The 116,955-nt window shown below is 57.7% G+C and overlaps 6 protein-coding genes and 1 long non-coding RNA gene across 15 annotated transcripts in view; 1 reads left to right on the top strand and 6 right to left on the bottom strand.

The window, feature by feature from the left end:
* Nucleotides 1-5,609, bottom strand: part of SPMAP2 (sperm microtubule associated protein 2) — a 17,287-nt gene extending 11,678 nt beyond the window's left edge. The window contains exons 1-5 of one of the 6 annotated variants that reach the window (XM_054538514.2): nucleotides 5,219-5,609; nucleotides 3,893-4,015; nucleotides 3,524-3,595; nucleotides 3,055-3,116; nucleotides 2,209-2,278 (exon numbers count right to left, since the gene is read on the bottom strand). In XM_054538514.2, coding sequence (XP_054394489.2) covers nucleotides 2,209-2,278; nucleotides 3,055-3,116; nucleotides 3,524-3,595; nucleotides 3,893-4,015; nucleotides 5,219-5,526 — 635 coding nt within the window. In that variant the 5' untranslated portion in view covers nucleotides 5,527-5,609. The remainder of the gene's footprint in view (nucleotides 1-2,208; nucleotides 2,279-3,054; nucleotides 3,117-3,523; nucleotides 3,596-3,892; nucleotides 4,016-5,218) is intronic. The other 5 variants (XM_054538516.2, XM_002828348.5, XM_054538515.2 and 2 more) reach the window with 5 other exon arrangements.
* Nucleotides 5,610-31,528: 25,919 nt separating this feature from the next.
* Nucleotides 31,529-33,704, bottom strand: C2CD4C (C2 calcium dependent domain containing 4C). The gene is made up of 2 exons (XM_024237544.3): nucleotides 33,540-33,704; nucleotides 31,529-32,937 (listed from the first exon to the last, which is right to left on the bottom strand). The coding sequence occupies exon 2, from the start codon at nucleotides 32,895-32,897 to the stop codon at nucleotides 31,632-31,634; it is 1,266 nt and encodes a 421-aa protein (XP_024093312.1). The 5' UTR covers nucleotides 32,898-32,937; nucleotides 33,540-33,704; the 3' UTR covers nucleotides 31,529-31,631.
* A 6,214-nt stretch (nucleotides 33,705-39,918) lies between these two features.
* On the bottom strand, nucleotides 39,919-84,286 carry SHC2 (SHC adaptor protein 2). The gene is made up of 13 exons (XM_024237216.3): nucleotides 83,785-84,286; nucleotides 64,073-64,143; nucleotides 62,149-62,209; nucleotides 61,913-62,032; nucleotides 59,670-59,723; nucleotides 59,421-59,472; nucleotides 59,206-59,332; nucleotides 57,753-57,909; nucleotides 56,356-56,419; nucleotides 48,301-48,435; nucleotides 46,011-46,321; nucleotides 42,804-42,937; nucleotides 39,919-41,336 (listed from the first exon to the last, which is right to left on the bottom strand). The coding sequence occupies exons 1-12, from the start codon at nucleotides 84,250-84,252 to the stop codon at nucleotides 42,809-42,811; spliced, it is 1,749 nt and encodes a 582-aa protein (XP_024092984.3). The 5' UTR covers nucleotides 84,253-84,286; the 3' UTR covers nucleotides 39,919-41,336; nucleotides 42,804-42,808.
* Nucleotides 50,209-57,743, bottom strand: LOC134760617 (keratinocyte proline-rich protein-like). Of its 3 annotated transcripts, XM_063719230.1 has the most exons (5): nucleotides 56,023-57,743; nucleotides 55,701-55,973; nucleotides 55,162-55,653; nucleotides 53,959-54,966; nucleotides 50,209-53,810 (listed from the first exon to the last, which is right to left on the bottom strand). In XM_063719230.1, the coding sequence occupies exon 5, from the start codon at nucleotides 52,350-52,352 to the stop codon at nucleotides 51,219-51,221; it is 1,134 nt and encodes a 377-aa protein (XP_063575300.1). In that variant the 5' UTR covers nucleotides 52,353-53,810; nucleotides 53,959-54,966; nucleotides 55,162-55,653; nucleotides 55,701-55,973; nucleotides 56,023-57,743; the 3' UTR covers nucleotides 50,209-51,218. The 3 variants fall into 3 exon arrangements, with proteins under 3 accessions (XP_063575300.1, XP_063575298.1, XP_063575299.1); XM_063719228.1 differs by having other exon boundaries at nucleotides 53,959-55,922; XM_063719229.1 differs by having other exon boundaries at nucleotides 50,209-53,836; nucleotides 54,182-55,973.
* LOC129051715 (uncharacterized) lies at nucleotides 51,882-65,030 on the top strand. 2 transcript variants are annotated; one of them, XR_010138380.1, is made up of 2 exons: nucleotides 51,882-51,998; nucleotides 63,697-65,030. It is a non-coding gene; the product is annotated as an uncharacterized LOC129051715 (long non-coding RNA). The 2 variants fall into 2 exon arrangements; XR_010138381.1 differs by lacking the exon at nucleotides 51,882-51,998 and adding an exon at nucleotides 52,009-52,117.
* A 2,315-nt stretch (nucleotides 84,287-86,601) lies between the features above and the next one.
* CIMAP1D (CIMAP1 family member D) lies at nucleotides 86,602-97,332 on the bottom strand. Its single transcript, XM_024237623.3, has 4 exons — nucleotides 97,206-97,332; nucleotides 96,010-96,117; nucleotides 91,216-91,329; nucleotides 86,602-87,623 (listed from the first exon to the last, which is right to left on the bottom strand). The coding sequence occupies exons 1-4, from the start codon at nucleotides 97,330-97,332 to the stop codon at nucleotides 87,103-87,105; spliced, it is 870 nt and encodes a 289-aa protein (XP_024093391.1). The 3' UTR covers nucleotides 86,602-87,102.
* A 2,167-nt stretch (nucleotides 97,333-99,499) lies between these two features.
* Nucleotides 99,500-99,931, bottom strand: LOC134760741 (small nuclear ribonucleoprotein G). The gene has a single exon (XM_063720382.1). It carries the CDS (start codon nucleotides 99,859-99,861, stop codon nucleotides 99,631-99,633), a length of 231 nt encoding a protein of 76 aa, XP_063576452.1. The 5' UTR covers nucleotides 99,862-99,931; the 3' UTR covers nucleotides 99,500-99,630.
* Between the last annotated feature and the right edge of the window lie 17,024 nt (nucleotides 99,932-116,955).

Consider the following 116,955-nt stretch of genomic DNA (forward strand, 5'->3'; position numbering starts at 1 on the left):
TGTGTGTGTCTCTTTCCGTGTGTGTGTGTGTCTCTTTCCCTGTGTGTGTGTGTCTCTTTCTCTGTGTGTGTGTGTGTCTCTTTCCGTGTGTGTGTGTGTGTGTCTCTTTCCCTGTGTGTGTGTGTCTCTTTCTCTGTGTGTGTGTGTGTCTCTTTCCGTGTGTGTGTGTGTGTCTCTTTCCCTGTGTGTGTGTGTCTCTTTCTCTGTGTGTGTGTGTGTGTCTCTTTCCCTGTGTGTGTGTCTCTTTCCCTGTGTGTGTGTGTCTCTTTCCCTGTGTGTGTGTGTCTCTTTCTCTGTGTGTGTGTGTGTCTCTTTCCGTGTGTGTGTGTGTGTCTCTTTCCCTGTGTGTGTGTGTCTCTTTCTCTGTGTGTGTGTGTGTGTCTCTTTCCCTGTGTGTGTGTCTCTTTCCCTGTGTGTGTGTGTCTCTTTCTCTGTGTGTGTGTGTGTCTCTTTCCGTGTGTGTGTGTGTCTCTTTCCCTGTGTGTGTGTGTCTCTTTCTCTGTGTGTGTGTGTGTCTCTTTCCGTGTGTGTGTGTGTGTGTCTCTTTCCCTGTGTGTGTGTGTCTCTTTCTCTGTGTGTGTGTGTGTCTCTTTCCGTGTGTGTGTGTGTGTCTCTTTCCCTGTGTGTGTGTGTCTCTTTCTCTGTGTGTGTGTGTGTGTCTCTTTCCCTGTGTGTGTGTCTCTTTCCCTGTGTGTGTGTGTCTCTTTCCCTGTGTGTGTGTGTCTCTTTCTCTGTGTGTGTGTGTGTCTCTTTCCCTGTGTGTGTGTGTGTCTCTTTCCCTGTGTGTGTGTGTCTCTTTCCCTGTGTGTGTGTGTGTCTCTTTCCGTGTGTGTGTGTGTCTCTTTCCCTGTGTGTGTGTCTCTTTCCTTCTGTGTGTGTGTCTCTTTCTCTGTGTGTGTGTGTGTCTCTTTCCCTGTGTGTGTGTGTGTCTCCCTGTGTGTGTGTGTGTGTCTTTCCGTGTGTGTGTGTGTGTGTGTGTGTCTTTCCCAGCTCCTCTGTTTCTGGGGTTAAGAGAGCCTGGGAGGTGTGTGTGTGTGTGTCTTTCCCAGCTCCTCTGTTTCTGGGGTTAAGAGAGCCTGGGAGAGTGGTGGGTTTTGAAAGCGGCTCCAAACAGGGATTCATAAAGAATTTCTAAGAGTTCTCAAGTACAGAGCTACCATCTCCCAGGGTTGTGTCTGCTCAATGTGCAACGTCTACCCTCAGGTCCAGGCCTTCTCCATTCCCTTCTGGGATGGCAGCTCCTCCCAGGCCTTCTCTACACACTTCCATCATCAAGAGCCTGGGGTGAGCACTTGGACCCAAGGGATGAAAGTGTTTGTCCTGAGGTTGCCATGCAAAGCTGGGGAAAGCGAAGGACAGCTGAGCTCCCGGGGCTGTGCCTTCTAAAATCAGGTCTCAGCTATGCCTCTGCCCAGAAATAAAGCCGCATTTCATCGATTCTAAGGCAGGGTCTCCACATTGAACAGGTCTGAGGCTGGGATGCAGCTTACGAGTGCTGCCAGCCAGATGGCGGAAATGTCATGGCTACATCTGGCTGCATCTGCGTGTGCTCAGATGTAGCTGTTCACGTGCTCTGCACCGCTGCTTCTACAGGAGTTAAGTTTAATTAAAGTTTAAATTGTCTTCAGGTTACAATATGATTTGGCGTTAAAAAGTGCACACAGGCGTGAGAACAGAGTGTGCAACACCCACATCAACGCCTCTGTGTCAGAAGTGGTTCAAAACAGTTGGACACACTTCCGCTGTCTCCTTCAGCTGTGCTTTCCTTCATACCCTGCATAAAGATGGGTAATTATATGTTGTGTCTAAGTAACTAAAGATCACTTTTAACAAGCACAGGGGCTATAAGTGGTAAGAAAGAATTTTGTACATAAAATACTAATGTGTCTTACAATGTCTACCTTTTTTGAATAAACAAAATACAGTCACAATGGTGATAACATCTGAGCACGCACTGTGTCAGGCACTGTGCAAATCCCCTTTCACGGGTGCCCTCCACCACCAGCATTCCACAGCTGGCAATGCGGTTGCAAGCAGCCAAGCAGCCTGCTGGGGATGTGGGCTGGGAAGCAGGCCAGCCCCGTCTGAACACCGACTGTCTGGGGCTGGGACCTGGACCCTTTCCCACGCTGCATCCTGTCAGGGGAGAATAAGGCATTTTTGCCAAACTCCGCCCTCCGAGTACCCACCCAGCTCTCCTTCCCCCACCTGTTGTTGTTGTAATATTCCAGGTAGAATCTCTTGGGCCGAGACAGTTCCTCCACTCGGCGGGACACCGCTATGCAAAATGGGAAACGGAGTCAGTGAACCCCAGTGTATACACCCTGCGGTTCCCAGGGGCTTCTGCATGTGGAATTCAGCTTTTCATGAGCTTGGGCAGGAGGCTGAATTGGAAGAACTGTGGGCAGAGACAACTGGGGGCCAGACACCCTGCAGAGAGAAGACTTGCTGTCCCTGATTTAGGGACAGTGGGCTCAGAGGCTTGAAGGTCCTTTCTCGGACACCGGATGGGAGTGGCAGGGTTGGAACAGCAGCTCAGCACCATGGCTCCTCAACGGGGCTCAATACAGATCCAGCGACCCACAGGCTGGGAAAATGGGTTTTGTTCTGAAGTTCGTACAAGCCTGGGGTTTCCAGGGGCCTAGTGATGACTGTGGGTGAGGGTCTAAAGTCAGGTACAGCGCAGGAGAGAACTGGACTGTTTATTCTCCTCTATGGGGAACTCTCGAAGTGTCTCATTTGAAGGTATTTATGATACCTCAATACCAAATTCCTCTCAAGAAAAGCATGGAAATCATTGTGGAAGGGAAAGCAAAGGGTCTTTTTGTAAATTCTTGCCCCGATTTGGCCCTATCCTGGAGAGTGTTCCCCACACCCCTCACCCCCAGGACCAGTCTCAGCTCTGGCTCCTCAGAGGACAGACTCCAGTGGGGAGGACAGAGGCTCCGAGGAGATGGGGCAAGGGAGGCCAGAAGTATCTGGATGGGGCGGGGCAGGTTCCCTGGAGGCTGGCAGCCGGGGGCAGGGGTCTCAGCAGGCACAGGCTCCACCTACCGGGCACTGTGATGGTGAGGGTGGTGTCCTCAAGGAACCGCTCGGTCCAGTACACAGAGGGCCTGGAATAAGCGGGCGGCTCAGGGCAAGGGAGGCAGAGAGCCCTGGCCCTGCCCGGAAACAAGCCTGGGTCTCTGCCAGGAGGGTGGCTGAGGGGGATGTGGAGTTGCTGGGAGAGGGGTTAGGCCAGAGAAGGACAGTGAGGGGGCCAGTGGGACGCGTGGATTGTTGTGAGCAAGGCTGATGTCCAGAGAAGAAGGTAGCTGGGGGAGAAGCATAGCTAAGAAGAGGGCCCAGGGCCATCCCCTGGGAGCAGACCCAGGTCACAAGGGTGGAGAGCCCCACATCTGAGGAGCCCTCCCTGATCCTCCTTCCTGGAGAGAGGAGGGTGGCTGGAGTGAAGGGGTCCCCTGGAACCTGACACGTGTCGCCCAGCATAGGCAGATGGCGGAGACAGCCCTGGACTTACCAGCAGAGACAGAAGTGTAAGGTCATCTTACATGGGGAAATCCAGGCATAGCCCTTACCACAGCATCCCTTCCTGCAAGGAGACAGGGTCCGAGCCCCACTGCCTTTTGCCCTGGGTCTGCCGTTTGATCCCAAACTCCTCACTCTCCTTTGGCCACCGCCCAGAGGGCCACCGAGGGCCACAGTTCCCTAGCCACTCCCGGTGTCCGGCCGCCTCCTTAACTGGCCAACCCCATCTACCCTAAGTTTGTTGGATGTGGTAGCAGCTGGGGGAGGGGAGCCGAGCAGTGGGGACAGGAGGAGCCTGCGAAGGGTGCAGAGAAAGCCCCCCGCGCTGCCGCTATGAGGCCGTGGTCTGGCGTGTCCTCACCTGTCTTTCAGGACTTGCCAGTTTATCTTGGGCTCTGCCAGCTCCATGAGCCTCCTCCGCCGCCTCCTCTTCCTTGCTTTGGCCATGGTGGTGCTGGGGAGCTTCTGGCTGATGGACAGCCGGCTTTGGGAGAATTCCATGTTGAAGTTGGAGCTGCTTTCCCACCCCAATGCGTTTGGGAGCCCAGAGAAGCGTGGGTCTTGCTCAAGTGCCTTTTGTCTGCACTCACCCTGCCCACCCGCCTCTCCTTTCCCTCGAGGGGTCTCTGAGGGAGGACTTTGGCACCACGAAGGCCTGGACCAACCGCAGCTCCACTGCTCGCTGGGTGGAAGACCCGTCCAGGTCACCTGTCTCCCCCGGTCCTCAGCTTCCTCCTCTGTGAATTGGAGGTGAGACCAGCTCCCACCTGGTGGGGCTGTTTTGGTGAGTACTAAGGTAATGTTTACTCATCTCACAGACATTTATCAAGTACCTACTGTATGCCAGGTCCCAGAGGGGCAACCACCCTCTAAAGAGAGCAGCTCCTGCCTCCCAGAAAGCTCACAGACTGTGGGAGGGAAACAGGCAGCAGGTGAAGATGCCAAATGCCAGGACATCTGCCCTGTCCTTGCTTGACGCAGCTTTGGCTGCCACGTTCTCCCCGGAATCCCCCACACCCCGGCTGTTTTCTCTGCAGGTTGGCACAGCCCCGAGAGGACAGGGCCGCCGCTGTGTTCTTGGGTGGCAAACCTCCCTGGGCGGCACGGAGACACGGTGAGAAGGGGGCAGGTTGGGCGTGTGCAGGGACCACGCTGCAGGGAGGACAGGAGCCGAGTCCCAGAGGTATGCAGAGTGCACGCCTTCCTGGGGACACTCCGGCAACTTGCCCAAAATCGCCGCCCCCAGTGCTGATTCGCTGAAGCGTTAGTTCACCCGGAACGTGTTCCTCTCGACCATTTAAAACTTTTAGCCATGTGTGGTGCTTAGAATGGTTTCAACTTTTGAGTTGGGAGGCTTTTTTTTCCCATTTCTTGTTCTCTCTGTCTGACTTGAGGCCATCACTCGCTAAATTCTGAACTCTGGGCACCTGAACTCAGTCTGCCTAACTCCAAACTCAGCGCTGTTTACTCCACCTCCTGCCACCTGATAGGGGAGTGTCTGCTGGTGTCTGCCTCAGGGCCCAGTGAGGGGCGCTGGCCGCCAACTGACCAGGCCCACACCTAGGCTGACTCAGCAGGGCCAGGAGCAGCGAGCCAGGCCAGTGGCCGGGAACGACCCTTTCGCACGCCCAGGGGCCTGCTGCCCTCCCCCCACCGCGCCCAGTCAGGCCGGTTCCCCGGTGCCCACCCGATTTCAGGAATGTCCTCTTCTAAGTCCTTGTCCAGGACTCTCTCCAACTCGGAAAGTGCCTCTTTGGGATCCAGGGTCTCCGGGAACTCCTCCCCGGCCACCTCCTCGGGGGGAAGCTCCGCTTCTGGGTCTTCTGGTCCCAGCTCTGCATTGTCCAGGTCCTGGCGTTCGGGGTCTGTGACCCGCCGGCTCTCGTACACAGAGCTCTGGAGGCCACGGGGGTCGCCGTCCTGCTCCCTTTCCGACCTGCCCGCAGCCTCGGAGCTGGGCTGGTTCCCGAGTGACCTTCGCCTGCTGTCCCCCATGCACCAGTCCCTTCCCAGCCCCCGCGGCCTCACTCCCTCAGCACCCAAATGTGTCTGTGGTGGCCGTGGCAACAGGAGAGTGTCTGCCACGTTCCCCACAGTCCACATTCTAACCTGTGCGCTGTCTCCATTGCTGGTCACCTGGGCTTGTGCTGGGATCAGGACTCAGTCCTGGTGGTCACGGCTCACTCAGGACCTCCCAGGATTGGCTTAGGAAGGAGACCTGAGGGGAACCCGCAGGGGCATCTAGCTATGGCTTCCGTCTCTCAAAAGGAGACACAAGGAAGAGACCGCGTCTCCTGTTCCTGTCCCTGTTGGGCCCGTCTGTAATGTCCAGAGCCCAGGCAGCCTTCCTGTTACCATGAGGCCGGCCATCTGAGGGCAGATGAACTGAAAGCTGGGCCTTTGATGCGGTGGTCGAGCCTCTGAACTTAGCAGCCTTGGAATCCACTCTGTGTCCAGGCTTCTTGTTACTTGAAACAGTAAGTTTCCTTAGTACTAAGTCGTTTTGGCTTGGTTTCCAATTCTTAGCAGCTAAAACTACACCCTAAGTGATACAGACCCTTCCAGCCCCAACCTCTCATGAGAAGTAACTTCAAAATAGGCTGTTCCGATCCTCACAACAAAATAATGGTTATAACTGGAGTATTCCCCAGGCTGCAGCCTTCAGGAATTTCTCGTAGGTCACCAAAGGAGCTGAATCTCCCGCCTCTCCCCCTCTGTGCCCCCACCCAGTCTTTCTCCCTTCTGTGCTTGGTGGTTTTCTACTCATCATTGAAGACTCAAGCCTGTCGGTCCCCCATGCAGGGAGAGTCCCTGACCATCCTTCCCTTTTCTGGGCTCCCAGGCCTAGGACCCCCACCCCCACCCCTACCCAGTGCTAGCCCACCCTGAGGACTGCTCTGTCCCTCACCCCTGCCACCAGCGTGGGGCCGGCCTCTGGGCATGGTGACCACTCAGCACGCAAGAGACCCAGTTCATCGACACACACAAAGCCCTCTCCAGCTCCCAGCCCATCCGCAAAGCCCTCTCCAGCTCCCATCCCATCTCCCTGATGCTCTGCTCCCAGACGCAGCCTCACCATCACCTCTGTCGGGAAAGGGGTCTCTCGGAGGACTCCAGGCAGAAAGGCCCTGGGGAGGATCTGGTCCCATCCAGGAGGCCATGGGAAAATCCCCTTTCTTGGCCGGAAGTCTCCCAAACCCTCACCTTGCACGCTATGATTTACTTTTCTCTCTTAAGTTAAACCTGATCAAGATCTGCGGGTGCCTTTCACAAAGAGATGTTAGGCATTGTTGCCGCTGGAGGGCCTGTGGCCACTGCAGTGTTTCCAGGAGACCTCGTTCAGAGCAGGGTGCCGCACCCCGAGGCTGCTCCCTAAACTCCAGTGATGCGCGGTTCAGGATCTGGCAACCTCCAGCTCGCAGCACCCAGGCCGCTCCCTAAACCTACTCCAGTGAGGCGCGGTTGGGGATCTGGCAACCTCCAGCTCGCAGCACGCAGGCAGCACCCAGGCCGCTCCCTAAGCCTACTCCAGTGAGGCGCGGTTGGGGATCTGGCAACCTCCAGCTCGCAGCACGCAGGCAGCACCCAGGCCGCTCCCTAAACCTACTCCAGTGAGGCGCGGTTGGGGATCTGGCAACCTCCAGCTTGCAGCACGCAGGCAGCACCCAGGCCGCTCCCTAAACCTACTCCAGTGAGGCGCGGTTGGGGATCTGGCAACCTCCAGCTCGCAGCACGCAGGCAGCACCCAGGCTGCTCCCTAAACCTACTCCAGTGAGGCGCGGTTGGGGATCTGGCAACCTCCAGCTCGCAGCACCCAGGCAGCACCCAGGCTGCTCCCTAAACCTACTCCAGTGAGGCGCGGTTGGGGATCTGGCAACCTCCAGCTCGCAGCACCCAGGCCGCTCCCTAAACCTACTCCAGTGAGGCGCGGTTGGGGATCTGGCAACCTCCAGCTCGCAGCACGCAGGCAGCACCCAGGCCGCTCCCTAAACCTACTCCAGTGAGGCGCGGTTGGGGATCTGGCAACCTCCAGCTCGCAGCACCCAGGCAGCACCCAGGCTGCTCCCTAAACCTACTCCAGTGAGGCGCGGTTGGGGATCTGGCAACCTCCAGCTCGCAGCACCCAGGCCGCTCCCTAAACCTACTCCAGTGAGGCGCGGTTGGGGATCTGGCAACCTCCAGCTCGCAGCACGCAGGCAGCACCCAGGCCGCTCCCTAAACCTACTCCAGTGAGGCGCGGTTGGGGATCTGGCAACCTCCAGCTCGCAGCACGCAGGCAGCACCCAGGCTGCAGGGCGTTTAGCCCTCACGGCAGCCCGTTGTGGAGAGGAGAGGCAGATGAGCACTCCAGGGTCATGGGGAAGCTCCCAGGGCCACGCGGCTGAAGGAGCTGCACCTGGCACCTTCTCGGTGGAGTCAGGGCTGGAGGTCTCTACAGCAGGAGCCAGAGGAGCTCAGGAGCAGGCAGGGACAGCAGAACTCTGCCCACACTCGGGGGAGAGTTGGAGGGTCCGTGTCTGCTTCAAAATCCTGTGGAAAAGCAAGACGTTCACAACCAAGGAAGTGCATGATTTCTGAATGTCGTGTGATGTTGCTTTGAGCAGAAAATAGAGGGGGACGGGGACCGGGCTGTGGGATGTGTGGGGTTCTGACTGCCCGGACCTGGGGCGTCTGCCTGGCAGCAAATAAACCAGGTCCCTACTGTGTTCCTCTCTGCTGTGGCTGCCTTAACACATATCACAAGCAGAGGCTCCAGCAACACTGAGCAATTACCTGGCCATCCTGGGCTCAGAAGCCCAGCATGGATCTCACTGGACTCAAGTCACGGTGTGAGCAGGGCTGGCTCCTGCAGCCTTCAGGGGAAGGCCCGTCTCCTGCTCATTTGGTGGCCACAGAGTTCAGTGCCTTGTGTTCATAGGACTGAGATCTGTGTTCTTGCTGTGTGTGTCAGCCGGGGGCCCTTCCCAGCATTGCTGCATGTGTCAGCCGGGGGCCCTTCCCAGCATTGCTGCGTGTGTCAGCCGGGGGCCCTTCCCAGCATTGCTGCGTGTGTCAGCCGGGGGCCCTTCCCAGCATTGCTGCGTGTGTCAGCCGGGGGCCCTTCCCAGCATTGCTGCGTGTGTCAGCCGGGGGCCCTTCCCAGCATTGCTGCGTGTGTCAGCTGGGGGCCCTTCCCAGTGTTGCTGCGTGTGTCAGCTGAGGGCCCTTCCCAGCACCCAGAGGCCACCGCTCTTCTCGGTCCTGGCCCCTCGCTCCATTTTCAAAGCCAGCAACGGCCAGTCAAGCCCCCTCACGTGGATGCTCCATTGGCACTCATCTCTGAGCAGGGCTGGGAAACCCGCCTGGTTATTACGGAAACAGGTGATTGAAGGTCAGCCTGGATAAGCCGGGTGCTCTGACCCTCCAGGTCTGCAACCCCAGTCCCACCTGCAAAGTCCATTTTGCCACATAAAATAACGTGCTCCCAGTGTCAAACGAGCACATAGAGACACATTTTTACGTAAGACGTTTTGTTTGGGAAAATAGATAAAAACAGAATTGCAGCCGGGCACGGTGGCTCACGCCTGTAATCCCAGCACTCTGGGAGGCCGAGGTGGGTGGATCACGAGGTCAGGAGATCGAGACCATCCTGGCTAACATGGTGAAACCCCGTCTCTACTAAAAATACAAAAATTAGCTGGGCGCGGTGGCGGGCGCCTGTAGTCCCAGCTACTCTGGAGGCTGAGGCAGGAGAATGGCGTGAACCCGGGAGGCGGAGCTTGCAGGGAGGCGGAGCTTGCAGTGAGCCGAGATAGCGCCACTGCACTCCGGCCTGGGCGAAAGAGCGAGACTCCGTCTCAAAAAAAAAAAAAAAAAAAAAACAAAACAAAACAAAACAGAATTGCAATTTGGGGTGTGCACACAGACCGGGAGGTCTTCGGTATACCTGCAGCGGGAACAGGAGGTTGGGGCTTTTACTAGAAGCAGCAATGTTGCGAATCATTTAGAAAGAAAGCTCACAAGAACTGGAAGTTTTGGGAGCTGGTGAGCTGACTGGGAGGGAGGTGGGGGCAGAAGGCGTCTGGTGAGCTCTGACTGGGAGGGAGGTAGGGGCAGAAGGTGTCTGGTGAGCTGACTGGGAGGGAGGTAGGGGCAGAAGGTGTCTGGTGAGCTGACTGGGAGGGAGGTGGGGGCAGAAGGCGTCTGGTGAGCTCCGACTGGGAGGGAGGTGGGGGCAGAAGGCGTCTGGTGAGCTGACTGGGAGGGAGGTGGGGGCAGAAGGTGTCTTCTTTTCGCTGAGGTCACTTCCACAGCTCCGAGGTCAAATTGGCTTTAGGATCACGGCAGGCTGTTTCAGGCGCTGGCCTGGGCAGGCGCGCGCATCCGATTGCTTTTTCCCTGGTCTCTGGACTGTCGCGTTGGGTAACTCCCATCCATATCATCACTTTCACACCAGGTTCCAGGGATGAGGATGTGGACACCGCTGGGGATCACTATTCCTTGTCACACCTACCTCATACCACACACAACATCAGCCCTCAGTGGGTATGGATGTGAAAGCTGAAACACAACTTCAAAACTTACAGAAAAAAATGAATGTGACCATGCTTTTGCCCTCCAGGTAGGGAGTAATTTTTTTAACAAGACATGTAGAGTGCTAATCATACATGACCAATAAGTCGGCCATATTAAACTTAAGCCTGATGTTCAGGACTCCTCAAAAAAGTGGAAACAGAAGTCACGAATGGGAATGCAGCATTTGTCACATTTATAATTGATTAGTACCCACCATGAGTAAATAGCTCTTATATATCAATAAGAAAATAGATGAGTGCTGGCCGGGTGTGGTGACTCACGCCTGTAATCCCAGCACTTTGGGAGGCCAAGGCAGGCGGATCACAACGCCAAGAGATAGAGACCATCCTGGCCAACATGGTGAACCCCATCTCTACTAAAAATACAAAAACTTAGCTGGGCATGGTGGCGCGCATCTGTAATCTCAGCTACTTAGGAGGCTGAGGCAGGAGAATCACTTGAACCCAGGAGGTGGAGTTTGCAGTGAGCCAAGATCCTGCCACTGCACTGCAGCCTGGGTGACAGAGTGAGACTCCTCTCAAAAAAAAAAAAAAAAAAAAAAAGCAGAACTGTAGTGATAAGCAGATGTAGGAGGTGGAACAGAACCGTAGTGATTAATAAGCAGACGTAGGAGGTAGAGAAGAACCTTAGTGATGAGCAGATGTAGGAGGTGGAGCAGAACCTTCGTGATAAGCAGATGTAGGAGGTGGAGCAGAACCTTAGTGATAAGCAGATGTAGGAGGTGGAGCAGAATCGTGATGATGAGCAGATGTAGGAGGTGGAGCAGAACCTTAGTGATAAGCAGATGTAGGAGGTGGAGCAGAACCGTGGTGATGAGCAGATGTAGGAGGTGGAGCAGAACCTTAGTGATAAGCAGATGTAGGAAATGGAACAGAACCGTAGTGATAAGCAGATGTAGGAGGTGGAGCAGAACCTTAGTGATAAGCAGATGTAGGAGGTGGAGCAGAACCTTAGTGATAAGCAGATGTAGGAGGTGGAGGAGAACCGTAGTGATTGATAAGCAGATGTAGGAGGTGTTCCTGTTGCTGGGACTGTGGCAGGAAGTGGTTGATCACATTCTTATTCTCCGGTTGGGTAATGAGCTCATGGTTGAATCGTGAATGGGTAAATGAATGGGTGGATGGAAATAATTATGGTTCACCTAATTTTATGCCCCTAAAGTCCTTGCAAAAGAAAATGGAAGGAGGAGAGAGAGGAGAAAGGGGAAGAAGTCGCAGTCAAATTCACTCTTGCCAGTCTCTAAAATGGCAGATTCATTTTGAAACAACTCCAAATTAAGCCTACAGAGGGAAGACATGGCTGATTCTGCTGAGCACCTATTACAGCTTCGGCAGCATACCACGTTTCGGTCCACAACAGTTGTGTAAGATTGTGATGGAGCTGGAAAGTTCCTATTGCCTAGCGAGGTCACGTCCTAGCACAGAACGCAGAATCACGAAGAATGACAAATGCCCGCAGTCAACTGCTGGCCGTGCTGCTTGTCATGCAGCAACGCACAACGGAAGCACACCCTTCTCCTGTTCCCAGTGGTCAGAGCCACCCAAGTGGGGCTGTGGGCCCCCAGCACTTCTACTTCAGGATGGAGACCCCCTGCTGCCTGGCCCCCTCCCCAGGCCCCCCAGGCTAGTCCCCTCCCCTGTCCCTCTCTCACGCCTGCTCTCATAGCCACGCAGGCCTTTCTGCTGCACACGCCAGCTCAGTTTGGGGCCCAGTAACCCCCTCCCAATTCAGGGGCATGACTCCTTCCAGATTCTCCTTAAATATCACCTCCTCCAAAAACCCTTCCCCAATCACCTCATCTAAAGTAGAGCCTCCTCATTTTTCTACCTAAATCTATGGGGAGTTTGTTTGCTTAGTTGCATGTATCATGATCTTGCTCTGTGTTGCCTTTTTACATATTTATTGTCTTTTTTATCTCATTAGCGTATGTGCTCCAATAGGGTAGAGACTGTGACTATCTTGTTCATGCCTGGACTTCCAGCAGCACCCAGAACAGAACTTCTTTCTTTCTTTCTTTCTTTTTTTTTGAGCTGGAGTTTCGCTCTTATTGCCCAGGCTGGAGTGCAGTGGTGCGACCTCGGCTCGCCGCAACCTCCACCTCTCGGGTTCAAGCATTTCTCCTACTTCAGCCTCTGGAGTAGCTGGGATTACAGGTGCGCGCCACTATGCCTGGCTAATTTTGTATTTTTAGTAGAGATGGGGTTTCTCCATGTTAGTCAGGCTGGTCTCGAACTCCCGTCCTCAAGTGATCCGCCCGCCTCGGCCTCCCAAAGTGCAGAAGAGAATTTCAGTAAGCCTCGTGAGTGAGTGACGGCCCGCGGGCACCCGGCGAGGAGGCAGCAATACCACATGTGACCACCAGATGCCGCCGCAGTCAAGGGCAGTTGGTCTCCCCTCGCCGGGATTAACACTGGACCGAGGACTGAACAGCAGCTCTCGAACCGAATGATCGATCCCCCACAGTCTGTTGTGCGAGGCGGCTTTCCCCATTACCACCCTCGTTTCACCAAGGAGAAAACGAGCTCAGAGAGGCAGTGCATTGGCCCGGGATTGCACCAGGCACGAACCCAGGTCAGCTCCCGCGGAACCTAAATCATTCGCTGCCACCTCCCTCTGGGCCTGCTCTGGCAGTGTTCGGTGGGGAGGAACAGAACAGCCTTGGTTATGGCTGAGGAGAAATCCCACAAATGTCACTGGACGAGGGTGACAGGTGGGGCCGGGCTTTCCCCTGGGTGCAAGCACAACTGTGCTCTTCCCTCACACAGTGACCCGCGGTGTTGTCCACAATTCACAGCCTGTTTCCCAGAGAAGGGACTCAGAGCGCTGTCCTCCAGGTGCCTTTAAGCAACACAAGGCCCAGACTACAGAACACCAAATACTGCGATGAGAAATTAGTTCCCTTTTCCTTCAGGGCCAGTCCTGGCTACCCCAAAGGGAAAGTCGCATCTTGGTGCTAATGAAAGTTCAACTGTCCCCAGCACTGTCAATGGTTTTTAACAAAGAGAGAGCAGGCTCAAGCCTGGGGCAGAGCACAGAAGCTGGTTAGTAACCTTGTTTTGTTCTCACTGCTGTTTGTTTGCACGCCTTTCTGGCTTTGTTTGTGTTGTTGTTTTGAAATAATTGCAAATTTTCAAGAAAAGTAGTATCATTTTGAAGGAAAGCTCCCTGGAACTGATGAAGTGGGAGGGAGGTGGGGGAAGGCGCCTGGTGAGCTCTGACTGGGAGGGAGGTGGGGGCAGAAGGCGCCTGGTGAGCTCTGACTGGGAGGGAGGTGGGGGCAGAAGGCGCCTGGTGAGGTCTGACTGGGAGGGAGGTGGGGGCAGAAGGTTTCTTTGTGTCACTGAGGTCACGTCGGCAGCTCCCATGTCAAACTGGCTTTAAGGTCCCACTAAGAAATCTGCGTGTCCTTCACCTGTTCACCCGCTGTGAACGACCTGCCGCCCTGTGTTATTGTCCTGTCGGTTTTTTCCTGAACATTTGAAGCTAAGTTGTAGATGTCATGCCCCTCCACCCCTAACAATTTCAGTATTTATGTATTTTTTTATTTTTGAGGCAGTGTCTTGCTCTGTCACTCAGGCTGGAGTGCAACAGTGCAATCTCCACACACTCTGCCTCAACTTCCTGAGGTCAAGCGATCCCCCCACCTCAGACTCCCGAGTAGCTGGGACTACAGCACCTCTGAGTCTCAGCCTCGGCCATGTGTCTGCAAGTACACAGCAGGGTCTCAGCCTCGGCCATGTGTATCTGAGAGTACACGGCAGGGTCTCAGCCTCGGCCATGTGTATCTGCGAGTACACGGCAGGGTCTCAGCCTCGGCCGTGTGTATCTGAGAGTACACGGCAGGGTCTCAGCCTCGGCCGTGTGTATCTGAGAGTACACGGCAGGGTCTCAGCCTCGGCCGTGTGTATCTGAGAGTACACGGCAGGGTCTCAGCCTCGGCCGTGTGTATCTGAGAGTACACGGCAGGGTCTCAGCCTCGGCCGTGTGTATCTGCGAGTACACGGCAGGGTCTCAGCCTCGGCCGTGTGTATCTGAGAGTACACGGCAGGGTCTCAGCCTCGGCCGTGTGTATCTGAGAGTACACGGCAGGGTCTCAGCCTCGGCCGTGTGTATCTGAGAGTACACGGCAGGGTCTCAGCCTCGGCCGTGTGTATCTGCGAGTACACGGCAGGGTCTCAGCCTCGGCCGTGTGTATCTGCGAGTACACGGCAGGGTCTCAGCCTCGGCCGTGTGTATCTGCGAGTACACGGCAGGGTCTCAGCCTCGGCCGTGTGTATCTGTGAGTACACGGCAGGGTCTCAGCCTCGGCCGTGTGTATCTGCGAGTACACGGCAGGGTCTCAGCCTCGGCCGTGTGTATCTGTGAGTACACGGCAGGGTCTCAGCCTCGGCCGTGTGCCTGTGAGTATACAACAGGGTCTCAGCGTCGGCCTTGATCATGTATCCTTGTTATACAAGAAGCTCACATAAATTAGTAACAGGTCAAAACCCCAGCAGGAGGATGAGTGAGAACTTGGATGAGCAAGTTACAAATGGAAGAAATACGGTGGCCGAGATCTTAGGAACACACATCCAGCCTTAAGAAATTCAAGTTAAGGGCGGGGCACAGTGGCTCATGCCTGTAATCCCAGCACTTTTGGAGGCAAAGGCGGACGGATCACCTGAGGTCAGGAGTTCAAGGGGCTGGGCGTGGTGGCTCATGCCTGTAATCCCAGCACTTTTGGAGGCAAAGGCGGACGGATCACCTGAGGTCAGGAGTTTGAGACCAGCCTGGCCAACATGGTGAAACCCCGTCTCTACTAAAAATACAAAAATCAGCTGGGCGTAGTGGTGCGTGCCTGTAATCTCAGCTACTCGGTAGGCTGAGGGAGAAGAATCACTTGAACCCAGGAGGCGGAGGTTGCACTGAGCTGAGAGAGAGAGAGAGAGAGAGAGACGTGCAGGGTTGACAAGGATGGGCTGGCGTGGGGGCAGGCCCCACACCCTCGGCCCTGCACGGGCGCAGCCCTCCGAAGGGAACCGGGCGGCAGGTACCTGCATCACAGATGCTCCGTCCTTGGGCCCAGGATCTTCACCCCCAGTCATCTGTCTTACGGAGTGTGTCAGCCGGTGGTTGTGTCGCTATAAAGAGGTCCCTGAGGCTGGGTCGTTCATAACGAAGAGGGTTCGTTTGCTCACGGTTCTGCGGGCTGTACAGGAAGTGTGACACCAGCCTCTGGGCCACTTCTGGGGAGGCCAGGGAGGTTTACTCGTCAAGGAAGGTGAAGAGGGAGCTGGTGTGTCACGGGTGAGAGGGAGCAAGGACGAAGGTGCCACGCTCCTAAACGGCTCTCAGGTGAGCGAGAGGCAGCAAGGGGGAAGGTGCCGCGCTCCTAAAGGGCTCTCAGGTGAGCAAGAACTCAACTCACGTGTCACCAAGGGCATGGGCTAAGCCCTGCAGGCGGGATCTGCCCCGTGAGCCAGCACCTCCCACCAGGCCCCACACCAACTCTGGGGATCACATTTCAGCATGAGATTTGGAGGGACACATGTCCAAACATGTCACAGAGCACGTAGTCAGTGACGTTCACACATAAATATTCATCCCAGATTTACTCATAATAATGAGACCCTAAACGCAACAGCAGAGTTTGGGTGTGTTCCTAAGAGCGGGTGGTTTGCAAATGTTCATCTCATCCGAAAACATCCTCATAGACGTGCCCAGAATGATGTTTGACCAAACTTCTGGGGATCCTGCGGCCCAGTTGAGTTCACACAAAAAATTCACCAGCACACTCCGCATTCCCGGGGAAGCTGGGGACGCGCGAGGGGCCACCAGGGTGGCTGCAGAGACAGTGTCTGAGCTGTGAGGTCTATTTTCAGTCCAAAGAGCCGGCTTCTGGGGAACAGCCCAAGATGCACTTGGAGGAGAGGCTGGGACGAGTCCCCCAATCCCTCTGCAGCCCCAACCCCCAACCCAGCCCTTGACAAGCCCCTCCCTCCAGACACAGGGCGATGCCCCTCTCCGTCTCTCTGTCTCCCCTCCCTCTTTCTCTCTCCTCTGTGTGTCTGCCTGTCCTCTGAGTCCACCACTGGCCTCTTGCACGTGCCCTGCCCGTGGCTCCTGCACTCACGTCTCTACTCACTCCCATATCCCCCATGAGCTGGTTCTGGGAGGCTGCGGTCTGGCTTGTGGGGACCCATCCATTTCTCTCCTGGAGCCTGAGCTGGGGTTGGGGTTCTAGAGCAGCGCAGGCCAAGACCCCACGGTAACGGGAGACAGAGGTGGGTAGAGCGTGGCCTCCAAGACATGATTCTGAACAATGCAGACTCATGGCTGTAACAGATGCAGCCCGTGTAGCCTGAGAGTAGGGTCACTGTAAAACCACAGACACCATCAACAAAACTGTGTGTGGCAACATCCTCCCACTCAGTCCTCGAGCAGCCCTGAAGGCGTGGCCCCCATTGCTCCCTGTCACAGACGGGAACACCGAGACGGCCCCCACTGCTCCCTGTCACAGACGGGAACACCGAGACGGCCCCCACTGCTCCCTGTCACAGACGGGAACACCGAGACGGCCCCCACTGCTCCCTGTCACAGACGGGAACACCGAGACGGCCCCCACTGCTCCCTGTCACAGACGGGAACACCGAGACGGCCCCCACTGCTCCCTGTCACAGACGGGAACACCGAGACGGCCCCCACTGCTCCCTGTCACAGACGGGAACACCGAGACGGCCCCCACTGCTCCCTGTCACAGACGGGAACACCGAGACGGCCCCCACTGCTCCCTGTCACAGACGGGAACACCGAGACGGCCCCCACTGCTCCCTGTCACAGACGGGAACACCGAGACGGCCCCCACTGCTCCCTGTCACAGACGGGAACACCGAGACGGCCCCCACTGCTCCCTGTCACAGACGGGAACACCGAGACGGCCCCCACTGCTCCCTGTCACAGACGGGAACACCGAGACGGCCCCCACTGCTCCCTGTCACAGACGGGAACACCGAGACGGCCCCCACTGCTCCCTGTCACAGACGGGAACACCGAGACGGCCCCCACTGCTCCCTGTCACAGACGGGAACACCGAGACGGCCCCCACTGCTCCCTGTCACAGACGGGAACACCGAGACGGCCCCCACTGCTCCCTGTCACAGACGGGAACACCGAGACGGCCCCCACTGCTCCCTGTCACAGACGGGAACACCGAGACGGCCCCCACTGCTCCCTGTCACAGACGGGAACACCGAGACGGCCCCCACTGCTCCCTGTCACAGACGGGAACACCGAGACGGCCCCCACTGCTCCCTGTCACAGACGGGAACACCGAGACGGCCCCCACTGCTCCCTGTCACAGATGGGAACACCGAGACGGCCCCCATTACTCCCTGTCACAGATGGGAACACCGAGACGGCCACCATTGCTCCCTGTCACAGATGGGAACACCGAGACGGCCACCACTGCTCCCTGTCACAGATGGGAACACGGAGGTGCAGGGACATCGGTGGCTCCCCAGGGCCCGGCTGTGAGCAGCTCTGATGTGGCAGCCCCTTCTCCCCAGCATTTGGGTGCAGTCAAGCCCGTGGACTGGGCAACCGGGCTCTGCTTCCTCCACGCTTGCCAAGAGCCTCAGAAGGAGCCCGTTCCTCATCTGTGAACACGAGGGCTGGACACAAACATACAGCACACTGCGCCCACGCCGCGTCCGGCCTGAGGCAGACATCAGCAGCCGATTGCGGAGGGCCACACTGTTTCCCTCTGAGTCCTGGCAAGGCCTCAGAACCCTTCTCAACCCTTAGCCAAGGCCAAGTGGTCTGAAAGTCCCAGGAGCTTCACTCTGTGGTCCTCAGGGTGCCATTAACCCGACCCCAGGGCCAGCAGCACCTCCAGGCCTGGCCCCCCAGCCCCCACCCCGGCCCCCGCCCCAGCTGGCTCCCAGCCCAGGCTGCTCCACTGCAGGCCCGGCCGGCAGCATCTGTTGCCATGGTACCTGCTGGGGTAGCAAGGCCCCCCCACCCACAGTGGGACATCACCACAGCAGCCGGTGAGATTTAAATGCAGGCAGCGGATTAGATCTGAGCGTTGTGTGGATGTGGAATTTCCCAACGTTGACAACAGCCCCAGGGTTATAAAAGAGAATCCTGGTTTTTAGAAAAGATACGCTGATATGTTTAGGAGGAAGTGGGCATTGCACCTCCAGCATAGTCTTAAATGGTTCTGAAAATGCGTATAAATATGAATATTGTACCCTACGTAGATAACAGGTGGCTGTAGATACAGAGAGATACAGACACCGAAGATGACACAGCAAATGGGGAAAATCCAGCCCGCTGGTGACTCTGGGTAGAGTCAGGGGGAGTTCCTTCTGTATGACAAGTAATCTTGCCATTTTCCTGTAAGGCCAAAATGATATCAAAACTAAAAGATGTGAAAACAATATCCAAAGAATAGAGTCTTGGGCCAGCCCCCCACCTTACCTCCTACAGAGACCCCAACTCTGCAGGTCTAGATGGGCTCAGACTTTGATTTAATCAGCATCAAGGAGAGTATGATGGGTTAAGTTGTATCTCCCCCCAAAATACGGCCCGTCCCTGGAACCCATGAGTAGGACCTTATTTGGAAATAAGGTCTTTGCAGATGTGATGAGTTAAGATGAGGTCACCCTGGAGTCAGGTGGACCCTCAATCTGATGACCGGCGTCTCTCTAAGATGAGGAGTGAGCTCACAACACACTCAGGGGCAACGGCCTTGCAAGGACAGAGGCAGAGACTGGACTGAGGCATCTACAGGCCGAAGACCACCGGCTGGAGAAGGGCACAGACGCAGTCTCCCTGTGAGCCTCTGGAAGGAGCCAGCCCTGCCAACACCTGGATGGCAAAGCTCTGGCCTCCAGAACTGGGAGGACACATCTCTGCTGTGGGAACACCCAGGCCGTGTGCCTTCGCTACGGCAGCCTCAGGTGGCGGCTGCTTAGTCCGCGGGGAGGGGCAGCACTGGCCACGTCCAAAAGCTTCCGGAAGAGCTGCCAAAGTCCTGCACAGCTGTTCATTCATTCGAGAGTACATCAAGCATACATTGGGCACCGTGTGCCACGCCCATCCCGGCAGAGGCCCTGGGGACCCAGCTGTGAACAAAATCGGCAAAATCCCTGCCCTCCTAGAACTGGTGTCTTAGTGGGGAAGACAGGCAAGAAACACGACTGGTGAATCAGAGTCTGTTAGCCGGGAGAACGCGGCAGGGAGGAGATGGCAGAGTTGTGGGGAAGGCAGGAAGGTAGGGAGGTCGGGGAGGCCTTCCCAGGAAGGGGACTTTGGACAAAGACAGAAGTGAGGGAGGTGAGGAAGGGACTGGGAGGTGATCAGGGGAGAGTGCACCAGGAGGAAAGGCCTGGAGGTGGGATGGGGCCAGAGCCTGCAGGGACAGCGGGGAGATACCAGTACACAATGGGGTGAGTGCGGCTGGGGAGGAGGGCATCGGCATGGTCCCCATTCCGTGGGGCCCGTGGCTCTACAGGACCAGCCGTCCCTGAGTTTGGATAGACGTCTATGCAGCCCTGTGCCAGGCAGGCACCTCCCTCTCTGCAGCAGCTCTCTCTGGGCCTGCAGGCTCCTCAGAACACGCATGCCTTAAGGGTCTTCCCTGGTCTTAGGGGCGGAGTGTGTGAGGGTCTCCATGTGAGGGACCACGTGGGCAGGCAGTGCCGGCAGCCCTGCCCCATGTGCTGGTGTAATCTGAGGTTTGCTTTCCCGTCGCCCACCCTTATTATTTGCAATTAAACACTTGAGGCGGAGGATGACGTGGTTAAAAATAGCCCTTCCTTTCAGCCAGAGAGAGCCCGTGAGCGTGAGTGGGTGTGAGGAGGGCCTGGGGGCCAGTGGAGGTGGTGTCTGCAGCTGCCTGTGAAGGTGGGAAGAGGCCCCAGGCCCCCATCCTATTGATTTCTCAGAAAAATCTTAGCACCTTGGCCATCACACACATTTGTTCAGCTAAAACTTGAACACTTGCTGTGTGCCAAGCACGGTTCTGGGCCTGGGAAGAGGCTGGGAGGTGGTCCTGGCCCCGACAGAGTGCCGAGAAGAAAGCAAAGAAGAGCTGGGGGAGGGTGGGGGCAGGGAAGGCCACTGAGCTGAAGGCCGTGACGGTATCTACGAAGAGCACAGCATGAGCAAAGACTCTGAGACCAACGTGCCTGCTGTGCAGACGGAACCAAAAGGAGGCCCATGTGGCTGCAGCAGACTGAGCAAGGGAGAGAAAGGGAGGAGGTGAGAGCAAGGAGGTGGCCAGGCAGGTCATGCAGGGCCTGGTGGAAACGGGAAGGACTTGGGTTTTTACGGTGAGAGAGATGGGAGAGACGGAGGGCGGTGTACAGGGTCAGCAGGTGGCAGTCCTGGTGCTCACAGTCCAGAGACCAGGGTGGAGGCAACAGAGCTGGTCTAGGGACAAACAATGGAACAGATGATAAGGAAGGATGGTGGGGGTGGGTGATGATGGGGAAGGATGACGGAAGGATGGTGGGAAAGGATGATGGAGAAGGATGGTGGGGATAGGTGATGATGGGGAAGGATGACGGTGAAGGATGATAGGAAAGGATGGTGGGAAAGGATGATGGAGAAGGATGGTGGGGATAGGTGATGATGGGGAAGAATGACGGAAGGATGATGGGAAAGGTGATGGGGAAAGATGACAGAATGGGTGATGGGAAGGATGATAATGAGAAGGATAATGAGACGGACAATGGGGAAAGATGATGGGGAAGGATGATGGGGAAGGATGATGGGGAAGGATGATGGGGAAGGATGATGGGGAAGGATGATGGGGAAGGATGATGGGGAAGGATGATGGGGAAGGATGATGGGGAAGGATGATGGAGAAGGATGATGGAGAAGGATGATGGGAAGGATGATGGGAAGGATGATGGGAAGGATAATGGAGAAGGATGATGGGAAGGATGATGGGAAGGATGATGGGAAGGATGATGGGAAGGATAATGGAGAAGGATGATGGGAAGGATGATGGGGAAGGATGATGGGGAAGGATGATGGGAAGGATGATGGGGAAGGATGATGGGAAGGATGATGGGAAGGATGATGGGAAGGATGATGGGAAGGATGATGGGAAGGATAATGGAGAAGGATGATGGGAAGGATGATGGGGAAGGATGATGGGGAAGGATAATGGAGGATGATGGAGAAGAATGATGGGGAAGGATGATGGGAAGGATGATGGGAAGGATGATGGGAAGGATGATGGGAAGGATAATGGAGAAGGATGATGGGGAAGGATGATGGGAAGGATGATGGGGAAGGATGATGGGAAGGATGATGGGGAAGGATGATGGGGAAGGATGATGGGGAAGGATGATGGGAAGGATGATGGGAAGGATGATGGGAAGGATGATGGGGAAGGATGATGGGGAAGGATGATGGGAAGGATGATAGGAAGGATGATGGGAAGAATGATGGGAAGGATGATGGGAAGGATTATGGAGAAGGACGATGGGAAGGATGAATGGAATGGGTGATGAAAGGGATCATAGGATGGATGATTGGGCACCAAGTGAGAGCATTCTGTGACACCTTTTTTTTTTTTTTTTTTTTTTTTTGAGACGGAATCTCGCTCTGTCGCCCAGGCTGGAGTGCAGTGGTGCAATCTCGGCTCACTGCAAGCTCTGCCTCCCAGGTTCATGCCATTCTCCTACCTCAGCCTCCCATGTAGCTGGGACTACAGGCGCCCGCCACCACGCCTGGCGAATTTTTTGTATTTTTTAGTAGAGACGGGGTTTCACTGTGTTAGCCAGGATGGTCTCAATGTCCTGATCTCGTGATCCACCCGCCTCGGCCTCCCAAAGTGCTGGGATTACAGGCATGAGCCACCACGCCCGGCCTTTTGTTTTTTCTTTTTTGTTTGTTTGTTTGTTTGTTGAGATGGAATCTCACTCTGTCACCAGGCTGGAGTGCAGGAGCATGATCTTGGCTTACTGCAACCTCTGCCTCCTGGGTTCAAGCAATTCTCCTGCCTCAGCTTCCCGAGTAGCTGAGATTACAGTCATGTGCCACCACATCTGGCTAATTTTTTGTGTGTTTTTAGTAGAGACGGGGTTTCACCATGTTGGCCAGTCTGGTCTCAAACTCCTGACCTCAGGCGATCCACCAGCCTCGGCCTCCCAAAGTGCTAGGATTACAGGCGTGAGCCATTGCACCTTAAGTAATATTAACCACTTTAACATGATCAATTCAGTGTCTTTTAGTACCTTCACAATGTTGTGCAACTATAACTTCTATTAAGCTCCAAAACATTTTTTTTAAAATAAATTGTCAGGCCGGGCGCAGTGGCTCATGCCTGTAATCCCAGCACTTTGGGAGGCCAAGGTGGGCCGATCACAAGATCAGGAGGTTGAGACCATCCTGGCTAACACAGTGAAACCCCGTCTCTACTAAAAATAAAAAAAAAAATTAGCCGGGCGTGGTGGCGGGCACCTGTAGTCCCAGCTACTGGGGAGGCTGAGGCAGGAGAATGGCGTGAACCTGGGAGCAGAGGTTGCAGTGAGCCGAGATCACGCCACTGCGCTCCAGCCTGGGGGACAGAGCGAGACTCCATCTCAAAAAATAAATAAATAAATAAATAAATAAATTGTCAGGGCCTTGCTTTTTGGCCCAGGCTGGAGTGCAGTGGCATATTCACAGCTCACTGCAGCCTCCAATTCCTGGGCTCAAGGGATCCTCCTGCCTCAGCCTCTCACGTTGCTAAGATTGTAGGTACAAGTCACCATGTCTAGCTCCCCAAAACATTCTTATCTCAAAAAGAAATCCTCTGGATCTACCTATATTTGACATCTCATGTAAATATAAGCAGACAATATGCGTCCTTTTGGCCTGAGTTTTTTCACTGAGTGTCATGTTTCAAGGCCATGCTCCTTTTTTTTTGTGATTGAGTACTATTCCAGTGTACGAATATGCCCCATGGTGGTTCATCTCTCTCTGCCGATGGACATTTGGGCTGTTTCTACGTTTCGAATGATGTAAACGAGCTGTAATGAACGTTCACACACCAGTGTTTGTTTGAGTGACAGTTTGCAATTCTTTCGGGTGCACTCAGGAGTGGAACTGCTGGGCCGCGTGGAACTTCTGCGTTTACCTTTTTGAGGAAATGGCAGACGGTTTGCCACGGCGGCTACACCACATTACAGCCCTGTCAGCAGTGTGTAGGGGTCCTGTTTCTCCACAGCCTCACCGACACTGGTTATTTTCCATATTCTTGATTACAGCTCTCCTAGTAGGTGGGAAGTGGTTTTGATTTGCATCTCATTATAGTTTCGATTTGCATCTCGGTCATGACAAAAGATGCCTAGCATGTTTTCATGTGCTTGTTGGCCATTTGTGTGTCTTCTTCAATAAATGCCCATTGAAGTCTTTTGCCCATTTTTTAATGGGGTTGTTGGTCATTTTGTTGCTGAGTTGTATGAATAGTTTATGTGTTCTGGATACTTGGTCCTGATGAGCTCAGTGAACATTTATAAACAAACTCACCATAGCAGCCCCCACTCCGATGAAAACACCACCCGTGATGGCCCCCAGAGGCCCCTCATCCCTCCTGGTCCCTGCCCCGGGGGCCCCATCCTGACTTCGGTTGCTGGCAGCAGGTAGAGTCACGTTGGCCGCTCTCGAATTCCTCCTGCCCGGGTTGCCCTGTGTGTTCCGCCGAGTGTGGCGGAGAGGCATCGTGCTGCTGCGCTCAGCGGCTGCACCTGCTTGCTGAGAAGGTTCCCGGTGCGTTTGGAAGGCAGAAGCTCCTGGGCTTGCAGGTAGGTGAATGCTGACAGGACTCGGCAGGCGCACCCCCCCACCCCCGTCCACCATCCTGAACACCTAGTCCTCGCACATCCTGGAAGCTTTGCAGCCTCAGTCTCTTCCAAATGTGTCTTGCTCCTCTCTGCTCACCCTGGTGCCAGGCATCCGCCTCGCCCATCCAGAGCCAGCACCAGTGCCCTGCCCCCACTTGGCTTCTGTGCTGCCCGGCCGTGCCTCTTCCTTCCAGACACTTCAGGTCATCCTAAAACATTCATCCAAGCCCTTTGCCCACAGGATAAAGTCCACACTCCTCTTACAGTCCCCTCTGTGACCCACAGGCCTCCTTGAAGTTTTGGGGCTGAGTCGTTTCTGCTCTGGGGCTTCACAACCCTTTTGTCCTCTGGCCTCCTCTTCCAGGAAGTCCTCCAAGGGCAAGGCTTGCAGGACTCGGACTAGGCACCCACCCCAACGCTTGTCGATGAGAAACAGCCTCAGTCAGGAAGGAACTCGGGCAGACCAGGGACGGTGCCCCTGCTCCATGACATCTGGGAGTCTGCTCTAAGACCAGGAGGCTGGGGCCCGCGTGGGCTGCCAGCTGCTCCTGCCTCCCTGGGCCACCTCCTTTTCATGGGCTGGGCTGCGCCTGCCTCCCTGGGCCACCTCCTTTTCATGGGCTGGGCTGGGCTGCGCCTGCCTCCTTTTCACGGCCTGGGTTTGGAAACTACCCACTGCCACTTTCTATTGCGCGTAGCAGTCTGGAGGGGACGGGCCCAGAGGCCACTGCTCCATGGGGAGAGTCCCGGCTCTGGAGAGTGCAGGGCCGGGAACATTATGTCAGGGACACCCTGGAGCTGTGGTATCCCCGACACGAGCATGAGGCACAGCAGCACTCAGTCCACATTTGCCAAAGGAAAGGGGAACAGCCAACAGGTATGACCCCTCACCGTGTGCAGACAACACGTGTGGCCCCTCACCGTGTGCAGACAACACCTGTGGCCCCTCACCGTGTGCAGACAACACGTGTGGCCCCTCACCGTGTGCTGTCAACACGTGTGGCCCCTCACCGTGTGCAGTCACCTTGCTAGGCAGCTTATGTGCCTTCTCTCGTTTCATCCTCAGGTTTGGGAAAATTATCCAGAACTTGGAAAGGGGTAAAAATATCATTGCCTGCTCTTTTGATCCTGGACCCTAGGCACTGTGGGCCTCAGAGCGGATCATTCTCTGGGGTGGGGCCGTCCTGGGCACTGCTGGGTGCTGAGCAGTGTCCCTGGCCTCCGCCCACTCCACACCAGGAGCTCCCCTAGTCGTGACAACCACAGAAGCCCCAGACATTGCCCCGTGTCCCCGAGGGGCCGAATCGCCTAGAGGATCAGTTCTATTCCAGAGCCTCGACCAGCCCAGCCACCCAGGAGGTCACTTTGTGGACGCTTCCCGCCACTCTTGCCAGTGTCCCGGCTCTGGGGTTGGACGCTGCTTGAGATTGACAAATGCAGATGAGTTTGTCCCTGAGTGGCAGGTGCCTCCTTCCTCCTGCTGCGTATAAAACTCAGTCTGGTCCTGCTGTTCCTCAGTAGACACTTGGACACACCTTTGACCTACGGTGGCCCGTGGTCTGAATGAGGTTTATGCGATGAGTGCTTTGAAAGCTCAATTTTGCCATCACCTGAAGCCTAGAGGGCAGTGTGCACTGGGCACCTCACTTACACAGGGGGAAACCGAGGCTCAGAGAGGGGGAGGGGCTGGCCCAGAGTGCTCAGTGGGGAGTGTGGGAGCTGCAGTCCCTGATCTGAGCTGTCCCCGTGACTGTAGGAGATGAGGAAGGAGCATTCTGTGGCTTGGCTGGGGGGGCCCAGGTGGGAGGGGAGGGTGGGGACACTGTGGCTGGTGGGGGGGGGGGGTGCCTCTGAGCTGCCTGGGCCACAGGCAAAGGGGTTAGGGAGGTCAGAGGGGAGCTTGGGGGCAAGGGTCATGTGTCTCCACGGCCGGGCAGGCGCACTCCCAGGGAGGCCACGAGGATTCTCTGGCCCGGGGGTTGCAGTGAGCCACGCTGAAAGGTCAGAAAGCAGTGGCCCAACAATGGTGCCCCCATTCCAGCCCCAACGGCAGCCCAGGGGCTCCCAGGCCCACTCTCACTCTTGCCGATTTGCGAGGACGCACAGAACTCCCAGCAAGCTGTCCTTGTCACAGTTAGGGTTTGTCACAGTGCCGGGGGGCAGGTGCCGTGGCTGGGGAAGAGCACATGAGGCAGCGTCCAGGAGAAGCCCCATGGTCCTGTCCGGGGAAGCCGGGAACTGCACACTCACAGGGCGCACGGACCACCAGGAAAGGGCACGGCAGCCTGGGCGTCCAGAGCTCTACGAGGACTCCCTCGTGGGGGCTTGATTGATTGATTGCTTGCCACGGGGTTGCCCTCAAGCTCCAAGGGTGTCTGACGCTGTGGGACCCAAGGCGCTCCCAAGTCCCACGTTTGGTCTTGCTGGTGTGGCCCTCCCTACCCTAGACCAAGACGCTCCTCTCAGGCAGGGCAGATATCACCTCCCAAAGCCAAGGCAAAGCCCAGACCTCACTCCGCACAAGACGATTCCTCACCACACGGGGGAAGGTGCGGGTCTCATCCGTGGCGCTGCAGCAGGGCTCAGCCGGTGACCAGGACTGGGTGCCACGGGTGCTGGGTCAGTGCTCACTCAGCCCCACCAGCAGGCAGGGAGGGTACAGGGCGCTGCAGAGAACGGAGGGACTTGTCAGGATTCTGACCCATGGCTGGCAGAGCACAGCTCCACACAGCACGTTGGGCCACGGCGGCCCTGGGGCCCTCTCAGCCAGAGGGCAGGAACTGGCCATGCAAGCAGGTGTCCAGTCCCACCCGGGAAGAGCAGCGTGGGTCCAGCCCTGGTCCGAATTCCTGTCCTGTCAGCTGGGAGGTGTGCGCAGACCCCTTTGCCTTCTGTGCCTCGGTTTTTCCATCTGTGAATGGCAGTCAGCAGCATCTTGCTGAGGATTCAGCGGGTCCTCCCGCCCACCCACCCACAATGGGCTTAATCAACAGGCCCTGCCCTGCATGTGACCCTGGAGGGAGGCTCTGGGACCACGTCACTGTACAGTAGAGTAAACTGAGGCTCGGACGCCGGGTCGCCTGCCTGTGGTCCCCCGTGGAGCCAGGGCTCAGTGCCAGCCCGTGGAAATCGCCCGCCCTCGTGGGGAGGAGCATGTGCGCGGGTCAGCGCCCGCCTCCTCCTTTTTATTGAAGTCATTTTTCTCCTCCTGTCAGCGGAACTGGCTGTGGGCAGCCCCTCCCTCCCACCCCCAGGAGCTGAGAAGAAAACAAAAGCTTAATTGAATCTGGCACTGGGGCAGTGGGTGCGAGGAAAGAAGGTGGGTGCCGCAGAGAGAGGCCGAGGGAGCCCCCGCCTGGGTGGGTCTGAGGCCGCCTGTAATTATGGCCCTGATGTGATTATATTAATTATCGTCGCTATTTTGTGCCGGCTTCCACCCAGTGAGCCTGTGGATTGAGCTCTACTGCACTCAAGCCGCCAGGGCCCATCACAGACGAAGCCTTCGGCCTGGGGAGCCTGAGACCCAGAAAAGCCACGCGCTGGCCTGGGCCACACCCCAAGTGGAAGGTGGGGCTTGAAACTTGCCCTGCAGGCTCCCCACACGTCAGGGTTAGAGGTTCAAGGCCCCAGAGAGGAGATGCCGCAAGGCAGGGGCCCTGGGAAGGTGTTAATCCTCCTCCTCGGATAGGATACCCACTGGATCAGTGTTCTGTCAACTTAAAAAATGAATCAGCCAGATGTGGTGGCTCACGCCTGTAATCTCAGCACTTTGGGAGGCTGAGGCAGGCGTATCACCTGGGGTTCAAGACGAGACTGGCCAACTTTGGAGGCCGAGGCAGGCGTATCACCTGGGGTTCAAGACGAGACTGGCCAACTTGGTGAAACCCCGTCTCTACTAAAAGTACAAAAAACTAGCCGGGCGTGGTGGCGGGCGCCTGTAATCTCAGCTACTTGGGAGGCTGAGACAGGAGAATCTCTTGAACCCTGGAAGCAGAGGCTACAGTGAGCTGAGACTGCACCTCTGTACTCCAGCCTGGGCAACAGAGCAAGACTCCGTCTCCAAAAAACAAACAAACAAAACAAAACAAAACAAAACAAAACAAAAAAACTGAAACAAGCCGGCTTGAGCAAAGAAGGCACTTTACTGGCCCACCCTCTGAGCTGAAATGGTGTGCAGTTATGGACTTCAGGCACAGCTGGATCCAGGTGTCCACAATGTCTCCAGGATTCTGACTCCTCATCTCTTGGCTCTGTTGTTCCCTATGATGGCTCCACTCGGAAGAAGGGGCATCTTTTTGTAATTTGCAGCAAACAGGGTGCCCCCCTGCTTGTGGTGCCCACGGCCTTCCTGAGAGTCGGGAGACTCAGGATGGCCGCCAGTCTGAAAGGAGAGACTGCTGGCAGGTGTGCCTGCCTCCTTCACCGCACAGCACCCACTGGGGCCAAGCGCCCTGTGGCGCCGGGGATGCTGGACGTGCAAACAGTAGATTCACTCTGCTCAGGATCAATATCACAAGGCAGCAAATGGCCACAGCCAGGAGTGAACAAGGGCATCTGACTCCCCTGGGGTGGGGGCTGATCTGAAGGGCAGTGGGCCAAGACCTGAGACAGGGCGAGACACCACGCAGGTGCAGCATCCCTGGATGACGCCCACTTGGAAGTGGAGGGGGAGGGCATGGGCAGCTGCAGCTCCCAGACACCAGCACACACAAACGCACACACAAGTGCACACCAGCAGTGACACAGGCACACACAAGCACACACAGGGTTACACATGCATATGCAGCTCACGTGCTTACACGTGCAGACACCAGCACACAGGCGGTGACACAGGCACACACAAGGGCAGTTACACACACACATACGCAGCTCACATGCTTACACGTGCACACGCCAGCACACGCGGTGACACAGGCACACACAAGTGCACACACACACGCATACACAGCTCACATGCTTACACGTGCAGATGCCAGCACACAGGCAGCTATACTCGAGTGCTTGCAGGTACTCACCTGGCCACAGGAGCACTGTTACATACGCTGAACAGATAAACACAGTAACATGGGCACACACGCAGTCACACTGCACACACATGCAGAAGCACATGGCTACATATGTGCGCCTACCTGGCACGCACACACACACACCCATGCAGCCTAGGGATGAGTGGCTGGGGCTGAAGAGGCTACAAGGCGCCCGTAGCCTTGTCAACCCATCCCAGGCCCTGACTGGGGCTCATCAGGAGGTCAGGCTGCGCCAAACCCCAATTCCCAAAAGCTCCTGGTGGATTTGAGATGGCAGAGACATCTGGACCCCATGGGCAGCAGGAGACAGAGCAGCTCAGCCTGGGCTGAGAGCACAGGGACGGGTCCTGTCCTGAGGGGTGTGAGGGGGGAACGGGGTCCTGTCCTGAGGGGCGTGAGGGGGGACGGGGTCCTGTCCTGAGGGGCGTGAGGGGGGACGGGGTCCTGCCCTGAGGGGCGTGAGGGGGGACGGGGTCCTGCCCTGAGGGGCGTGAGGGGGCACGGGGTCCTGTCCTGAGGGGCGTGAGGGGGGACGGGTCCTGTCCTGAGGGGTCTGAGGGGGCACGTGGTCCTGTCCTGAGGGGTGTGAGGGGGGAACGGGGTCCTGTCCTGAGGGGTGTGAGGGGGATACAGGGCCGTGTCTGGAGGGGGTCTGTGGAGACAGGGTCCTGTCTGAAGGTTCTGAGGGGAGACGGGACCCACCCTGCAGGCACCGTGTGGGATCAGAGTCCTGTTTCCTGACATCCGTGTAGTCACGGAGCTGGAAGCGTGAAGCAGCACCCAGACCTGCTGCTCCCAGGGAGGTGGTTTATCAGGGGCTGGGCTCCTGCCCCCTGCCTGCCTCCACCCAGGGCAGGAGAATGCGGAGGGAAATGGAAAGGACCTTGCTGATCTGGAATCCTCTCCCCCTTCCTCCCTGGAGTTCACCGCAGAACTCTCATTATTAAACAGCCAGGGAAGCCAACCTCCACCCCCATATTCCTGAAACACCTTTATTGCACTATAAACAGCATTTATAAACAAACACAGTTGGGGAGTGTCTTAAAGATTTACCCGCAGTCAACCTCAGACACTAAGATATCAAACAGTGCAGGGGGCTATTAAACGGGGGACCCCAGGGAGAACGGGGCCTGGGAGGAGTAAGCAGCAGAGAAGTTGGGGAGCGCCGGTGTCTCTCTCCATGCAGGGCACCCTCCCCGCCTCCCCGGCCTGAGGAGCCTCCGCCCCGGGTGCCCTGGTTTCCGGAGAGAGTGGAGCGCCTGCAACACCAGGCTCAGAAGGGGCCTGCACTCTCCCTCTGGAGGGCTCACAGGTGTGTCCCACCGGACGTGCAGCAGGGGCCCAGCTGCTCCTCCAGTCCTGGGAAGCAGCTCCTCCACCCCTCCCTGGTCAAGAGGAACAACGTGTGGCAAACGGGCTGACAAGGGACGTCCCGGGATGCCACAGATGCGTCCCTGGATGCCACAGATGTGCCCTGGTTCCCCCGTGCCCACCAGCAGCCGGGAGAAGCGAAGGCACTGGCCTGGCGTGGCCCCTGCTTTGAGTGTTATCATTTCTGCATCATTCTGAGCTGGAAACCTCCCCAAAATCATTCAAGGACCCACGTAACCACACAATGGAAGCCTTGCAGCCACCTAGCAGCATGAAAGGCCATAGCCAGGTCCCCCCAGCTGCCTCCTGGGCTCCGACCCACCCACCGTAGCCACAGCCTATTTACACACGTGGCGTCAAAGCCACGGCCATCAATCACTGCATGTCGCTCCCAGCTGCAGACGCTGGACAAAAGGGCGACGGGGTGGCAGCCCCCAGCAAGGACAGATGGGCCATAGGGCTGCTCTCTGGACATCTCTGAGCAAGACCCTCCGGCGCCACAGCAGTTATGGCCAGACAGGCCTGTACCCAAAAAGCCAGTGCCGACGGTGTCGGAGGAAAACAGGCCAGGAGAGCCGTCTCCTCCCGGCGGACCTCTGCCAAGACCTCCTCTGCTCCGACTGTGGCAGCGGCTGCTCCCTCCGCACCCACCCTCGTCAGGGCACCCTCGCCTGGCCCCGCTCCCCACCGGAGCCTGGGAAGTTGGGGTCTCCCAGAGCCAAGCCTGATCCCTGGGAGGGGGTGTCTCGGGCAGAGCCCGGGCCCGGTGTCGCCGCGAGGCCCTGCTCTCCGCGGGGTGGGAACTGGATGGCGCCAGGCTGTGGGGGAGGAAGACACGGGTGCAGTGAAGGAGACTGTGGGCTCCAAGACTTCTGACCGCCCGGTCCACGGCCCCGCCCTGGCCCCTTGCACGGATTCCTGGACTCCTGAGAACCTCCTTCTAGAACTCTGTGTGAAAGGCGCGAGGCAGTGTGGAGGAGCAAAGGGGGACCTTCTGCCCTGCGAAGTGGCCCTTTCTCTTCCCCCGAGGCCCCCTCTCCTCCTCCTCCTCCAAAGAAATTAATTCATGAAAAATAATACCCCAGTCAGCATCGGGTGACCCAGGAAACCCTGCGTCAGCTACAGCATCAGCGCCCAGCCCAGCCTGAGTGTGAGCCCCTCCCCGCCCAGCCCAGCCCCAGCCCAGCCCCAGCCCCAGCCCCAGCCCCAGCCCCAGCCAGCGGACCGCCCGCCAGGACCCGGTGTGGAGGAGAGACCGGGGTCTGCCCTCTGCACCGGAGCGGGCAGCGAGCAGGTCCCCGCTCTACAGGAAGGGGAGCAGGGAGGTCAGGGGCAGCTCCTTCTCCCCAAGCAGCGTGTCCCGCTTGAGGCTGCTGCCCTTGTTCACCACCTTGATCCTGAGGGCCAGCTTCCGGACGCTGGCGGGCCCCAGCCCGTCGAAGAAGAAATCCTCGTTGAAGACGGGGTGGCGGCTGTTCTTGATGATGGTGCTGCGCTGCTTCTGCAGCTTGCCCGGCACCAGGCACAGGCCCACGCAGCAGTTGATGCTGCGGGCGTCGCACAGGCGGTCGTAGAGGCCCTCGGCGGCCAGCAGGCGCACCCGCAGGCGGGCCTGGCCGGCCTGGTACTCGGCCAGCAGCCGCACGCTGCCCCGAGGGCCCACGTGGACCGTGTGCTCCCCACGCGCCTGGCCCGAGTCGGGGCCGGGTTCCGGGGGGGCCCGGCGGGTCAGGCGGCGCCGGCTGCCGGGGCTGGTGTCTGGGGTGCTGTCGTCCGGCGACAGGGAGCCGTGGCGGCCCACGGAGTGCCGGAGCTGGCTCACCTTGGCCTGGCTGTCCTGGGCGAAACCTTTGAGCAGAGACACGGAGCGGGAGAGCAGAGGGGACCCGAAGGGAGAGGACTCGGCCGAGGACCCTGTGTCGCTCTCCCCGCCACTGAAGCAGCGGCCGGGGCTCATGAGGGCCCCGCCGGCCTCCCTGGGGCCCCCATCGCCCCCGTTGGCCCTGGCAGCTGCCCGGCGGCGCCCGGCACCTGGGGAGCCCACCTGGGCCAGGGCCCCGTGCTCACTGTGGAACAGAGACTCCTTGCGCCTGGTGTGGGGGCTCTCGGCCAGCGTGGCGAAGCCGTAGGACGTCTGGGCCTTGGGCACCGAGGGCAGGGACATGGCACCCTGGGCCTGGGGGTCGGCGGCAGCGGCCTCCTCCGACGGCCAGTCCTCGGCACTCTCGATCTGGATCACGTGCCGGGTGGCTGCCTTCAGCAGGCTCTTGCTCTCGGCTGCCAGCTTGGCGGGCAGCCGGGGGCTCCGTGGGGTCTGGCGGGGGGCCGCAAAGGCCAGGTTCTGTTCCGACGTGGAGGGGCCCAGCGCGGCCTGTCCCTCGCCCTCCGCGGGGCCCGAGGGCAGCTTGGGGGGAATGAAAAAGTCGGGGATCTTGTCGGGCGTCAACACATTGCTGTACAGGGGCCCCTTGGAGGCCTTGTCCCCCGCCTCACTCCCCACGCCCCGGGCAGCACCGTTTTCCCCAGACCCCCGAAGCCGCTCCAAGAACCACATGTTGGTTTTTCTCATGGGGGCGGCAGGCAAGAGGCCCGGACAGGGGCTGCAGCGTCTGGGAAGAGAAGCAGGGGTCAGAAGCAGTGGGGGGCGGCTGGCAGAGGGCCCTGGGCACCTGTTCCCTGTGGGGCCACCCGGCAGGGCCCTGCCAGCGGGGTGGGGGGTGGAGGGGTCCTCTGGGGGCGTCCCGCCCAGGCGCGGCGGCCCAGGACAGGAGTGAGGCGGGTTCCCCCTTCCTATTTCCGGAGAGATCCCGCTTAACTTCCAAGCACCAAGCCCAGGGGGGTGGGGGCCGCGCTCTGACTCTCCGGGGAGCTCCCAGAGGAGACTGGCCCCTCGCCCGCCCCCACTCTGGTTTTGAGCATCTCAGCGCTCATTCTAAAGAGTTCCGCGCTCAGTCCCCAGGGAAGACACGGATGTGGGTGGACCCCCCGGGGTGTCCCAGCTCCGCCCCCCCAGCTCCCACCCACCTGTAGCTTCTCCGTGGACTGGAGGGCCAGGCGTTCGGGGTGGGGGAAGGGAGGGGCGGTAGGTCTGGGGCCAAGAGCGCAGCGAGTCGACTCCCCGGTGTCCCCCCCCAACCCTCCCCCGACTCCGCTTGGGGTGGGGGTGGGGTCCTGGCGGTCCCCGCAGACCGGGCGGGGTCCCTGGACTTACCTGCCCGGGGTGATGGCCCGAGGCTGGAGGTCTGTTCGCAGACACGCAGGGGTCTCGGCGCGCAGGCTCCCGGGGCTGGCGCGGGGGACGCGGCCGGAGCTTCGATGCGGGCGGCGGCGGCAGCGCAGTCGGACTCATTCACCCGCGGCGGGAAACCGCCCAGCCCCGCCGCCGCCGCCGCCGTATTCCTCCGAGTACGGCCGCCCCCGCCCCCGCCCCCGCCCCCGCCCCCGCCCCCGAGGGACAGGGGGTGGGGCCGTCTCCCCGCAGCCTCCGGAGGCTGGTGGCAGGGAGGAGCCTCGCCAGGACCCGGGGGCTGACTGGGGGCCGGTGGGAGACAAGCAGGTGGTCACGGTTGGCTGACGGCCACCCCTGGCGCTCACGCCCGCAGATTCCGTGAAGCCGGACTCCCAACCCCAAGCCCCTGCCTCCGTATATCTGAAGAGGGTCCCAGACCCCCTATTCGCTGCCGGCGAGGAGCTTTCCCGACTAACGACGACAAATTAAATGACGGCAACAGTAATAAATGCAGCTGGGTTTATGATGGAACGTTTCCTCCCTGCCAGCCTCCCAGCGTCCTGGCGGGTCTCCGACTCTCACACAACCCCGTACGCAGGTCCTGCTGCAATTCCCAATTTGTAGATGAGGAAGGTGGGGGGTTTCCTTCCAGAAACAAGGACCGAGCAGCTAGGACAGCAGGTCTTACTAAATGGGCAACCTCTCAGCAGCGCTCCAAGAAGCCTGGAAGGGGGGGCTCCTCCTTCATTTCATGGACAAACGTTTCCTGAGCACCCGCTTGATGCTGGACAGTGACCTGGCCATCGGGGACACAGCTGGGACGTAGGGAGGTGGCCCCAGCCCTGGTGATGCAGGGGCAGGATGCCCACAGAGCGTACAGGTGCAGCTCAGAACTGCAGGGATGGTGACTCCTGGAACAGGAATACAGCAGGAAAGCGTGAGGGTCGGGGCGAAGGGAGAAGGCACAGGCGTGTGATTCACGGATGGGGAAACCTAGAGGGGGCAAGACCAGGTCCAAACCCAGGCTTCCTGGCAGTTCCTGAGACCACAGGGTCCTCCCTCCTGAGGCCCCGACCCCCCTCCTCCCAGCTGCTCCTGTGATCGGCCTTCACTGCTTCCTTCTCTCCCCCCCTCCCCGCCCTCCCCGCCTCAGTTTCCTCTTCTGGAACCGAGCTGAGCAGTTCCCAGCCTCCTCGTGCATGGAGCCAGCAAGATAACATATCACCAGGACCAACCCGGAGCCGGCGGACGCCTGGCGCTTTATTGAATTATTGATTGTCCAGGAGCCTCCTGCATTCTGGGAATGTCCCCAAGTCTGGACGTGGCCCAAGCTGGGAGGAGCGGCTGCTGCCACAGCGGTAGAAGAGGGGTCCCGGAGGGCAAGGGAGCTGGGCTGAGGCCTCCCCACTCTCCACGTACCCTCGCAGTGAGGGGTTAGAGTCCTGCCATCCGGAGGGGAAAGTGAAACCGGGAGGAGCTGTGACTCCACCTAAGCTTTGCTCACCCAGCAAACGTTGATGAGCCCTCACTTGGTGCTGGGGCAACCACGACGCAGCCCCGAAGTCTGACAAGGAGGCAGACACCGAGGAATTTTCCCCTTCACCGCCACCACTTCCAGGAAGCCTGGGCGGGCCCCACCACAGCCTAGCAGGGCCCCCGAACCCCAGCTCCGGCCACCATGAACACCCTTGAGCTGCTGTCCACCACCCCTGCTGGGCCCGAGCCGGGAGGAGGGTCCTGGGGGTCTGTCCACCGCCCCTGCTGGGCCCGGATCCTGGGGGTCTGTCCACCGTCTCTGCTGGGCCCGAGCCGGGAGGAGGGTCCTGGGGGTCTGTCCACCGCCCCTGCTGTGCCCGGATCCTGGGGGTCTGTCCACCGTCTCTGCTGGGCCCGAGCCGGGAGGAGGGTCCTGGGGGTCTGTCCACCGCCCCTGCTGGGCCCGGATCCTGGGGGTCTGTCCACCGTCTCTGCTGGGCCGAGCCAGGAGGAGGGTCCTGGAGGTCCTGTCCCTGTAGTGTCCCCAAGGCACAGGCCAGCCATATCTCCAGTAAACATTTGCCAAACAAATGGGTGAATAGCAACGCCACAATGGCCCTGAAACAGTGCTCTTTCAGCAGGCCTGAGGCGAGGGGGCCTCAGGGGCCACAGAGCCACCCTCCTCCATTTGCAGACAAGGACAGCGGGGCCCAGGGAGGGAAGGGGACAGCTTGGGTCCGAGGAAGGGGCAGTGACGGGTCTCCTGACATCAGACCAGCCCCAGGTATTGGGGGTTCGCTCTCCGGCACCCCTGCCTAGCCCAGGTGGGGGCAGACCCTCACCTCCCAGCTGGGTTGGGGGATGAGGCACTGAGTTTACACTATGCCTGTTTCTGTGCTAAGGACACGAATCCAGAGCTGGTCAATCAGGGCTTGAATCCCGGTGCCAACCCTTCCCCCTGTGTGACGCCGGACAAGCATCCAGATCTCTGTCTTTTCGGCAGCCCAGAGAACCACAGCACTCGAGGGAGGGCTCAACAGATCACTATGTGCAAAGTGCCTACAGCAGCCCCACCATGTGTGCGAGGCAGGTGTCAGTCACCCTCTTCCTCAGACGCTTCTGCAGGTCAGGAAGGGGTCTCAGCCCCTCAAAGTGCATCCCAGAGCTCTGACCCCACCACAGCCTGGCTTGGCCAGAAGCCCCACCCCATCCCCACACCCTATCACATTGGGCTGGGGAAACATAGGCCTGAAAAGTACCTGGGATGCGTCCTAACACCTGCCCTGTGGACGGACGCAGACCCCACCCTGGGTGGGGCAGGGGCAGGGAGGCTGGGGCCTTCTGGCTGCTTAGCTCTGCACCATTGGTAAGTAAACAGGAGCCTCTCCTGGTCAACAGAACCTTCTGCTTCCCTCTGCAGCAGCCTCGCTGCAGCCCTCCAGGATCGGAGACCAGGATGCTGTAGATTCGGGCTCAAGCTGGAGGAGGGGCCCAGGTGGTATTGACCAGCCCCTCTCAGCCCTGAGTCATGGCGCCTCATGCTGGGAGGCTTTGGCCCTCCATCCCCCCAGGCGGGGGCCCCAGCAGGGACCCCGGGCTTCCCAGAGCCAGGCCTGAATCCAAGGCTGCCCCACAGTGGCCTCCAGGATAACAAGCTTGGAGGACCTACAGGGAGGTGGTTTAAAAAAAAGTGGGGGGCCTGCAATCTGAGCTCCAATGCTGAGGAGGCCACTGGGTACCTGTGCAGCTTGAAGACTTACCCTGGGAGCCTCAGGAAAGGGAGGGGACGGCGTAACAATAAAACAATCCCAGGAGCAGGACTCTCTGCGAGCTCCCAGGAGGGACCTGGCTGGTTTGTGCATCACAGGTTAGCCCAGTGGGAGGGCCCTGGAGGGCCACCATCGCCAGTTTCCAGAGAGGGACACTGAGGCACGGGGGAGTAGCCCAATTCCTCAGGGAGCACATGGAACCGGCTGATCTCGAGGCCTGCCGCAGGCGGGGTGCTCAGTTGATACTAGCTGATATCCAGGACTTCCTGCCCCTCCACGGCACCAGCTGATACCCAGGGCATCCTGCCCCTCCACGGCACCAGCTGATACCCGGGGCATCCTGGCCCTTCCACGGCACCAGCTGATACCCGGGGCGTCCTGCCCCTCCACGGCACCAGCTGATACCCGGGGCGTCCTGGCCCTTCCACGGCACCAGCTGATTCCCGGGACGTCCTGGCCCCTCCCATCAGCTGATTCCAGGGGCATCCTGGCCCCTCCACGGCACCAGCTGATTCCTGGGGCATCCTGGCCCCTCCACGGCACCAGCTGATACCCGGGGCGTCCTGGCCCTTCCACGGCACCAGCTGATACCCGGGGCATCCTGCCCCTCCACGGCACCAGCTGATACCCGGGGCGTCCTGGCCCTTCCACGGCACCAGCTGATTCCCGGGACGTCCTGGCCCTTCCACGGCATCAGCTGATTCCCGAGGCATCCTGGCCCCTCCCATCAGCTGATTCCAGGGGCATCCTGGCCCCTCCACGGCACCAGCTGATTCCTGGGGCATCCTGGCCCCTCCACGGCACCAGCTGATTCCTGGGGCATCCTGGCCCCTCCACGGCACCAGCTGATTCCTGGGGCATCCTGGATCCTCCACGGCAAATCCTCCTGTCTCCTCATGCAGGGGATCGAGTGCAATTCTGAGAAGAAAACGACTCATCCAGGCTGCGCAGCTCAGAGGTCGGATGTGACCCAGGATTCTCCTGCCTCCCACTCCAGGCTCAGGCTCCCGAGGAGTGGATTATCGACTTAATTATTCCAATTATTGGAAGTACAAAGGTAGGAAGGGGTAGGAGACAGGTGTAAGGACCCAGCTGGAGCCAGGCGTCTGGGCACCCAGACTCTTCCAGCCCAGAGAAAGGGACTGGCAGATGGGGGCCCTCCAAAACCAGCTTCACCACCTCCCAGTGGGATCGTCTCGGAGGTCACCTCGCCTCTCCGAGCCTCCGTTTTCTCATCTGTAAAGCAGGGAGAGTTTCAGCCCCCCGAGTTCATGCTGCTGTTGGCTCATGTCCCAGCAGGCGCCAGTTTCTATTTACACAGGGACTTGGAAGAGGACAGACGGAGGTGGGGTGTGGATGGGCAACTTGGGCCCAGGGCCCAGGGCTGTGAATGAATGAATGAAGTGCATTTAGACCCCCTCTGTCCTCCGCATCTTGGGAATCTGACACTCTTTACTCCCCAGCACTCCTCTGGTCCAGCACCTCCTCCTTGCCCTCCCAATTCCCAACAGTTTACTTCCCATTGGGAAATCTTACGGGGAATGTTATCGGCCCTGTGCTCAAAAGACCCCTGGCAGCTCTTCCTGGCGCCAGGCCTCCCCCAAGCTCTGTGTCTTCACCCCACTCCTGACCTCACCTCAGCCACACTGGCCACCCTTCTGCTCCCTCAATGTGCTGGCTGAACACACCACAGGGCCTTTGCACACGCCGTCTCCTCTGCCCAGAGCTCTTTCTTCATCTGGGGCTCATCCTTCAATCACAGTCCCTGTGTTGTTCCCGCAAAGATACCCTCCTGGATTTCCTGGGATCTCTAAGCTCCGTGATGCACTGTTTTCCACAGTTGTTTGTTTTGAGATGGAGTCTTGCTCTGTCCTCCAAGCTGGAGTGCACTGGCGCGATCTCAGCTCACTGTAACCTCCGCCTCCCGGGTTCAAGTGATTTTCCTGCCTCAGCCTCCCGAGTAGCTGGGACTATAGGACCACCACGCCCAGCTAATTTTTGTATTTCCAGTAGACCTGGGGTTTTGACATGTTGGCCAGGCTGGTCTCAAACTCCTGACCTCAGATGATCCGCCTGCCTCAGCCTCCCAAAGTGCTGGGATTACAGGCGTGAGCCACCGCGCCCACTCCACAGTTGTTATTGTATGTTGAGTGGTGATTTGCTGATTAATATCACTTGGCCATTAACTCCATGAGGGCAGATCTGTCTTGGTCACTACTGCATCTTGTTTGCCCACCAGAGCTCCTGGCAGATAAAAGATGCTCAATGCAAGCATGCTGAAAGATGGTGGGTGGGTGGATGGATGGAGCAGTGAAAGGAACGAAAATGAACAGACGATGGATGAGCAATAGAGAGAGGTGGATGCATGGATGATGAATAGATGGACAGATGGAAAAAGGGATGGATGGAATAATGATGGAGGCTTAGGTAGATGGATGGGGGACCAGGTGGGTGAATGGATAGATGGATGGCTGGGTTACTGATGGGTGTAGATGGGGGGATGAACGGGTGACTGGATGGATGACTGATGGATGTGTAGATGTGGGGATGGATGGATGGCTGGATATGCAGATTGTTGGATGGATGAGCGGGTTACTGATGGATGTGTAGATGGGAGATGGGTAGGTGGATTACTTGATGTGTAAATTGGGGGATGGATGTATGGTTGGATGTGTAGATGGATGGACGGGTGGATTACTGATGGATGTGTAGATGGGGGATGGATGAGTGGGTTACGATGGATTTATGGATGGATGATATATGATGGATGGATGGAAGGATGAGTGGGTTACTGACGCATTTATAGATGGATGATGCATGATGGATGGATGGATGGATGATGGATGGATGGTTACTGATAGATTTATAGATGGATGATGTATGATGGATGGATGAGTGGGTTACTGATGGATTTATAGATGGATGATATATGATGGATGGATGGATGGATGAATGGGTTACTGATAGATGTGTAGATAGGAGGATGGATGGGTGGCTCTGCCTCCACATCTCGGAAATAAGAGACGTGTCATCGAAGCCCCTTTTGGGTTTGCCTTTGGAAGGCTCCGGTCCTAGTTAAGGACAAACTAGAGTGGCTTTTTCTCCCCACACACACCCTCACTACCTGTCCCCCAGGGCAGGGGGTAGGGCCTGCCGTCTGCAGAGAAAGCAGCCAGAGATCCTCGGCCCTTGACAGATGTGGCCCTGCAGGGATGTGGAGAGGCTGGGAACCTCTCTCCTGGGAAGATGCTGTGTTTGTGGGAGGAGTTGGGGGGTCTCTTGGAGCCAGAGGCTCAGATATAACATGACAGCAGATCTAAGGAATGGAGTTGGGGTGCTTGAGCACGATGCTGGGCGTCCGGGAAGAGCAGGGCATCGAGGGGGATGTCCTGGAGAGAAGCAGCTAGGACAACAGAAAAGCCTGGCCCATCTAGGGCCACGCTGGGGGCATCTTGGAGAAGAAAACAAACAGCTCTTGTCTGATGTCCTGGGCTGTCTTGAAAGGCAGAGGTTTGGCATTCGGGTGATAAACTAGGGTGTCTCCCAGGAGGTGAGAGAAGTGTTTAGCGGAGAAGTTGAAGTGTGTTTTATCCTGGATAAAACAGAGGTAACCAGAGAGATGCGGGGGCTGCTGGGCAGAGGGGTCACCCCACAATCTGCCAGGTATGGGCACACGCACAGCCCCACCTTCCTTCTCTCCCAGTCCAGGCCCTTAGGGAGGCCAAATGTGGTCCCTCTGAGCCCCCTCATCAGCTCTCCACCTGGGAGACTCATCCCAGCCCCAGCCCCGCGAGGGCCCCCAGATACGCAGGTGGGCTTGTGCTCTTGTGGCCATTCCCAGGTTTAATTACAAACCGATCCGAACATCCGGTCTGGGTCCACAGCTGGGAGGGCGGGATTGGGGGGAAGCTGCTGGGCGCAGCTCGGGCCAGGCAACCACGTCCTTCCCCTGCTCCCAGGTGGAGTAGGGGCCTCACGACTGCCTCGATATCCACTGTCTTGGAGCGGCCTGGCTACCCCGAGATCCCAGGTGACCTCAAGGCTGCCTCCACTTCAGCGCCAGCATGTGTCCTGGCCTGAGAACCCCAAAGCACCTTAACCGTCCTCCCTCAAAGACAACTGTGCACCCAGTCCTCAGGTGGGAAAAGGAAGCCCAGCCAGGCCCGGAATCCACCTCCTCCCCAGGGTCCGGGGAGCCCTGACTCTCCGGGGAATTAGACTGAACCAGCCCGGTGAGAGGGGGACCCACGGGCCAGGGCTCCGAGGCAGCGGCTGCTTCTGGATATATTTTCTTTAAAGGCGAAACGGTTCCGTCTTTGGTATGAACACCCTCACTCCAGGCAAAGGAGGGGGTGGGCAGGGGCCCCGGCAGGAGGAGGCTCTGCCCAGCCGGGGGCCAGCTGGAGGAAGGACCATGCCAGAGGCTCATGCGGAGGAAGGAGAGGCAGCGGCGGTTCGGCCTGACCAGGATCCAGGAGGAGGGCTGAGAGCCCCAAGGCCACGACAGGCAGGAGCCGGGGCTGAGAACGGTCACCTGCGGGCAGAAAGAGAAGGTGAGGTCAGGGCTGAGACGGTGGCCGCAGACCCGGGCTCTGGTGTGAGCCACACGCTCTTCTGCCTCGCCGTCATCTCCACGACTGCCACACCTCAGGTCCAGCCAGGAGCTCCTCAGGTCGCACGGCTGGGGCTCCGGTGCAGGTGTCCTGAGTCCTTGCTGTGGATCTAGGGCGGTGCCCTAACCTCTGCTGTTTCCTCGCAAGGAAGCGAGGATGCCGATCCCAGTGCCTGTCTCAGAACCGAAGGGTTGAGCACATTCCTAGGATAGGGCAACTGCCTCCTGAGCAGGAATCGTTACTGCCTTCCAGGTTATTCCTGGGGTCACCAACGCCTTTCCGAGAGAACAAAGGCAGGGACCGGTGCGAACGGAACACAGGAGTCCGCGTGCCGCAGGCCGCAGGCAGTTTCAGGTGCTTTACGGGAGCCCCTCCCAGACCCGGAACCCCCTCTGCCTGCAGCCCGAGGCCTGGCTGGGGGCTGGGTGGAGGCCGCGGCCGCGTGGGGGAGGGGCCGCCCAGGAGAGAGGAGGCTGGAAGGAGACTGTTGTCATGGGGACCGGAGAGCAGCCCGACCTGGCCCAGAAGCACAGCCCTTGGGAAATTCCACGGCCCCGTCCCCCTGCAGGCCCTCCCTCCTCGCCGGCTGCTCTCTCAGCCTCCACTCCCTCCAGCCCCACAGCTGCACCCTCTCCTGCCCCAACCTCACCCCAGAGGAGAGACCGTGAGATCACCCAGACCTGCCTGTCCCAGCCCACCGTCCTCTCCAGCAGTGCTCACCCCTCCTCTGGGAAGGAGGCCCGGACACCCAGCACGCAACAGGGGTCCACAAAGACCAGGTGATGTCCATCACAGCTAATCGCAGTGTCACGGTCGTGGCTGCACACTGCCACCCTCAGGCACACACCCACCCACGGGCAGTGACGCGTGTCCACACACAACCTGCACACAAAGGCTCACGGTGGCCAAAAGGCGGAAGCAACCCCAGCGTCCATCAGCGGATGAACAAACAAAACGTGGTCCCGTCACACAGTGGGACATTATCCAGCCGAGAACAGGAGCCAGGCTCTGGCCCAGGCCACAGCGCGATGCCCCTGGAGGACGTCACGCTCAGTGAGAGACGCCAGACACAGAAGGACACACAGCGTGGGATCCCGTTGCTATGAAATGTCCAGGACAGGCCCATCCAGAGACAGGAGGCGGATGTGTGGGGGTTGGGGCTGGGGAGGGGACAGGGAGTGACGGCTGGTGGGGACAGGGCTTCTTTCGGGGCTGACAGAATGTTCTGGAACTCGACAGAGATGGCTGCACGGCTTGGATGCTCAACACCCCTGAGTCGTGCCCTCTAGAGAGAAAGGCACGGCGCGTGAACCGGGTCTCAATTTTCAAATTAGAAAAGAATCTGGCAAAGGAGGCAAGGCCAGCGACCCACAGCGGCAGCCACACACCTGGCTCAGGGCTCCCGTGAGACCACGCCGCGCAGGTGCAGCTCACTCTCGGCGGCCACGATGGGCTGCCCGTTCTGCAGGTGGTGGTCGATCAGGTGGCTGATGCTCTCAAACAGCACGTCCTTCGTCCGAACCTGCAGGACAGAGACCTCGGCATCAGCTCCCGGGAGCCCGCCTGGACCCGTGGAGTCGGAGATTGGCGTTCTGGGGTCCTGCCGGGGAACCCCTAGGGTGCCTGCATGGACGAGTGGCCAGACCAGGGAATTCCGGGACACCAGCCACAGGATCAGCCTCAGAATTCCAGAACCACACACGGGCATGGGCTCGGAAACCCCCAGGGTTCTGGGGCCACGCTTCCTGTCGGGGGCTGAAGGGTGACCCCAAGAAGATACAGCCAGGTCCTAGCCTTCAGAGCCCATGAATGTGACCTCATTTGGAAAAAGATCTTTGTAGATAGACAGGTCCTGGGACAAATGCGTCCAGGATGAGCCGCGGGGGCCCTAAGTCCACTGACTGCTGTGCTGACAGGAAAAGGAAAACACACAGATGCGCAGGAGAGGGCAGAGATTGGAGCCGTGTGTCCACAAGGCTGGCAGCACCCGGGAGGCCCGCCAGCAGCGGGCGCTGGGAGGGGCCTGGGACCGAGGCTCCCTCAGAGCCTCCAGAAGGAACCAGCCCCGGCCACACCGTGAGTTGGGAGTTCTGGCCTCCAGAGCTGTGAGAACGAACCTCTGCTGTTTTAAGCCACTTCGTGTGTGGCCATTTGGTTTGCAGCTCCAGGAAACACACCCCTGAAATCTTGGAGACACAGGCCTGAAAATCTGAATCACCAAATCAAAATCCATCTGCATTTTAGAATGAGAATCTCAGCGCTACTGAGTGCTGGAACTGGATGCAAAACCAAGAGACTCTGTGTCCCACAGCTTCCGAGCAGTTCCTGGGTGAGGCTGGGGGCCCTGTGCACCTTTCACGTGCGGAACAGGGACAAATGCACATTCCTAGGCCTGTGGCAAAATCATGTCCTTCTGTGGCACTGGGAATGGGAGCTGGGAATCTGCCTTTTAACAAGGTACTGGTAGACGTTCTGAAGCTTCTCCAGGTGTAATGGCTGCCGGTCTGACCCCAGCGATTCATTTAACAGAGAAAATCTGGCCTGGGAAAGAACTGAGGTATCCCACACCAGGCTAGAGGCTAGGCGGTGGCAGGGAGACCGGAAACAGTCTGGAGGGGGCTCAGGAACTGGGAAAACAGGCACCTCTCGCCCAAGCCCTGCCCCCTCCAGCTTTGTCCCAGGCCGGGGTGCACAAGCGCCCCCACCTGCCCGCCGCAGTGTGCTTCACGCACAGACCAGGCTCACACCAGCCCAAGAGCCACCTGAGGATTCGGCAGGATGGCTGAAAACGCCTCCTACACTCTGAGAGGCCTCCGAACCCTCTAGCACCTCCTCACCTGGGAAATAACCTGTGCAGCCCTCAGACGCTCAAAATGCTTCATAAACCCTAGAACTCCTTGTAAATTGGAAAATGCTTTGTAAACCCTAAAACGCTTTAGAAGCTGGAGATTACTAAATCTCATTGGCCCAGAGCAACTGTAAGATGCGCCACAATTTTAGGTACCAGGAGGAGAGAGAACAGAAAAACCTCCCTGTAAAATAATGCTGCAGTTCAAATATGCAATTAATGGTTTTTAAACAAAATCCAGACTCCAGAAACATCGAAATTCGGGCGGGGAGTGTGTATATCTTAGAATTGAAGCAATTAGGCCAGGCGCGGTGGCTCACGCCTGTAATCTCAGCACTTTGGGAGGCTGAGGTGGGTGGATCACAAGGTCAGGAGTTCGAGACCAGCCTGACCAACATGGTGATACCCCGTCTCTACTAAAAATACAAAAATTAGCAGGGCGTGGTGGCGGGCACCTGTAGTCTCAGCTACTTGGGAGGCTGAGGCAGGAGAATCGCTTGAACCCGGGAAGTGGAGGTTGCAGTGAGCTGAGATCACACCACTGCCCTCCAGCCTGGGTGACAGAGCGAGACTCCATCAAGAAAGAAAAAAAGGAAAGAAAAGAAAGAAGAAAGAAAGAAAAGAAAAAGAAAAGAGAGAAAGGAAGGGGAGAGGAGGAGAGGGGAGAGGGAGGGGAAGGGGGAAAGGAAGGGAAGGGAAGGGAAAGGAGAAAGGAAGAAAAGAAAGCAAAGAGAGAGAGAGAGAAAAAAAAGAGTAAGAAAGAAGGGCTGGGTGCGGTGGCTCACGCCTATAATCCCAGCACTTTGGGAGGCTGAGGCGGGTGGATCACGAGGTCAGAAGTTTGAGAACAGCCTGGCCAATATAGTGAAACCCCATCTGTACTAAAAATATATGAAAAATTAGCCGGGCGTGGTGGTGGGAGCCTGTAATCCTAGGTACTGGGGAGGCTGAGGTGGGAGAATTGCTTGAACCCGGGAGGTGGAGGTTGCAGTGAGCCAAGATTGCGCCATTGCATTCCAGCTGGGGCAACAGTGCGAGACTCCGTGAAAAAAAAGAAAAAAGAAAATAAGAGAGAGAGAGAAAGGGAGGGAGGGAGGGAGAGAGGGAGGAAGGAAGAAGGGATTGAAGCAATTCAGTAACCTGAACCCAAAATTCCTTGTAAATTGAGACATACTTTGTACACCCTCAACTAAATTAGAACCTGAAAATACCATATTTATCCCTCAAATACATCACCATTTGTAAGGCGCATAAGTCATGATAAACTGGGGGGGAGAGTATCTTATGATGGATGAAATCGTAAGATTGGGATTATGACTGGGAGGCCAAGGCAGGAGGATCACTTGAGGCCAGGAGTTCGGGACCAGCCTGGGCAACGTGGCAAGGCCCCATCTCTACAAAAACTTAGCTGGGGACGGTGGCTCACACCTGTAGCCGCAGCTATTCAGGAGGCTGAGACAGGAGGACCGCTTGAGCCCAGGAGTTCGAGGCTGCAGAGAGCTATGACTGTGCCACTGCAGTCTGGCCTGGGTGACAGAGCCAGACTCTGTCTCAAAAATAAACTGGAAAATACTTTGTAATTCTATAGTAGCTGGTCAAAGGCAACATCTGGAACAATCTGGAAAAGCTTCATAAATATGGAAAGCTCCTGCATGCCCCGAGACCCTCGAGACCCTGGAGAACCTCCCGCCTGTGCCCAGCTAAGCCCCTGGATGCCCCCAGACCCTCCCACCTGTGCCCAGCTTACCACACCCTCGGGGTCCACGAGCAGCAGGTGCTTGGGCTGCCCGGCGTGCATGCCGGTGAGGACATACTGCCCGGGGTTGGTGACGCTGTCTCGCACGAGGAAGTCCCCGTCAGCTCGAAGCATCCTCTCTGCCGCCCGACGGCTCATCCGGCCATGGTACCAGGGCTCCTGACGCAGCTGTTCCTCCGTGGGGGCCACAGGGGCTCGGCGGGTAGGAGGGCTGGGCCACTGGTCCTCCAAGGGAGGGGGGGCTGCTGTCACGCCTGCCGCCACTGAGCACTCATGCAACTTCAGGGCATCCTCAAAGGGTCCTGCAGGCCAGGGACAGCAGTGCTGGGCAGGCAAGGGGCAGGCAGCTGCTCCTGCCAGGACCAGAGCTGGGAGAAACGGGTTCCCCGCGGAGTCCCTCGTAAACTCGTCGGCCTGCACTGACCGAGCGCCCACAGTGTATCAGACTCGCACTCCGCCCAGCCCCGTGCGTGCAGTGGGCTCACATGTGCAGCAACCTGGACCCCCAGGTTGGGTTTTCTAAGCACGTACTAAGCACGTACAAAGGGTAACAGCAGCTCTTTCTTTCAGAGATTAACTCCTATTTCTTTTTCCTGCCTTGTCAGGTGGGCTTCCTTCCCAAAGCGTATGCCTCTCGTTTCCTTGTCTGGTCTTACTGCATTGGCCGGGGCCTCCAATGTGCTCTAAATACTCACGACCACAGCCGGCATCCCTCTCTTGCCCCTAGCGTTAAAATGTTCTGCCCTGAGTTTTCTAACGGCTTCCAACAACGCCCACATCCAACAGGCCACTCTAAGGCCTGAGTGTCAGTCCGCGCATTGTCAAACGGGGGTGGGCATGTCCGTCCCCAGGCAGAAAGCAGCATGGTTCAGACCCTGCAGCGCTGGAGCCCCAGCCCTGATGGAGATGCATCTACCTGTGGCTGGGGCAGCCCCGCACCCCTCCAGCGCCTGGTCCTGGGGGGTCTTCCTGCCCTGACCCTGGGGCTGACCCAGCTCCAACTCCTAGCCTGGCCAGTCAGCATGTTCACCTCCCCCTCCCAGCCAGCGACTGGTTTGGGGATGAGCACGTGGCAAATCAGAGGCAGCCCCAGGACTCTTCATGGAGGACGGACGAGAAGACACCCTTCCTCAACTGGGGCTGCCTGGCAGTCTGGTCACCCTGAGGGACACGCTGCCTCAGAGGGACGCTCACAGCCCCAAGCCCCTCCTTTCCCATCTGAGGGTTGCTGTGAGGAGCCAAGAGGGCCAAGCTCTTCGTGTAGTGCTTGGTACACAGCAGGCGCCCCCTAGGTGCTAGATGGTGTCATTATTGTGATGCTAAAGAGAAGCTGCATTGTCAGGTGGTGGAGGGAAGGGAGAAATTTACAGCTAGTTTGGGAGGCATCCTGAGCTTGGGCGAGGACCCTACCCGGCAGCTCAGAGCCAACACCCCTCGGGCTGGGTCATCCCACGGGGAAGGAAGGAATGGGCTCACTGTCAGACTAGCCACTTTGTCCAGGGGTGGACTAAGCCTCCCTCATTGGACTGGGCGTTCCTTCAAGAAGGAAGCTGTGCCTCCCCCATCAGGCCGAGATTTCCGTACGAAGAATCCTCAGACCCCGGAGTCACATGACGAGAAAACTCATCAGACCAGGGAGACCCAGAGTCAGCGAGACCAGCGGGCCAGGCAGTCGTCCCAGCAGGCCGGAGTCCCACGGAGAAAAGACCAAGCCTCCCCTCTCAGACTAAGGAGTCCCATGGGGCAAGGGTCTGGTTTCCCCTGTTGACTGGAGGGCCTCACAGACGGGGCCGCAGCCTCCCACCACACTGACTATTCTTTCAAGGAATGATGAAGCTGCTCCCTTCAGACTGGGGGTTCCGACAGAGGCAGGTGGGTTACCCCCGAGAGAGCAGAGCTTCTCGCAGAGCGGCGGCCAGCGGAATTCCCAACCAGACTGGGGCGTTCAGCAGGGTGGCCCCAGGAGATGGGGACCTGTAGAAGGGGCTGGGCCTCACCCATCACACTGCTCGGCCACATTCGCTAGAGAGAATGGGCCTCCCCTGTCAGACTGGCCCCTTTTAAGGCAGAGTCCAGGATACCCCCATCAGACAAGGCCTCTGACAGGAAACAGACTGGGCTTCCCCGTCCCACCCCTGTCGACTTAAAGGATCTCACGGGGAGAAGGGAGCCTCCCCCATCAAACCAGGGATCCCATAGGGAGTGGGGGTGGGGTTGTGCCTCCTCCATCAGACAACACAGCCACACGTGTTGACGTGACGCCCCCCAGGCTGCCACATACGCATGTCAAACAGATCCTTTTTGGGGCTGTCCTCCGGCTCGGGGGCGTCCAGACCCTGGGTGTTGACATACAGGTGCTCCTCGTGGTCCGGGGGGCCCCGGGCGTCCGCCTGCACGTAGCCGTCCCCCGGTAGAGCTGGGGAGTGTAAGGAGGGGCAGGGGGTCGGCTGGGAGCCAGGCAAGGGGCTCGCAGGGAGCAGGGCCCTGGACACCTGGCTGGATCCCACCAGGAGCTCCCCCCGCCACCACCTGTGCTGCTGGCTGCAGGGCAGATGCTGCTCTGGTCTCCCCGTGGTAACCTGCCCGACTGCAGGCACCACAGGGAGCACCTTACAGCAGCAAAGCCCCATCAGGGCTCCAACCAGGGACACGAGTGGGATAGCGTGCGGCTGGGGCTGTGGGGACCAGGCGTCCACGCCCAAGGAGAGGGCAGCCGCTGCTCCACCCCGCCCCATCCCGACCCTCCCCGGCCCAGGGACCAGAGCTTCCCAGTGTGTATGTTCAGTCTCCACATTTAAAAATAATCACAGTAACTCTGCTTCCCTGTAATTATGCTATCAACATGACGCACGGAGGGTCACTTGTTCTGACTCAGTTCTATTTCAGGATTTTCCTTCCTTTCTTTTTTTAATTGTATTTTGAACGTGTAAAGTGTTTACATGGGGCCGGGCGTGGTGACTCACGCCTGTAATCCCAGCACTTTGGGAGGTGGAGGCAGGTGAATCATTTGAGGTCAGGAGTTCGAGACCAGCCTGGCCAACGTGGTGAAACGCCGTCTCTACTAAAAATACAAAAATTAGCCGGGGGTGGTAGTGGGCGCCTGTAATCTCAGCTACTCCGGAGGCAGAGGCATGAGAATCACTTGAACTCAGGACGCACAGATTGCAGTGAGCTGAGATTGTGCCATTGCAGTCCAGCCTGGGCAATAGAATGAGACTCGGTCTCCAAAAAAAAAAAAAAAAAAAAAGTATCTACATGGTTCAAACCGGAACAGCATCGCAGGTAACCTTGGGGCATCTCCCTGAGGAGCTGCCTGGACCCCATGTGTATTCTGCCGGGTCCTGACCAGACTGCCTCTGCCTTGGAACACGGTCTGGCTGTGATTCCACATGAATGTGAGGCTGCACTAGCCCTTGCTGGCTGATGAGGGCAGAGGGGCTTCTCCCCAGCCTTCCCAGTCTACCAAGAGGGGCACAGATTCTCTCAGCTTCTTAGGGTCAGGATGGATGAGAGGGAAGAAACGCAGTTGCAAGAGTCCGGGGCGGGGAGGAGGACACCGAGAGGGGCAGAGTCCGGGGAGGGAGGACGACACCGAGAGGCAGAGTCCGGGGCGGGGAGGACGACACCAAGAGGGGCAGACTCCGGGGAAGGAGGACGACACCCAGAGGGGCAGAGTCCGAGGAGGGGAGGACGACACCGAGAGGGGCAGAGTCCGAGGCGGAAGGACGACACCGAGAGGAGCAGACTCCGGGGAAGGACGACACCGAGAGGGGCAGAGTCCGGGGAGGGAGGACGACACCGAGAGGCAGAGTCCGGGGCGGGGAGGACGACACCGAGAGGGGCAGAGTCCGGGGCGGGGAGGACGACACCGAGAGGGGCAGACTCCGAGGAGGGGAGGACGACACCGAGAGGGGCAGACTCCGGGGAGGGAGGACGACAGCGAGAGGGGCAGAGTCCGGGGCGGGGAGGATGACACCGAGAGGGGCAGAGTCCGAGGAGGGGAGGACGACAGCGAGAGGGGCAGAGTCCGAGGAGAGGAGGACGACAGCGAGAGGGGCAGAGTCCGAGGAGGGGAGGACGACAGCGAGAGGGGCAGACTCCGAGGAGGGGAGGACGACAGCGAGAGGGGCAGACTCCGGGGCGGGGAGGACGACAGCGAGAGGGGCAGACTCCGGGGAGGGAGGACGACACCGAGAGGGGCAGAGTCCGAGGAGGGGAGGACGACACCGAGAGGGGCAGACTCCGGGGAGGGAGGACGACACCGAGAGGGGCAGAGTCCGAGGAGGGGAGGACGACACCGAGAGGGGCAGAGTCCGAGGAGGGGAGGACGACACCGAGAGGGGCAGAGTCCGAGGAGGGGAGGACGACACCGAGAGGGGCAGACTCCGGGGAGGGAGGACGACACCGAGAGGGGCAGACTCCGGGGAGGGAGGACGACACCGAGAGGGGCAGACTCCGGGGAGGGAGGACGACACCGAGAGGGGCAGAGTCCGGGGAGGGAGGACGACACCGAGAGGGGCAGAGTCCGGGGAGGGAGGACGACACCGAGAGGGGCAGACTCCGGGGAGGGGACGACGACAGCGAGAGGGGCAGAGTCCGGGGAGGGGACGACGACAGCGAGAGGGGCAGACTCCGGGGAGGGAGGACCACAGGGCGACACGCAGATGGGTGGAGGAATCCCTGGACGCTGGACCCGCGCTATGGGCACATTTGTAGGAGTTCTTGGCCAGAGAATCGGGAAAGGCACGAGTGCAAGTGAGAACAGCCTGGGCGTGGGCACAGGGACAGGGAACGCTGGCGAGCCCCTGGCCCGGGGTGAGCAGCCCAGAGGAACGTGCGCCAGGACCAGATCACAGCTGGGCACCGGGTGGGCACTCGATGGCTCGAGTTTCTCTAACCAGCTCGAGGGCTCTGACGCTTGGCAGCGAAATGCCAGATTGTTTGGGAAGATCTAAAAAAAGCTCAACACAGATGTTAGCAAGGCTGTTAGGAAACAGGCAGCCGCAGGCGGGGCTGGTGGGCGAGCCGACTGCACAGCCGCCTGGAGGGTGGACTGGCACCGCCGGTAACGTGATTAAGGCCGGCGCTCCGTGGCCCGGCAGTTCCTGGCTCAGCAGGCACTGGAGAAAAGGGCTCGTGGGAACGAGGGGCGCCTGCCGCGGAGCTACTTGAGGGAGCGGGAAGGACCCTCAATGCCCATCAGGAACGGCTTGGGTAAAGGGGAACTGCACACGGCACAGGGAAGGGGAACTGCACACGGCACAGGGAAGGGGAACTGCACACGGCACAGGGAAGGGGAACTGCACACGACACAGGGAAGGGGAACTGCACACGACACAGGGAAGGGGAACTGCACACGGCACAAGAAAGGGGAACTGCACAGGAAAAGGAACTGCACACGGCACAGGGAAGGGGGAACTGCACACGGCACAGGGAAGGGGACGGCACACGCCACAGGGAAGGGGAACTGCACACGCCACAGAGAAGGGGAACTGCGCACGCCACAGGTAAGGGGAATTGCACACGGCACAGGGAAGGGGGGAACTGCACACGGCACAGGGAAGGGGACGGCACACGCCACAGGTAAGGGGAATTGCACACGGCACAGGGAAGGGGGGAACTGCACACGGCACAGGGACGGGGACGGCACACGCCACAGGTAAGGGGAATTGCACACGGCACAGGGAAGGGGGGAACTGCACACGGCACAGGGGAGGGGAACGGCACAGGTAAGGGGAATTGCACACGGCACAGGGAAGGGGGAAGTGCACACGGCACAGGGAAGGGGACGGCACACGCCACAGGTAAGAGGAATTGCACATGGCACAGGGAAGGGGAATTGCACACGGCACAGGGAAGGGGGAACTGCACACGGCACAGGGAAGGGGGAACTGCACACGGCACAGGGAAGGGGACGGCACACGGCACAGGGAAGGGGAATTGCACACGGCACAGGGAAGGGGACGGCACACGCCACAGGTAAGGGGAATTGCACACGGCACAGGGAAGGGGGGAACTGCACACGGCACAGGGAAGGGGACGGCACACGGCACAGGGAAGGGGAACGGCACACGGCACAGGGGAGGGGAACGGCACAGGTAAGGGGAATTGCACACGGCACAGGGAAGGGGGAAGTGCACACGGCACAGGGAAGGAGACGGCACACGCCACAGGTAAGGGGAACTGCCCACGGCACAGGGAAGGGGGAACTGCACACGGCACAGGGAAGGGGACGGCACACGGCACAGGTAAGGGGAATTGCACACGGCACAGGGAAGGGGACGGCACAGGGAAGGGGAACTGCACACGGCACAGGGAAGGGGAACTGCACATGGCACAGGGGAGGGGAACTGCACACGGCACAGGGAAGGGGGAAGTGCACACGGCACAGGGAAGGGGGAAGTGCACACGGCACAGGAAAGGGGACGGCACACGCCACAGGGAAAGGGACAGCACACGCCACAGAGAAGGGAGAATCTCTTGAGCCCAGGGCTTTGAGACCAGCCTGGGAAACAGTGAGACCTCACCTCCACATAATTTAAAAATTTGCTGGGTGCAGTGACACACGCCTGTGGTTCCAGCTACTCTGGAGGGTTAGGAGTGAGGACTGCTTGAGCCGGGGAGGTGGAGGCTTCCGTGAGCCATGATCACACCACTGCACTCCAACCTGGGCGACAGAGTAAGACACTGTCTCAAAAACAAAAAGCCACAGCTCGAAGTGCCTGGTGGGAATGTCGGTTGAGCGGGCAATTACTGATTCCTACTGAAATCACTCGGGTGCCCCTCCCTGGGATGTGTGTTTGTTGAGTCCTGGCACACAGGCGGACCGTTTAAGGTCACCGCACCGCTGTCTGTCATGGCAAAGGCCTGGAATCAACGCAGATGTCCAGGACCAGGGCGTGGGTGGAATAAATGATGTAACAATGAGGAAGTCTGGCATGCACGGTGTGGGAAGAAGCCGTGATGTTTGCCCCATGGACACAGCAAGGTGGAAGATGCATGGGTAGCACGCCCTATCTGCAAGAACATGGGCTATGACGCACGTTTGAACTGGCTTGAATATCCATTCAAAAGCTAGGAAAATAACTCAGGAGCCACTGACAGCTAACAGTGGCTGCCTGATCAGGGAGGCAAAGAAAACACATGCAGACAGGTATGAAAGAGATTGGTCACTGAACGGCTTTTTAAACTCCGTGATGTTTTGAACCAGGTGGACGAATGCAGTACCTATATCCAACATGCATAGAAATCTAATACCGTGTGGATGACACAGTACCTATATCCAACATGCACGGAAACCTAATACCGTGTGGATGACACAGTATCTATACCCAACGTACACAGAAACCTAATACCGTGTGGATGACACAGTACCTACATACGACATGCATAGAAACCTAATACTGTGTGGATGATGCAGTACTTACACCCAACATGCACAGCAACCTAATACCGTGTGGATGACGCAGTACCTATATCCAACATGCACGGAAACCTAATATGTGTGGATGACGCAGTACCTGCATCCCAACATGCACAGAAACCTAATACCGTGTAGATGACAAAGTATCTATACCCAACATGCACGGAAACCTAATACCGTGTGGATGACGCAGTACCTATATCCCAACATGCACGGAAACCTAATACCGTGTGGATAACGTAGTACCTATACCCAACATGCACGGAAACCTAATACCGTGTGGACGACGCAGTATCTATATCCCAACATGCACGGAAACCTAATACCACGTGGATGACGCAGTACCTATACCCAACATGCACGGAAACCTAATACCACGTGGATGACGCAGTACCTACACCCAACATGCACGGAAACCTAATACCACGTGGATGACGCAGTGCCTATACCCAACATGCACGGAAACCTAATACCACGTGGATGACGCAGTACCTATATGCCAACATGTACGGAAACCTAATACCGTGTGGATGACGCAGTGCCTATACCCAACATGCACGGAAACCTAATACCGTGTGGATGATGCAATGCCTATACCCAACATGCATGGAAACCTAATACTGTGTGGATGACACAGTACCTATATGCCAACATGCATGGAAACCTAATACCGTGTGGATGACGCAGTACCTATACCCAACATACATGGAAACCTAATACCGTGTGGAACACGCAGTACCTATACCAAACATGCACGGAAACCTAATACCGTGTGGATGACGCAGTACCTATACCCAACATACATGGAAACCTAATACCGTGTGGAACACGCAGTACCTATACCAAACATGCACGGAAACCTAATACCGTGTGGATGACGCAGTGCCTATACCCAACATGCACAGAAACCTAATACTGTGTGGATGATGCAGTACCTATATGCCAACATGCACGGAAACCTAATACCGTGTGGATGACACAGTACCTATACCCAACATGCACGGAAACCTAATACCGTGTGGATGACGCAGTACCTATACCCAACATGCACGGAAACCTAATACCGTGTGGATGACGCAGTGCCTATACCCAACATACATGGAAACCTAATACCGTGTGGAACACGCAGTACCTATACCAAACATGCACGGAAACCTAATACCGTGTGGATGACGCAGTACCTATACCCAACATACATGGAAACCTAATACCGTGTGGAACACGCAGTACCTATACCAAACATGCACGGAAACCTAATACCGTGTGGATGACGCAGTGCCTATACCCAACATGCATGGAAACCTAATACTGTGTGGATGACGCAGTACCTATACCCAACATACATGGAAACCTAATACCGTGTGGAACACGCAGTACCTATACCAAACATGCACGGAAACCTAATACCGTGTGGATGACGCAGTACCTATACCCAACATACATGGAAACCTAATACCGTGTGGAACACGCAGTACCTATACCAAACATGCACGGAAACCTAATACCGTGTGGATGACGCAGTACCTATATGCCAACATGCACGGAAACCTAATACCGTGTGGATGACACAGTACCTATACCCAACATACATGGAAACTTAATACCGTGTGGAACATGCGGTACCTATACCAAACATGCACAGAAACCTAATACCGTGTGGATGACACAGTACCTATACCCAATGCACAGAAACCTAATACCGTGTGGACGACGCAGTACCTATACCCAACATGCACAGAAACCTAATACTGTGTGGATGATGCAGTACCTATATGCCAACATGCACGGAAACCTAATACCGTGTGGATGACCCAGTACCTATACCCAACATACACGGAAACTTAATACCGTGTGGAACATGCAGTACCTATACCAAACATGCACGGAAACCTAATACCGTGTGGATGACGCAGTACCTATACCCAACATGCACGGAAACCTAATACCGTGTGGATGACGCAGTACCTATACCCAACATGCACGGAAACCTAATACCGTGTGGATGACGCAGTGCCTATACCCAACATGCACAGAAACCTAATACTGTGTGGATGATGCAGTACCTATATGCCAACATGCACGGAAACCTAATACCGTGTGGATGACACAGTACCTATACCCAACATACATGGAAACTTAATACCGTGTGGAACATGCGGTACCTATACCAAACATGCACAGAAACCTAATACCGTGTGGATGACACAGTACCTATACCCAATGCACAGAAACCTAATACCGTGTGGACGACGCAGTACCTATACCCCAACGTGCACAGAAACCTAATACCGTGTGGATGATGCAGTATCTATATCCATCATGTGTGGAAACCTAATACCGTGTGGATGACGCAGTACCTATATCTCAACGTGCACAGAAACCTAATACCGTGTGGAGGACACAGTACCTATACCCCACGTGCACGGAAACCTAATACCGTGGGGATGAATGCAGTACCTATACCCAACATGCACGGAAACCTAATACCGTGTGGATGAATGTAGTACCTATACCCCAACGTGCACAGAAACCTAATACCGTGTGGATGACGCAGTATCTATATCCAACGTGCACGGAAACCTAATACCGTGTGGATGATGCAGTATCTACATCCAACATGCACAGAAACCTAATACTGTGTGGATAATGCAGTACCTATATCCCAACATGCACAGAAACCTAATACCATGTGGATGATGCAGTACCTATAGGCAACATGCAAGGAATCTAGTCTGTGCAGGAAAAATAGACACTGATGATGAAAATCTCAGCAGAGTGTTAGGAGCAAGACGATCTTGTAGGTGAACGTGAAATAAGCAGAGAGGAGAAAGACTGAGGGGGAGCCAGCACAGGACAGGGCGGAGGAGCCCCAGAATCCTCGTGGGTACCCCTTGCAGCCCCAGCCCATCCTACCTGTACCAGTGGACCCCACGTCCCATGGCAGGCTGCGGGCATCTCTTAGAGAAGGAGATGGGCCCTGGAAACAGAGCAGCGAGAGGTTCCCCAGTGTGTGCAAGCCCCTCTTCCTGGCTCAGGACCCCCAGTCTCCCCACCCGGCCCTCCTAGATGGCTGGAGACTTAGGGGTGGGGAGCACAGCCCTGGCCCTCCCTTGGCTTCCTCGCTCTGTAACTAGGCCCCCTGGGTCCGCCGCCCACCTCTGCCGTGGCCTTCCCTGCCTTCTCTCCACCTCGGAAGGTGGTCAGCACATCCTGCCACCTTGCAATGGCTGTTCCCCCTGCCTAGATAACCTTCCCCACACTGCTCTCCCAGGCAGCTCCTATTCACCAGTCAGGGCTCCGTCCAAATGCCGCTTCCTCAGGGAAGGCCTCCGGACCTCCCTACAGAGTGTATGTCCCCATGGACATCCTCACTGCCTCCCTGGTGGACTTATCAAGGCCGTGATTAAATCATTGCCATATTTATTCAGTGTCTGAGGGTAGAAGTCATGTCTGAAATGCCACCTCGTCTAATGTGTCCAGAGTAGGCCGAGCAGATAGATGGCGCTTCATCATGAGTGAGATTGTGAGTGAGAGATAGAGGAGGCCGGGCCGATACACGGTGCCCCATTATGAGCCTGTGATTGAGTGAGTGAGATCCTGAGTGAATGAGATCATGAGATCGTGAGATCATGAATGAGTGAGTGAGTGAGATCGTGAGTCTGTGAGACCGTGAGTCTGTGAGTGAGTGAAATTGTGAGATTGTGAGTCTGAGTGAGATCGTGAGTCTGTGAGATTGTGAGTGAGATTGTGAGTGAATGAGACCGTGAGATGAGTGAGTGAGATCGTGAGTCTTGTGAGTGAGATCGTGAGTCTGTGAGATTGAGATTGTGAGTGAAATCGTGAGATCCTGAGTGAGTCTGAGTGAGTGAATGAGATCGTGAGTGAGTCTGTGAGTGACTGAGATCATGAGTCTGTGAGTGAGTGAATGAGATCCTGAGTGAGTCTGTGAGTGACTGAGATCATGAGTCTGTGAGTGAGTGAATGAGATCCTGAGTGAGTCTGTGAGTGACTGAGATCATGAGTCTGTGAGTGAGTGAATGAGATCGTGAGTGAGTCTGTGAGTGACTGAGATCATGAGTCTGTGAGTGAGTGAATGAGATCGTGAGAGTCTGAGTGAGTGAGATCGTGAGTGGGATCATAAGTGAGTCTGTGAGTGAGATCGTGAGTGAGTGAGTGAGTGAGTGAGTCTGAGTGAGAGACCCTCCTCTAGGATCAAGGATAACAGGAGCAGAAAGAAGAGCTGGAGGTAGGTCCAGGGAACCAGTAGCTGGGGCATCCCTGTCCTCGTCCCCCCGAGGGCAGAGGCTGACCTGGTCGAGGGCCGTGAGGGCGCAGGGCTGTGTCAGGGCCAGCCTGGAGTCCACTAGCCCGCCCAGCGGCGGTTCCTTCCCTGGGATGCTGTTGTAGTAATTGTGCTCCAAAGAGTCCTCCTCGTCCCCCCAGGCCGACTCCTCCAGCCCCGCCAGCCTGGGGGACAGACAGCAACGGCCATGGCACAGGCAGGGCCCAAGGGGGCTAAAGCCTTACGGCTTGAGCTTCTGGGGGAGCAGGAAATATCTGAGTTCGAATCCCAGCCCCCCACCTGTCGCTGAGGGTTCCTACCAGGAAACGCTTCTAGAGTGAGTGACCAGGCCCACTACTTCCTCATCTATAAAATGGAATGTTGCACACATTTCCGAGCTGTAGCACAAAAGGCAGGTCGTTGGCAAACCCGGTCTCCACTCCTTTCTGCCCACCTCCGGCCCCGCCCGGCAGCAGAGGGCATGAGCCAAGTTTATACCCAGAACCAGGACATCGCTGGTCAGGGTGGCAACTCTCTGGGATCAAAGCGCCCTCGCCCTCTGGCCCCGATGGCACTGGCAGAAATTGATCCTGCAGGTGCTCCTCAGCAAGCACGGCCCCGAGAGCCAGAGGGGTGCACCCCACCTGGCCCACAATCGCTGCTGGGATAAATTACGAGGCAGCCTACAGAAGGCAGAGGCAGCTCCAGAGGCAGGCGAGGAGCCCATCCCAGCTTCGGAGCGTGCTGAGCAACGTGCATCAAGCACGCTGTCCCCGTGCACAAAGGGTGAGTGTGAGCAGGCGTGCGATGCCACCTCCCTCGTGACCGGCAGGCTGGGAGCTCATGCACCTGCACCTGCCGTCCCACCATTGGAGGAAGGTGACTTTCTAATGATGAATAGAGACTTAAATAGCTCCTTCTCCAAGGCCAGCTGGCAAACCCCAGCCCAGGGCCAAATCCAGCTCACTGCCTAGATCTGTGTGGCCCATGAGCTAAGAATGGGCTTTCAACCTTTAAATTATCAAAGTTAAGTGTTTGAGAAAACATCTAGAGAATCATATTTTGCAACACGTGACATTCACACTTCAATGTCTAACCCTAATGTGTTACCAGCACACAGACACGCCCCCCCTTTACACATCTTCTGCGGTGAGACGGAGGCCGTTTTCTGCCCTTTGCAGGAGCCGGCCGCACGTCTGGAGGAGGGATATTGGTTGTAGCAGCAGGGCTGACAGCCTCAGGCACACCAGGGAGTCAGCTTGCTCAGTCCTCCCCAATCCTGGGGGGCAGGCGGGGATGCGTTTACTCGGGTGTTACAGCTGAGGAAATACGATCCTCTGGCTGAGCCATATTCTCACGGGACAGGGAGGGAGGGACAAGGGCACGACAGAGGCTGAGGCCTGCAGGAGGTGGAGCAGGCTCTGCACCTGGGCAGGTCACTGGGGGCGTCCCCAGGGCACGGGGGAGGCAGCTCTGGTTACCTTTCTGGGGGCAGCACCACCTTGGGTGGGCTGTGCAGGTACTGCTTGAAGCGCAGCTCGAAGGCTTGGCCCACGGTGCTGATGATGCTCTGCGCCAGGCCCTCACAGCACTCCAGGATGTGGCAGGCTGTGGGCACGTTGGTCATGCGGCCTCCGAGCCACACGGCCGTGCCCCCCAGCCACGGGACCCCCACCGGCCTCCCCGGGGGCCTCACCTCTCTGGTTGATGGAGTCCTTGGCGACGTAGGCCACGTAATCCGTCATGTCCTGGGGGCGGGGAGGGGCCAGCTGGACCTGCCTGGGCCCCCAACCGGGATTCCCAGCCGCCCACCCCAGCAATGCAGAGAGATGGGGCAGTGGATGTGGGCACAGGGTACGTTAGGCGGGCTCTGGGGAAGGATGAGAGGGTCTTGCGGCCGGAGGGGGCGGCGGGGCTGCAGGTCCACCCCAATCCCTGGCCTCACCGTGTCTCCGCCTGATGCGAAGGAGATGGACGGCATGTGGTGGTTGGCGATGACCTGTGGTGGCAGGAGGCACACGTGGTCATGGGGGCCCCGCTTCGAGGGCAGGGGGCCCGGCAGATGGACCAGGACCACAGCAAAGGGTGGGGCAGGGGCAGGGATATGGGGATGGAGACGTCCCCTGGACAGGCACCCACCACAGCCGGGTCCTGGGTCAGCCTAGACGACCGAGGCTAGGATGTGGAGTCCCCAGCAAGGATGGGACTAGGGCCCTAAGAGATGTGTGGGGTCCGCAGGAGGTCACACGGGAATGTGTGTGAGAGGACAAACCACTCCCACTGCAACACTTCACACATGCACCTGCCCAGACGCTCACACACACACACATCCCAAGCCTCCCCCCCACACACACACCCCCGAAGCAGCCATGGGAGGGACGTCCCCACACTCCTGACTCCCTTGTCCACATGCAAGGGCACCTGTGAGTGCATTTGTGTGCTCATCTGCATGCTCGTTTGCATGCTTATCTGCATGCTCATTTGTATGCTTGTTTACCTACTGATCTGCATGCTTGTTTGCCTACTGATCTGCATGCTCGTTTGCATGCTTGTGTGCTTATCTGCATACTTGTTTGCATGCTCATCTACGTGCTTGTTTGCGTGGTCATCTGCGTGCTCATCTGCATGCTCGTTTGCGTGCTCATTTGTATGCTTGTTTGCATGCTCATCTGCTTAATCATCTGCATGCTCATCTGCTTGCTTGTTTGCGTGCTCATCTGCGTGCTTGTTTGCGAGCTCATCTGCGTGCTTGTTTGCGAGCTCATCTGTGTGCTTGTTTGCGAGCTCATCTGCGTGCTTGTTTGCGTGCTTGTTTGCGTGCTCATCTGCGTGCTTGTGTGCTCATCTGCCTGCTTGTTTACATGCTCATTTGCATGCTCATTTGCATGGTCCTGCTTTATTTGCTTCCCGTCACTCAAATCCCTCTAGGCCCCAGTAAGCCCCCGCTACCAGCCACATCCTGAGTCCTCCCTACAGAACATCCATTCCTCAGCCCCCATAGGGACCCTCAAGGCTCTCCCCTTGCCAACCCCGGCCCAGCCAGGACGGTCTGCTTGGAGCCTCAGTGTCCTGTCCATATGGTGGTCAGGGGTCCATGCCTTGCAGGGTGGGGGCAGAGATGGAAATTGCGTGGAAATGGCCCTCAGTCACCTCCCGCCAGCTCCATCCTTCTCTAGCCTCCTCCCTGGAGCCCCAGCTGCCCCTTACCGCCACGTGCCGCCACCACACCAGCCCAGGGATGCTGCCTCGCCCCAAACTCCTCACAACGATCCATGCTAACTTCCCCGACAGGGAGATGCCTCCTCTTTCAGCCACACCTCCCTGAGACTCCCCTCCTCACCACCTCCCAGAGCCCGCCAGGAAGTCTCTTCTAGCACCCAGAGCCCAGCACATGCTCAGGACACCCCTCGCCTGGCCACACAATGCCTCCTAAAATCTATTATTTCCTTCATTTCTGCAATTATAGTTTTTTTGTTTTTTGGTTTTTTGAGACGGAGTCTCACTCTGTTGCCCAGGCTGGAGTGCAGTGGTGCAATCTTGGCCACTCCCAGGTTCAAGCGATTCTCCTGCCTCAGCCTCCCAAGTAGCTGGGATTACAGGCGCCCGCCACCACAGCCGGCTAATCTTTGTATTTTTTGTAGAGTCAGCCATGTTGGCCTGGCTGGTCTCGAACTCCTGACCTCAAGTGATCTGCACACCTCAGCTTCCCAAAGTGCTGGGGTTACAGGCGTGAGCCACCGAGCCCGGCCTCACAGTGTTGGGGTTACAGGCGTGAGCCACCAAGCCCAAGCCTGGTCTGCAATTATACTTTTGTTGTTTGTTTTCACCTGAGGACTGGTAGCCAGGGTTTATCCCCGCCCCTCTCCAGGCACTGTGGACGTTGGGACGGACCACTCTCTGGGGTGGGGCGTCCTGGCCCCTGCAGGGTGCTGAGCAGCGTCTCTGCCCCCACCCACTCCATGCCAGGAGCACCCCTGTATCGGGACGGCTCGCCCAGGTGGGAGCCCCTAAGCTGAGCCCCGTGAGGGCAGTGGCTGCACCCCCAGCTCCTGCTCAGCGGGGCCTCGGCTCGTCTTTCCGGATAAATGCCACCTGCTGCCTGCCCCTAGCACCCCGCCTGGCTTTGCCTCCTAGGACTCCTGGCCCCTCTGGGGGTCTGGGGACGCCAGGGGAAGAGGGCAGACCAACCTGGCGCGTGGCAGGCACAGAGAGGCTGAGGCCATCGGTGGAGATGTGGATGGAAATGCTCATGCCGGCAAAGCGAAGGTTGCTCTTGCCCAGGACGGACGCCAGGGCCTTGTTGGGGGCCTGAGTTGGGAGCGGAGCACAGCGAGGGCGGCTGTGGGTGGGGGCCGTCAAGGGGCTCCCAGGATGGCTGCAGCATCCCCACAGCCTCCGACTGCCCCACCACGAGCCTCACTCACCTTTTTCTTCCAGGATCCCCGGACGCCAGGCACGGCCTCATGGAGCCGGTTGATGGCTTCCCTGGGGTTGGGAGGAGGGGGCTTAGAGAGTGTGGTGGGGGTGGCCATGGAGGGAGCTGGGGAGGAAGGGGTCAGAGAGGGCGGGGGTCTGGGGAGGGGGCAGGGGCTCAGAGAAGGGCGAGAGTCAGAGAGGGGAGAGGAAGGCAGAGAGGGAGGGGTGGGAGAGGGTCGGGGGGCCTAAAGTGGGGAGGGAGGGGGCTGGGGAACCTGGGGGAGGAGTGCCCCACAGGACAGGTGCAGCTTGGGCACCAGCCCACACCATGTATGTCCTTGCATCCGGCAGAGGCCCGGCCCCCAGCTCTGGCCCCTCTACCACCCTCTTTCCCAGGGACCAGTGCGTCCCTGGCCTCGGCCCACAAGGAAGGCTCAGGGTCAGATCTGGGGGTTGGACCAGCGAGCGGGAGGCCCTGAGCCTGATGCCAGGTCCCGTGTCGTGATCCTGTCTGCAGCGCTGGAGGAGCGACCTCCACTCTGGAGGGCCCCTTAGTGGTGGCAGGAGCTGACCCCAAACAAGAGCGCCTCAAACCACTGGTCCCCAGGAGAGGTTAGAAGTCTACAGGGTCCTGAAGGGGCCTCGGAAATGTCGGCGTCACGTGGAGAAACCAGATTCCCCACCCAGGGCGTGTGGGAATTTTCACGGCAGGGCCACTGTGGAAAACAGCCTGAGGCTCCTCAAAAGATTAAAAATTGGCCGGATGTGGCGGCTCCCGCCTGTCATCCCAGCACTGTGGGCCTGACACAAGCAAATGCATGCAGGCGCGGCAGCCCCCACCTGTCATCCCAACACTTTGGGAGGCCGAGGCGGGTAGATCACCTGAGGTCAGGAGTTCAAGACCGGTCTGACCAACATGGAGAAACCCCGTCTCTACTAAAAATATAAAAACTAGCTGGGTGTGGTGGTGGGCGCCTGTAGTCCCAGCTACTGGGGAGGCTGAGGCAGGAGAAATGCTTGAACCCAGGAGACAGAGGTTGCAGTGAGCCAACACGGTGTCACTGCACTCCAGCCTGGGCGACAGAGTGAGACTCCGTCTCAAAAAAAAAAAAAAAAAAAGGAGCGAGGCTCTGACCCAGGCTACAGCGCGGACGCACCTCGGGAACGCCATGCTCAGTGAGAGACGCCAGACACAGGAGGCCACGCAGAGTGTGATCCCATTGTTATGAAATGTCCAGGACAGGCTGACCCACAGAGACAGGGAGGGGATGCGTGGGTGCCGGGGACGGGGAGTGGCTGTGATGGGGACGGGGTGTTTTGGTGGGGTAATCAGAATGTTCGGAACTAGATAAGGTGGTGGTCGTGTGACTCTGTGAAGAGCCTAAAAAGTCTCGAATTGTACATTATCTCTCACATACGCACGTGTAAACTATCCCACGTTTTTTTTTAAGTCTATATGAATGGAATCAACCAGTTTTCACAGAAAAAAAAAGGGTGTCGCTCTCCTCCCTGCTTAAGCCCTGGCTATATCCACAGCCCCTGTGATTCCTTTCCAGACACCGCACAGCATCCTGAGGTCACCGTGTGGAAAACAGAGCGGGGACACAGAGACACCACTGGGCCCCGGTCCCAGAGGGAACCCGCCAGGCCCTGCACCCCACGCCGTGCGGGGACTTGCCCAGCACCCTGTGAGCGACCGCTGTTCTTTCCATCTTAGAAGAGGATCGAGGTCTGCGGGCCACGGTGACCGACACCTGGCGTGAGGACAGGGTGGAGATGTGGCGTGAAGTGGGAGGGAGGTGGGGGGCACCGAGGCTGCATCCTGGGACCCCAGCACAGCTGTCACGGAGCCCATCGCTGCCGCCCTCCAGTGCTGCCGCCCTCCAGCGTGTCACTCAGCCCTACGCGGCCAGGGCAGGGTTGGAGGCTCACCTGGTCACCTGCGTGCGCGTGTTAAAGTCCAGGGAGCGCATGGAGCGGAGAACCTCGATGCAGCCCATGTACTGAGGGGAGAGAACAGGTGTCAGACGCCATCGGAACCCCCGCAGTGGAGCCACGTCCCTTTTCCCAGCAGCCCTTCGCCTTTTCCGCCACCCCTGGGGTCGAGCCCTTTCCTCTGTCCCTGGAGGCTCTGGGGCCTTCGTGCCTCCCCCGCCTCAAGGCCCAGCCTCAACACTGTCCCGAGAGCCGCCCCCTCTGACTCCAGGCATGTTTTTCTCCGTTGCTGTTTCTCAGGAGCCTGGTGGTTTCCTCCCGAGGCTCTATGGTGCTTGTTCATTTAGCCATCTTGCCCTCGTCGGTCTCTTTCTGTTCTGCCAGCACCTAAGCCAAGGAGTGTGGGGACGGTGCGATCCTGAGCACCTCCCTATCTCCAGCGCCCAGTTCAGGGTCTGGCAAACAGTGGGGCAGACGTCCCGGGCAGCCACAGATGCACATACTGCTGGCCTCGCCCTCCACAGGAAGTTTGCAGGCTCCTGGCCGAGACAGCCATTTCCATGAAAAGGGAATTCACCGTCTCAATGACTCTGATAATACTGAGGGACGAGACGGGCAGAGGCGTCCCACCAAGTCCCTGACCTGCTTCAGTGCTGTGAAGGGTGGGGGAGCAGGGCCAGGAGGTGAAGGCCACAGCGTCCTTCCAACCTTGGCCCTTGCTAGAGGGAGGGTAAGGGGCACAGCCCACGTCATCTCTATGAAATGTCCTACAGAGGCAGCAAGAGGATGTGTGGGTGCCAGGGGCCGGGGAATGAAGGATGATGAGAACAGGTTTCCTACTGGGGTCGTGAGAAATTCTGGAATTAGACAAAAGGGATGGTGGCAAGATATTATGAATGTACTAAATGCTACTGAATTGTGAAAAATGCAACATGCAAAATGATGAATAATGTTATGTGAAGTCCACCTCGGTTTTTTTAAATGATCAACACGCAAACACTTTGACCCTGCAACTCCATTTTTAGGACTTTACCCCACAGATACATCAGCCTGAGGGCTTCTGAGGTGTGTACAGGTCACTGTGCGGGCCGGCCCAGGCTCTGCTCCTCTCCACGGCTCCATGTACCTGGAGCAGGGAGAGCAAGGAGCAGAGACAGATGCGAGAATGCACGCAGGAAGCAGAGGCCACAGGACCTGGGCTGTGATGAGGGGCAGGGGCTCATCCTGGGCCAGCTGGGGAGCCAGGGAGCACTTCAGCAGGGCATGGACTGAGCGGCCTCACCTCCTGTTGAATGGACAGATGATGGGTGGATGGACTGACAGAAAGACAGCAGATGGATGGATGGATGAAAGAATGGATGGAGGATGAATAGATGGGTGGGTGAGTGGGTGAATGGATGGATGATGGGTGAGTGGATGATGGATAGATGGGTAGATGGATGGACAGGCAGATAGATGATGAATGGATGGGTGGGTGGATGGATGGAGGGTGGATGGATGGGTGGGTGGATGGGTGGATGGATGGATGGATGGGTGAATGGATGGATGGATGGATATGAGTGGATGGGTGGATGGGTGGGTGGATGGATGGACGGATGGATGGATGGGTGGATGGATGGATGGGTGGGTGGATGGATGGATGGGTGGATGAATGGATGGATGGATGAATGTGGGTGGATGAGTGGATGGGTGGATGGATGGATGGACGGATGGATGGGTGGGTGGATGAATGGGTGGATGGAAGGGTGGGTGGATGGGTGGACGGATGGATGGGTGGGTGGATGAATGGGTGGGTGGATGGACGGGTGGGTGGATGGGTGGATGGATGGGTGGGTGGATGGGTGGACAGATGGATGGATGGGTAGGTGGATGAATGGGTGGGTGGATGGGTGGGTGGATGAGTGGATGGGTGGATGGATAGATGGATGGGTGGATGGATAGATGGATGGGTGGATGGGTGGATGGGGGGACGGATGGATGGGTGGATGGATGGATGAGTGGATGGGTGGATGGATGGGTGGGTGGATGAATGGATGAATGAATGGGTGAGTGGATGGGTGGATGAATGGATGGATGGGTGGGTGGGTGGGTGGGTGGATGGATGGGTGGGTGGGTGGGTGGATGGATGGGTGGGTGGATGAATGGATGGATGGGTGGGTGCGTGGGTGGATGGATGGATGGGTGGGTGGGTGGATGAGTGGATGGGTGGATGGATGGAGGGTGGATGAGTGGACAGATGGATGGTTGGATGGGTGGACAGATGGGTGGATGGGTGGGTGGATGAATGGAAGGATGGATGGGTGGGTAGATGAGTGGATGGGTGGATGGATGGAGGGTGGATGGATGGACAGATGGATAGTTGGATGGGTGGACGGATGGATGGATGGGTGGGTGGGTGGATGAATGGGTGGATGGAAGGATGGGTGGATGAGTAGATGGGTGGGTGGATGGACGGATGGATGGATGGGTGGGTGGATGGGTGGATGGATGGGTAGGTGGATGGGTAGATGGGTGGACAGATGGATGGATGTGTGGATGGACGGGTGGATAGATGGGTGGATAGGTGGATGGATGGATGGACAGATGGATGGATGGGTGGGTGGATGAATGGGTGGATGGAAGGGTGGGTGGATGGGTGGACGGATGGATGGGTGGGTGGGTGGATGAATGGGTGGGTGGATGGACGGGTGGGTGGATGGGTGGATGGACGGGTGGGTGGATGGGTGGACAGATGGATGGATGGGTAGGTGGATGAATGGGTGGGTGGATGGGTGGGTGGATGAGTGGATGGGTGGATGGATAGATGGATGGGTGGATGGATAGATGGATGGGTGGATGGGTGGATGGGTGGATGGGGGGACGGATGGATGGGTGGATGGATGGATGAGTGGATGGGTGGATGGATGGGTGGGTGGATGAATGGATGAATGAATGGGTGAGTGGATGGGTGGATGAATGGATGGATGGGTGGGTGGGTGGGTGGATGGATGGGTGGGTGGGTGGGTGGATGGATGGGTGGGTGGATGAATGGATGGATGGGTGGGTGCGTGGGTGGATGGATGGATGGGTGGGTGGGTGGATGAGTGGATGGGTGGATGGATGGAGGGTGGATGAGTGGACAGATGGATGGTTGGATGGGTGGACAGATGGGTGGATGGGTGGGTGGATGAATGGAAGGATGGATGGGTGGGTAGATGAGTGGATGGGTGGATGGATGGAGGGTGGATGAATGGACAGATGGATAGTTGGATGGGTGGACGGATGGATGGATGGGTGGGTGGGTGGATGAATGGGTGGATGGAAGGATGGGTGGATGAGTAGATGGGTGGGTGGATGGACGGATGGATGGATGGGTGGGTGGATGGGTGGATGGATGGGTAGGTGGATGGGTGGATGGGTGGACAGATGGATGGATGTGTGGATGGACGGGTGGATAGATGGGTGGATAGGTGGATGGATGGATGGACAGATGGATGGATGGGTGGATAGATGGGTGGATGGATGGGTAGGTGGATGGGCGGATGGGTGGATGGATGGATGGACGGGTGGATGGATGGGTGGATAGGTGGATGGATGGATGGATGGATGGATGAATGGATGGGTGGATGGATGGACAGATGGATGGGTGGGTGGATGAGTGGATGGGTGGATGGATGGATGGATGGATGGATGGATGGGTGGGTAGATGGGTGGATGGATGGGTAGGTGGATGGGCGGATGGGTGGATGGATGGATGGATGTGTAGGTGGATGGGCGGATGGGTGGACGGATGGGTGGATGGATGGGTGGATAGGTGGTTGGATGGATGGATTGGATGGAGGGATGGATGGATGGGTGGGTGGGTGGATGAATGGATGGATGGACAGGTGGGTGGATGAGTGGATGGGTGGATGGATGGACAGATGGATGGTGGATGGTGGACAGATGGGTGGATTGGTGGGTGGATGAATGGATGGATGGACAGGTGGGTGGATGAGTAGATGGATGAATGGATGAACAGATGAATGGACTCTAGGCATGCAGCAGACAGGTCAGAACCTAAAGGAATTAGCCATGGTCCCTGTCCCTAGCACTGGATTCTCCCACTGAGGAGGCAGCTTTGGTGGGATGCTGGCTGCTCAATGGCTGTCTTCTCTCAGGCAGAGCATGTGCCTCATGTCTGTGCCAGTGTCTGGTGCTGCAGGGCCATAGGGTGGGGGATTCTCATTCCCTTACCTGCCCCCTTATTAACACATAGCCCACTCCAGTTGTGCAGCTGAAACCCTGAACTGTGTGGTCCATGGGTCCCGTTGTGGGGACACCAGTCTAGTGCACGGGGGAGGTTGGGGGCAAACCCTCTGTGGCCCATGGCAGCTCACAAGAGGAAATGCAATATCCTATTCGGCTGAGAACAGGGACTGCAAACTCAGATGCCTGCAACCTGCAGGATCAGCCAGGTAAACACACGAGGTAGGATCCAGGGACTGCAAACTCAGATGCCTACAGCCTGCAGGATCAGGCAAGTAAACACACAAGGTAGGATCCAGGGACTGCAAACTCAGATGCCTGCAGGCTGCAGGATCAGCCAAGTAAACACACGAGGTAAGATCCAGGGACTGCAAACTCAGATGCCTACAGCCTGCAGGATCAGCCAGGTAAACACACAAGGTAGGATGCAATGCAGTAGCGATACCGACACCTCGCTAACTGACGGCGCTTGTCACATGTGAGGCTCTGCTGTGGGCACGCTGTGCACGTGGTCCTTTAATCCACTGCACACAGATCCGGTAACGATACCGACACCTCGCTAACTCAGGGCGCTTGTCATGTGTGAGGCTCTGCTGTGGACACGCTGTGCACAGGGTCCTTTAATCCATTGCACGCAGATCTGGTAATGACACCGACACCTCGCTAATTCAGGGCGCTTGTCACGTGTGAGGCTCTGCTGTGGACACGCTGTGCACGTGATCCTTTAATCCACTCCACGCAAATCCACATGCCATGGGCAGCGATGGCCCCTCGGGAAACAGGCCCAGGCGGGAGGGTGACTGACCTGCTGGGCCACACGGCCTGCAGAACTGGGTCCTGAACCCACACCTGTGGGCTCCAGGATCTGCACTGCTCCCCCTGCACGACAGGAGGAGGTGGGGACCTCGGCTCACTGCGTGTCCCACGCTCCAGGGCGCCCAGTGCTGCCGGCCATGTGCTTTTTTAAAAAAGAGACCAGAAATTCAGGACTTTTCTGTGAAATTCTCCCAGTTTGTAAATATCGATCTAGGGCTGAATGTCTGTGCCCCCCTCAATGGAAATCCCTCTGTGGAAACCTATGCCCCACAGTGAGGGTATTTAAAGGTGGGCCTTTGGGAGGTGAGGAGGCTGAGGGCTCCACCCTCAGGACTGGGATCAGCGCCCTTATAAAAGAGACCCCAGACAGAGCCCGGCCCTCCACCACGTGAGGACACAGGAGAACACGGCCCTCTGTAAAGAGGCCCTCGTCAGACACCGAATCTTCCGGCGCCTTGATCGTGGCCCTCCTAGCCTCCAGAAGCGTGAGAAATAAATTTCTAGGTCTGGCACAGCAGCTCATGCGTGTAATCGCAGCACTTCAGGAGACCGAGGTGGGAGGCTCTCTCGAAGCCAGGAGTTCAAGACCAGCCTGGGCAATATAATGAGGCCTCGTCTCTACAAAAAAATAATTTTTAGTTAGCTCAGCGTGGTGAGTGTGGGCCTGTGGTCCCAGCTACTCAGGAGGCTGAGGTGGGAGGATGGCTTGAGCCCAGGAGGTTAAGGCTGCAGTGAGCTGTGATGGCACCACTGCACTCCAGCCTGGGCGACAGAGCAAGACCATGTCTTAAAAGACACATTTTTAGGCCAGGCATGGTGGCTCACGCCTGTAATCCCAGCACTTTGGGAGGCCAAGCTGGGTGGATCACTTGAGGTCAGGAGTTTGAGACTAGCTTGGCCAACATGGCGAAACCCCAACTCTACTGAAAATACAAAAATAAAAATAAAAATAAAAAAATTAGCTGGGCGTGGTGGTGCACGCCTGTAATCCCAGCTACTTGGGAGGCTGAGGCAGGAGAATCATTTGAACCCGGGAGGCGGAGGCTACAGAGAGCCGAAATCACGCCACTGCACTCCAGCCTGGGCGACAGAGGGAGAGTCTGTCTCAAAAAAAAAAAAAAAAAAGACAAGCACAGAGGAAGATTTGAGAGACAGAGACACAGAAGGGAGGGGCCGTGTGAAGACAGAGGCAGACACTGGAGGGGCTGTGTGCAGCCGAGGACGCCAAGGCCGGCCCGCAGGCACCAGACGCCGGAGAGAGGCCTGGGACAGAGCCTCCCTCAGAGCCTCCAGCGGAAACCAGCCCTGCACACACCTTGGCCTGGACTTTGGGCCCCAGAACTGTGACAGAACAAGTGTGTGTGTGTGTGTGTGTGTGTGTGTGTGTGTGTGTGTGTGTGTTTTGTTTTGGGTTCTTGTTTGTTTGAGACGGAGTCTTGCTCTGTCGCCAGGCTGGAGTGCAGTGGTGCGATCTCGACTCACTGCAACTTCTGCCTCCCGGGCCGGGTTCACACCATTCTCCTGTCTCAGCCTCCTGAGTAACTGGGACTACAGGCGCCCACTACCACACCCAGCTAATTTTTGTATTTTTAGTAGAGACAGGGTTTCACCATGTTGGCCTCGCTGGTCTCTATCTCTTGACCTTGTGATCCTCCTCGGTCTCCCAAAGTGCTGGGACTACAGGCGTGAGTCACCGCACCCGGCCGTCTGTGTTGTTTTAAGCCCCACAGTTTGTGGTGGTTTGTGGTGGCAGCCCCGGGACCCTCCCACAGAAGATGGGGAGGAGCCCTGGCGGCTTCACATTCAACCTTCCCCTTTGCAAATTCAGAAACTGAGGCCCAGAGAGAAGGCATGACCCAGAACCCACCCCAGGAAATTAAGGGAAGGAGCCACTGTACAAGTCAGTAAACTGAAGCCCGGAGAGGGGAAGACACCTGGCCGGCCTCACGCACGCAGCAGGCCAGGGCAGATACAAGCCGAGGTCCCCATGTCTGTGCTCCCAGCCCGGGAGACCGTCCGAGTCTCCGCCACTGCCCACGCCAGCCACCGGGACCCACCTCATAGGCTTTGCCATGGTCTGTATCGATGTCATTTACTTGGTATTTTCCTTCTAAGTAAACTCCCCTTACAAACATAATTGCATTTACTTTTTAAAGGAAATTGCAGGAAACAACTAAAATATCTATCAACAGATGAACTGATAAATCCAGTGGGGTCCATCCGCACTCTGGAACGTGACCCAGACGTGAAAAGGAGCAAGTCTCCGATACCGGCCACAGCACGGACGCACCGCGAGGACGCCACGCTCCGTGAGAGACGCCGGCCACGAACGGCCACACAGCGTGTGATCCCATTTCTATGAAATGTCCAAGACAGGCCGATCCACAGAGGCAGGGAGGGGATGCGTGGGCGCTGGGGAAGGGGCGGAGGGGAGGGACGGCTGAGGGCGGGCGATAAGTTTCCATTTTGCCTGATGGGAGCGTCCTGGAACTAGACACTGGTGAGGGTTGCACAACCTGTGGCTGCACTAAATACACTGAATTGCACAGTTTAAACAGTTAAGGATTAGGATATGTGAATTATATCTGCATTTTTAAAAATCTGCATGAGAGCCGGGCACAATGGCTCACGCCTGTAATCTCAGCACTTTGGGAGGCCGAGGCGGGCGGCTCACCTGAGGTCAGGAGCTCAAGACCAGCCTGACCAACACGATGAAACCCCATCTCTACTAAAAATACAAAATTAGCTGGGCGTGTTGGCGCATGCCTGTAATACCAGCTACTCGGGAGGCTGAGGCAGGAGAATCACTTGAACCTGGGAAGCGGAGGTTGCAGTGAGCCGAGATCACACCACTACACTCCAGCCTGGGCAACAAGAACAAAACTCCATCTCAAAAAAAATTTTTTTTAAATTATATGAGAAAAAGAGGAAACTTCACACTGCAACCATAACTCCCTGGTTTTCTATTAAAATAAATATATTAATAAAATGTAAAGTCTCCATTCACACAAGAACCCTAAGGTTTTGCTAAAACAAGTGAGTGAAGGTTTGCTGGGAGCTGGGAACCAGGATGTCTGCACAGTGTCAACGTCTGTCTCCCCAGATCACGTTCCAGGGCAGAAAGACCGGATGCCGGGGCCAGGGCTGGGGAGCCCGCAGGCAGCGCTTGGCTGGAAACGTGCACGGCCTGGCCTGCGAGCGACTCCCCCCGGGGCATGCGCTGCGACGTCCCCATGCACCTGACCCCCAATTCCACGAGTCCCCACAGATCTTCCTAATTATAAGGGAAACAAACAGCAGCTTTACCGGGGAGAAACGTCACCTTCACCAAGTACATTCATTTCCCAGGGCTGCCGTGAGCAAAGGCCACACCTGGGGGCCACAGGAGCTGATCCTCTCCGCGTCCCAGAGCCGGGAGTCTGAGGTCAAGCTGTGGGCAGGGCCTCGCTCCCTCCGAAGCCCCGGGGGAGGGTCCTTCCTGCCTCTTTCAGCTTCTGGGAGCTCCAGGCGTCCTTGGCTTGTGGCTGTGTTACTCCATCTCTGCTTCCTTCACCGCACAGCTGTCTCCTTCTGTGCTTCTGTGCAAATTTCCCTCTTCTTAGAGGACACAAGCCATTGCATTTAGGCCCCACCCTATTCCAGTAACTCCAGTAAGGCCTCAACTAACCACGTCTGCAAAGGCCCTTTTCCAAATAAGGACCCATTCTGAGGTTGCAGGTGGACATGAGTCTTGGGGAACACCGTTCGCCCCAGGACACTAGGTGATCAAAGTCTCCAGCACCAATATCAGGACAAACCAGCATGCGGGGGGCCTCCTGACATGATGAGCTGGGAAAACACAGCACCCCTCCATGCTTCCTGCCAAAAACACAACCTCAACCCAACTGCAGGCAAACACCAGGCAGACACAAACTGAGGGACGGCAGCCCAGAAGCCAGCGTGCACTCTTCAACACTACTGGCTCCACGGATCCCAGGATGCAACAACTGCGAGGCTAAAGGCGGTTAAAGAGACAGGACGGGCCGGGCGCGGTGGCTCACGCCTGTAGTCCCAGCACTTTGGGAGGCCAAGGTGGGTGGATCACAAGGTCAGGAGATAGAGACCATCCTGGCTAACACTGTGAAACCCCGTCTCTACTGAAAATACAAAAAATTAGCTGGGCGTGGTGGTGGGCACCTGTAGTCCCAGCTGCTCGGGAGGCTGAGGCAGGAGAATGGCATGAACCCGGAAGGTAGAGGTTGCAGTGAGCCGAGATCGCGCCATCGCACTCCAGCCTGGGCGACAGAGCAAGACTCCGTCTCAAAAAAAAAAAAAAAAAGAGGACGGACGGGGCGGCGTGCAGTGGCTCACACCTCTAATCCCAGCACCGTGGGAGGCCGAGGCAGACAGACAGCTTGAGCTCAGGAGTTCAAGACCAGCCTGGGCAACATGGTGAAACCCCGTCTCTACAAAAAAACAAACAAAAAAAATACAAAAAGTAGCCGGGCATGGTGGTGCACAGCTGTAACCCCAGCTACTCGGGAGGCTGAGACAGGAGAATCGCTTGAACACAGGAGGTGGAGGTTGCCGTGAGCCAAGATGGCGCCACCGCACTCCAGCCTGGGCGACAGAGCCAGACTTTGTCTCTAAAAAAAAAAAAACAAATAAAATAAAAATTAGCTGAGCGTGGTGGCACACACCTGTGGTCCCAGCAGCCTGGGAGGCGGAGGTTGCAGTGAGCTGAGATGGCGCCACCGCACTCCAGCCTGGCTGATCCTGAGTGAGATCCTGTCTCAAAAAAACAAAAAAAGGCAGGATGGCTAAATGCCATGTGGGATGGGAAAATATAGGTTGCTCTGACACCGTTGGGAAAATTGGTCACATTTGAATACACACTGAAAATTTGATCACAGGATTGTATGGTACATTTCCTAACTTTGTTAATCATACCACAGCTACACTAGAGAAAATCCTTGTCCTTAGAGTATATACCCTAGCATGTTTGAGGGTAGAGGGGTATCACGGCTGCAGACTTTCTCAATTGTTCATCAATAATAATGACAGTAATAATAATAATTTATACAGTGGGAGGCTAAGGTAGGAGAATCGCTTGAACCCGGGAGGCGGAGGTTGCGATGAGCCAAGATTGCGCCATTGCACTCCAGCCTGGGCAACAAGAGCAAAACTGTGTCTCAATAATGATAATAATAATAATTTATACAGACAGAATAAATGAGGCAAGATGTTAATAATCAGCGAATCTAGGTGAATGACACACAGGAACTCTTTGTACTAGTCTTCTTCTTTGTAACTTTTCATCTCGATAGAATTTCAAACTTACAAAAGCTCTATGTATTCTACTGTTCTTATTTCTTTGATCTAAGGTTGAAACTATTTAAAGGCAAATTTCTTTGATGCCCTCCGCCCCTGGCCAGGAGGACGCCCCTCCCACTGGCCACAGCCCCCGTCAGTGCCCCCGGCCGTGGCTTTCCACAGGGGTGAGGGGTGCGTGCTGCCCTGGGGGCGCTGCAGAAACGTGGGGCCCTGTTGGCCATCATCGCAAGGCTGGGCAGCCGGCGCGACAGGAGCGGGGGGGACTCACGATGACGCCACACTGTGCCCAGGGCCTCGGAGCTTCCTGCGGGCATCGTGTGGGGAAAGCTTTCCATGACTGCCACGCCTCCAACCTAACTCCACGTGACCCGTGACGCGAGAGAGTGGTGCGTTTTTGTGTGCTTGCTTTTTTATTGTGGTGAAACACACATAACATAAAATTTGGAGTTTTAACTGTCTTTAAGTGCGCAGTTCAGTGGCACTCAGCGCATTCCCGTGGCCGTGCAGCCGCCACCACCGTCTGTCCACAACGTCCTCATCTTCCCAAGCTCAAACTGACCCCACGAAACACTTACTCCCCGTCCCCTCCCCAGCCCCATCCTACTTTCTGTCTCTGTGAATCTGATGGCTGTGGGGACCTCTGATGGGTGGAATCGCACAAAGCTTGTCCTTCTGTGTCTGGAGTCTCTCACCGAGTGAGACATCCTCAAGGTCCGTCCGTGCCGTGGCCTGGGTCAGAGCCTCGTTCCTTTCCTTGGCTGCATCATATTGTCATATTTCAGTGCGTGGATGCCCACGCCGTGGCTGCACCATATTTCAGCGCAGTGTGTGGATGGCCACGCCGTAGCCACGTCGTATTTCAGCGTGTGGCTGGCCACGCCGTATTTCTGTGTGTGGGTGGCCACGCCATGGCCACATCATATTTCAGCGTGTGGATGGCCATGCCGTGGCCTGGTCGTATTTCAGCGTGTGGATGGCTACGCCGTGGCCTGGTCCTATTTCAGCCTGTGGATGGCCACGCTGTGTTGATCCATTCATCCATCAACAGACACCTGGGCTGTTTCCACCTTTGGGCTGCTGGGAGTTATGCTGCTATGGCCGTGAGTGTACAAACATCCCTTCAAGTCCCTGCTCTCCATTTCTGGGAGGTATATATCCAAGAAGTGAAATTGCTGGATCATAAGGGAATTCTCTTTAACTTTTTGGGATTTTTTGTTTGTTTGTTTTGAGAAATAGTCTCACTCTGTCACCCAGGCTGGACTGCAGTGGTGTGATCTCAGCTCACCGCAACCTCCACCTCTTGGGTTCAAGCGATTCTCCTGCCTCAGCCTCCTGAGTAGCTGGGATTACAGTTGCCTGCCATCACACCCAGCCAATTTTTGTATTTTTAGTAGAGATGGGGTTTCACCATGTTGACCAGGCTGGTCTCAAACTCCTGACCTCAGGTGATCTGCCCGCCTCAGCCTCCCAAAGTGCTGGGATTACAGGTGCACCACACTATGCCTGGCTAATTTTTGTAGTTTTAGTAGAGACGGGGTTTCACCATGCTGGTCAGGCTGGTCTTGAACTCCTGACCTCAGGTGATCCGCCCGCCTCAGCCTCCCAAAGTGCTGGGATTACAGGCGTGAGCCTCCGTGCCTGGCAGCATCGTTTTAATACACGTTGGACCTAGTGGACTTTAATACACATTGGACTAAAATAGTTGTTCACTATTTTAGAAGCCACATCGTCCACATAACTCCGGCCGTGGTGTCAGAGCTGCAGAATCGCAGCCAGCATCTGCCCCGTCTGTGGCTGTCACAGGAATGGTGGCCTTTGTGGCGTCCTCTGTGCTTCCTGGAGAGCGGACCCTACACATTTACAGGCTGAAACATATTTCGAGTTACCAGGAATCGCCACCATTGCGTTTCTCCGTTTCATTGAGGTTGGGGCATTGTACTGACTTGGGGGGAATTCCTGCATAGGTGGGTGTTACAGGTACACTTGGGTTTCATTTCAGGAGTGAAGGGTCACAAAATGCTTGCTATAAATAGTGGTAGTTGATCGGCAGGACGGCCACACGCAGCTTCAGCTGGTGGATCTCAGACCTGAGTGTGAATCAGAATCACCTGGAGGACTCGCAAAACGCAGTTCTCCAAGCCCCCCAGAGTCTCTGACCCAGCAGGTCTGGGGTGGGGCTCGAGAATCAGCATTTGCAACAGGTTCCCAGATGCCGCTGGTCTTTAAGCCAGTTTGGTGGCCCCGTTCCCCTCCACAAGTGAAGGGTTTGCCATTTCCAGCCAATGGGGGGAGGGAGAATGGCCGGAGTCTCTCACAAAGAGCTCCAGGAAGGGATGATCTCTGCTCCCAGTGGACGTGGCCGGGTCCCAGCAACGTCGGGTGCTGTGGCCACCATTTTGTGACCCTGAAGGTCGCCAAGCCAGCGTGCCGAGGACAGCGGCACAGAAAGGCGGGAGAGGCTGTGGTCACACCGTCCTGAAAAAGCCTGGTGCCGTCTGGCCTTGGAAGCTGAGCAGGGTCGGGCCTAGTTGGTACTCGGATGGGAGAAGGACAGAAAGAACCCAGATAGGGGTTCTTTGTTCTCAGAAACAAAACCTGAGTTTTGTTTCTGAGGCAGGGTCTTGCTCTGTCACCCAGGCTGGAGGGCCGTGGCATGATCTTGGCTCACTGCGGCCTCGAATTGTCAGGCTCACGTGATCCTCCTGCCTCCGCCTCCCACGTAGCTGGGACCACAGGTATGCACCACCCTGCCTGGCTAATGTTTTTTCTTTTTCGTAGAGATAGGGTTTCACCAAGCTGCCCAGGCTGGTCTCAAACGATCCTGCCGCCTTGGTCTTCCAAAATGCTAGATTACAGGCGTGAGCCACCACGCCCGGCCAGAACCCACATCTTTAGGGATGCTGTCGAGCTATGGGATTCATCCACCGTGTCAACTGGCCACACCTGACCCCTCACCTTCAAGGAAAAGCTGCATTTGGAGCTGAACCATCTCAACTCCGTCACCCTCTCACAACACCCTGCACCTCCCAGCATAAGGGACCCGCGACGCAGGAAGGATGAAGTGTCATTTTGCCGACCGTGTGCCGGTTTACGTCCATCCCCCGCCGGGCCTGGGCTCCATGCACCTGGAGCAGAGCCGGACACGCACAGGGAACTCTCCCTGAAGTGCTCACGAGGTGAGGTGTGTGAGGGCACCCCAGAGAGCAGGACGGCCTGACTCACGGGACTTCTGTGTATGGACGAGCCCAGCGCCAAAATGGTACATGTGGGAGGAACACGGGGTCGGTGTCCACAGACCTTGGCATGCACTCTGGCCTCTCCACGAGACGAGCTCTGTGTCTTTCTCAACAGAGACATTTTGCTCAGATCTACGCCTTCAGGTGAGGCCCAAAGATCAGGCGTAAAGATTCATCCAGACCGAGCTGTCCAGCACGGCAGCTGCTCACTGCCTGCGGCCACTTAAGTTTAAAGTCAGGTAAAATTAAGTTGGCACCGCAGTAGCACAGGCCACACCTCAAGGCCCAGCCGCCCATGTGACTCGCAGCAGCCACACTGGATGGCGCAGACACAGACAGTTCTGCTGGGCAGTGCCGGGCTGGGCTCACGAGACCCACGGCAAAGTCGGCGGGGGATTCTCAGGACAAATGTCCCCATTCACAAAAGGAGCCCCACAGAGACAGGGGACCCTGTTCTGCCAAACCACAGCCACTGCCTTTCAGCCAGGGGACGAACTGACCCAGGACCAGCAGAGGCCCCGGGAAGGCGGTCGGTCTCCTGCGGCTGCCCTAACAGATCCCCACAAACGGGGCTTAAGATCACAGAAATGGGCCGGACGTGATGGCGCACACCTGTAATCCCAGCACTTTGGGAGGCCCAGGCGGGTGGATCACCTGAGGTCAGGAGTTCAAGACCAGCCTGGCCAACAGGGTGAAACCCCGTCTCTACTAAAAATACAAACAAAATTAGCCAGGCGTTGCGGTCGGCGCCTGTAATCCCACCTACTCGGGAGGCTGAGGCAGGAGAATCGCTTGAACCCGGGAGGCGGAGGTTGCGGTGAGCTGAGATTGCGCCACGGCACCCCAGCCTCAGCAACAAGAGGGAAACTCCGTCTCAAAAAAAAAAAAAAAAAGACCATAGAAATGCTTCCTCACACAGGCCTGAGGGCCGGAAGCCCATCCCCTCCGGAGGCAGCGGGCAGGGGGACCCGTCCTGCCTCTCCCAGTGCTGGTGGTGGCCGGGGCTCCCCGGCATCCTTGGCCCGTGGCCGTGTCACTCATCTCTGCCCCCCTCGTCCTATCCGTGTCCTTCTCTCCGTGCCTTCACGCGTCTCTGCCCCCCTCGTCCTGTCCGTGTCCTTCTCTCCGTGCCTTCACGCGTCTCTGCCCCCCTCGTCCTGTCCGTGTCCTTCTCTCCGTGCCTTCACGCGTCTCTGCCCCCCCTCGTCCTGTCCGTGTCCTTCTCTCCGTGCCTTCACGCGTCTCTGCCCCCCCTCGTCCTGTCCGTGTCCTTCTCTCCGTGCCTTCACGCGTCTCTGCCCCCCTCGTCCTGTTCCATGTCCTTCTCTCCATGCCTTCATGCGTCTCTGCCCCCCTCGTCCTGTCCGTGTCCTTCTCTCCGTGCCTTCACGCGGCTTCCCGTAAGGACGGCAGTCACCGGGTCAGGGTGACGTGAATCCAACGTGACCTCGTTTAATGACACCTGCAGAGAGCCTCTTCCCCAGAAGGCCTCATTTTGGGGTTCCAGGTTGGCAAGAATTTCGGGGGAATAACAACGACCTGGACCCGTGACAAAGTCACTGAGCTGCTGAATTAACCGACCCCAGAGCCGCCAACCCCGGGTTCTTCTCACAGGAGACAATCAAGGTCCCTTCGGCGCCCAGCGGCTCCGAGTCAGGTCTGTGGTGACAGCCCCAAAGGCATCGCGAGTGCCGTGACCCAGGGGAGGGCTCTCGGGCTCTCGGGCAGCTCTTTGACCTGCTGTGCCTCAGCTGTCTCATCCATAAAATGGGTGGAAGCTGCAGGGTTGTGGGGAGAATGGAACCCAGGGCTCCACGGGACTCTGAGCGCCGCGCAGGGCTTGGCGGGAGCCTCGGCGCCTGAGGTGCTGCATTTGCAACGATGCTGCCCACAGCGCTTGGACGCGGGGCCCACGCAGCTGCTTGTCCAGCGTCCAACTTCTCCCCGCACACCGGGATTGCTGCAGGTTCTGTGGGGGTTCTGCGATGCTGACTGAGTCACCCGGCCCATCCACTCCCTCTTGCTGTTGTCACCAATCACCACAAATTGAGTGGCTCCAAACAACGCGAGCTAATCCGCTTAAGTCTAGAGGTCAGAAGTCTAAAATCAAGATGTGGGCAGAGTTGGCTCCTAATCTGCTCCGCCTTTCCCAGCGTCCTGAGGGGCCCACATCCCTTGGCTGGGGGCCCCTTCCTCCCGGTTAGCAGCCACAGCGCAGCCTCTTCCGGTCTCTCTCCGACTCTCACCCCCTGCTGCGAGGACACCAGGCCCCCAAATCATCCCATCTCAGGGTTGCTCACTCGGTCCCACCCGCAGGTCCCCTGTCGCCGTGTAAGGGGCACCTTTGCAGAATCCGAGGGCTGCATGTGGACACTGGGGGCCATTGCTGTGCCCCACACAGGTGCGTGTGTGACGAGTGCCCTCAGAATGTTCTCTCCGGCTCCCACAGGAGGACCCTCAGCCCCGGGTTCTGGTCTGCTTTTCACTGCGTAATTTCAGACACAGCTCTGCCTCTCTGTGCCTCAGTTTCCCTCAGTGCACAGGGTCCCTCCAGTGTGGAAGAGCCCTGCGGGCCTGAGCCACAGGCCGCAGCCCCCTGCGTGATGGGGCTTGGCTATTCCCCTCCTTAACTCAAGCTTCCCTGTGACCAGGAGGGACCGGCTGTCCCTGTGGCTGCTGTGATGTAGGTGCTGGGGGACGGGGCTCCCAGGGGACAGCACTGGGGGCTGTGGCCAGTCAGGCTCCCTGGGGCCAGGGCCCCTCGTCCATCAGCAACTCCTCCGGGCTCCAACACAGGCTCATTGTCCACTTCTCCCCTCGCCTAGGTCCCCTGGCCTGGGCCACCACCATCCCTCACAGCCTCCTCCTGGGTCTCTGCTGCGCTTCCAGACCCTCCTCCTCCCTCAGCACAACTTCCACACGGCCCCTGGAAGGGGCTTTCAAAACTGCACACTCTGCACCACCCCCTACTTAAAACCACCCCACTCCTCACCACAGCCCACAGAGAGAGTCCTGCTCCCTCTCCATCAGCTCCAGCCTCGTGGCTCTCCTTGCCGTGATGCACACACACCAGGTCCGCTCCCCACGTGGGGCCTTTGCACCTGCTGTGCCCCGCCTAGAATTCTGTCTGCAAACTCCACCGCATCGGGCCTTTGCACCTGCACCTGCTGTGCCCCGCCTAGAACTCTGTCTGCAATCTCCACTGCATCGGGCCTTTCCACCTGCTGTGTCCGCCTAGAACTGTCTGCAAACCCCACCACGTCAGGCCTTTGCACCTGCACCTGCTGTGCCCCGCCTAAAACTCTGTCTGCAATCCCACCACGTGGGGCCTTTGCACCTGCTGTGTCCGCCTAGAACTCTGTCTGTAATCCCACCGCGTCGGGCCTTTGCACCTGCACCTGCTGTGCCCCGCCTAGAACTCTGTCTGTAAACCCACCGCGTGGGGCCTTTGCACCTGCTGTGCCCCGCCTAGAACTCTGTCTGCAAACCCCACCACGTCAGGCCTTTGCACCTGCACCTGCTGTGCCCCCGCCTAGAACTCTGTCTGCAAACCCCACGGCCGGGGTTTCCATGGCTCATGTCTCAGCTTCAAGGTCGCCTCCTGGGAGGGGCAGCCGCCCAGCCTCCCGCTCTAATATCACACGATTTTAGCTCTGCAGAGCCGCTACCAGAACCTATTTCCTCATCTGTTTGTCCTCTTCTGATTTACTGACTGTCTCTCCCACTGGAATCTAAGCTCCTTGAGAGCAGGAACAAGGTCTCTCATTGTCTACTCATCATCTGTGCTGGGCAGGGGAAGCGTATGCTAAATATTTCCTGCAGTGACGGAAAGCAGCAGTTATCCCCCAACATCCGGAGCCCCAACAACCCTGGCGTCTGAATTCTGAACATTCTAAATCTCGCATCCACAGCCAACGGCCAGACCTGACTGGTCCCGATGGATGTGGTGTGAAGGGAGCCCACGCGTCCTCCGTGGAACACGCTGGCCGTCGGCGTTAAACCTGTAGGACAAACTGCCGGGAGACGGCGAGGGCGGCCCGATGCCACCGGGGAAAACAGACCCAACCAGGCCTGGCATCTGCACAGACCCGGGGGAGGCGGAAGTGGGTCCTGGGGAGGCGGAAGCTGGTCCTGGGGAGACGGAAGCGGGTCCGGAGAGGCGGAAGCGGGTCCCGGGAAGGCGGAAGCGGGTCCCGGGGAAGGCGGAAGCGGGTCCCGGGGGAGGCGGAAGCGGGTCCCGGGGGAGGCGGAAGCGGGTTCCGGGGAGGCGGAAGCGGGTCCCGGGGAAGGCGGAAGCAGGTCCCGGGAAGGCGGAAGCGGGTCCCGGGGAAGGCGGAAGCGGGTCCCGGGGAGGCGGAAGCGGGTTCCGGGGAGGCGGAAGCGGGTCCTGGGGAGGCAGAAGCCGGTTGTACTCCGTAGGCCGAGCACGCCTGAGGCTGACAATCCCAGGCCCCCGGACCACACGTGGGGGAGTGAGGTTTCGCAGCCAGCTTCTGGGGGCTCCCGCAGGCTTTGGTGGGCCCTGGCTTGAGGCCCCCACCTCTGCCTGTCTCCTAACGGCCCGCTCCTCTGTGCATCTGAGTCTAAATTTCCTTCTCCTTACAGAGACCCACCCTGATCCAGCCAGGCCTCATCTTAACTAGATTACATCTGCAAGGACCCCGTTTCCAAATAAGGTCAGACTCCTACGGCACAGGAATTGTAAGGGGGACCCTTCTCAACTCGCTGTAGGGGGGAAGGACCCTCCTCAACTCAGTGTAGGGGGAAGGACCCCACTGAACTCAGTGTAGAGGGAAGGACCCCACTGAACCCAGTGTAGAGGGAAGGACCCCTCTCAACTCAGTGTAGAGGGAAGGACCCCACTGAACACAGTGTAGAGGGAAGGACTCCTCTCAACTCAGTGTAGGGGGAAGGACCCCACTGAACCCAGTGTAGGGGGAAGGACTCCTCTCAACTCAGTGTAGAGGGAAGGACCCCACTGAACTCAGTGTAGGGGGAAGGACCCCTCTCAACTCAGTGTAGGGGGAAGGACCCCACTGAACCCAGTGTAGGGGGAAGGACCCCTCTCAGTGTAGGGGGAAGGACCCCACTGAACTCAGCGTAGGGGGAAGGACCCCACTGAACTCAGTGTAGGGGGAAGGACCCCTCTCAGTGTAGGGGGAAGGACCCCACTGAACTCAGCGTAGGGGGAAGGACCCCTCTCAACTCAGTGTAGGGGGAAGGACCCCACTGAACTCAGTGTAGGGGGAAGGACCCTACTGAACTCAGTATCCAGAAAAGCAAAGACACAACCCAATGCGAACACAGGCTAACGTTCCTGGCCGCAGAGGCCCGGAGGAGCTGGGAGCACCCACCGGCAGTGGCGTGCGGGAGTGGCTGATCATTTTCCCAGACGCCGTAATGACTGCAGCTGTAGGACAGCCGCTCTCTCAGAAGACAGGGGACTATGCACGGCGCTGTCACCCCTGCAGGTGACTTCACACGGTTTATTATAAACCACAGAGAAGGGCAGACCCGTCAGCAGAGGGGAAGGTTACCGTCCTAGGTGGAGGCGTGCTGTGTCTAGGCGCCCGACTTCCCCGTGTGTCTGAAAAGGTTCATTTATCATAAGACCCAGGATAAATAAACAAAGGCCGCTTCTTTGGCCGCCCTGGAAGTCCCTGCAGCCTCCCATCTGGAATCCTGGGGTCTGTCCAGCCGCCAGCCCCTCTCCAAACACCCCTTCCCGCACCCCCACCGCAGGCCAGCGTCTCGGGCCCCGTCTGTCATTCGTGAACAGCCGTCCAGGGGGCTCCGGTGACAGAGACGCCCCGGCCGCTCGCCGCTCTCGGCCTCGCACGCCCAGTCCGAGTGGGGGCGGTGCACCTGCGCATGCGCGCCCCTCCCCCGCCGCCCTCTCCCCGCCCCTCCCCACGTGACGCCGTGGGAACCCCGACCCCAGCGCCTCCGGGTGGGGGCAGCCTCCGGGCGCCGGCCGGAGATGGGGGTCCGGGGTGGCGGGAGAGCAGGAAGGATGGGGAGGGGACACCTGGCTCACGGGGTCCGGGGGTCCCGGAGGAGAGGGTGGGGGAGGGAAGGCCGCCGCGAACGGGCTCCCGGGGGGTGGGGGGGACTCACCCGCACGACGTAGGAGACCCCGGGCCCCAGGACCCTGGCGTCGGGGTGTAACCAGCCGTGCGCGGGTTTGTGGATGAAGCTGCCCTTCCGGATCCACTCGGCGGCGGCGGCGGCGTCCCCAGACCCTGCCGCCCCACGCGCGCCCCGCGGTCCCCGCGCCCCCGCGCCCCGACAGCGGCTGAGCGCGGGCAGGGGACAGGGCGCGGCGCAGCGGGGCTCGCAGGCGCCTAGGACGGCGGCCGCCAGCGCCGGGACGCCCCCCGGGCCCGCCGGCTCGGGCTGGGGGTCCGCGCCCCCCGAGGCCCCAGCCGCCCGCGCCGCCGCCGGGCCGCGGCCCAGGAAGCCGCCCGGGGCCGCGAACTTCCACTGCGGCATTCGGGGCAGCAACGCGCAGAAGGTGGTGGGCGCCTCGGGCTCGGGGGGCGCGGGGGGCGCCGGGGGCGCGCGCCCACCCGGACCCTGCGTCATGGCCGCGGCCGCCCGACGGAACCCGACCGGGCGCTGCGCCTGGCGCGGAGGAAGCCCTCCCGCTCCGCCCGCTCTGCCCGCTCCCTCCCGCCCCCGGCCCGGTGATGTCATCCGCCCGGCCCAGCGCGCAGCCGCGGGGGGCTGCGCCCCTGGGACCCCGGCCCTCCTCGTCCCGGCGCCTGGCCGCGAGGCTGGGGAAACTGAGGCCCTCCGAGGACACCGGGCGCTGGCCTGGAACCCGCAGCCAAGGCAGGACGGGGCTTTGAACCCAGAACCCCGTCAGCGACCTTCCCCACTGCGCCCCCAACCCCCGCCCGCCGCCCAAGTTCCCAGAAGGACCGAGCTGGAGAAGCTTAGAAATTCCACATCCCTTCTTTCCCCTGTTTCTTAGTGGGGAAACTGAGGCCTGGGGAGGCGCGGCCAGGGAAAAGAGAACCCCGGACCCTAAAGTCAGCCCCTCCCTCTCCGTTGTTCCAGCTAGAAGATACCTTAGGGTCACCCCTATTTCTTAGTGGGGAAACTGAGGTGCGGGGAGGGGAAGGGGCGCGGCCGAGGGCTCACAGACGAGGCTCAGACCCAGGAGTGCCGGCTCTGGGAGGGGGGGGGCTAGGAGCGGAGCCGGGCCCCTGCTCTGCGGCCTGTCCCGGCCTCAGTTTCTCCGGCTGTAACCCAGGGGAGCGGGCTGGAGGGTCGCGGCCTTTCCTCCCTCACTTCTGGGGAGCCCAGTCCCGCACCAGCTCATCTGAGCTCTGGGCCTCAGTCTTCCAGGCCGGCCGCTCCGTCCCCAGCCTCAGCCTCTCGGAGACCGGCCGCACCTTCCCTGGCCTCAAGGGTCAGTTCCTTTTGCACCAGAAAACGGGGTGTCACTGTCACCCCGGGACCCAGCCTCCTGGCCCGACTCGGCCGGAGCTCCCCTGCACCTGCCCCGCCCCAAGCAGGGCTGATTGCCGGGAACAAAGGGAGGGGCCGGGACGCGCTGGCAGGGGGCGAGGGAGGGAGGGGCGAGGCTGCCCGGAGCCTGATCGATAATTCAGAGGATGAGATCACAGCCGGCGCCGCCCGCGGGGCCGGGGAGGTGGGGGAGGGGAGCGAGGCGCGCGGCCGCGATTGGCCGTCTCTGCCGCGGCGCGTGTCGGACTCAGATCGCCCCCGCGCGTCCGCGGGAGGAGGGGATCGTGGGCGCGATTGGTCGGGGTGGAGCCGCGGCTGGACCTGCGCGCGGTGTGTGTGTTGTGCGCAGGGTGGACGCTGCGTCTGGGTGCGTGTCCAGGCATATGCAGGGGATCCAGGCCGCTGGGTCCTGGGGCGTGTTCACCTGATGGGTAAAGGGTGGGACAGATTTGGCGGCCCCAGGCTGAGGGCTGTGGGCTGAGAGCAGCCCCACAACCCCCTCTCTGTGCCCTGCATGCCTCCCAGGCTGCATCCTTCAGGGAGGTCCCAGGGCAGTGTCGGACCCTCCCAAGCTCCGGGATTAGGGTCTTTCTGGATGGGAAGTTTGTAAGGTGGTCCAGGTGCCATCCCTCCCTGGCACACAGAGGGCTCAGTCACACGGGCACCCCCAGTGTGTTTCCTTCCTGTCCCTTGGAGACAGTGGCAGGAACTCAGTCCAACGTCCAGGGTTCAAATCCTGACATCAGACTGAGGTGTGGGCTCACAGCATGCCCCAGGACAAATGTCCAGTCTCTCCAAAGCACCATTTCCTCTCAGTAAATGCCACCTGGTCCTGAGTTGCTATGAAGCTTAGATATCTTTATTAATATCCAAAACATAGCAAGCAGCTACTGATGGCAGATATTAGAATACCTCAAGCTCCTATACATCCTTCAAAACCCAGCTTCAATATTGCCTCTTCCAGGAAGCCTACCTGGCTGCCCGCTCAAAAGTTTGGCTCCACCTCCGGCCTCCCCTCACCCTGGGTCTCTCTTCTGGTCTCTCAGACCCCCTGGGCACTGGAGGGTTACGGGTCTGGCTCTGGAGGGCAGGGTTTGGGTCTCCTTTCTGTGACATCAATAGACACGTTAAGGCCGGGCTCGGTGGCTCATGCCTGTAATCCCAGCACTTTGGGAGGCCGAGGCAGGAGGATCACAAGGTCAGAAGATCGAGACAATCCTGGCTAACATGGTGAAACCCTGTGTCTACTAAAAATATAAAAAATTAGCCGGGTGTGGTGGTGGGCTCCTGTAGTCCCAGCTACTTGGGAGGCTGAGGCAGGAGAATGGTGTGAACCCAGGAGGTGGAACTTGCAGTCAGCTAAGATCACGCCACTGCACTCCAGCCTGGGCAGGAGTGCGAGACTCCGTCTCAAAAAAAAAAAAAAAATAGACACATTAAATGAGCCTGCATCTGCGATGCTGACAGCTCTCCAGCCCAGGAAAGGTTTATTGGCTAAGCAACTGTAGAAGGTGGAGTGGGAAAGGCACAGGCCTCAGGGCTGCCTCCAGCCTGAATTTGGGCTGGGACCGGGGTTAACCCAAGCTGTGATGGGGACCCAGGCCCTAGTGGGGCTGGACGCCGAGTTCTAGGACACAGGAAGCTCCGTCTCCAGCCAGCTACTGGGGAGGGCCGGAAGGTGTCCCTTTCCCCGCCTGGCCTGGCCTGGCCTGGTGTGACCTGGAAGAAACTGGAAGAAACTGGGGCACTGGAAGGAGACTCACCCTGCACCCTGCACAGCCATGGGTCACAGCCCCCAGGGACTGGAAGGATCAGGTGTCCTAGAAGGACCTGGACAGTTCAGGAAGAGGAGGGAAGACTCTCTTCCCAGCCCCTCTCGGCTTCTAGCCCCTCCAGCCAAAGCCAGGCCCCAGGAGAGACCTGCCCGCCCCCGTTCACCGTGTGGAAAACAGGCCTGGCCTAGCAGCAGCGGCCGGGCAGCCTGTGCCCCGCAGGCCGGGAGGGCATGGTGGCGGCCATGGTGCTGGCCCGTTTCGAGTGGCGGATGCCCATAGAGAATGCTGGAGCCCTGGCTTTGTTCACGGTGACCTGTTCTGGGCAGTGGGCGCCGGGGCCGGGGGTCTCCTCCAGGGGGCGCGGGGCCCGGGGCCGCCCCAGCATGGTGAAGGCAGGCAAGCGCTGGCGGTAGGTGTTGGCGTCCGGGCTGTCATACTGGCCCGGGCCTGGTATCTCAGCAGGATCCTGTGGGGGGCGGGCGGGGGGTGTGCGGCCCATCACCGTGTAGCTGGGGCTGCTGGGCTTGGTGAAGATCTGTGAGCCCCACAGAGGAGGCATGGTGTAGGCATTAGGGGCAGGGGCTGAGGTGTCCAGGGGCTTCAGAGGGAGGCGGCAGCCCAGGGTGAAAGCCGGCGGTTTCCGATGGCGCACAGGGGGCACCTTCTCTGGGCTGTAGGCCCCAGGGCCTGGCGTCACCTCCGGACCTGAGAGAGTGGGGAAGGAAAGGTGGCACTGACGTCCTCACCTGCCCAGAGACCCGGCATGGCTCCCCATTGCCCACATGCACCCTGGAGCTCACAACGCTTCTCAAGCAGCCCAAGTGCCTTTCTCTCCCTTCCCCATCCTCCATACACTCCCTTCCCCATCCTCCATACACATGGTCTGTGTTCCAAGCCTCCAGGACTTTGCCCAAGCTGGACCCAGGGCCAAGTACACCTTCATTTTCCACCCCTCCTCCCTGCTGCCTTCCCCAGACCATCCAGGGTAGAGCCCTCACAGCCCTTCCCAAGCCCCACAGCCTGGGTTTTCCCCTCTCTCCAGACGTGAGCACACTGAGGTGGGATGTTCTGCACCTGCATCTAACTGCCCCACCAGACTGGGATCCCATAAAAAGGAAGGAATGTCAAATCTACTCCAACTCTCCAGCAGTTGACTGTCTGAGTTGATGGGTGAACAGGATAGGTAGGAGGTGAGTGGTTGAGCGAGAAGTGAATGGTTCATGAAGGGATTTGTAAATGGATGGATGAGTGGATGGATGGATGGATGGATGGGTGGATGGATGGATGGATGGAATGGTTGATGGGTGGAAGGAAAAAAGGAAGGATTCATAGATAAGTGGGTAGGTGGGTGGCTGAATGGGTGGGAGGATGGATGGATGGGTGGATGGAACAGTTGATGGGTGGAAGGAAAAAAGGAAGGATTCATAGATGATTGGGTAGGTGGGTAGCTGAATGGGTGGGAGGATGGATGGATGGATGGATGGAATGGTTGATGGGTGGAAGGAAAAAAGTAAGGATTCATAGATGAGTGGGTAGGTAGGCGGCTGAATGGGTGGGAGGATGGGTGGATAGATTATGGATGGATGGATGGATGGGTGAGTGGAAGGCTGGATAGATAGGTGGGTGGGTGGGTGGATGGATAGATGGGTGGATGGTTGGGTGGGTGGATGCTAGGTCAATGGATGAGTGGATGGACGGGTGGATAGAAGGTTGGGTGGATGGTGGAAGGATGGGCGGGTGGATGGGTGGATGAATGGATGGATGGATGGGTGGGTGGGTGGATAGATAGATGAGTGGGTGGATGGGGGATCAATGGATGGATGGATGTGTAGATGGATGGATGGATGAGTGAGTGGATGGATGAATGGGTAGGTGGATGGGTGGATGGATGAGTGGGAGGATGGGTGGATGGGTGGGTATGTGGTTGGATGGGCAGGTGGATGGGTGTGTGGATTGATGGGTAGGTGAATGAGTAGATGGTTGGATGGATGAGTGGGTGGGTGGATGGATGAGTGGGTGGTTGGATAGATGGGTGGGTGGGTGGATGGGTGAGTGGATGGGTGAATGGTTGGCTGGATGGGTGAGTGGATAGACGGGTAGGTGGGTGGGTGGATAGATGGATGAGTGGGTAGATGGGTGGGCAGGTGGGTGGGTGGATGGGTGCAGGTCAGCGGGTGGATGGGTGTGTGGATGGATGGGTGGGTGGAGGGATGAGTGGGTGGGTGGATGGATGGGTAGATAGATGGTTATGTGGGTGAGTGGGTGGGCGGATAGATGGATGAGTGGGTAGGTGAAAGGATGGACAGATGGATGGGTAGGTGGATAGATGGGTGGGTGGGTGGGTGGATGGGTGGACAGATGGGTAGGTGGGTGGATGGATGAGTAGGTGGGTGGATGGTGAATGGATGTGTGGATAGATGGATGGATGGGTAGATGGATGGGTGGGTGAGTGGATGGGTGGATGGGTGGGCAGGTGGGTGGATGGGTGGTTGGATGGTAGATGGATGAGGGGATAGATGGATAGGTGGGTGGGTGGATGTATGGGTAGGTGGCTGCCAAGTGGGTAGATGGATGAGTGGATGGATGGGTGGATACATGGTTAGGTAGATGGTGGATGGATGGGTGGATAGATGGATGAGTGGGTGGGTGGATGGTTGGGTGGGTGGATGCTAGGTGGGTGGATGGATGAGTGGACTGATGGATGGATAGATGGTTGGGTGGATGGTGGAAGGATGGGTGGATAGATGGATGGGTGGGTGGGTGGGTGGATTGATGGGTGGATGGACGGGTGGATGGATGGATGGGTGGATGGACGGATGGATGGGTGGATGGACGGGTGGATGGATGGATGGGTGGGTGGGTGGATGGATGGTGGAAGGATGGGTGGATAGATGGATGGGTGGGTGGGTGGATGGTTGAGTGGGTGGATGCTAGGTGGGTGGATGGATGAGTGGATTGATGGATGGATAGATGGTTGGGTGGATGGTGGAAGGACAGGTGGATAGATGGATGGGTGGGTGGGTGGATGGATGAGTGGATGGACGGGTGGATAGATGGATGGGTGGGTGGATGGATGAGTGGATGGACGGGTGGATAGATGGATGAGTGGGTGGATAGATGGGTGGGTGGGTGGGTGGATGGATGAGTGGATGGACGGGTGAATAGATGGATGGGTGGGTGGGTGGATGGATGAGTGGATGGACAGGTGGATAGATGGATGGGTGGGTGGGTGCATGTATGAGTGGATGGATGGGTGGATAGATGGATGGGTGGATGGACAGGTGGATAGATGGATGGGTGGGTGGGTGGGTGGATGGACGGGTGGATAGATGGATGGGTGGGTGGGTGGATGGATGAGTGGATGGACGGGTGGATAGATGGATGGGTGGGTGGGTGGGTGGATGGGTGGATGGACGGGTGGATGGATGGATGGGTGGGTGGATGGACGGGTGGATGGATGGATGGGTGGGTGGGTGGATGGACGGGTGGGTGGGTGGGTGGATGGACGGGTGGATAGATGGATGGGTGGGTGGGTGGATGGATGAGTGGATGGACGGGTGGATAGATGGATGGATGGGTGGGTGGGTGGATGGACGGGTGGGTGGGTGGATGGACGGGTGGATAGATGGATGGGTGGGTGGGTGGATGGATGAGTGGATGGACGGGTGGATAGATGGATGGATGGGTGGGTGGGTGGATGGATGGGTGGATGGACGGGTGGACAGATGGATGGGTGGGTGGGTGGATGGTTGGGTGGGTGGATGCTAGGTGGGTGGATGGATGAGTGGATTGATGGATGGATAGATGGTTGGGTGGATAGATGGGTGGGTGGGTGGGTGGATGAGTGGATGGACGGGTGGATAGATGGATGGGTGGGTGGGTGGATGGATGAGTGGATGGACGGGTGGATAGATGGGTGGGTGGGTGGGTGGGTGGATGGGAGAATGGAGTCAGGCAGGTGCGTCAGGTGTGCGGGCAAACTGTTGGGTGCCTGTGAAGGACACTGCCGATTTGCCACAGTCCCCATTCACCTCTCACCTCCTGACACCTAGGCCAGCTGCCTCTGTGGCCATGTGTGTCCAGGGCCTCTGTGACCCTGACCCGCTTCACTCATTCAGTTCTCCCAGCCCCGGTGGGCACTGGAGTGGCAGCCCCTCCTGTGTCCCTTGGATTTGATCACTCCAAAGACTGCATTCTAAGAACTCCAAGGATAAGTGGGGGAGAGAGGACAGGGCAGGAGAGTCGCTGAGACCCTGGAAAGAAGGTCCTTGTGCAGCTGCATGGCTCCAGTACTCACCCCGAGACTTGGCCCGGCCCTGCATGGAGTAGGCAGGGGTGCAGCTGCGGCCAAAGCGTGTGACTTTGGGGTCCAAGAAGTAGATGGGGCCCGGGCTGGTGTCCTGAGGTGGTGCTGGGGAGAGGAGCCCAGAGTGCTGAGAGTGATTCTGAAGACGGTGCCTGCCCCACTGCCCGGCCTCAGTGCCCCTGTTGGCCCCGAGACACTCCCACCAGGTCAGAGGTCACCCCAGCCCCATCTCGGAGTGGTCACCCCAGGGGCCCTGAGTTGTGGCTGCCTGAACTGGGTGCCTCAGGTCTCTGCTCTGACTCTGTCTCCTGACAATCAAAGTGATTCTGCTCTGCTGCTGTTTGTAGCCACCTCTGCCCCCTAACCTCTGCGCAGGTGTGGGCTGGAGAACCAGCTCGTGGGTTTGTTGGAACTGGACATAATTAGGCTGGGTGTGGTGGTGCACACCTGTAATCCCAGCACTTTCAGAGGCCGAGGCAGGAGGGTCACTTGAGCTCAGGACTTTGAGACCAGCACGGGCAACACAGCGAGATCCCGTCTCTACTAAAAATTTAAAACTTAGCCAGACATGTTGACATGCACCTGAGGTCCCAGCTCCTCGGAAGGCTGAAGGGAGAGGATCACGAGCCTGGGAGGTGGAGGCTGCAGTGAGCTGTGATCGCGCCACTGCACTCCAGCCTGGGCAATGGAGCAAGACGGAGTCTCAAAAGAAAAAAAAAACTGTACATAAAGAAAGAGTGACAAGAGCAACTAGGCTCTGAATCAAGGCTTCAGCTTGTTGGCAGGTCGCATGCTAAAGAGAGGGGCTCGGCGTTGGACCACGTTCAAATCCAGCAGGGCCTCTTGTGAGCTGGTGACCTTGGCCAAGTTATTTATCCTAAGCCTATTTTCCTCATCAGTATGTTGAGAAAATCAAAAAGTGAGAGGATCCACAGAAGGGAGTGATCTGTGGCCTTGCACTTGGCGATTGGGACCGTTTGCTGCTTTCACCATTATTGCCACACCAAAGCACAACCAGTGACAGATGCGCAAGCACCTGCGTGTGTGTAGCAGCGTGTCCGGTGTTCACGGCCCCACAGACCGTCTGTGCACACACTCAGTACACGTGGCAGCAAGCCACGGGTGAGGGGGGAAACGTCATCCAAACCTTCGCCCTCCCCTGAGGAGTCTGTGGCACGCGGTGTGGCCCAGACACAGCTTCAGACCTCCCCGCCACAGGCACAAGTACTTGCACATACGCTGTGGTCCCCAATGCAGGCTCACGGGCCACATTCCAAGGGTGATCACTGACCCTTAGCCACGGCCTCATCCTTCGTTAGACTGGCAGGAGGGAGAGGGTCTATTTTTAGCCGCTTCCCCAGGCCCAGGGCAAATACAGTCCCCCAGGACTGGAAGAGGCTGAGGAGATTTTTGTTTTTTTTTTTTTTTTTTGAGGGAGTGTCTCATTCTATCGCCCAGGCTGGAGAGTGCAGTGGCTCATGGCTCACTGAAGCTTCGACCTCCTGGGCTCAAGCTATCCTCCCACCTCAGCCTCCCAAACGCTGAGACCACAGGTATGTACCACCACGCCCTGCTAATTTTTTATTAGAAGCCCTTGATCATGGCTGGGCGCGGTGGCTCACGCCTGGCATCCCAGCACTTTGGGAGGCTGAGGCGGGCGGATCATCTGAGGTCATGAGTTCAAGACCAGCCTGGCCAATATGGTGAAACCCTGTCTCTACTAAAAATACAAAAATTAGCCAAGCGTGGTGCCAGTTGCCTATAATCCCAGCTATTCAAAGAGGCTGAGGCAGGAGAATTGCTTGAACCCAGGAGGTGGAGCTTATAGTGAGCCAAGATCGTACCACTGCACTCCAGCCCGGGCGATAGAGTGAGACTCAGTCTCAAAAAAAAGAAAAGAGGCCAGGCGCGGTGGCTCACGCCTGTAATCCCAGCACTTTGGGAGGCCGAGGTGGGTGGATCACAAGGTCAGGAGATCAAGACCGTCCTGGCTAACATAGTGAAACCCTGTGTCTACTAAAAATACAAAAAATTAGCCGGCTGTGGTGGCGGGCGCCTGTAGTCCCAGCTGCTCGGGAGGCTGAGGCAGGAGAATCACTTGAACCCCGGGAGGCAGAGGTTGCCATGAGCCAGGATCACGCCACTGCACTCCAGCCTGAGCCATAGTGTGAGACTCAGTCTCAAAAAAAAAAAGAAAAAGAAATTCCTGATCATAATCCCATCGCCCCTCCTCAGACGCCTGGGCCTCACTCACGTGACCACAGACTCGCCTCAAAGTGCTCACTGTGCAGGGCTTGGCCGTCAGGACTCCCCATGCTGAAGCGCTGACCTTGGACTCTACCCTGCACCTGGAACCTTCCAGCCTTTTCTTCTGCCCTCCCCAACCCCTGGCTCAGTGTCCCGTGAGAAATGAACACACCCCAGCTCATCATGACATCACTCATCTCAAGGGCTCAGCCCACAAAGCAGGCTCTGCCTGGAGTTCAGTTCTTCTGGGGGCTCCACCGAACTCCTACTCATCCTACAAAACCCAGATCCCACGCTCCACTTCCAGGAAGCCTACCCTGGGCCTTCAGCAAAGTGTGCACGATCCCCAAAATCCCCACTCCACCCACCAGACTCCCCACGCTGTCTCTGGCCCAGGAGGTGTCCTGAGACTGGATTTGAACCTGGGAACTCAGATCTGTCTGGGTCGTAGGCTAAGTTCTTTTTTTTTTTTTTTTGAGACGGAGTCTCGCTCTGTTGCCCAGGCCGGAGTGCAGTGGCGCAGTCTTGGCTCACTGCAAGCTCTGCCTCCCAGGTTCACACCATTCTCCTGCCTCAGCCTCCCTAGTAGCTGGGACTACAGGCGCCCGCCACCACGCCCGGCTAATTTTTTTTTTTTTTTTTTTTTTTTTTTTTAGTAGAGACGGGGTTTCACCGTGTTAGCCAGGATGGTCTCGATCTCCTGACCTCGTGGTCCACCCGCCTCGGCCTCCCAAAGTGCTGGGATTGCAGGCATGAGCCACCATGCCCGGCCCACAAGCTAAGTTCTCAAGCCAGCCCTGGGGACAGGGGGTGCTGACGCCTTCACTGGCATTCTGAGACCCCTTGCAGCTTCCTGAGTCCCAGTGTGGGCTGGGATTTTTGTTCATTCTGAAGGCTGAGAACAGGCTGCTGTCCTGCCCCTCCCAGCAGGCCTCTGTCCAAAGCCCCGCACAAGACCCCTCCGACCGCGCCCCCAGCCCAGCTGGGACCTTGGAGCAGCGATAGAAAATGGAGGGATGGAATTTGGGAGCATTGATGGAGTTATGGAATTTGGGAGCCCTGAGACCTGCTGGCCCGTGGTAGCAGCGCCGCTAATGAACACCAACAGCTCCCTGTGTGCCCGGCGGGGTCCACGCCTGAGCTGCTTCACTCGGTCGGAGCCCATCGCAGCCACTGCGCCCATTCTGGACAGGAGCAGGCACCATGGGGCAAGGCCACCAGCCCGTGGCACAGCGAGCCGGCGCACCCCATGCCTGCCTCCCGCCTTGCCTGCCCTCCCGCCGTGCCGCCTGCACAAGCAGCCAGGAATGTCCACAGAGGTACACCACAGCCCTGTGAGATGGGCCAGGCCTGGGGAGCCCCCACCTTCAGGGTGGAGAAACTGGGGCTCAGGGCTCAGCCTCACACCCGACAGCACACGTTTACTGAGCACTGACTATTTTTTCTTTTTCTTAAATTTGTTTTAAGACGAGGTCTCGCTCTGTCGCCCAGGCTGGAGTGCAGTGGTGCGATCATAGCTCACTGCAGCCTCCACCTCCTGGGTTCAAGTGATACTCCTGCCTGGGCCTCCCCAGCAGCTGGGACCACAGGTGCACACTACCCCACCCAACTTTGCGGCTACTTTTAAAAGCATTTAATCCTCACTTAATGAATCTCAAAAAGGCATTTAATATGCATCTAATCCTTACAACAGCCCTGTATGGAGTCTGTTATTATTTTTAATATTATGTTAATGTTTTTGTTACTATTGTTAACTTTTTTTTTTTCTTTTTAGAGACAGAGTCTCATTCTGTCGCCCAGGCTGGAGTGCAGAGGCCCGATCTCGGCTCACTGCAAGCTCCGCCTCCTGGGTTCAAGCGATTCTCCTGCCTCAGCCTCCCGAGTAGCTGGGATTACAGGTGCCCACCACCATGCCCGGCTAATTTTTTTGTATTTTTAGTAGAGACGGGGTGTCACCGTGTTAGCCAGGATGGTCTTAATCTCTTGACCTCGTGATCTGCCTGCCTCAGCCTCCCAAAGTGCTGGGATTACAGGAGTGAGCCACCACACCCAGCTAAGTTTTTTGCATTTTTAGTAGAGACAGGGTTTCACCGTGTTAGCCAGGATGGTCTCCATCTCCTGACCTCGTGATCCGCCCGCCTCAGCCTCCTTAAGTGTGGGGATTACAGGCATGAGCCACCGCACCAGCCTACTATTGTTAACTTTTAACAGAAACTGAGTTGCAGAGCACTTAAGCAATTTGCCTGAGTACAAGCAGCAAGGAATTGCAAACACGGGAAGGCAGGTACAGGTATTCACCTCCCTGCTGCGCTCTTTCTCCTTCCATTCTTTTTATCAATGAAAAAACAGAGAGGGACAGCAGCTTGCCTGAGGTCTCACAGCAAGTAGGAGGTGGAGCAGGTTGTAGAGCCCAGCCTTGCCTGCTTCCTGATGCACTAACTGGGGGCCTGGATCTAAGGGGTAAGGAGACCCATCAGTGCTCCTAGGAGGAGGTTGGAGGATCAGGGAAGCCCCCAGCCGCCCGCCCGCCCGCCTTACCCTCACTGGGCCTCCGGACGAACGAGTAGGCGGGACTGGCCACCCTGGTGCAGTCGTGGTTGATGAAGCCCACGGTGGACGGCAGGACGTACAAGCCTGGCCCCGAGCCTGCAGCCCAAAGCCCTCAGGTCACCGCCTGGGCCCAGATTCCCCGAGGAAGGAACCCTGGCCCCGCTCCTGAGCCTTAGCCTGGGTTCCCCTCTCCCTCCATGGTGAGGATTGGGGGCCCCGGGGAGCAAGAGGCTGCTGCCCCTCGGGGACAAAATGTGATGCCTGCATTGTGAGTCAGACATGAATCACAGAGGAAAGGCTGGGGACAGCAGCATCCTTCACCCTGGGGCACAGCCGGGGAGACTGGGGCCTGAGCCTCCCAGAGATACGTGGTCACAGGTGGGGAAACTGAGGCCTGAGCCTCCCAGAGATACACAGTCACAGATGGGGAAACTGAGGCCTGAGCCTCCCAGAGATACACTGTCACAGGTGGGGAAACTGAGGCCCAGGCAGAGATACAGTCACAAATGGGTAAACTGAGACCCAGGCAGATATATACACAGTCACAGATGGGGAGACTGAGGCCCAGGCAGAGATACACGGTCACAGATGGGGAGACTGAGGCCTGAGCCTCCCAGAGATACACGGTCACCGACGCCATGTGTTGTGGCTTCTGCAGAATCTCCATGCCACCGGGGTCAGGAGAGACCAAAGAACCAGCCCGAGGACCTGGCTTGGGGCCTGACTCCAGCCGCTTATTGTGGGTGAGGAAACTGTCCTCCTGGGCCCTCACCAAGGCCGGCAGCTGATGTGATTCCCAGCAGAGCAGCCTCTGCACACGCGCCCCTCGCCCTGCCCCGCGTTGTCTAGGGCGCCTGTCCCTGAGGGCCACGCTGGAAACATCCCCTCTTCCCTGCATCTCCCGCATGATCCCTGTGGCTTTGCCCACTGCTGTACCCACAGCCCCTGGAAAGGGACCCGGCCGGCAAAGCACTCAGCTTCCGTTGGACAGACACATACTCGGGGCTCATGGCAACCCCGTGTCCACACCCATCCTGCCGGAAGGAAAACTGAGGTCTAGGGAAGGGCGAGGACTTGCCTGAAACTCCTGCCTCCTGCTGGGCTCCCAGAACATTCCAGAATCCCCAGAAGTAGGGGGAGTGGAGCAGGAAAGGGTCCCACCCGTCCCTTCGGCTGGCACGCACCGTTCTCCAGGGTGGCCGTCCCACAGGACTTCCTCAGGCCTGTCTCCGGAATCTGGCCCTCCGTCACTCGCCGGCCAAGGGGGCCTGTGGCCCGCCGTGGGGTGGGGTCGCAGCTGAGGGTCCCCATGGTGGGCAGGCGATGGCCCCCACAGCACCCACGGGGCCTGGTGCTACCTCCTGAGCCGCAGCAGCTCTGGCGGCCACAGGCCCAGGCACCGTCCCCACCTTCACGGCCTCACCACACCCTCCCACGACCACAGCCGCACAGACGGCCCCTTGTCCCGCAGCAGGGAGTCGTGGGGCCCTGGCCCGAGGCAGGCTGGTCGGCCGGACACTGGCCTGGAAGTGGGGCCGGGATCGAGTGTCGGCCAGGCGGCTGGACGGTCCAGGAAAGAGTCCGGTGTCAGCAGAGTGCGTCTCCCGGGAGCCGGCAGAGCTGGGCAGCTGGGGCCAGGGCCGGCCCCAGGGAACTAGACCTGCAAACATGACACCCACAGCCTCGCAGCAGGAGGGCCTGGTGGGGTCGTGGGTGGCGTGGCCCCGTTTCTACACCTGGGGAAACTGAGGCACAGCCCAAGGTCATACAGCAAGTGCACAACTCTGGGAGTTTCAACTCTGAGCCAAGAAGCATTCACTGCCTCATCCTGTCGCTCATTCCTGCCAAAGCATGTACTGGGCACCTACTGTGTACCAGTCTCTGTTGGGGGTGGTGAGAACTGGACACGAACAGACAGAAAAGAAGGAGATGTTCTCAGGATGGGAGAGAGAAAGTCGTCAGTAAATGTGATAAGTGAACACAGTCTGGTGTATGAGGAGGTACTGAGTGTGAGGGAAAACGCAGACAGGTTTGGGGCCCAGGGTGGCAGTGTGGGTGCGGGTGAGCCCCGCGGAGAAGGTAAAACTGAACAGTCCCAAAGCAGGTGAGGAGGCAGCCGTGAAGAGGCCCTGGGGCAGTGGCGAGGACAGAGAGGAGGTGAGAGCCGTCCTCACCGCCTCCCAGATGCCTCCAAGATTTAAATCACAATTGATTTTGATACGCTGAAGGCGACCACTGCGTGAGGCTCCAAGAAGAGGCTCAGAAAACTGCCAAATGAGATGCACGTTCCTGTCTCTTCTTTGTTCGTTTCTGTATTTTTTGGAGCCTTTTGCAGTGTAATATTTTTTTTTGAGGCAGAGTCTCACTCTGTCACCCAGCCTGGAGTGCGGTGGTTCGATCTCGGCTCACTGCAACCTCTGCCTCCCAGGTTTAAGCGATTCTCCTGCCTCGGCCTCCCGAGTAGCTGAGATTACAGGCACCCGCCACCACGCCTGACTAATTTTTGTATTTTTTAGTAGAGATGGGGTTTTGCCATGCCCGGCTAATTTTTTTTTTTTTTTTTTTTTTGAGACGGAGTCTTGCTGCCTCGCCCAGGCTGGAGTGCAGTGGCGCGATCTTGGCTCACTGCAACCTGCGCCTCCAGGGTTCAAGCAATTCTTCTGCCTCAGCCTCCCGAGTAGCTGGGATTACAGGCATGCACCACCACGTCCAGCTAATTTTTTTGTATTTTTAGTAGCTAATTACAGGCACGCGCCACCATGTCCAGCTAATTTTTTTTCTTTTTAGTAGAGACGGGGTTTCACCATGTTGGCCAGGATGGTCTCAATCTCTTGACCTTGTGATCCGACTGCCTCGGCCTCCCAAAGTGCTGGGATTACAGGCGTGAGCCACCGCGCCCTGTCAACTTTTTGTAGTTTTAGTAGAGATGGGGTTTCACCATGTTGGCCAGGCTGGTTTCAAACTCCTGACCTCAGGTGATCCACACACCTCGGCCTCCCAAAGTGCTGGGATTACAGGTGTGAAGAACCATGCCCGGCCTGCAGTGTCATCTTTAACAGCTTTATTGATATAATTCACATACCATACAATTATACACTTCACCGTGCAATGTAATTTTAATGTATTGCGTAATGTTTTAAAACTTTTTAATCAAAATGGTATAGTCTACATAAAGGATCATAAAACAAGCCTTAGAACATATCAGACTTTTGAAACTTACAGAGCATATTATCCGGTGAAAAAGGAATTAAAATAGAAACACCAACTTTAAGATATCCAGGATCCCCTAAATATATTTAGAAGTTAAACAACATATTTCTGAATAACCCATGCATCAAATAAGTAATCAAAAAGGAAGTTAGAAAATTTTCAAACTAAATGACTATAAAAAAATCAACATATTAAACTGCGTAGGATGCAGCTAAAGAAGTGCTTAGAGGGCAAATGGTTGCTTTAAATTTTTTTTTTTTTTTTTTTTTTTTTTGACTATTACAAAAGTTTATTTAACAGAAAGTCTAATATGAAAATGTACATGACCTAATTTTTACATCATAGTAAAACAGGCCCTATGGAGAGAGGACATGGGTTTCTCTGCTGAACAGCCATTATTTATACTCGTTCCAAGGCTTCTAACATGATGATACTATTTCCTCGTATTACCACCATTCCAATATTGTTCTGTTGTCCACTAGTCGCCATCTCCACACATTCATCGATCACAAGGTTCATGAAGGGATCAAATCCCCGCAATATTCCTTGGACATGTCTGCCACCATTTAATTTCAATGATAACTTCTTGTCCATAAATTTTTTCAACTCGGGAGGGTGAGCTTTGCTCATGGTGTATACTCCGCGGGCTCACAGATGCCTTGGAACGGAACGCACGGTTTCCCTCACGCTCCCGCGGTAGGCCCCTGCTTTAAATTTTTATATGAGAAAAGAAGGCTGGGCACAGTGGCTCACACCTGTAATCCCAGCACTTTGGGAGGCCAAGGCAAGCAGATTGCTTCAGCTCAGGAGTTCAAGACCAGCCTAGGCAACATGGTGAAACCCCATCTCTACAAAAAATACAAAAATCATCTGGGAGTGGTAGTGTGTGCCTGTAATCCCAGCTACTCAGGAGGCTGAGGTGAGAGGATTGCTTGAGCCTAAGGAGGTCAAGGCTGCAGTGAGCCAAGATTGTGCCACTGCACTCCAGCCTGGGCCTAAGTATCCACCTAAGAAGCTAGGAAAACAAGAGTAAGTATAAGGAAGATTGTAAAGATAACGGTAGAAATCCATGAACTTGAAAACTGTAGAAATAATCCCTTGGCCGGGCACTGTGGCTCATGCCTGTAATCCCAGCACTCTGGGAGGCCAAGGAGGGCAGATCACTTGAGATCAGGAGTTCGAGACCAGCCTGGCCACCATGGTGAAACCCCGTCTCTACTAAAAATTAAAACATTAGCTGGGCACGGTGGTGCATGTCTGTAATCCCAGCCACACAGGAGGCTGAGGCAGGAGAATCGCTTGAACCCGGGAGGTGGAGGTTGCACTGAGCCGAGATCACACCACTGCACTCCAGCCTGGGTGACAGAGCGAGACTGCACATCAAAATAAAACAAAAAGAGAAAAAAAAAAACCTCCTCCCCACCCAAAAAAAGCTGGTCTTTATTTTTATTTTTATTTATGTATTTATTTATTTTTGAGATGGAGTCTCGCTCTGTCGCCCAGGCTGTAGTCCAGTGGCGTGATCTCGGCTCACTGCAAGCTCCACCTCCCGGGTTCACACCATACTCCTGCCTCAGCCTCCCGAGTAGCTGGGACTGCAGGCATGTGCCACGCTGCGGCACACAGGCCCTGCACAGCCTCGTCCCCACCTCCCCCTGTCCTCTCGTCCTGCTCCTTCCCCTTTGCCGCTCTACTCTGACCATCCAGACCTGCTTTCCTTCTCTCTACCTGAGATGCCTCTGCCAGGAAACCAACCCTCGCTGGCCCCTTCCTCGGTCACGAAGGCCCCCAGCCCACAGACCCTGTCATCCCCCAACCCCGGACACACCATTTGCTTGTTTCCAGAGGCAGCACAAACTCCAGAGCCACAGCAGGGATGGGTGCTGAGGAGGGAGAGAGGAGGAAAGACCCCAACCTCCCTCGGCCAAAGCTGCTCCTTCACCAAAACCAGCCAGACGTGCAGGACCCCAGGAGGTCCCAGGGCTAGAGAGACAGAGGGGACAAGGGCCTAGAAGGTCGTCCCCCAACCCCATCCCTCCTCACATCCGGGTCACCAGGTCCAGGCCACACCAGACAGCCACTAAGGGAAGACAGCCAGAGACTTGGTTCCAGCCAGGACTCGGCCCCAGTTGACTCAGTTTCCCCTCTGTGACTTGGGCTGCCAGAACCCTACAACCAGGTTCCAGCCAGGACTCGGCCCCACCTGCCTCCATTTCCCCATTTTACGTGGGATGGAACCAAAACCTAACACAGGGAAGACAGGATGGGAAGCCGGCCAAGCTGACAGCGTGTTGCTGGGAGGACGCTGAGGGCCGGCAGCCTCGCCAGAACGAGCTGGGGCCCCTCCAGCCTCCAGTCCCCTTCTGATCTGATTGCACCAGATTCTATCAACTCTGTCTTCAGCTCAGAGCTTGTCGCAACTGCCAAGCAAAGAGCTTGCAAATGAGATGCAAATGAATTCAGCACACATGCAGATGAGCCCTGATTTTAATCCTGCCTGTTCGACAGAAGAGACTAAATCCCAACAGTGAAAAAAAGGGAGGCTGGACTGGATGAGAGGCCAGACGCTGGTCCCACGTCCACCCGCCCAGCTGCCGGCTGCAGGCGAGGGACGTCACTGCCCGGCCTCGGTGTCCTGGGAGGTGACGCCGTCGGTGCTCCCGAGACCCTTTTTCTCACCGTAATTAGGAATTTAGCCAGTGTTTATTCACTGCCCGGCCTCGTTGTCCTGGGAGGTGACGCCGTCGGTGCTCCCGAGACCCTTTTTCTCACCATAATTAGGAATTTAGCCAGTGTTTATTTGGGGCCAGGCCCTGCTCAGGTGCTGGGAAAACGGGAGGGGACAAAACACACAAGTTCCTCGTCCTCCCTTTCCCTTCGAGATAGGCAGGCAGGCAGATAAGTGAAACTTACGTGAGTGCAGAGGGCACGTCGTGCTATGGAGGAAACGTGGGCGAAGGGGGTGTTGGAGGCCGAAAGAGTGAGGGCCGTGATCAACTCAGTATAGCACTGGGGCTATATGAGTAAACAGCAAACTGTTCTCATAAATGCAGAATGTTGGCCAGCTGACAAAGTGTGTCTGCTGCGCAGAAGAGCTGCTGAGGGCCGTCACCACCCAGGCACAAATGTTTCTTATGATTAGGCATTATTGAAGCCTGTCAGTAACAATATGAACCTGTGATCAATTAAGCAGCTGCTCAATCATTACCTCCTCCTCCCTGCTCTTGTTACCCAATAAATACTAAGGGCTGTAGAAGCTCAGGAAGCTGCCTTTGCTCACTAGGAGCAGGGAGCCCTTTTCTTCTTCTTTTTTTCTTTTTGAGAAGGAGTTTCACTCTTGTTGCCCAGGCTGGAGTGCAGTGGCGCAATCTCAGCTCACTGCAACCTCTGTCTCCCAGGTTCAAGTGATCCTCCTGCCTCAACCTCTCGCGTAGCTGGGATTACAGGCATGCGCAACCACGCCCGGCTAATTTTGTATTTTTAGTAGAGGCGGGGTTTCTCCATGTTGGTCAGGCTGGTCTCGATCTCTTGACCTTGTGATCCGCCTGCCTCGGCCTCCCAAAGTGCTGGAATTACAGGCGTGAGCCACCGCGCCCGGCCCCTTCTTCTCTCTTTTCTTCTCTCTTTTCTTCCCCATGTTGCCCTTCCTTTAAAATAGTTACTTTTAAGTTTTCATTTCTATTTAAAAGTTTCTTTTGTTTCTTATCATTTTCTACATTTGTCCCTTCGTTCAGTCTTATAATGATGGTCTCGGGCAGTAACAGTAGTAACTGCAGTAATGACGGTCTCAGGCAGTAACAGTAGTAACTGCAGTAATGACAGTCTCAGGCAGTAACTGTGACGGTCAGCCACAGGGTGGTTGGTGGTGTGAGCGTCTGCGATGTGAACTGGGAGGTCGGGAGCCTCGCTGACAAGGTCACCCTCCAGCAGAGACCAGAGGGGAAGCCGAGCTCGGGAGGCGGGCCTGGCATTCCAGGCCGACAGGAACTGCACGCACAGAGGCCCTGGGGCAGGACGTGCCTGGTGTGTAGGAGAAACAGCGACGAGGCCCGTGCAGCTGCAGCAGCGTGAGCAAGAAGAGGAGCCGGGAGGAAGCCGATGCGGCGGGTCCTGCACGGACTGTGGACTGTGGGGACGTGGGTGACGTGAGAGCTGTGGGCAGGGACGCGTCCCAATCAGAGCTCACAAGCGCCCTCTGGTGACATCTGGGAGAGCAAAAGGTGGGCGGTGCCGGGAGAGGGCGTCACATGCTGGGAAGGATGATGGGGATGGATGACAAGAAGGATGATGGAGGATGATGGGGAAGGATGATGGGAAGGATGATGGGAAGGATGATGGGGAAGGATGATGGGAAGGATGATGGGGAAGGATGATGGGAAGGATGATGTGAAGGATGATGGGAAGGTTGATGGGAAAGATGATGGGGAAGGATGATGGGGAAGGATGATGGAAAAGGATGATGGAGAAGGATGATGGGAAGGTTGATGGGAAGGATGATGGGAAGGTTGATGTGAAGGATGATGGAGGATGATGGAGAAGGATGATGGGGAAGGATGATGGGAAGGATGATGGAGAAGGATGATGGAGAAGGATGATGGGAAGGATGATGGAAAAGGATGATGGAGAAGGATGATGGGAAGGTTGATGGAAAGGATGATGGAGAAGGATGATGGGAAGGTTGATGGGAAGGATGATGGAGGATGATGGAGAAGGATGATAGGGAAGGATAATGGGAAGGATGATGGAGAAGGATGATGGGAAGGATGATGGGGAAGGATGATGGAGAAGGATGATGGAGAAGGATGATGGGAAGGATGATGGAGAAGGATGATGGAGAAGGATGATGGGAAGGATGATGGGGAAGGATGATGGGGAAGGATGATAGGGAGGATGATGGAGAAGGATGATGGGAAGGATGATGGGGAAGGATGATGGGGAAGGATGATGGGAAGGATGATAGGAAGGATGATGGGAAGGATGATGGGAAGGATGATAGGGAGATGATGGAGAAGGATGATGGGAAGGATGATGGGGAAGGATGATGGGAAGGATGATGGGGAAGGATGATGGGGAAGGATGATGGGAAGGATGATGGAGGATGATGGGAAGGATGATGGAGGATGATGGAGAAGGATGATGGGGAAGGATGATGGGAAGGATGATGGGAAGGATGATGGAGAAGGATGATGGGAAGGATGATGGGAAGGATGATAGGGAAGGATGATGGGGAAGGGTGATGGGAGGATGATGGAGAAGGATGATGGAGGATGATGGAGAAGGATGATAGGGAAGGATAATGGGAAGGATGATGGGAAGGATGATGGGAAGGATGATGGGAAAGGATGATGGGGAAGGATGATGGAGGATGATGGAGAAGGATGATAGGGAAGGATAATGGGAAGGATGATGGGAAGGATGATGGGAAGGATGATGGGAAAGGATGATGGGGAAGGATGATGGAGGATGATGGAGAAGGATGATAGGGAAGGATAATGGGAAGGATGATGGGAAGGATGATGGGAAGGATGATGGGAAGGATGATGGGGAAGGATGATGGGAAGGATGATGGGAAGGATGATGGGAAGGATGATGGGAAGGATGATGGGGAAGGATGATGGGGAAGGATGATGGAGGATGATGGAGAAGGTGATGGGAAGGATGATGGGAAAGGATGATGGGGAAGGATGATGGGGAAGGATGATGGGGAAGGATGTTGGGAAAGGATGATGGAGAAGGATGATGGGAAGGATGATAGGAAGGATGATGGAGGATGATGGAGAAGGATGATGGAGAAGGATGATGGGAAGGATGATGGGAAAGGATGATGGGGAAGGATGATGGGGAAGGATGTTGGGAAAGGATGATGGAAAAGGATGATGGAGAAGGATGATGGGAAGGATGATAGAAAGGATGATGGAGGATGATGGAGAAGGATGATAGGGAAGGATGATGGGAAGGATGATGGGAATGATGATGGGGAAGGATGATGGAGAAGGATGATGGAGAACGATGACAGGGAAGGATGATGGAGAAGGATGATAGGGAAGGATGATGGGAAGGATGATAGGGAGGATGATGGAGAAGGATGATAGGGAGGATGACGGAGAAGGATGATGAGAAAGGTAATGGGAAGGATGATGGAGAAGGATGATGGAGAAGGATGATGGGGAAGGATGATAGGGAAGGATGATGGGGAAGGATGATGTGAAGGATGGTGGGAAGGATGATGGAGAAGGATGGTGGGAAGGATGATGGAGAAGGATGATGGGAAGGAAAATGGGAGGATGATGGAGAAGGATGATTGGAGGATGATGGGAAAGGATAATGGGAAGGATGATGACAACCAAGACCAACTCATCTTCACCAAGCTCATGGTCTAGCCAGAAAGTTGATCATCCACAGCAGCACTGCCCACCAGAAACAGACTGAGAACCTCCTACTTTTTTTTTTTTTTTTTTTGAGACAATATGTTGCTCTATCACCCAGGCCGGAGAGTGCAGTGGTGCAATCATAGCTCACTGCAGCCTCCAACTTCTGGGCTGAAGTGATCTTCCCACTTCAGCCTCTGGAGTAGCTAGGACTATAGGCATGTGTCACCATCCCTGGCTAATTTCTTTTTTGTGTGTGGAGATGGGATCTTGCTATGTTGCCCAGGCTGGTCTTTAACTCCTGGCCTCAAGCAATCCCCCACCTTAGTCTCCCAAAGCACTGGGTTTACAGGCATGAACCACCATGCTTGGCCATTTTTAAATTTTCTAGTAGTTGTATCAAAAAAAGAAAAACACACGAAATTAATTTTAATAATATATCTTATTAACCCCCTGATCCAAAATAATATCATTTCTGCATACGAACATTCCAGGTGAGATATTTCACACTCTTCTTTCCATGCTGTCCTCCCAGCCTGGCATGTTTTGCACTCTCTGCCTCAGTGTGGAGCGTCCACGGTTCCAGTGCTCCAGCGTCACCTGTGGCCTGTGGACGCTGTGTCGGGCAGCACGGGTCTAGAGAGTGGAGCCTAGGACTGATCCCTTGGGCCAATGGTGCTCAGCCATGGGTGTTGCTGCCCCCAGGGGACACTTGGCTATGTCTGGAGACATTCTTGGCTGCCAGGACCAGGGGTGCTAATGGCATCTAGTGGCTGGAGACCTACAATGCTTCCTCCCAAGAGAAGACCCTCAAATGCCAATGGTGTCAAGATGGAGAAATGCTGCCTTAGTGGATGGGCACTTATTAATCGCCTACTGCATACAGGGTGAGATCGGCAGGGCGTCCTTGGCATACAGCAGATTACACTAGTGCAGAACGGCTCTGCTGCCAGCTCTGTGCTCACAGGCGCCACCCCACGAGCTGTTCCATGACTATCACCATGGACAGAGGTGGAGGTCGCAAAGCCAGCAGGAGTGTGGACCCAGGACTCAAGTCCAGAATGTTCTTGGCCCCTGCACTGTCCTGCCCACCCACACCTGCCAGTCTCAATGTCACCCACCCTGGCCGCCATCATACGACTGCCCCAGCCCCGCCCCTCGACGGGCGCCGAGGCTATCCCCACTTTTCCGCCTTTACAATTTCCTGCAGTGAATTTCCCAGGCAGACCTCCTCCGCCCATGAACCAGGGTTTCTGGATTAGACACTGTGTGATCCCTGATGAGTCACTGCACTGCTGTGCATGTGTTTCCTCCTCTGAAAAACGGGCATATGTCAGCCTGACTCCACGGGGTCACTCTGCAGACAAGAGCATCTGGCCCCTTATCATTCAAACATCCTCTTCCAGCCTTCCCTCACTCCAGCAAATGGTACCTCCAGACTCATGCTGACTTGGATCCAAACCCCTGGGGCCGCTTCCTGGATCCAAAGCCCACCCAGCAGCTGACCGCTGCTCTCCACCCCACAGCCACGGCCCAGTCCAGGGCCCCGTCCTCCCCCCACACCCACCCCCACCTCCTCAGGGATCCCCGGGACGCCTCTCCTAGCCCCAAAAGGCCACTCTATGTCAGCCAGAGCCAGCTCTTCAGACATGACCATGGGGAGCCCTACAGATACCCATCCTGGCTGCCACTGTGTCTAGCACAGGCTCCTCCCCGACAGACCTCCACCTGCCTGAGTCCCCTCACCACTCCCCCAGGCACGCAGGCTCACCCTCGTTGCAGTGACACGGAGCTATGAGATCATGGTGGGCTGAAATCAACAGACCAGGGGTTCCCAACCCAGGTGACTGCCCCCAGGGGACGCTGGGCAGTGTCCAAGGACACCTGTGGTCGTCACGACTTGGGGAGCTCCTGGCATGGAGTGAGTGGGGGCAGGGATACCGCTAGGCACCCTGCAGTGGCCAGGACCACCCCACCTGGGATGTCCACAGGGCCTGCGGAAGATCCTGCAGTACAGAGCCATCGGCTGTTCCTCTCACGGCTCCCCGGAAGCTCTGGGATCAATCACCCCCATGGGGCCGGGTTCCTCCGACGACCTGCTGTTTCTGTGTCCCTGGCACACGGCACAGTAAGAAAGGGGGAGGCCAGGTGTTTGTGGGTGCTGCCGCCGGCCCATCCAGGGTCAGCTCATGCTCCCAGCCTCCGCAATCTGCCACTCCCCACTTCCCTGAGGCTGCTTACTGCTGTCCTTTGTCCGGCGGCCAGCCCCGACTCAGACTCACGCGCCCTGCCGCTGCCTGCCCCTTTGTTCCTGGGAGACTCTAACAAGGAAGGCTTGTTCTTCCCGTGAGGACACAGAGAACCTGCCAGCTCCCCTCCATCCTCATCCAGAGAGAGCCCGCTGTCCCCATGGGACAGTGAGGACAGGACCAGCTCTCAGGCTCTGCTGGGCAACCAGCCCATGCCTGGCAAGTCCTCATGTTACAGACGAGGACACCGAAGCTCAGAGGAAGGAAGGGCTTGTATTCCGAGGATTTGGGGGGCTGGAGAGGGGTCCTAGTGGGCTCTGCTGTAGCCAGCAAGGGCCTACACGCCCAGGTCATTCCTGCCCTCTCTGGCTGCGTTGGTCCCTCCGGACTCAGCCTCTGCACTCACCGTACATTCTGCCTGGTACACCCGGTCCAACTCCCTTCCCCTCCGGGAAGGCCTTGCTCAAATCTCTCCATCTCCAGGATCTTCCTTGGACCACTGATTGATTGATTGATTGATTGTTGTTGTGTTTTGTTGTTTTTTGAGATGGAGTCTTGCTCTGTCACCCAAGCTGGAGGGTAGTGGCGTGATCTTGGCTCACTGCAACCTCCGCCTCGTGGGTTCAGGCAATTCTCCTGCCTCAGCCTCCCGAGTAGCTGGGACTACAGGCGCCCGCCACCACACCCAGCTAATTTTTGTATTTTTTAATAGAGATGGGGCCGGGCGCGGTGGCTCACGCCTGTAATCCCAGCACTTTGGGAGGCCGAGGCAGGCAGATCACGAGGTCAAGAGATCGAGACCATCCTGGCTAACACGGTGAAACCCCGTCTCTACTAAAAATACAAAAAAATAGCCAGGCGTGGTGGTGGGCGCCTGTAGTCCCAGCTACACGGGAGGCTGAAGCAGGTGAATGATGTGAACCCGGGAGGCAGAGCTTGCAGTGAGCCGAGATCGCACCACTGCACTCCAGCCTGGGCGACAGAGCAAGACCCCATCTCAAAAAAAGAAAAGAAAAGAAATAGAGATGGGATTTCACCATGTTGGCCAGGCTGGTCTCAAACTCCTGACCTCAAGTGATCTGTCCGCCTCAGCCTCCCAAAGTGCTGGGATTACAGGCGTGAGCCGCCATGCCCGGCCTATCAGGACCACAGATTTGATACTGCAACCTGCCTATCGTCATGCTGCCTGCCCCCTTCCCTGCCTTTTCCTTCTTCCCAGAAGCACTTTCCACACCTCACCTATTGCAGCGGCAGCTGGAGCTGATCATGCCAGCTCCTGAGCCCACCGTGAAGTTCGCAGCGATCTGTCAGCTGGTTGGCTCACGTTGGCAGCCACGATGGGCGTATTTACAACACGGGGGCGGCGTGCACTGCAAGTGAGGGCCTTTTGCCTTGGAGAGCCAGCTGTTCAACATTTCTCCACAATGCACTGCCTCGGTATTATATCCGGGGTTTATGGCATAACTAGCCCGGCTCATGGTCTCACTTCCCTGCTGCTCACTAGAATGTAAGCTCCTTCGGACTGAGGTCAGCCCACCTTGCACTCTGCTGTCTCCTTGGCACTTAAAACAACGCTTGGCATACAGCAGGCACTCAATACAGATGTGCTGGCCGGGCTCATGACGTGTGCCTGTGGTCCCAACACTTTGGGAGGCCGAGGCGGGAGGATCGCTTGAGCTCCGGAGGCGGAGGTTGCAGTGAGTGGAGATCGTGCCACTGCTCTCCAGCCTGGGCCACACAGTGAGACCCTGTGTCAAAATAATAACAAGCATGAGGCAGGGGGATCAGCTGAGGTCAGGAGTTCGAGACCAGCCTGGCCAACATGGTGAAACTCTACTAAGGGAGGACACCACCCCTCATATTGTCTTATGCCCAATTTCTGCCTCCAAAGAAAGAAGTAAAAACTAAAAGGCAGAAATGAAATCCACAGGCAGGCAGCCCGGCACCATGCCCTGGGACTGGTAGTTAAAGATCGACCCCTGACCTAACCGGTTATGTTATCTACAGATTCCAGACATTGTAAAGAAAAGCACTGTGAAAATCCCTGTCCTGTTCTGTTCTGATCTGATTACCGGTGGATGCAGCCCCCAGTCACATACCTCCTGCTTGCTCAATCCATCATGACCTCTCACACGCACCCCCCTAGAGCTGTGAGCCCTTAAAACGGACAGGAATTGCTCACTCGGGGAGCTCGGCTCTTGAGACCAGAGTTTTGCCCATGGCCCCGGCAGAATAAACCCCTTCCTTCTTTAACTCGGTATCTGAGGTGTTTTGTCTGCGACTCTTCCTGCTACACTATCTCTACTAAAAATACAAAAAAAAAAGGCCGGGGGCGGTGGCTCACGCCTGTAATCCCAGCACTTTGGGAGGCCCTGGCTAACACGGTGACACCCCGTCTCTACTAAAAATACAAAAAATTAGCGGGGCGTGGTGGCGGGCGCCTGTAATCCCAGCTACTTGGGAGGCTGAGGCAGGAGAATCACTTGAACCCAGGAGGCGGAGGTTGCAGTGAGGCGAGATCGTGCCACTGCACTCCAGCCTGGGTGACAGAGCGAGACTCCGTTAATAAGTAAATCTGTGTGGAACTAACGAGCGCCCTCTTCCCTCGCGCTGCTGGGACTGACGTCCGGGCGCCCCCAACACAATCACGTCCTCCCGGTGACCCTGACCCCGCGGAGCGGGCCGGAAGCCCCGCAGCCCCTAATCCAGAATCCGCCTCCCGGAACCTGGATCCCCGACCCGGCCGTGCGGCCCCGACCCCCGCAGCGAGCCCAGCGCCGGGGAACAGGACCCGGCTTCCCAGTCTCCGCCCGGGAACGCGAGACGCCCGGGGACGCCAGGCTCCCTGGGAGAACGGCCCGGCGTCCCGGGACCAGCGCGCCGGGGGACTCGCGGCGGGGACGCCCCCTCGGCAGCCCCGTGCCAGGCCCTACGCAAGGGCAGCCGGGGCGCCCAGCAGCGGGAACGCGAGGAGACCGACCACGTGGCGCGACAGCCGCCCGCCCCGAGCCCACATCAGCCCGCCGCGAACTCGGAGGACCGCGGGCCAAAGCGGCCCCGCCGGCGCGCAAAGCCTTGTGGGCCACACGCCCCGGCACCCTGCGTCTCGCGGCATGGCGGGAGTTGTGGTCCAGCTGCAGGGCTGCCGCGGGGGCTGCCGGGAGGTGTGGGCGGGGCGGGGGCGGGCGCAGTGGCGCGGCCGGGGAGCCGCGCCAGCTAAAAAGGAGGGGGAGCGAGCGGCTGGTCCGCTGCAACCCGCGGGTCTAGAAGGTTGTCAGGAGGGACGGCGGCGCTTTGAGTGCTGAGCGCGACCCCGCCCGGGACCCCCTACCCTTGACCCACCCTCGCAGGCCGAGCCCCGACTCCCTACCCGCCCTCGCAGCCCGCGGCCCCGACCTCTGATCCGCCCTCGCAGCCCGACCCTGGAGTCCCCCACCCGCCCTCCCAGCCCGACCCCCGACCTGCCCTCGCAGCCAGCGGCCCCGACCTCTGACCCGCCCTCCCACCCCGATCCTCGACCCCCGACCCGCCCTCCCAGCCCATGGCCCATCGGCCCGGCCGTGGACGCAGAGCCCCGGCCCCGTTCCCTGCCCGGACCCGCTCTCCGTCCTCCCTGCAGAGCCGAGGGCCTTGGCCCAGCCCTCATCCTCCCCGACCGTGCTCGATCCAGCCCGGGTGTCCTGCGCCCGAAACAGGCTCCCTGGGGTCGTCGGGCCTGGGGGTGACCGTGCCCGGCCCCTGCGCTCCCCTCTTACAGCCAGGCCCGTCCTCCCGTCCCCTCCGCCCGCGGTTTCCCACACCCGGGTCTCGACGCGCCTGGCACCGGCCCAGGCCATCCTCGGGTGGGGCCGGCAGCGTCCCTGGCCTCCCTCCAGCTCCAGGCCAGGATCTCCCCCTTCCCGGTCGTGAAAACCACAGATGGCCCCAGATGCCCGGTTAGGGTTAGTGCCTCCTGGGGGCGGGATTGCGGCCGGGGGAGAACCACCCTCTTAACCCCTCAGGAACCGCAGGGAGGGAGAGCGCGCTCGGGATGTCCAGCGCTCAGCGCGGGTTGGGTGGAGAATGGAGAGCTAGTCGTCCTCAGAGGCCGCCGGCCTGCAGGCGAGAACCCTCCCATCCAGGAGGCTGCGAGTCTGCCTGAACCCCGACCCAGGGCGAACACCCGCATTTGGCCCCTGGCCGGTGCTGAGAGGCCAGAGCGGCGTCCCCAGAAGCTGTGCGGGAGCCCCACGTCCGGCGGCCACGGTGGAAAGAAGAAAAGAAATGGATGGTAATAAGTAAAATAAATCATATGAAACATAAAACAAGGCCGGGCGCGGGGGCTCACGCCTGTAATCCCAGCACTGTGGGAGGCCGAGGCAGGTGGATCACCTGAGGTCAGGAGTTTGAGACCAGCCTGGCCGACATGGCAAAATCTCGTCTCTACTAAAAATACAAAAATTAGCCGGGCGTGGTGGCGTATGCCTGTGGTCCCACCTACTTGGAAGGCTGAGGCAGTAGACTCACTTGAACCTGTGAGGTGGAAGTTGCAGTGACCTGAGATCACACCACTGCACTCCAGCCTGGGCGACAAGAGCGAAACTGCAGCTCAAAACAACAACAACAACAACAAAACATAAAACAAAGATGCATCTTTATCTTATTTAATCCACTGTGTCCAAAATACTATCCTTTCGACTCATAAGCAATACTGAATACATGTTGAGATGCTGTACACTCTGTTCACGCTGAGCGTTCAGAGCCCAGTGTGTATTTTGCACATTTGTGTCCATTTCCTAATTCTCACAGGAAATATTTCATCTGCACTTCAGGCCACTAAAGTTCTAGTTGGAAAAGTAGCTTCACAAACCCTAGCTGTTCCACACGTTTTCCAATAGCTGCATCCGTTTCTAAGTTGACATTCACATTAGAAAGGAGGCTTCAGGGCCGGGCGCGGTGGCTGACACCTGTAATCCCAGCACTTTGGGAGGCCAAGGCCGGCAGATCACTTGAGGTGGAGAGTTCGAGAGCAGCCTGACCAACATGGGGAAACCCCGTCTCTATTAAAAATACAAAAATTGGCCAGGTGCGGTGACTCACGCCTGTAATCCCAGCACCTTGGGAGGCCGAGGCGGGTGGATTACCTGAGGTCAGGAGTTTGAGACTAGCCTGACCAATATGGTGAAACCCTGTCTCTAATAAAAATACAAAAGTTAGCCGGGCGTGGTGGCAGGCGCCTGTAGTCCCAGCTACTCCGGAGGCTGAGACAGAATTGCTTAAACCCGGGAGGCGGAGGTTGCAGTGAGCTGAGATCGTGCCACTGCACTCCAGCCTAGGCGACAGAGTCAGACTCCGTCTCAAAAAAAAAAAAAAAGTCTACAAATACAAAAATTATCTGAGCATGGTGGCACGTGCCTATAATCCCAGCTACTCAGGAGGCTGAGGCGGGAGAATCGCTTGAACCCAGGAGGCAGCGGTTGCAATGAGCCAAGATCTCAGCACTGCACTCCAGCCTGGGCGACAGAGTGAGACTCCGTCTCAAAAAAAAAGAGGGCTTTTAAAGAAACAGTTTAGTGCCTTTTATGGTGTTTGCGACGTCGTGCACACACCAGCTCTCTAGTCTCAAACCCGGCGAGGGCGCTTCATAGACAATTTCAGTCTCTCGACACGACGCCGTGTGGCTTGTGCCCTTCTAGCCTCCTAGCCCCTCGGGAGAGGCCTGTGCGGCTCCTGGCTGGGCCCCCGTCTTCAAAGCAGCTTTTGAGAGGCCCTTTGACCCGTGAAACAGGGCCGTGGAAGCTGAGGTGAGCCTGGAGATGCCCCCGGGAGCACCGAGGCGTCAGAGCAGCTGACGAGGGCACCAAGCCTCGCCTCTCCCGGGGGCAGAGCCAGCCCAAAGCCCCGCCTCTACCCTGGGCGGAGCCAGCCCCAAGCCCCGCCTCTCCCCTGGGCGGAGTCAGCCCCAAGCCCCAGCTCTCACCATAGTGTGCCTCCTGCCCCATGGACCCCCATCCCCCCAGACCCCTTCTGATTAGCTCAGGTGGGGCTGCTGTGGAGACCACACCAGCATCATCGCCTGAGGCTCCATGTCCAATTTCCCTGGGGACTGCTGGGGACAGAGCACTGCCCCAGGCCCTCACCAGGCGGTCACTGACCCCAGGGAGGCCTGTCAGCCCTGCCCAGGCTCAGCGACGTGGTCAGCTCGGCCAGCCTGCGGGGAGAGGCTCGATTCGGACAAGGGTTCCTTCAGGGACCTGTGCCAGGTGGGCCACGAAGATCCTTCCTTCCTCCTTTTTTTTTTTTTTTTTTTGAGACAGTCTTGCTCTGTCGCCCAGGCTGGAGTACAGTGAGTGGCATGGTCTCGGCTCACTGCAAGCTCCGCCTCCCGGGTTCACACCATTCTCCTGCCTCAGCCTCCCCAGTAGCTGGGACTCCAGGCGCCCGCCACGCCCAGCTAATCTTTTTTGTATTTTTAGTAGGGATGGGGTTTCACCGTGTTAGCCAGGATGGTCTCAATCTCCTGACCTCGTGATCCACCCGCCTCGGCCTCCCAAAGTGCTGGGATTACAGGCGTGAGCCACCGCACCTGGTCAATCCTTCCTCCTTAAACCTGATGCAGAAGCCAGACCCACCCCCAGCGTGGGCTTCATGGCTACAACTCCACACGTACACACGCATGCACATGGCTACTTATTGAACCCCCTCCTGCAGCCTCCATCAGTCTCATTCCTCCCCCACTCTCCTTGAGACTCTCAGGTCTGGGGTCCTTGGACTGGGTTCAAGCCTTGCCCAACAAGGAGGCCCTGCCGTGACGGAGGTCCTCACTCCAAAGAAAAAGCCATGAGGACCCCAAAACTGACTGACCAGGGGGTGGGAGCCAGGACAACTGGCCCAGCTGGGTCAAGAAGAGTCTGTCAGGGCCTGGGACGTGCTCCGCTCCTGGACACCAGCGCCCCCACGGCCCCTTCCCCTCAGGGCAACAAAGTCATCTGGAACTCTCCCTCGGCGGCTGTGGACAGGGAGGCCAGGATGTGGGGTCTGGGGCTGGTGGGACGGGTGGGACCCTCCATGGGAAGGGGGCTTCCTGGCGGGGACCCTCCATGGGAAGGGGGCTTCCTGACAGAGGCCGCCGAGGACAATGCCGGGAAGGGGATTGATGTTGGGGGCGGGGTCGAGTCTCCCAAGGAGAAAAGGGAGTTCCCTGTTGCGGGCGGAAGATACGGTGCAGTCCCTTCCTGTGGGACTAGGACTCAGACCCAGGGGTCTCGGGGTCCTCCCCGGCCCTCAGGCCTCTGGCTCACCTCAGTCTCTCCATCCCTCTGCTTCTGCCTCGCTGTGTCTCTGTCTCTATCTCCCTGTGCCTCTCTGCCTTGTCTCTCTTCCTCGCTCTGTCTCTGTCTCCCTGTGTCTCTCTTCCTCACTCTGTCTCTGCCTGTGTCTCTGTGTTCCTGTGTCTCTCTGCCTTGTCTCTCTTCCTCGATCTGTCTCTGCCTCTCTGTGTCTCTGTCTCCCTGTATCCCTCTGCCTTGTCTCTCTTCCTCGATCTGTCTCTGCCTCTCTGTGTCTCTGTCTCTATCTCCCTGCGTCTCTCTGCCTTGTCTCTCTTCCTCGCTCTGTCTCTGTCTCTCTGTGTCTCTGTCTGTCTCTCTCTCTCTCTCTCTGTCTCTGTGTCTCCCTCACCCCCACCTTCCCCACCTCTGGCCGTTTAAACCTGCGGGTCCCTCTGCCTCTGGGAACCCTCCCTCCTCCTTCCTGTGTCCATCCCACCCACCCTGTCCTCAGGGACCCCAGCTTTGTCATGTCCCCGCCCCCGCAAGCCTATGGATGTGAGGGCTCGGCACTGTGAGCAGCATGATCACCATGCATGACCCAGCGGGCGGGCGCAGGACAGGGCCCTGGAGAGCTGGGACACACCCTGCAAGGGCCCTCAGCCCTCCTGGCGCCCAGGGGCCCCTCCCCACCTGCAGGAAGTAGGGTCAGGGGCTGGGAAACAGCCCATTCACCAGGCCTCCTGCCCCCCGCCTGGGTTAAGGGCCCAGCTTCCCGGGAAGGGCCTGCACCTCCGGCCTGGGGAGGGCCTCTCCTTGGAGTCTGCCTTCCGGTGAGGCCTTTCCCGGCACCAGCCTGGGCAGGAGGGGGATGGGACGCAGGGAGACAGGGCTGTGAGCTCACACACCTGGGCCCTCACCTCTGAGGGAACTGTTTCCCCACCCCGGGCCTCAGTTTCCCTCTTCTAGGCCTCAGTTTCTCTCCTTTGCACTCAGCCCCTCTTCTGACCCTCAGTTTCCCTCCTCAGCACCCAGCCCCTCCCCTGAACCTCACTTTGCCTCGTCTGCACCTAGCCCCTCCCCTAGGCCTCAGTTTCTCTCCTTTGCACCCAGGCCCACCCCTGGATCTGTTTCCCTCCTCCAGTCCCAGCCCCGCCCCTGGGCCTCAGTTTCCCTCCTCTGGTCCCAGCCCCGCCCCGGGCCTCAGTTTCCCTCCTCTGGTCCCAGCACTGCCCCTGGGCCTCAGTTTCCCTCCTCTGATCCCAGCCCTGCCCCTGGGCCTCAGTTTCCTTCCTCTGATCCCAGCCCCTCCTCTGGGTCTCAGTTTCCCTCCTCTGGTCCCAGTCCCGCCCCTGGGCCTCAGTTTCCCTCCTCTGGCCCCAGCCCTGCCCCTGGGCCTCAGTTTCCCTCCTCTGATCCCAGCCCTGCCCCTGGACCTCAGTTTCCCTCCTTTGGTCCCAGACCCGCCCCGGGCCTCAGTTTCCCTCCTCTGATCCCAGCCCCGCCCCTGGGCCTCAGTTTCCCTCCTCTGACAGGTAAGCCGATTGGCAATGCTTGGAACCCCATGGACTGGCTGCTGCTTTTATTCCATGGCCAGGGAAACTGAGGCACAGACAGACCCTGAGGTCAGCAGGAATGCTCCATCATTTTATTCCCGCGTGCCTGTGGTGCATGGGGTCCAGGGTCACAGGACGGGCCCCTGAGTGGAGGGGAGCCAGCCATCACAACTGCCACCACAGGCCCTCACTGAGCTTGGAGCAGAGCACCCTGGGAAACACAGCGGAGGAGGGCGGGGGGTGAGGGGGTGGACAGAACCTGGGTGAGGTGAGGAGCAGCCCGGGCAGAGGCCCAGAGGCCCTG

The sequence above is a fragment of the Pongo abelii genome, chromosome 20 (assembly GCF_028885655.2).
Source record: "Pongo abelii isolate AG06213 chromosome 20, NHGRI_mPonAbe1-v2.0_pri, whole genome shotgun sequence".
In the NCBI taxonomy this organism is placed as follows: domain Eukaryota; kingdom Metazoa; phylum Chordata; class Mammalia; order Primates; family Hominidae; genus Pongo; species Pongo abelii.

Coding starts and splice junctions, on each gene's coding strand:
- SHC2 (XM_024237216.3), bottom strand. CDS start 84,252: ATGACGCAGGGTCCGGGTGGGCGCGCGCCCCCGGCGCCCCCCGCGCCC. Junction 62,210..64,072: donor ACGCGCACGCAGGTGACCAG/GTGAGCCTCCAA, acceptor TCCCAACCCCAG/GGAAGCCATCAACCGGCTCC. Junction 59,724..61,912: donor CTGTGCCTGCCACGCGCCAG/GTTGGTCTGCCC, acceptor CTGCCACCACAG/GTCATCGCCAACCACCACAT.
- LOC134760741 (XM_063720382.1), bottom strand. CDS start 99,861: ATGAGCAAAGCTCACCCTCCCGAGTTGAAAAAATTTATGGACAAGAAG.
- CIMAP1D (XM_024237623.3), bottom strand. CDS start 97,332: ATGGGGACCCTCAGCTGCGACCCCACCCCACGGCGGGCCACAGGCCCC. Junction 96,118..97,205: donor GACGGCCACCCTGGAGAACG/GTGCGTGCCAGC, acceptor TTTGGGCTGCAG/GCTCGGGGCCAGGCTTGTAC. Junction 91,330..96,009: donor CGTCCGGAGGCCCAGTGAGG/GTAAGGCGGGCG, acceptor TCCTCTCCCCAG/CACCACCTCAGGACACCAGC.
- C2CD4C (XM_024237544.3), bottom strand. CDS start 32,897: ATGAGAAAAACCAACATGTGGTTCTTGGAGCGGCTTCGGGGGTCTGGG.
- LOC134760617 (XM_063719228.1), bottom strand. CDS start 52,352: ATGTGCAGTTCCCCTTCCCTGTGCCGTGTGCAGTTCCCCTTCCCTGTG.